Source organism: Lytechinus variegatus, chromosome 6 (genome assembly GCF_018143015.1).
Source record: "Lytechinus variegatus isolate NC3 chromosome 6, Lvar_3.0, whole genome shotgun sequence".
NCBI lineage: Eukaryota > Metazoa > Echinodermata > Echinoidea > Temnopleuroida > Toxopneustidae > Lytechinus > Lytechinus variegatus.
The window spans coordinates 8,079,718-8,223,896 of record NC_054745.1 but is presented as its reverse complement, the minus strand read 5'-3'; the positions used below and the strand labels follow the sequence as shown (position 1 = coordinate 8,223,896).

Here is a 144,179-nt window from a genome sequence, read left to right as displayed (position 1 = left end):
TGGTTTGGGGAAAAAGTGGCCCCAGACTTTTGAGCTATACTTGTATGTTTTTGAGTCATTGGCGAGAGGATTGAACAACGAATCGCCAAGCGAATTTTAAGCTAGCTTAAAAACGTTTTGTTTGTCGACTTGGCTATGTTAACGTATCTCGCAACTTTAACTTTTTTCAAATCGACTTGGCCACTGTTTCTCGCCATGTCGACATTCAACTTTTTGTCGATTTGGAGAGATAAGTTTCTCATTATGCATGCCATATGTTGACATAAACCCATAAAGTCATCATCGAGATGTCGATAGCACTTTCGTACCTCAGATAAGGACTGAAATTGAGCAGACATTCCGTATTGCCGATTCTGGAGACCTGTAAAATAAAAATAATAAAAATGATGTTTGACCATTAAAGTATTAATTGAAAACTAATAATGTATTTAAAAACCCAGAAACAATACTTTTGAGCGCTAAATTTGCTTTTAAACAAATTTTTTATATGTTTTTAAGTAAAAATCTTAACCCATAGACATGATGCTTAGATTGGCAATCCAAATACCCGAAATAAACAATGGCTGTTCATAACTTGCTTCTTAATTCAGTCAATGACGCAATACGTACACAAACGTGTATCTATATCATTTGCCGGTACTGCGAAGCCGGTAATAATTATAAATTACCTCAATCAGAAGTACCCGGCTTACGTCAGTATTTACCGTGATCTTATGCCTTTCATGATTGGTGTTGGTGATGCCGATGCGGAGAGTCATTTGCCCAGTTCGCTAATCTTTTGTGGGTATTGGTAAACACAAACTTCAAGTTGAAGTGCCACGTCGCCCTCTTTTTTGTCTTCTTCTTCACGGTCTGTTGCTGCGGTTTTGTGCCGGGATTAGCGGCGGGGCGCAGTGACGTGTCAGCAGTATACCCATGTTGCATTCATTTGCTTTCCAACTCCAGACAGGGCTGAGCTGAGCATAGCGGAACGAATCATCAAACTACGCCGACAGGCCTGGCGGTGAATCATTACTCTTCGTCTTACATTCAGCTAGAATATTAGTATGTATTATGAATATGTATGTCTCATCCTGCCTACACTGTATTTTTAATGTCATGAATGTAGGAAACATTAGTTTAGCCCTTGTTGTCTTTAGTCATGTAGCTAGATTGTCTAGATCTTGCACTTTTTATCAAAAAAATAAAAATGAATGTTAATCATCATATGATCACTCAACTAGGCAGGAGGCTTCTAGATAGTAAAAATCCTGGGATCTGGCTACACTCAACTCCATCTTCATGTACTACTAGTAAGTACTAGTATCGGTAATGAAAGGGCCTGAGCTGACGAAGTTTGTTGTAAAAAAATACCACTCTAATTTAGAAATCTAATCTTCAATGGATTTTCTCAAAAGAATCAAAGTCTTTCACTCAGTGATTTGCCATTATTTTGTGCTATTGTAATCTTTTTGCAGGTTGAGCTTTCCTTTTAAAAAATAGAGGTTAGGCCTAAGGCATTAAAATTAATCAAGTACATGTATGTAGTTCAAGAATCTCACATGGACACAGTGGAGGATACAATCATTATACAAACTGATTCTTTATTTGATCCTGTTGATTGCAGAGCTACCAAGCTTTTTGGACTCCTGTTCATCCCCTCAAATCTCTGTCTCACGGCAACTATCACAGCCTATCCCCATATAACATTGTACACAATGTCTGTGATCTCAATCAGATTCACAGAAAATCTTTGAACTTGGCATCTCTGTGATTGCTTTCAAGATCATGAAGATACAGACTGCCTTTCCTTTGTATGTATGGTATTACTACCGATTTCTTCGTGATTTGATCATGGTTGGTTGTTAAATAGGAGAATTGATTTCTTTCACTTTCACTGTATTGATGATAATGTACATTTCATTGATAGATCTACACGTACATTTGTAAATGCGAGTGAAGAGTAAAATTTTTAATCTTCAGTCATTTGCAAGTTCGTATTGGCATTTGTGTTTTTTTCACTGTAAATATTTTCTGTGTAAACTGTATGTGTGTGCACTTTGCACTTTTTTAAGAAAAGTGGTATAAAAATGTAATGAGACCCCAAACATTATTATCAAAATTACTATCTCTTTTTCAACAGCATCATCCCATTAGGGTCTGCCAGACTGCCACTCTACCTGTAGCCGCAGTTCGCTACTATCTGTTTCCTCATATCTACACTTTTCAGACCTGAGTTTGGGATTACGTGAGATTTTTTTTTAGAGGAAGGGACTAGAGGCGACTATCAAAATGATTGATGAAGCTAATTCAACAGCAACTTCTTTACCAGGTGAGTCTGGGGTAGTGCACTTATTCAATGAACAAGGTTATAATATATATAACCTTGTTCTCAGTTATATCTCCATGTGCGGCAAAATAAGGCTGGCAATGTTTGGCTTATTTTGTCTTTTTCTTTGGGGCAAATGCTTAACTTTTTTACACTGACAGTTTTCATTACACCTATTATTCACACTACTTGGCTTTTATTTCAATTTGATTCTTTAAATCATTTTTTTCTTAATTTAAAATAGAGATAAAAAATGAAAATTTTCTTGCCATATTACTTTCCACCAATAGAGGGCGTACACAAAAAGTATGCCCATAATTCAAGTTTTTGAGTGCTCTGGTGAATACAAAAATTATTCCCAAGTTACTAATGAAAAATAAATTGCAACTGTATGAAAATTAGTAATTTTGGTCACAAAAGTGATATTTTAATGAATTGTTGAAGTGTGTTCTCTGTACAACATTGGCATACCATAGTCCTACCTGTAGATTCACCACAGGCAGGATGGTAGCAGTGAACAAGTGGGGTAGTGCATGAATTCCTTCCTGGACAGTTATGAATGATTTGAGAGCCAAATGAGCTGAATATGATATCATGATTTACAATTTGCTATCCATACTTAAACCACAACTTGAAACCTGACTTTTATAAACCCAAGTTCAGAATATGGGTAATTGAGTTGTACATATGTTAGTGGATACGTATATCATAGTTCAATACGGAGTCATTAACAATTCATTACTTGGCAGCTAACAACGGCTTTACGTAATTTCTCAATGAAACAGGGTTTGAAAAGAGGTCGGGTAATTATTAATTTGGGATAGTTTGGATATGAATAATGTTAAAAATTAAATACAACAGAGATATTGAGCCATTGTCTGCTGCTACTGTATGTCAGAAAATCTAAGCTTGATATTCAAGATCCATGACACATTTTACACACATCATGTACTTTATATATTTGAACACCCTGCAGTTACAAGAAAAATGATTAAAACTTAGATTTATCTTATGGGGTTACAGACCTCTACTACCATCAGGTAAAAAATGGGTCACAAATAGACTTGAATAAATTTGATTTATTCAAGTCTGTATACTGATGGCATTCATGATTAATTAGTAAACTGATATGTAAATAAAACCCTTGGTTTTTTAGTTTGATTGATTTAATTACAAGTTCATGTAAATAGATTCAGTACTGGCCTTTAAAAAAATGATTTAACAAAGTTAATGTTGTTTCCTGTTTATTCAAAACATCAGGTAAACTTCAAAATATACAGCTACCAGGTTTAGAAAAACAAATTGTCACAGATGACTTTTCACTTGAAGATCTATTGACTATTGACTATTGAAAAGTCATCACAATCATTTTACAAGGGTGTGATAGTTCAGCTTTTTAGCTGATTTCATATATTTTTTGGTTTTGATTTTCAGCTTATTTTAGTTCCTCTGTACATACAAAAGTATGGGAGTTCTTTCTATTTCAGACTTTTTCAACGCTCTGCGGCTTTTTTTCCGATCTTTTTTTTTGTGACCACTCACACCCCTGATTTTATCTTGCATGAGCTTTGATGATTTAATTCATTCTTTTGAAGGATTCAAATTACAAAGATTGTGCAAGATGACATTATTATTTGTTTTATAAAGTTGACAATGTCACCTAATGTAAAACTTTTTTAATCAGCTTTACTGAACTGGAATGTATTTCCTATTCATTGTTCATTTTCTGCTGGTAGTACATTGATTGTACCTGTTAGTACCCCTGAAATTGAAATTAGTACTGGTAAATCAATGGTAATACTTGTTACTGGTATTAGATTTAAAGAGAAATGCCAGTAGTTGCAGTAAAGGCTCTGCATGTATCATAAGTTATGCTCTTGATTTGTGTTAAAGAGGAAATTTAACTCAAATAAAAAAGTTGTTCTTATTTAGTTTTTAATAAGATAGCACCTAAAAAACTAGAATGATAATAATGATATGAATTAGTGCTTATAGCGCATACCGGTAATCAATCAAAATTCTCCTATGTGCTTTACAAATTACTCTCAAATATTACAATACACTACAACAAAAAATATTTTGTTTTCAAATGTCTTTTCAACAAAGTACATTATCTATTAGATGAATTGTCTTATTTGTTCCATAATTTTGGACTGCAAAAATCAAAGCTACAGTAGCTCCCGGGCTGCCCCCCCCCCTTATTTGAAACAACTCTAGGAATGTGTAAAAATGAATTGTCTTTACTGGAACGAGTCTGTAATGTGGCCGATGTGGTGATAAGTATTATAGCTCTAGGTATTCTGGTGCCATTTTATGAAACTAACAATGCAACTTTGTAAGAAATTCTTTTTTCTTAAACTGGTAACCAGTGCAAATGTTTATTAGAATCCATGTACCCTTGTGTATATTACATACTGTATAGTTATCTTCAAGCTCGTTGGTGTATCTTTCAGTACGTGTAATCATGCTAATTAAGCCCTACCATCATTACTGAGGTGTTATCATAATCTGTGCTACATGTAGAACATATGCCCATAAAATCTTTTCTTATAATACTCATGTAGGTCTTCACTAAGGTCTACCGTCACATTACTGAAGGTGTTATCATTGTTACTACCTGTGCTAGGATATGCCCATAAAAACTTTTCTAATAGTAATTCTTTTCTTCACATAGGTCATCACATACCGTCACATCACTGAGATGTTATCTTTATTACTATACCAGAATTTACTCTATGCGCATAAAAAGCTTTTCTTATGGTCCTTGTATTTCCTTTTTTCACAAACATGTAGGTGTTTAAAGGACAAGTCCACCCTAACAAAAAAGTTGATTTGAATAAAAAGAGAAAAAATCCAACAAGCATAACACTGAGAATTTCATCAAAATCGGAGGTAAAATAAGAAACTTATGACATTTTGAAGTTTCACTTACATGTAATATGCAAATATCCTGGTTGGTATGCAAATGAGGAGACTGATGGCATCATCCACTCACTATTTCTTTTGTATTTCATTACATGAAATATGAAATATTCTAATTTTCTCCTCTGTCAAGTGAAACAAACATTAATTCCTCCCTGAACAAGGGGAATTAACATTGTTTTATTACTGCAGTTTATGGTTAAGTATGAAAGTTATCCTTTTCGTCAAATCTGTAAAAATATGAAATATTGTATTGAATTCAAACAAGAAAAAAAACAAAAGAAATACAGTATGTGAGTGAGGGACATCATTGACTGTCTCATTTTTATGTCACTGAGTAAACTGTAAAAAATAAGTGAAACATCAAAGTGTCATAACTTTCTTGTTTTACATCCGATTTGGATGAGATTTTCAGCATTATGCTAATTTGATTTTTCTCTACTTATTCAAATCAACATTTTTCTTGGGTGAACTTGACCTTTAAAGAAAATAGAGTCTATTATGCTACAGTATTGCTGTTTCAGCACTTCTGTTTTTATAGTTTGCATTACACATTTAATGATATTACAAAGTTCTACTTGAAAAAGATTGTAAAAAATTAAGGACTGGGGCTGTGCCCTTTGCGGTATTTTCCCTCATGCTTCTTCAGGCCACAAAATAATGTGACTTTCATACTATCTGGCACACATGCAATTAACTTGTAAACTTGTGATTTGGACATGACCCACGTTTTATGGGAATACATCGATGTATCATTAAAAATTGTGCATAAATCATAATTCATTTGTCAACTTTATAACAAGCTGACACAGTTTGATAGCATATATACTTTTAAACCTACATTTAACATCTTACCTCATAAGTAGGCCTACCTTAAATGCAAGATTTCTTTAAAGGACAAGTCCACCCCAACAATAAAAAAAAGAAAAATTCATCAAGCATAACACTGAAAATTTCATCAAAATCGGATGTAAAAGAAGAAAGTTATGGCATTTGAAAGTTTTCCTTATTTTCAACAAAATAGTTATACATGTATGAACGAGCCAGTTACATCCAAATGAGAGAGTTGATGACATCACTCACTCACTATTTCTTTTGTATTTTATTATATGAAATATGAAATATTTTTATTTTCTCGTCATTGTCATGTGAAATGAAGTTTCATTCCTCCCTGAATACGTGGAATTCTATTGTTCTACATGTAACATGTTGTGCTTCAGGCAAGGAGGTCCTAATTGTCAAATTCGTAAAAATTGAAATATTGTATAATTCAAACAATAAAAAACAAAAGACATAGTGAGTGAGTGACATCATTGACTCTCTCATTTGGATGTAACTGGCTCATTTATATAACTATTTTGTTGAAAATAAGCGAAACTTTGAAGTGTCATAACTTTCTTATTTTACATCCGATTTTTCAGCATTGTGCTTGTCTGATTTTTCTCTATTGATTCAAATCAACATTTTTCTGAGGTGGACTTGACCTTTAAAAAAGGATTGGTTAAGGTACATGTAAGAATCTTTTGATGAAAATGTGTCTGTCATTTATTGAAAATGGTCAATATCATCACCACATACATGTATAGTAGGCATGAACAGTTGCGTACACTGTAGATTATGATGGGGGGAGGCTTGGGTTGCTTGACCCCCCCCCCCCCCTCAAAAAAAAAAAATCCTAGACAAGAAAAAAAAGGAAAGTGATAAATGTACATGTAGGTGAAATGTGCTATTAACTACATTTACATACATGTATTTTTTGGATATTTTGTCAAAATCTATCACATAATTAGAGTTTTGTAATAAAAATGCCCAAATTTGTGCTCAGTCGCTTTGTTAGCTTGCAGCTTTTTACAAATTTTGCCCAGTGCGCCATACATATACATGTATCTGCCCTCAGTGAATAACATGCAATTTTGCGGCAAGTTTATTTCCAAGTATAATTTAATCATGGATTCCACTAGATGATTCACAAGTTATCAATAAATCAGACGTTCATTCCACACTATCTCCAAATAATGAATACATTGATCAGGCAAAGAGAAATCAAGTATTCAAATCAGGCATTCTATCAAATAACTCCAATTAGTCAACTATGGCCCGTATTCTGAAGTCAGGTTTAAACAGGGTGACCAGATTTCACAAAATGAAATACGGGACAATTGTCAAACGAAGATCAACAAAGAAGCCCCACACAAAGTGTTATAGACTTGTGAAAAAAATATAAAGAAATGGAAGGGAAGGTGAACAAAAGAATGAAGGAGAGAAAGAAAAGAGATGATTGAGAAGGAAAGAATATGAAATAAAAGAAAACAGAAAAAATAACAGAAAGTTAGAATAAAAGGAGGATGAAAGAAATAATAAAAGAGATAAAAAAAGGTTTCCGTCATTCTTTGAAATGAATATAGAAAGAAAAAAAGAACAAGAAAGAAAGAGAAAGGAAGGGAAGATGAATAAATGTCTGATCGAAAGACAAAATAAAGGAGAAAAGGTAAGAACAAGAATAAGGAAAGAAATAATGAAGAAAATAAACATGTTTCCTTCATTCTTTGAAAGAAAGAAAGAAAGAAAGAAGAAAACTGGAAGGAAGGAAGGAAGGGAAAGAAAGAAACAAAATAAAGAAAGAAACAAAGAATAAGGGAAAAGAATGAGAAGGGGGAAAAATAAAGAAAATAAGAAAGAGTGGAAGGGAAAAGGAAGCCAAGGTAATTATAAGGAAAGAAAGGATGAAGGAAATAAAAAAGGATATTTAATAAAGAAGGAAAGTAAGAGAAAGAAGGAAAAATGAACAAAGAGAGAGAGAAAAGAAAATGTCTAGGAAAGGAATATAGGAAATAGATAAATGGTTTATTAATAAAAATCAAGACATCATCGCGGCCCAATTGCGATGTATTCACAAGGTAATAAAGTCACAAAAAATATTCAAACAATAACACAGATAATTAAATAATAAATAATACGGATAAAGTATGGTATTGGAAATAAAGATAGATGGAACAAAAAAGGGCAAGCAGAAAGGATAGGGTATACATAAATGAAAGAAAAAGGGAAAAGTCCAAACTTCAAGTAAACAAAAAAAATCAATCATCTAATAAAAATCATAATTTTATTTGGTGTTTTTTAAAATGTATTTTTAAAATTTAAAAAATAAAATGTTTTAGAAATGAATAAAATTTCAAAGTGAAAAATATTGTCAAACTTAAAAATTAGATGAAACATCGTCGCATCGTGCACACCAAGACTCAAAACGAAAGCTGAAACAACTAGATCTATAAAAAGTCAATAACTTGTTCCTCCGATTACATCTCCAAATCATTAATCTGAGAATCCATAGTATAATTATAAAAATTTCCCGCCAATTTTGTGATTATTTTGGTGGAAAAACTGTTTATCATGTGAGATTGTTTTCACCATTGAGAATTCGCTTCGATCCTACATGCCTAGCTAGTAGCCTGCCACACATAGGCAGGAGGCCAGTTCGTTTGCAATGAATTGTGTTAGCAAGAAATCACCGCAGAACTTGCAAAAGTTTACAGTTATCGAATTAATTGTTGTCCCTGCTTCGTCGTTGGTTATTTAATGAAAATTCGTCACTTTTAAATGTATTAACTACATTTTGTTCAATATTCTGAAATACGGGACAAATAGGCGTCCCGGGAAGGGTTTGTCGGGACGCCGGGACACAGGAGCAAAATACGGGACGTCTGGTCACCCTGGGTTTAACTTAGACCATGGTCTAACTCTGTGCTAAAATTATGGCAAGCCAAAAGTGTCAAAATTTTTATTAAGTTGTATGTTTCTTATGTTTACTGTGCTCTTTCCTGATTCATCGACGGTGAAGACAATCATCTATTTACACTTCCAAGACAATTATGAATGATTTGAGAGCCAAATTAGCTGATATATGATATCTCTACTGTTAGTAATTTATGTAACGATTGGCTATCCATACTTAAACCACAACTTTAAACCTGAGTTTAAGTTAAACCCGACTTCAGAATACGGGCCTGACTATTCAACAATCTTATCAGTCTGCAAATGATCAGTTTATCAGGCACATATTAATCGTTCAATCTTAACCAATCAAACAATTCTAGTCATTCACTCAAAATCCACTTATTCTATGATATTCTATGATGTTGATTTCATGATTTTTTCTTTCTCTGTGACTTAATTATTTCCACTAAATCTGTTTCAATTTCTCTCTTATATTTTGTTTCTTTGTTAAACAGGTACAAAAGTGCCATCGGCTCAAGGTATATACTATTCCAAATTAATATTTATTATAATATAATCATAGTCAAAATAATAAAAGTATTAATGATAATGATGAAGATAATGGCAAGAGTAATGATAAATAGTAATAAATGATAATACATGTAGTATTCATCATAATGATAATAGTAATGATAATAATGATAATTTATGTCAATGAGAATGATAGCAAAAAATTGATAATACTTCTTATGATGATGCTATAATAATAATACTAAGAATAATGATCATCCAAAACTAACAATTATGAAAGTTAGAATACAATTCAATGACAATACTAAATTGGAGATACATTGCAAGATAATGTAAGTTTGTATTCAAACAAACAAAATAATAATCAGCAAAATCATTCCCCCCTTATTTTTTCTTTTCAGTATTTAGCCTCAGTGCTATTATTATAATAAATTGGAGATATATTGCAAGATGATATCCATCTCATTATTAACTATAATAAAAATGAATAGAAAAAAAAATCAGCAATATTAATGATAAAATAATACTAATATGAATGATTATAGTGCCTATTAAAATTTCTCTAAGCGCTTTATATTACAAAACCTAAATACTAACTTAATGAATTATTAACGCAATTGCAACATTTTTTTCTCGTTTTTCTTTTCAGTATGGGGTTATGGCTTCCTCTTCGTGACAATCATCAATATGGGAGCCTTTGCCGGGGTGTGGGTGATCCCTCTTATGGACAAGAGGATGTATAAGAATGTCATCATGTATCTAGTATCCCTCGCCGTAGGGACGCTCGCAGGAAACGCTTTACTTAGTCTCATTCCAGAGGTAAGTACAATTATCAATATGGGAGCCTTTGCCGGGGTGTGGGTAATCCCTCTTATGGACAAGAGGATGTATAAGAATGTCATCATGTATCTAGTATCCCTCGCCGTAGGGACGCTCGCAGGAAACGCTTTACTTAGTCTCATTCCAGAGGTAAGTACAATTATCAATATGGGAGCCTTTGCTGGGGTGTGGGTAATCCCTCTTATGGACAAGAGGATGTATAAGAATGTCATCATGTATCTAGTATCCCTCGCTGTAGGGACGCTCGCAGGAAACGCTTTACTTAGTCTCATTCCAGAGGTAAGTACAATTATCAATATGGGAGCCTTTGCCGGGGTGTGGGTAATTCCTCTTATGGACAAGAGGATGTATAAGAATGTCATCATGTATCTAGTATCCCTCGCCGTAGGGACGCTCGCAGGCAACGCTTTACTTAGTCTCATTCCAGAGGTAAGTACATAATAATACCAACATGCAATATAGCGCATATCACTGCCATATGCGTCCCTATGCCAAGGCTCCACACTAACCTTTTTTCTTGGTGGCCCAGATGGTTTACCAAAATTATCAATTTCACATTCTTGGTGGCCTGCAAGGCAAATTTGGTGGCCCTAAAACAATAGAAAACATGATTTATCAAAACTTTGGTAGCCCAAACTGGACCACCAAGTGTGGGCTTTTGCAGAATTTTGGTGGCCCTATTCCCATTTTTGGTTGCCCCGGGCCGCTGCTAATGTTGAGACCTGCCTATCCGCTTAGGTGGATATTATTACCCTGGCTTTAGCACCGCAGCCTTTTACAGCACGGTGGCATTTCAAGGAATAAATTCCAGCCAGGTACCCATTTACCTCACCTGGGTTGAGTGCAGCACAATGTGGATAATTTTCTTACTGAAAGAAATTACGCCTTGACTGGGAATCAAAACCACAACCCTCTGTTTCAAAGTCAGAAGACTTATCCTCTGGGCCACAACGCTCCACATTTACATAGTAAGAGTGTTGTTGAAAATTGTATTCAATGCTGTTTACTATGTGAACCTGACAGTAGTTGTTTAACAGTTTTAACAACCATACTTAATTTATTGAGAATGGAATGTTGAAAAATGAAACTCTGTTGTTTAAGATTTTAAACACTTGTTTAGACAACTACTGTAATTAAGATTCCTATAAAAGAATGATGTATAAAAATTGTATGAAAATTTTTCAGCGTTTTTACAGTGTAAAGATCCCGAAAATTACTTTGGCTTCTTGTTTTATTAATTTTTTGGAAATGTATTTATTTGTTTTATTTTATGGGGGAGGGGTGGATGGGCGCCTGATAACATGTTTTAGTATTGCATTTATCAGCCACTGATTATGTAATTGCCTAGTCCATGGCGAACTATGTATTACCCGGGCTGTTGCTCCAGCTTCTAAAAGCTGTTCTGTGTGCACAGGAGATCAATCCTGCCAGGTACCCTTTCCACCTCACCTGGGTTGAGTGCAGCACAATGTGGATCAATTTTATTGCTGCAGGAAATCCCGCCATGGCTGGGATTCAAACCCACGACCCTCCGTTTCAAAGGTGAGAGTCAGCACCACTAGAACACAATGCTGGCCTCAATGAGCCTCTCACTGGCCTCGACGTATGCGGAGTGCCGTCACCAGCTTTTCTTTCTAGGGGGGGTGCTTTTGGGGGAAAGAGAGAAAAATTACCAATTCCGATGTCAGGCAGTTCTGCTTCCCCCCCCCAAAAAAAAGTGGTCTTTTCTTGATACTGTTTGGCTGAAAGGCACTGTTACTATGGCAACTGTTGAATAAAACTTAATGAAAACGTTCCCCTGGACTCACACCTTCTGCACCCCCCTGGTCAAGGTAATGCTTGATGTGCATACATGTATCTCCTCTCTGTGCTGTGATATAGGAATTTGCCTTGTAGATAGAAAAGTGACTTTGTCCTTAAAACATCAATATTTGAGGCCTACAGTGCTATGAAATACTTGGATTTCAGAATTGATATTTTAGAGAATTTTGAGGGAAATTAGATAATGTACAAATAATGATGGGCGAGAAGAGCAAGGTGCGCAGGACCGATTGCGGTATTTCTAGTCGAGCACAGAGTTCATTATTTAGTGCAAAAATGCATTGTTTGTTTTATACAACCCCCCATCACCCATGTTACCGAGTTGCCCCAAATGCTATTATTTGATCTAAATTCTAGATTATTCTAGATAATTCCAGACCTCGCAGGCTCGCACTATCCTGCACTCTGACGTCAGAGTGCAGGATAGTACTGTTGATATGGCGTCACCGCGTCAGAGCGCAGGATAGTGCATTTTGGATGTAATAGTGCAATTCGCTGAATATCATGTGATCAGATTACAGAACATTCTTGGGAGTTGTTTAAAACAGAACAGTTTAGGGAAATCTGAACATCAAAATGTGTACATTATTTGACTGAACAGGTGTAGTAGCATTTATTATTTGCCTCAATGTTTTCCACTGTTTTATGGACATGAAAAAAGCAAAATAACCAATTTGCACAACAGTACTTTAATAGCAGAATGTATTTAATTTCAGACTTTCGTTGTGAAACCAAGCTCAGGCTTGTACTTGGCATCATTTTTTGATCATCAGGAACAGGCATTATGACTCATTATAGACAGCTGTGTTGGGGGTTGAAATTAATATTGGGTTTCTGGTTTGAAGTTTAAAACTTTTACATGTACCTGTAGGTGAATTCCTGTATGGAAATGTCAGGGAGAATGAAATCAAAATCTATGTAGAGAAATATGCAAATAATCGTTCTAAATCAAAGTTAAGAAAAGTAATAGCAGCAAACAATTACTGTATTTCTGTTTACATACTGTTTCGTTCCTGTTTGTGGTAACTCCTGTAGCAACTCGACAGGACACCATTTTTTGCTGGTAAACGCCAATCTAGTATAACCAATTACCTTGGAAACATATTTACGTCTAGATTAATCAGTCATAGTGGCTGACCTTATAGTACATGTACACATAGACAAAAGATATTACATGTACGTTCGGGCCTTTTTATCAGAGTGGAGACAATGGCAGAGTAGGGATTCAAACTCACAACCTTGTGATTATGAGTCCAATGCTCTATTTCATGAGAAAGCTTTTAAAATCAAGGTTACTTTACCAACATATTATCATACATGTACATGTAGATCTAGATCTGGGACATTGGAGTCAACTCATATTTGTATTTCATGAAATCTTAGCGGAAAACTGATAATGTTGGTGATTACTACATGTACATGTACCACAAAAAAGGATATGTGGGACAGTCTATTAATATTGCTTGGAAAAATATCCAACATTTATTTTATGGAATTCTGTGCTTATTTTGCTCACTTCTCAGAAATTACACATTTTTTTTCCCAGAGCCAATTGGTACATTAAAATATTTCATTTTTTTATCCATACAAGCACTTAGGAGGTCATTTTATTGGATTCTGTTCAAACTCATTTTCAGGACGTTGCCAGAACTGGTATTTATATTTAATAAGTCATTGAATTATACAAGGTTTTGAGGTTTTTTGTTCGTAAATCTACACCTCAATTTGATGATTTTAATCCACTATTAGTCCAAAAACCCTGGACCTCTGGCTGTTTGGGCAGGAGGGCTAATGCTTTGCTGGTAAATGCCTCGCCCATTCCGCTTCACCCGTTCACACTGCACTTTGCCCAGCATTAAGAATGATCTACATGTACATGTAGCTACAACACTGTTCAGATACCAGAAAATACATGTAGGTTCATTCAAATGTAGGGTGACATGTCAAAGATTTATTGCAATTATACAACAAATGCATAACAAATTTACTATTGGCAAATCATATCAAATGATTTCAGTAGCTTTTAACAGTAAAATTTGTGAATTTGTTGAATATAATAACAAGCTTCAAGTTCATATCAAATTGGGCCGCTATTCCTTTTCGACCCGCACCAAGAAGTAGGCCTTCGGTTATATGGCCTCGTGTTACATTGTAAATATTTGTGGTTTTCATGTCTCAGATATAAAACTATATTTGCACGTTAAAATTTGATTACTCTCCATTCCAGCTCACAGGGTCCCAAGGAAAAGATCATAAAATCTGTCATCCCAAATATGAGAGGTTATTTATAATAATGTGTACATGACATATCCTCCTGTCTCCGAAATCTGTTTGAGAAGAGATACTTTCACACGGCCGGCCTTCTAAAACTCAAAGCTAACCCCGAGTCTTCCGCATGTAAAGGGGAAGTTCACCCAGAGTTTACTTTTCGTTGTGCTGCACTCAACCAAGGGTCTTTCACAGCTGGAGCTACAAAGCCGGGTTAATATTTACATGTAGTGCGTCATTAGGCTACTGGTTAATTGGCACCGCCTAATACCCCTTTCATAAACCCAATTATGCGGCTAATAGCAGCAGCATAATTTGGTCATAAAATCGGAGGAGGACCAGAGTTATCCGCATTATTTTGATGCTGCTATTATCCGCATAATAGCAGCATCGGGACCAGATTTTGAGTTTATGAACGCATTTCCAAATAATGCAGATAATTGCCATGGTGCGGTCACAAGGTCACCCTTTTCCAACACCACCCCATCAGAGGGGGTGTGTCCAGATGTCATGACGATTATCCGCCTTTTTCAGGACGGGCGCTTGTAAAAATAGTGCGGATTATTTTCGGAGTTTGTGAACGCAATTTTTATTGAATTATCCGCATTACTCTTAGGCGGCTAATTGGAGGATGGGTTTATGAAAAGGGTATTATTGCTGTATTAAAGCTAAATTACTAGTTGCAGTGAAACACTGATTTCGTGAGAAAGTCTGTAAAACCAAGGTTACTATATCATCGTTGATCTAGATCTGGTAAAGTTACATAAACTGAACTTTGTGAAATCATTACATCTACATGTAAGCTGAAAAACAATCACACTGAAGATCGCCAACACAGATAGGCACACGTGGGACAATGTATATTGTATTGCTGGAATAGAGACCCGACGGAAGTGCCCGAATCCGCGCTTATTTTGCTTATTTCTCAGCAATTACACAATTTCTTCCAGAATCCTTTGGCACATATTTTATATTGAAAACAGACACTTGGGTGGTCATTACATTGGATTCTGTAAAAAGTCATTTTGAGATCGTTACCAGAACTGGCAATGACCTTTATGTTGTGTTTAACCTACAATGGTCTTTTGTGAACTTTCTAATAACTTAAGCTTGGCTATAAAACTTTGAGCAATACGTGATGGGAAGAACATTCCCAGATATTTGTTTCATAATCTTTTGTTGTTTATTCATTGGTGATAATACATCACCATAAATGGTTTTTACAGCTAGTTTTAAAATCTCAATACCCAAATATGCGATGTCATGTACCCCTAATTTGACTTCAATGACATAAAAGAGAACTATGTAGTTTGGTTTGTGCATACTGTATGTATGTGTATTTTCAGAGGCCCATGTTCTGTTGGGGGCTGACTAGGGTCAGCATTTGAACCTTTTTTTTCTGTTATCAGGCAATGATGTTACCTAATATAAAGGCCTCCTGTGAATCATAAAAAGAGATGTACATACTTTGATTGCTAACTATCGGGCACTGTCAGAGCAAAGTAAATAAAGGAAACAAAATATTGTTGACTACATTACATCTGGCATCTCATAATCAGAATTACTGTCTCATTCCCACCAACCCCCCCCCCCCATTTTACCCCTTTCAGCATGTACTTCGCACCAATGAACAATCGGTGCCAAGCAAGCTTCGCATTTCACACTCAAACATAGAATTTATTGTTTCCCTCCCTGAAAATAATTCAGCAAAGAGGGGTTCATGGACCAATGCACAAAGAGTTTAAAGCCTTTAAAAATACAATGCAAAACAAATTAAAGCCAATATTTTTCTTTGATGAAAAAATTGTCAAAAATATGTAATACTGTGATTGGTAAGATTGGAACCCATTTTCAGGTACATGTTTACACAGTATCAAAATCAGATTTGTTTATGTTTTATACCAGCATTTGATCTACATGAGGGCGGCAGCTGAATTTGCCCTCATGACAGACCAAATTGCCCCTAAAATTTCCCCAAGTAAATACTTAAGGGCGACCATTATTTGTAGTCGCCCCACGATCTTTTCCAAACAATATTCAAGATTGCTTAGAAAGTTTATGCTAACTCTGGCACAATAACTTTTTACCACAAAAAAAAAGAAATAGCCCCCAAATTCTGCAATCACCCCGATGTGGAAAAAAAATTGCCCCTAAAAATTATATCCTACCTTGGATTTCATTTACCCAACTCTGTCTATCTTCCACCTTTAACCAACTTCCTTTGTCTCTTCTTAATACCCTGTTACAGTCTCAAGGTATTTTCCTGGACGAGGCCGGCCATGATTTCATCTGGAAGAACATGGTGGTCTTGGGAGGTATCTATCTCTTCTTCAACACGGAACGCTTACTCAAAATCATCGCCAGCAGACGAAGGGTGAGAAACTTGGTTGTCCTTTCCCATATGCTACTTAAAGCAGATCTATACGAACTGATAGCGCCATCTCGAGTCCTCAACTACTCATACCTGGGGCCGTGTCATAAAGCTGTTCGTAAGATAAGAGCAACTTTAAGAACGACTGGTGATCCATTCTTGTGGTAAATGATATATTCATAGGCGATGGTTCAGTGCAAAAGAAAGGATCACCGGTCGTTCTTAAAGTCGCTCTTATCTTACCAACAGCTTTATGAAACGCCCCCCGGCCGGTTTCCTGACCCATAATGCTAGTGTAGTCTAGTAATATACATACAGTATGTAGACCCACTTGAATGATAACATGCTAATCAACTACTCACTACATTTATACCGCAAGAATAATGTTACCAAGTAGCAAAACAATTACTTTTCCTCTCAAAACATTTTAATTTCTCTATACAAATACATTTACTGGTAAGTTTATTTTCTGTTGTATTGCAGGTACATATAGTAGAGAAAACATATATTTTAAGACTATGTTCAACTGGTCTAATGCCAATCCGTCCAATTCCCAAATCATCGACTATCATTTTGGTCTACCATCAGTTCGTCCACTATCCACATGGTCTAAATGACAATTTCGTCCATTCATCATTTTGTCTAATAACCAGTTGGTCCATTAGCCATTTAGTCCATATACCACTTGGTGTAGTTGGACTAAGTGTTAATTGGGCAAAATGAAAGAAAATAAAATGGATATTAGACCAACTGGTTAGAAGATGAAATAGTCATAGACTTCCTGGTGATTAGATGAAGTGATGATTGGACCGAATGGTCATTGGACCAAATGGTTGTTAGACGAAATATTGGACAGAATGGCATTAGACTAAATGAAAGTAGACCATGTTATGAGTGTACAAATTGGCAATTCACCCTTGATATGGCGCTATACCATATATTTGATAGTTCGTCGCAGTGCTATATTTTCAGAAGCCGATGAATATGGTTACAATTCGTAATTCCGAAGGTTTGTATTTCCGAAACACGTAAGTTGCCTATACCTCGATGTTCCTTAATCCAAGAACGTAAAAGGTTCGTTAATCCGAACATTTGTGGCGTTATTCCGAATATTTGATAACCCTAAAACGAAATAAGGTTTGTTGTTCCGAAAGTTTGTTAATCCGAAAACGAAATAAGGTTCGTTGTTCCGAAGGTTTGTTCGTCTGAAAACAAAATAAGGTTCGTTAATCATTACAATTTCGGACTAACCAAGCTTCGGAATTACAAACCCCTTTTATCTAGACATTTCACAGATCCTGTGACTGCAGTTTTGCCAAAAGCCGAAAACAATCTCATCATCGCAACTCTTCCAACATTTCATTTTAACCTGTCGCCATACCGGTTCATGTACAAAGTCCCTGTCCAAAGTCAATGGAAATACATGTAGTAGGATTTAGTATTGTTTAGTGTGTTAGTATCTACATGTAGAGGCCCTGTCATGTTGTTCCGTGCAAGCTCTGCGTGTTACTTGCGTATGACTTATTTTGCTATCCGCCCTTCGACCGCATTGACAGTATCTCGCACTCAACTCACATGCAGAATCGCATGCAAGTTTGATTTACCGGTATATAGTTTAGAAAAGTTTTGACCATGCTCAAAACATCTTTTGCGGGTGAATTGTGGGCAATCACCCACAAGGCTTGCATGGAATGATGAGACAGGTCCTTAAAACACTCTTGATATTCATCTTCTATATAGGCCAGATCGAGAAGTAGTTCTGATATATCACGGAGATCGGGCATGGTGGTGACGGCAATGCACAACTTAGACTCTAACCCAGACAGAATAGGCTATAAATTCACATCCCCAACGGAGGCCATGGCGATGACTGATGCAAAGGATCTGGAGGCGGAGCGGGAGAAAAGAGCAAGTCGGGAGGTTTGTCATTCTATCTTAAATTTTTGACCCGTCTTTGAACTTAACCATGAGCGTTGGCTGTCATTTTTTAACAGTTCTTTTGACATACTACACGCAGTTCTTTTGTGATGATTTTTATACAGCCCTATATCTGCCATGATACAAGTACATTATGTCCATAATTATGATACAAAACATTTTCCATATCTTATCACTTCTTGATCTCATAAATCTTTTCTTCCTCTGTCTTTACGTATATGGGTCAATAAACCCCAGAAAATTATCTTAGGCCACTGAGATTAATTGAATTGTAAGAAAAAAAACAAATATATCAAAAATGATGCTTGGTACACTGAGAATTCAGAGTATATACAGAAAACCTGTTAAAATGTTAGCCCCCCCCCCCTTGTTAGAATGATTTTCTTTCATATAATATCACATAGATCATCGATCAACGACCTTATAGTATTAAATGTTTTGTTTTGTTCGTTTTTTCATAGAAAAAAAAGGAACGAATATACAAAAAATGATTGAAAAAAGGGAAGAAAAAAAAATAGGAAAAAAAATGAAAATAATATTATTCAATTAAATTGTTTCCCAACTCTTTATACAGTGAGTGGCAAAAATAGTCAATTATGACTTATTGCCAAATAAAAACAAGGAGTGGAATGGAATGGGGGCTTACTACTGGCAATTCTAAGTGCACTGATTTCTGTTTATGATTTATGCATGGGAATAGAAAGAGATCTGGGGAGCGTTCATTAAAGCAATTGCTCCCCTGCATAATATAAGGGAATTATGAAGCATTTCATTAAAATAATAATAATAATGATGATAATATGCAACATTCATATAGTGCTTTATAGAAATGTTTCTAAGCGCTGCATACTACTACCCCTGCTTTTATAGCAAGGCTACCCTGATCGGGCGCATCGAGCATTCAAGGAATTTCTTCCTACCGGTACCCATTTACTAACCTGGGTCGAGAGTGGCAAATGTAGATGAACGCCTTGCCAAAGGACACTAGTGCTGTGGTGGGATTTGAACCTGGACCTCGTGGCTCACAGTCCGGAGACATCCACTGAGCCACATCTCATACAATAGTGATTGCAATATTTTGATTTATGTTCTTAGTGCAACTGCAGATAAATGGAGGGAGGGAGGGCAAAAAAAAAGAAAAAGAAAAAACACATAATAAGAGTCATGCTTTTCCCAAACTTTTCTTTAACTCCCTCAGTTTCTATCAAAATTGTATACCATTTCACATATTGTTCAGTTTTCAGATTATTGGTGACTCGCTTTCCCCTCTAATATACATGTGTGTTTGTGGGGGGGGTTCGAATGTGTGGAATTTTAATCTCTTCTTTCCAAAAATGTATGTACCCTCCCTAGCTTCCAAATGCCAACGTCTATTTGAAAATTAAATGTCAAGTAAGTACATGTACTGTAAAGCGGCACTGCTTACGAACGTAATCACTCGTTTACTCTGTGATGTGCAGTTTGACTGGATTGTCGATTGTGATGAATTTACTTTTATTTGACTTTTCTATTTCATGAAGGAAAAGTTACACTTGGGCACAGCAATACTCCCTAAAAGCATAGGAAAAATTAAAATGAGCCCTAGCAATTCCCTATAATTCCCATGTCAATACATCTACAATGAAACAATTTCTTTTTTGGTCCTCATCAGAGGTATTTATTACATTAGAATCAGTTATCAAACACATACAATATATGCAATCAGTTTCACATTTCATAGCCGTTTGATTTCATTGTACTTTTTTCTGTTATTTTATCTTATTACTCTTTTACATTGAAATCAGTAAACAAGCACAAACAGGATATACAAATATGCAATTAGTTTCACATCTCACGGGCTTTTGATTTCATTGTACTGTTTTTCTGTTTTTTTAATCTTATTACTCTTTTCAAGAAATCTTAATCTTAAATTAATGACTAATTCTCTCTTGAAATCTGACAACAAAGAAAAATAAATGATTTTTTTTAAGTGAACTGAGCCAACATATCGACTCTATAAATCGTATATTGTGCAAAAAACAAAATTAGATTCAGAAAAGCCATGTTTTCATTTTCAGCATCGTGGGCAATCAATAATGTTTTCTCATTAATTTTAATATTCACATTAAACTGGATCTTAAGAAAATACTGTAGTTTCTGCTAAAATAAATTCACATGTGGACATGGAAAATGCAACAAAACATGATCTAGAGTTTCAATTTGTTTACCTTGGTTGCAAGTCATCTCCATCAAACAAAATTCTCTTTATACGGCAAAATCCGATGCACCAATTTGAAATTATATTGTTTAAATCTATTATTAAATAATTTTCCAAACTTAAATTTTAGTAATTTGCTCCAATCATAATCTTCTGCAAGTGATATAACACTGTTGGGTGTAAATTCTTTTTCAAATCTACAAAATATGTGTAGAATTTGTTTGTTTTTTATACTGTTATGTCAATTGAGTCACCGGTTTTAATTTGAATAAATTTATCGTGATATAAAAATAAAATAAAACAAATAAAGAGTGTAGGCCTAATTATTCAAATGGTATTCGTTGAAATATATTACATGCATGTTATGTCTCCATCTCATTTGTAGGCTTTAGAGGAAGGAAATGGTTTGCTTTATTCTACACCATCGGGCGATGATAAAAAGGTAATTGGATAGTAATGTACAGTGTCATAGATGCATGTTTGATATCTGTCGTAAATTATATTTTTTATATATTGCATTTCAACAATCTATTGCCCTCTCCCTCGCCCTAAAACAACCGTGGGGAGGGGGATGATTGACATTTTCCAACATTGAACAAGTGCATGTCCTACCCAAAATTGCTTTAAATCTTGATTTTGTTAGATGTAAATGCAAATTCATTGAATTATAGTTCATATATTGAAAAAATAAAATGATTTCTGAAAAAAAACAGACTTGTAGATTACATTGCACACTAATACCATGCTAGATTTCACACGGAGAAAAAACAAAAAAAATCTCGTCTACTTAGGGTTAACTTGGAAATGCTAACTTAATAAGGAAGCTTTGAAATACACTTTAGTAAACCCAAATAGCAGGGTTTTTTTGCAAGTAAAGGTCACTCATTGATTTCGATGTCACTTAATGTACCCCCAAACTCTCTTTATCTATGTATTTTCTTGTGCGCCTCAGAATGGAAAATATGTAGATAGAGGGCGCTATATAAATGCCTTTTATTGTAACACCACATTGTTGTTTTTTTTCTGTCACTCAGGCATCATCCCTCCGGGATGTCTATCTCAGAAGTAATGAGAAAGACAACCTGAGACCTGATTCCAACCTTACCAATCACCATGGCAAACCCAATGGCCACACCCATGGCAACGGCAGCCACCACGGTCACTCCCACGCACAGATATACGATGGAACGAACATGATCGCCACCGTGGCCTACATGATCATCTTTGGTGACGGCCTTCATAATTTTATCGACGGGCTGGCGATCGGGGCGTCCTTTACGAATTCCGTTTACCAGGGGATTAGCACGTCGGTTGCGGTCATTTGCGAAGAATTTCCCCATGAGCTCGGTGAGATATGATTTAGGGCTTCATGATAGAAGTGTTTAGTATATTTTATCGCAAGAAGAAGCCTCCCTTAATGGAAAGAATCAGCGCTTCAGATAAACAAGCAGCCTCAAACATTTAGTTCAATTCACCTTAACTCTTTACCAAAACCCTACAGACATGCTTTCACAAGGTTTCCAGCTCATCAGGGAAAATTATTTTACTTTTTTTCCAGTCAGGGAATTTGATGAAAAATACCTCGAATCAGGGGAAATGCCTCAAATTAGGGAAAAATCAGGGCATTTTGATCATCCCAAAAGTGAAAAGCACGATAGTCAGTCAGAGTGTTATATCTTGTTGCATATCAAACTAACATCCATTGAATGACTGGTGGTACATGTACATTTGTTTTAAATCATTGTTTTTACACTGAAAATATATTGTAAATCACAACTTTATAGAAAATATGCGAAACTGGGAATGGGTTTAAATGATTATAAGGGCATTTTTCAACTTCATCAGGGAAAAATCAGGAATTTGGGTTTCTTGAAAAGCTGAGATTAATAGGATTGTGCTTGAATGTGACCAGTTTAAAAAAGTCTTTAATGTTCTTTCTGGATGGGCACTATTACATTGTGAATTCTTTTCAACACTATTTCAGGTGACTTTGCCATCTTGTTGAACTCTGGGATGACTGTGAAGCAAGCCGTCCTTGCAAACTTCTTGTCGGCGTGTACGTGCTACTTGGGCCTCATCTTCGGTATCGTTCTTGGGGAGAATTTCCACGCCAGCGAGTGGATCTTTGCTCTGGCGGGCGGCATGTTTCTTTATATTTCGTTGGTGGATATGGTGAGTAGAAATAATGGCCAACTTCGACTTGGCAAGGAAGATTTGGTGATGATGATGATGATAATGATGATGATATGTAGTGAGGATGATGGTGATGATGATGATGGTGATGATGATGATGGTGATGATGGTGATAATGGTGATGATGATGGTGATAATGGTGATGATGATGATGACGGTGATAATGATGATGATGGTGATGATGATGATGATGTTGGTGATGATGATGATCATCATCATCATGACGATGATGGTAATGATGGTGATGACAATGATTATGGTGAAGATGTTGATTATGATGGTGATGATGGTGATGATGATAATGATGATTACATATCTTATTTTCTCTTATTACACTTTTAGCTGCCCGAGATTAATAATGTTGGAGGCGGAGACCCAACAGATGAGGACCAGAGAAGCTTCAGGATCTTTTTCATTCAGAACGCTGGACTTCTTTCTGGGTTTGGTCTAATGTTGATCCTGGCCTTGTTTGCTGGCCAGATCCAGGTCTAACTTCAAAGATGGTCTCAATTAGAACACATGTTGGTCCAAGCTATATACGTAGGTGAGATCAAGGCCTAACCTTCATGCATGCATGTAGCCCCGACCAGATTAGTTGGTCCAGGCCTTGTTCGCTATCGAAATCCTAGTCTTCAAAATATGGCCTCAACATTTTGGGCAGATATATTTTTTTTGTTTCTCATGCATAATGTGTACCATATCTCTCTTCCTATCAAAGATTTACATGTGCATTCAAGAGAAGTTATTTCAAGCATTTTTTATACCCTTCATACAGTATCTTTGAATGAAATTTTTGGAGGAAGTGCTTTTGGATGCATGTACAATGTAGTAATGTTGTATGACACCTGTAATTTGTTTGTGATACATCTACATGTAGATCATGTAAATTTGTTGATTCTATCATTTGTGTGCTTGTACATATTTTTATTTATGCTTTCTATTTTTCACAACACGATGTGCTCATTCATCTGTCAGTCATATTCTACCATCACAAGTTGAGTTATGTATTTTTTTTGTTGTAAATTTCATTGAAGATAACTTAGCCCTAAGAGTGGTGGAGTCATTTCCAAAGAGAAATACAATCAAACCTTGGTTCTTGGCCACCTGTCTATAGAGTGGCTACCTGCCAATAGTAACCACTAAAACTGATTTCCATAGAGGCATATCTTGTATATATTAAAGAACCTGTCTATAGCAGCCACCTGTCTATAAAGGCCACATTTTGTGTTTCCCTTGGGTGGTCACTATAGACAGGCTTCACTGTATTGTGGCCTGTCAGGCAGAAGGAAGGAAGGGCGGGAGGTTGCATGTGCTGTCAATTTTCATAATAAGCGATATCTCTAGTGCGTGCCATGCGAAATGTAAATTGGGTGATTTCAAGTTCAGTGTTGACCTTTTGGTGTTGGTGTAAGGGCCAATTCTTACATGAGGATAACACCAAACATAGAACGTATATGCTTCTGAAAAGTCACTCACTGGTTGTTCAGATGTCAATAATGTGAACTGGACCAGTTCTACAAACTCAGAATAAGTTTTGGAGCTAGGGGAAGCAATCCAAATTCCAACACTAACACCAACGCTAAAACCGGACTTGAAATCACCCAGTGTGCGCAACAGTTCAAATCCTTCTGGCTTTCCAACTGGAACAGGAATTAATGTATGCCTAATTCTTAATGCCCTTCTGCTAGTAACGCAACAATAATTTTATTACCTCGCCGTGATTTCTTACTTATTCAAGGATTACTTGTCTGTGTCATCAAGGATTACTTATCTCCGTCATCAGGTATAACTTCATTGATGATTAGCATTTTGGTGTGTGAATATACGGCTAATCACTTGTCATTTTTTTTTTTGGTTATACTTTTTTTGAAAAATATTAGTAATATGGGCTTTCACCATGTTTACCATTCACTAAAGTGTGTCTTACATATTGGATTTTAAAGCTTCGTTCACATACAATGTGATGAAGTTCAGTGACATATTTGCAATGTTCAGATATAGTGAGGTAATTGTCTCCTTATGAGCGTGTGCAGTTGAGTTTGAGTGCAATGAATACTGCACTAGTTGCACAGAAAATTGTGACATAATGATTCGCCCATTATAGATCCTGGTGTAGAATATATCATTATGTAAGAGTACATTTTAAGTTATACCAAATGGAGTGTACAGAAGTTGGAAACATAATTAGACGGAAGAAATATGACTCTGGAAGCTCAGATGTAGTAATAATTATAATCAACTTTTATGTAGCGCTTAATACATCGGCACGACGTGTCTAAGCGCTTTACAAATATATTATTACCCCAGTCATCGGATTCAATCAGTCATTCCCGCACACAATGGATGCACATCCTCCACTCCCTGGGGAGTATTCCAGCCAGTCGCTGTTTGAACGCGCACACAGCACTGGACAAGCTACAATGACTTTCACATCCTACCGGTTACCCATTTGGCACCTGGGTCGAGAGTGGCAAACTGTAGATTAACGCCTTGCCAAAGGACGCCAGACCGTGGTAGGATTCAAACACACAACCCTCTGTTTACAAGGCTAGAGTCAGAATGACTAGACCACGGCTCTTCCATCAGATGGGGGACTGCAAAGAGTCGCTCTTCATGGACGTCATCACACCGCCATCTTAGAGGCCGAAGCTTTTGTTGCATGCGTTGGTAATCTGCAGCTAAAACATTAGGTCACGACTATATTGGCGTTTATTTGGCAGATTCAGTACCCTTAAAGGTTTATTTAGTCAGATGCCTCATGAATATTCATGTCACAGAATATAGCATAATTTCCAATGCTTCGCTAGTGTGAGTTCACTCTACTCAAGATCATTGACGCAGGTTCGAAACTCGCCTTGAACGATTTGTCAAAGTTTTCTTTTTTTATAAAAGAATTGAAGCAAGACTCTGTAAAATGACAAGTTCAAGGTTTGTAAGCCTCCACAACACAGTTAGCCCTTATCGTATGGTTATGAGTCTGCCGAATCGACAGCAATATAGCTTTAACCAGGCCGTCGCTGACAACGCAGTTTACGCAAATTCTCTCCTCTGTGAGAGGGCGCTATGAGACGTGACGTCATACGCTTAAAGGTCTATGACAACAAACTGTCTGGCAAACATATCTGTGAGCAGTCCATGTAACTCTTAGCTGATTATTTCCATCTTCAAGTTCAGAGCCATGTAGAGAACAATCCTCACTCGTCCTGCTCTTAATGCATTGCAAAGCTCAAATTTGACAATAACTGCTGAAGAAGAAGAGATGAATTGTAAGCTTTTTTTAAAAAAAACCTTACACGAAGGTTATTATGCCTAAATTTGCAAAACGTTTTTAAGTGATACAAACACGGTGCAGGAGATACAGTTATGTTATATGAAATGTTCAGTTCAGACGAGCTGAAGAAGTGTCCTGGATCGGACGTAAAACTGTTCTCCATTTCAATAACAGTAATTCCAGATGAACAGATTGGTTTTTCTTTATAATCTGTATTAAATGTGTGTATTTTGTTAAAGATATCACTTTTTTAAGAGGCTTAGGACAACATCATGCAAGGAAATTTAATCATCTTGAAAATTGCAATGCTATTTGCTGAAATGTTTTGTATTCAACCACTGTGATATATATATATATATATATATATACATATATATCATTTTTTTTTCAATTTACACTGAAGAGGCTTACAATCTGACATTGCACAGGAAGGAAAAAAGTATTGGATTTTTAGGGTCCCCACCCCATCCCCCCTGTTTAACAATTATGTGTGTGATAATTGGAGTAATTATTTTGTTTTACTGAAATAACTTTGCAGAATTAAAGGTTGATGCATTTTTTTTTGTTTCTTTGTCCCGGGGGGGGGGGGGGCACTTAAATTGACGAGTGGATACCATGCGCGACCAAAAAAACATGTAAAAAAGATGTCTTTTTCACGATAGGGCACGTTACGTACGTAACGTGATAAGGGTGTCAAAAACACAAAAATAATTAAAAGAGGATATCTATTTTGCTAGGAAAATTATGTGTTTAGGGTCGAATTTGCGGGGATGATAAAACAAAATTAAAATGTTTTATAAAGGATGTCCTTTTTGCCCCTACACTTCGTGTTTAGAGTCCGATTTGCGCGAGGTGTAGAAGGTGGGGTCGTACTAAACCGAATAAGGTAAAGCCGACGACCGAAGGACCGTAACAATAAAACATTCCTTTACTTGTTTAGGGGTTAATTTCAGGGAATATTTACCAAGAGTATCGTTTTGTTTCCAATACTTGTTAAGGGTAGGGTTTCACACGCCAATACTTGTTAAGGGGTGCATTTTCAGAATATGGAAATTACGTGTTTAGGGTGCTTTTCGAGACCCCGTGGTCGCGCATGGTATCCACTCGTGATTGGAAGTGGCCCCCCCCCCTGGTTCTTTGTTGAATTATAATGAAATCTGGAACGGGGAAAGATCTTGGAATTCTTATGGCTTTCTAAATTGGTGATGTTTTGGAACGGAAATTTGGGCTGATATTATATTATATTTAGGCCAATATGTATCATACATTCATACTAAGTACCCCCCCCTTCCCTCGGTCTTTAGATTCTTATGGAAAGTGAGCGACCTCATCTATCTTATTATCAATAATGGTCTTTATGACTAAATGAATCATGACTCCTTTCTGCTTTATGACTAGTCAAAATTTTGATATTGGAACATGCGCATTAGTCAATTTGACGGGCGGGTTTGCCCCATGTGTTGTATTCACCCAGATGTGTAATTCATTTTTCCTGAGTAGTTTGCAATTGCAATGAAAACTGCTATGTTGTAATTTATCTTTTGCAGATCTCTTATCTCTAATGGGGAAAAAAAATTTATCTCTTTTCTCCTATGGAAGAAAAGTCGCACATATGTGGATCCTTCAATGGGAAAGGGTCTGAAAAGTCAATAGTTTATCTTTGAATGATAACTTTTGCCCAAATGCAAAGATAAGGGGTGAATATTGTTAGTCCTTTTTTTCCACAAAAATATTTTGTAATTTGCTATATGGAATTATGCAAATTGGTGCATAGCATTGCTGTCTTGAAATTCCTGCATTTGGAGTGAATTAAGGCTGAATCTTTTGCTGAAAGTAATGTTGGAAATTATTTTTAAAAAGTATACATTGTGCACAGGTATAGGACTTTTTGGGGCCAAAGTAAGAATTGCATTTTTCTTATTCTTGTCTACCTATACCAAACATCCTTTTCGAGATGATTTGTTCCTTTTTTTTTAACTGTCACTTCTCAGTGGCATCCTCGACTACATGAACATCTGTTCAAACTAAAATATAACATTTTGATATTTCTTGTCAAATGATTATTGATGTATTTCATGTTTACAAATAAAAGTTCTTCACTTGCAGTGGTCATGATACTCTGGGTGTACATGTAATTAAACACCCTCATTCATATTTCTTGCTTTGTCATCTTAAATGATTTTGTATGTATTTCATTTGTTTTATTCTGTAAATGTCCTTTTTATTATTTTTTTAATGTTAGATTGATCACCCTTGATGATATTTCTAATTTTGATTATTTAATTTTAGATAATCACAGGTTAATTGATTTCTTATACTTTTTTAAGTAATTCATTCTTTTGTTTAATTGCTTGACGTTTGATTCTGACTTGGTTGGGGGTATTAATTACCCTTATTGTTATTTTGTTGTCTAATTTTGATACTATGCCTCTACTACCCGTACTTATTTTGTATTCGTTTATTTTTTTTCTTTTGTTATACATGTATATTTCATTCCTATGACTATTGAAAATGAAACTGTGTAATACATCAACCTACGGTGTATGACTGTTCAGTAATTTGATCATTACATATGTGTAATAAGTTATGTTACCATGGAGATTTAACAGTATCGTGTCTAGACCCCTTTACATTCCAATCAGCGGCACAAATCAATAGAATCATGTTTGTGAGTGAATTTCACTGTGCACATATGCAATGAAGTTGTGCAATGTGTGATAGTACATTTTATGATTGTGATTATGTGTATTCCTATTTTGTATTAAGATAGTCTTCAAAAAGTAAGCCAAAAACAGTAGATTTTTATTCACTTGCGGATTGCTTGTTCATTTTGGCGCTTTTCGATGATTCTTTAAAAGGTATTCATGAGGTACTTTAAGATGTGTACTGTCCTCCTGTGCAACAATTTACCTTTGACAACTGATTTATTCATTTATTTATTCATTCATTTGATTATTTTTTCTGGCAAAAGGAATACAAGAAATTACAAATAAAAGAAAATTGAAAAACCCATTGCCCAATGATCAGGAAGAATAATAATAATAGGCATTTATATAGCGCCATCTATCTAGAAATATTCTATTCCGAGCACGTTGTTATCATTATTACCCCGGCTTTAGCCCGAGCTGCCTTTCAGCGCTCATGCATTCAAGGAATTAATCCTGCCTGGTACGCATTCACCTCACCTGGGTTGAGTGCAGCACAATGTGGATAAATTTCTCGCTGGAGGAACCCACGACCCTCTGTTTCAAAGTCAGAAGACTTGTCCTCTGGGCCACAACGCTCCAGGGATAGCCGAAAGGACACAAGTTCCTATCACTCCTACATGTATCACTGCTAATAAGGCCTAGAATAAAAAAAATGCTGCCCTTTTATCCAACTGACCTTAACATGCAAAAATAAAAAACAGTGGGTCTATTTTATTTCATTTTTTTACCAGACCCAAAATATACAACTGCAGCGATGTGGGGTTAACCTTGATGCTTTGTCATTGTAACTAGCAGCACCATTTGTCAACAGGCCTATAGAAATCTTTGACCTTGAGCACTTCACATAGTGCACATGTCCTATGTGTGTGATCTCTCAATATCTATATGTGTGTATTCCGTTTATTTAGAATACTGCCGTAGCCAGAAGTTGTGTATATCATATACTGATAGGATTTTAGTCCATCCCTTCACCCATTTACTTGTATGTGAACTTACATTGTGCACACTACAGAATAGGTATTCATTTGTGGAGTTAATTTACATTTACAACACGTACTGGAGTATGCACAAAGTTGAAAGTATGTTTTCGGTGGATTTACGATATGATGCACCATTTATCGGTTAATTGCAGCAAACGGGCCAAAGTTCTAACTTCTGGGTCATCTGCTTACATGGGGATTTTGGATGGTTTTTTTTTATAATTTTGTTATATTTGTGCTGGAAAGAGGCTTTGTACCAAAAATAATGGGGCCAAACTCTGTGTCTCAAGTTTTATGTAAGATTTGTGGACGTCAGAGCTACATGTACATGTAGAATTCAAAGTAAATGAGACAGTTTTAGTGCATTAATAGGGCTTACTGGCTTTAATAGTATGCACTGCTGATACAGATATGATGAGCATTTGAGGCGTTTCGTTTTCTTTTTTTTTTAATTGATTGTCTGTGTCTTTCGCTAACTGCCGAAGGTTTTTAATATACAAGACAAATTAACAAATATTATTACATGTATTTGTGCAATGGCACAACATTTTACATTTGATGCCGAAAGAATGGATCTCTTTTCAATTCGGATACGCCTCGTTGAATAGAGCATCTTTCTTTTACCTCATGTCTATATTGTAGTGTACAGTGACTTCAGACCTACATGTATGTGATTCCCTTGGCATTTGGATGTTGTGTGTGTCCCCCCCCCCCACCTATGCAATGATGCATGCTGAATTATTAACAGGACACAATAAGGCTGGTAGAACTATAAAGATACTATATTACGTTACCATAGGATTATGTTCAATGAATTAGTACAAGAACTCTTTACATAACCAAACCACCAAGAAGCTGCCAGGGAAGGTTCTCTGTTAATAGCCAGAATTGTAAAATGGTCTTCAGAAAAGCTAAAATTCAAAACTTAGCTTGTCTGAAGGAGTACTTCTTTATCTTTATTATACCGTCAGATTTTTTCAGTTGTAAACTTGAAGAGAAAACTAGATACAAGAGTTTCTGTGACACAAGATTTTGAAGACTGCTTGGAAGTTTCATAAAAATTGTAGTGTGCACATAGATTGCTTGAGTGAATACACACTTCAAGTGCTGTTTTCTCCATATTTTCTGAAGCTCTTGCTTTGTTTTCTCTGCATTCAATCAAGTATTTGAGTGAGTTATTGTTGGTCAAGTTTGACAAATCATATATATATCATTTTAAAGAGGAGGCGCGATAGCTCAGTCGGCAGAGCGGGGGATTCTTATTCCGGTGACCCGGGTTCTATTCCCACTTGGTGAGCTAGTGCCCTTTGGTAAGGCATTAACCTTAAGCCGTCGGTCCTCTGGTTGCTAACAAGCATTCATGCTTTCTTAGCAATCAGGTAAAAAAAATCAATACCAAGTTTACTAGGATGTGCTAGTTCAAACTCAATAAAATTTGTTTTGGGCGGCCTATTGTTGGTTATGGGGTGGTGGTCACATTTCATTTCTTTTTAGAGTATGGATGTAAAAGGTAATAGATCCTGGAAACGTGAGAGGGTGCTGTTGGGCGGATATACTGCGTGCTGCACTCGCCGCCATCTTCATTACAAAGATCAACGACGCGTTGATCAACCAGTATGTTTGCTTAGTTGGTAGAGCGTACGCTGGGAGTTCAAGCCCCGGCCGCGTCAGACCAAAAGACATTAAAAGATGGGAGTTGCTGCAACCCTGTTTGACGGTCAACGATTTAAGAGATAGAGCTACATCAATCTGGTGCTGCACGGTGGCTGCCGGGCCCATGATCATTTGAAAAAAAAATTTTAGGGAGTATCGCTTTTTAATTTCTATTTCGCACAATATAAGATATAAATTTGATGTTTTTTGTTCTCTCATTTGCATGCAGTTGGCAATTATGCTCGGTACACATATGCTGCGCTGCTTTTGGCTCCTTCGGCGCTGGCCAGAACATCTGCTGACATCGGTTCACATGGCAGGAGACGGACTCATCCTGCCAGGATCTTCAAACAGCTGCTAAAGCGTACGCGAACTAAAGAACTGTCAGAGTTCTGAACGTGGCTTCTGCGTAAGTGTTGTATAACGTTGTTGTCCATTGGCAGCTAGCGCCATCTGCAGTGCGTACATTTGTCCAACATCACCCGTTTAACTCCCAGGAGAGATTACCTTCAATATAATACACTTCATTTATATAGCGCCTTTTCATCAGATACAAAGCGCATTAAAGAACGAAAGAGTAACAGAACACAAATAGGGAGTATGAAACATAAGAGTAATAACTACAATATCATGAACAATATGTAGGCCTATATCAGGTATTTCCAGCTTGCACCTTGTGAATTAGACAACATGATTGGTCTAAAAAAATCTCTTTTTCTTAGGATCACACCTGCAGTGTAATTTCCTGGTGCAAGTTAGAAATATCTGTTATATTATTCAAGCTCCCCCAGCAAGCCGAAGAGCGTAATGTTGTATATTTTAGTGTAGTAGGTTTCATGGTACATCAGGTATCTTATGGGCAATTGTTGGTCCTGAAAAGGACCACCCAAACTCTGATTCTCCTGAAGACGACAAGAACATTCTTGTCAAAACTTTGATTTTCGGTGGTCCTTTTCAGGACCAATGATTGCCAAAGAAAGATGCATGGTGTACATGTACCTTGAAACCTACTTCACTATTCTTTTTTCGCTATGGAAACCTTTAGAAGTTGTGTTGTATATTTTATGAGATTGTTAGGTAGACTTAAGGGGACAAATTCTGTGAATTCATCCTCAAATTTGTATAATGATGGTTGTTGTTTCAATATGATTGTTTTTCCTTCTTTTTCCCTTCTTTGTCACTACCTTATTAGAGCGCTAAGAGACTTAACTGTATGCTAAATAAAGATTGATTATTATTTTCGTTCATTTCCTTTTTCATATACAAAGTCATCATGTAGTTGTCTTGCTGGTTAAATTTTGCTCTTTTTAGTTTATAGGATAGCATCATATTATTATGGAGTACTATATAACCAAGAAAAATTCTTAAATTAGAGCCAAATTCTCATCAAATATTTCTAAAGGGATTTAATATACCAGTGATCGGCCAAGTCACTCATTAAATGACTTAAGATTTTATGATCAAATCCTTTGCCAAATATGTTTTAATTTAATAATTGGTGATTAGTTTCACTCGTAAAAATGATTTTTTTTTAAATGTGCAAGCGCTAGGATACATGTATGTACAGCTTCATGTCTTCGCTAATTATAAATTCCAATGTTACTATCATTAAAAGTACATCTCATTTCATGTTATGTAATATTGTGCAAAGAATTCTACAATGCTTATGCTTATATTTTGTTTCTTTACACTGTAAGATTTTGTGTTAAGGTCAGCACCAGTGGCTGTTCTAGGACTATTCCCACGGGGGTCAAAAGGTCAAGTCTAACCCAGAAAATGTTGATTTGAATTAATAGAGAACAATCAAACACGTAAATGTAAATCGCTGAAAATTTTATCAAAATCAGATTTAGAATAAGAAAGTTAAATCATTTTTAAACATTTTGCTTATTTTTCACAAAATAGCTGTATGAGCTACTCAGTGACATGCAAGTGAGAGAGTCGATGATGTCCCCCACTCACTATTTCTTTTTGTTAATTGTTTGAATTATGTCATCAGTTCACCCATTTGCATACCGACCATGATGCTCATATAACTGTTTTGTGAAATCAAGCAAAATTTTAAGATGTCGTAATTTTCTTATTTCACATCCGTTTTTTGATGGAATTTTTAGTGCTATTCTTGTTGGATTTTTCTAATTTTTTTCATTCAAATCAACTCTTTGTTGGGGTGGAATTCTCCTTCATATATTATAAATATATGCTGTTGAGTTATAACTTTTTTTTTATAACACCTTATTGTGTTAATAAACAATGTGCTATGATGACACCAGTAGGTGTAACAATTAGTGCTGAACTTAAACACTTAACAATGGTGTAAGAGGCTTGTGGCATGTGGTGCTCTGCTAACACTGATTAGTTTTAACACCATTTGTTTTTTTCTGCTGCATCTTAAATTTTATTTTATGTTTTTAAACCAAAAATTATGTTCTGAAATTGTAGGACTGTTTTGATAGTGCTGAAATGTCTTGCTTTTAAGATTTGTTAGCTTTGCTATAAAATCCTTCTTTCTGTTGATACATGTACATGTATATCAACAGCCATCTTAACCATTCTGAATTTTTAGTTAGAATATGAATCTTTTACCATTTCAACCTCTTTGTTCCAAAATATATTTCCTATTTTTTCTTGATAAATTCTCTGCAATCCTATTGAAAATGCTGCTTTTCCTATTTTTGAACAAAATCTGTATATCTATAAAAGAAAGAGTTTATGTATGATAGGAAAATGTGTTGGTGTACATGTATATGCCCATAGGTATATATGGTTTTGAGTTCATAGTCTCGAACTACTGAAAATCGCCATTTGTTGTTACCATAGCAACAGTGGTCCTTGGCCAGCCAATCATGAAAAGGAGTCCTGAGGAGGCCCGTTGCAAAAAAAGTGTTATTTTTAAGTGCAATTTAAAAAAAATTCAACGGCAAATTCTGATTGATGTACGAATGGTGTACTCAAGTAAAAAAAACATAGGACTGTTGTCTATATTTACAGAGGCATGAGCTTAATTATATAAAGCTTACTTTAGCCTTAAAAAATATAGGACCGAATTCACAAAGATGGTTTTGAAAATCCACGGTTGAGTCCATGGTTTATGCAGATTTCCTTTATAAATTATGCTTAATTTAGGGCGTGTATAAAAAAATGTCCAATGCTGATGCGCGCTTTTGTCACAGTGCGCAAAAAGGACGCCTGTTGCCGTGGTTATCCACACTATTTTATTCATGAGTCCATTGTTTTTATTCATGAGTCCACTCTTCAAACAGTGGACCCATGAATAAAATAGCGTCTGTAACCATAGTAACAGGCATCAATTTGGCGCAATGTTACAAAAGCGCGCATCAGCATTGGACATTTTTTATACAAAAGCCGGATGCGCACTAAATTAAGCGTAATTTTTACAGGAAATCTGCATTAATCATGGATTCAACCGTGGGTTTTCAAAACCACCTTTGTGAATTCGGGGCTTTTTCGGGCCATAATGTTTTATCAATTTTGAGGAGTGGAGGTATAATGTAATGATTCGATGATTTCTGAATTGTAATCATTGATGATACTTTTGTCATTTTTACAAATCATTTTTTTATTTCAGACATTCATTAATGTGAGAATCGTGCCATAGTGATCATGCATAAGTATATTGTTTAAGAAATGCCAGTGATACAAATGAGATTTTTCAAGTAAATTCTTCAATTACTAACAATTATATAAATTAGTTTGAAATACTACATAGTTATTTTGTATAAGCCTCTATTAATGATGAATTTAGATTTGAACTAAATTTTTCGATTATCAAACATGTAAAGTAGTTTGAAATAATGTTTTATAATTGTACCTGCTGTATTTTAGTCAACTCATGATAAAAATGAAGTAAATCCTTCAACTAACAAAATTATGTAAACTAGTTTCAAATCGTAATTTCTCATGAAGTATCGGGAAATTTGCAATTGTCCTGTATTATGTGTATTCTATATGTCTGTAAAGAATTTTCAAATTGGCAATAATAATGCACATACATGTATGTGGATATTGTAAAAAAAAATATGTGAGTCCTTGTATGTGTGTGGAATTATCTACCTTGTAGTTAAAGGAGTACTCCATGGAGAATACATATGATTTGAACAGATTTAAAGAAAAATCGGACAATCAAAACACTGAAAATGTCATCAAAATCGGACATTGAATAATGAAGATTTGCATTATTTCGGAGTTACAGTTCATTGCATGTCTACATGAATATTGAATGAGCAAACTGATGTCATATTCCCACCTGTTTTGTATTTTATTATATGAAATTATGTTTATTCAATTTTCATCATCCAAGAAAAAAAAAATGATTGACAACTGATTTAGTGCAGTAGATAATAAATGCTGCAATCTTATTTTATGAGGGAGACATACATGTACCATACACAAATGTGGTATGAAAATATGAAATAATGATTTCATGTAATAACATAAGATAAAGGAAATTTGGGATGTGACATCATCAGCCCACCTAATGAATATTCATGACGTGTGCATATATAACTGTTTTCACAAAATATTGCTTAACTTTAAATTCAATAACTTTGTTATCAGAAGTTTACTCTGTGAATTTTCACTTTTTTGTTTGGATATTTAAGTACATTCAGTCTGGAGTAAAGCATAAATGTGGTTCTAAATGTACCTGGGGTTGAGGGCAGGCAATGTGTCCATGAAACTAAAAAAAACAATGAAAGTCTACTAATTACATTGAGATTGAAAAGTGAGAGAGAAATTAAGAGAATGAAAGAATTTGTGGGACAGAGAAAATAAAGATAAATGGATAGAGGAGCAAACTAAAGAGAGAGAGGGGAATAAGACAGGGATGAAAGATAGAGAGATTGAGAATAAAAGCAGGAGAGAGAGAATCAAATTAATTATGGGACAGCGACAATAAAGATAAAAGAATAGAGGGGAAATGAAAGAGAGATGGCAATAGGAGAGATGAAAGATAGAGAGACTGAGATTGAAAAAAAGGAGAAATGAGAAAGAGGAGAGAAGAAGTGAGAGAGAGAGGGAAAGAATTTGTGGGACAGAGAAAATAAAGACAAAAGAATAGAGGGGTAAAGTAAAGAGAGGAATAGAAGAGGATAAAGATATGAAAGATAGAGATTGAGAATGAAAACAGAGAAGAGAGAATTAAGTTAATTGTGGGACAGGGACAATAAAGACAAAAGAATAGAGGAGAAACTATTAAGAGAGAGAGGGCAATAGAAGAGATGAAAGATAGAGATTGAAAAAAGGGAGAAGAGAGAAAGAATGATAGAATTGGTAGGACAGAGAAAATAGAGAATAGATTGGCAAACTAAACAGATATTGGAATAGAAGAGGGATGAAAGATAGAGAGATTGAGAATGAAAAAGGGGAGAAGTGAGAGGGAGAAGGATGAATGTAGAGATGAAGGGTGGAAAGAAATGAAAATAACATATTTTTACTTTTTTTAAGAAGAGGGGGCTAGCTGGGAGGCATAAAGAAAGAATATTAGAGGGATGAAGGGATGAAAGTAAGGGAGAGAGAATAGATAATTAGGGGAACTTGGAGAAAAATTGGTTCAGCAAAGATCCCCCCCCCCACACACACACACACTATTGTGTACAAAATCATGAAAAGGACCATCTTCACATAATCATGATATATGCATGTTTATCCCTCCCCCCTCAAAAATGAATAAACAAATAATAATAAATCAATAACAAATGAAATGATGATAAAAATATGCCACAGCCCCTGTATTTATGGCTGGTATGCTAAACAACACATCCAAATGGACATCACAACATAGGTAAATTTCCATTTTAAAGCTTGTGTATAGTTTTGGTAAATCCTCCAAAATGCACCTATCACTATTCCAATTCATTGCTAGCTAATATGAATGGATATGCCCTATAACAGTTATGATGTGGATGATATGAAATGAAAATGTGTTTTACAGGATAAATTTTGCGATTTTACATGGAAATTTAACTTGATCGGGTCACCCGATCAAATTAAAATATCTGTGTGTTTTTGTCTTTCAATTAAATCCTATTCCAAATCATGGAATGGGCTGAAACTTTCAAGATATGTTCTTTGTCTGTAACTTTTGGATATCTAATCACTAAATTTATAAGATAAGTGCTTGAATGCCCATTTTTAAAATTTAAAACAAGCATCGCCGAGAGAGGGCGCTATATATCCAAGATTTGAATATTTGAAATTTTCTCAGAGAAGTGCAGTTGGAAAAATATCTAATGGTCTCTACGCTTCAGTAAGACTGTCATATTAGATGATATTCGATTATCAATCACATTATTGACCCTTTACCAAAGCTATACACAGGCTTTAAAGTTCTGATAAAAACGGTCAAGTTTAGTTAACACATTTTTTTATAATAAATAACACAAAAATAGAAGGCATTATTTCATACATGCTTCATAGAAGCTTTTATTTAGCACATCAAACTGATAATTCTTCCATTGAAATAGACATGTATGACCATCAATTTTATGTGATATATGTACAACTATATCATATCAAAGCCTGTCTTTAATAGGTTTGGTATACATGTATATCCTAAATTTTGTCTAGCACTTATTTTTAATAACATTGTTAAAAATTATTATATATGGCCTGCAACAGTTACGAAGTGGGGGATATGTACTAGGCTGGGCGTTGTGGCATGTGCCTGTAATCCAAGCTATATGGGAAAGTTAGAAATTGATGCAGAGGTTTGAGCCCTGGTCACGTCTTTTGGATGGTGACGTTAAAGGTCGGTCCCAGATGTAAATAATCATATCTGATTGATAGACGTCTGACAAAACTCAAATACACACACACTAGCATGGAAATTTGTTTAACAAGATAAATTTTACAGTTTTATACAAGATTGCATTTTATCAGGTTTGTGACCAAAATGAAATATCTGGATGTTTTACCTCATTGTACAAATCCTACTCCGAAGCATGGTAAGGGATAAACAGAAAGCAAAATATATTTTTCTATAGATATCTGGTTATCAGTCACTTTATTTTTGCTCAAGAACCTAAAGTGGAACCCATCCAAATTAAAAAGTTGTTTTTAAAGGAAAGAGAAAAATCAGACAAGTTGACAGGAGAAAGTTTGAACAATATCAGACAAAAAATAAGAAAGTTACACGTACATGTATTTTTAACAGTTGGGCAGTTCCACAGTTACAGAGTGACATTCAGAAGCAACATTTTTGCATTCAAACAAAGAAATGGTACCCAACAGTGGTTGATGAAACCCACTTTTCAAAACAATAAAATTTATTATTTTGATCCACTGAATTAATGAGATATGAATATTCATAATCATGGTTACGGAGTGACGCAAAATGGACATGCATATTTGAGAAAACATATTGCTCCAACTCTGTGAATCTTGAATTGGATTGGAATGGATTCTATGTTGTTCTCGCTTTAATATGCTGCATTACATTAAAAATATTGGTGAATTATTTCATTAATTACTACTTAAAAGGTAAACCCATTGCTGGTTATGGAGTGACGGTTACTGAGTGACGTGAAATATCCACTCATAAAACAACATACATTGTAAAATGAACTTATATTTCAAAATTTTTGTTTGATACGATGTAAAATGATGACCTTCAAATTATCCAAAAGAAAATTTCACAAAACAAGCAATAGTTTTCTGTTAAATTGAAAGTAAAAACAAATTATGTAGTCCCATGTATAGAATTTCTTGTGTGGTTCAAATTCTCCTATAAGGAGATACATAAGAAAAAAAATTGTGGCTGATTATGCTTCCTTTTGTATTTGGAAAATTCCATATGAGTTTTGATAGAAAAATTTGATCCAGATTTGAAATAGAGCCAATACAATTTTTTTGAAAATGACCACTTTTGCTTGGAATTGCCCAGTTGTAAATATTGGTAATCACTACACCAATGGAGACTCCAAATATGCCGCATTTGTAATGTCAGGCAATAACTACTCTTCCAGGTACTCAAATACAAACAATTATATTTTCATTTCATGAGGACATAAAATATACAACAGTGGGTTGTATTTTGATTACTGCCCATGGGGAATAGATGCTTGAGAGGAAACGGCAAATCCTTGATAATTACATGCCAAGTCCATCCCAGAATATTGTTGATTTGAATATATTTTTAAAAAATCAAACAAACATAGCGCTTCAAATTTCATCAAAATCGGATGTAAGATGAGAAAGTTATGACATTATGAATTTTCGCTTATTTTTCACAAAACACTTTAATGCACAACTTAGTGTTATGCAAATGAGGTAGTCAATGGTGTCCCTCACTATTTCTTTTGTTTTTATTAATTGTTTGAATTATACAATATTTCAAATTTTACAGATCTGACGATAAGGATCAACTTAACTTAACCATAAACTGTTAAAATAATGGCAATTTCACATGTTGAGGGAGTAATTAAATTTTGTATCACATGTCAATGAGAAAATTAGAATTTTTCATATTCCATACAATAAAAAACAAAAGAAATAGTGAGTGGATGATGTCATCATCTCCTCACTTGCATACCAGACAGGATGTGCATATAACTGTTTTATGAAAATATGCGAAAATTTAAAATGTCAAAACTTTCTTATTTTACATCCGATTTTGATGAAATTTTCAGTGTTATGCTTGCTGGATTTTTCTCTTTTCATTCAAATCAACTTATTGTTGGGGTGGACTTGTCCTTTCAGTACATTGCCTATTGGAAAGTTGTCATATAATACCTAGTTGCCAATTTGAAATTTGCAGACTCTTAGGGGTCTCAATTTTAAAGCAGCCATAACTTTCCTATTGCTTGTCTAATTTCATTCAAGATTTCACCATCCTGTTTTACATATTTTTCTCCTTCCCACACAACATTAATGACCAAGGATTGATCCCCGTTTAATAAAGAATTTACATATCAGAGGGAGGGTGCTAGATATCTAAAATGAAAACTTTCATTCTCCCCAGGGAGTGGATGATGTGCACACAATGTGTTTGGGAATGACTGATTGAATCCAATGACCGGGGTAGTAATATATGTAAAGCGCTTAGACACACCGTTCCAATGTATTATTGCTATATAAAAGCGGATTATTATTATTCTCACAAAGAATCAGAACTTAAAAACAAAATCAATGGCTAAGTACAGTTCTATAATCAAAGTGGTACTCCTAGTTGAAAATAATCAATGCAACGTTGGACAAGACAACATCAAAGGTATCAGTCTAAAGCCTTTATCCACATCCTGTTTTTGTCAAATGAATTTTAAGTGAGCATCTCATTTAAATTTTGATTAAAAAAAGACAAATTTGTGTCAAAAGTGGGTACAGCATCAATGGTAAATGGGACAAATGACAGTTCGGTGGATACGGTGCATCATCTATCGGTTGCAGCGGACAGGACATAATTCACCATGGGAAAAAAATTGACATCTGGGCCCTGTCTTACAAGAGTTGCAATTGATTGGATAAATTGCAACTATGGAAAGCCAGCAAAATCAATACATAAAATGCACTTTTATGTATTGATTTTGCTGGCTTTCCATAGCTGGAAATTGTAGATATGAATGTATATTCATAAATTCATTGATTTCTTGACAAATTTGCAAATTTCATGTAGAAAAACTATGACACTGATGGATTTCCATAGATACGATTGATTGGATCAATTAAACTCTTTGTAAGACGGGGCCCTGTTGTGCATGCTAACACTAAAGTGCATGCATGCATCCGATTATTCAGTGCTGACCGACTCGGCTCGACCGGATATGCTGTTTATTAGGGTCCAGGAGGAAGAAGAGAAATTTGCCCACATATTTCTTTGTGAAATTTAGACTGTTTTTGCCAATTCTTGCCATACGGTCTTCATTTTTTAAGCATCACACTCACATTGTACACTAGCACTGTGCGCTGCCTGCGCGCATCGATGTCGACCCCCAAGCTAGAAATTTTGCCTGTTTGCTGCACCCGATAGATTGGCACCGTATTGTGAATCCATCGAATTAAGATGGTCAGCAGACAAACTGATTGTAGATGAAGTAGGATTACAATATGTAGGTTGAGATACCGGTACATGTGAAATGGCTCTTTACTAATTCCCTTGTAATCTACATGTATGAATATTCTTATTTAGTCATCTTCTTCATCTGTGGTTTTTCTCCCTCTAATGTGCCTCTTTCCTTTCCCCGCTTTTCTCTGGAAAACGGGCTTCTCAGTTTGACCTTTTCCATCGCCCATGGCTTCCTTCAACTCATCCCCATCTTCGGCATCCTTCCCTACAGTGTTAGAAGAATCCGATTGGATAATTTGAATGCTGCTATCGCATGATTGGTCAGTTTGTTTGATAGAGCCTTCTGATTGGCTGCCATCTTCCTCTTCACCCAAATGCCCCAAGCTTATTGAGTCTGATTTAGATGAGCCACTGCCCCGGCTACTTGATACCCGTTCAGATGGCGGCTTCCTCACCTTTGGTTTGGACTGTCCAAACTGAAATTCTGCCATCTTATGAACATCGCCATAGCTTTGTTTTTTATCTGTTTGATCGGACTGTTCAGTATTAGACTTCAAGACAGGCTTTTTGTACTCTAATTTCCCTGTATAAAGGTCGGCATCCCATGCCTGTCCCCGCTGTTCTTCTGCTTTTCTCTTCCTCAGATCCCTGAGGAAGTCTACAGCTGCTCTCTTGTTAGCAGACTCTCCCGATACGTCAGTGTCCTCGAGGCTGTATTCGGTCCATCGTTCGGGGTGCAACTTGTAATCCGGCGTCTTCTGTTGCCTCCTCTGCCCCTCCCGATACGACGACCTGCCACCCCTCCCCCTCCAATGTGGACGATCCCAACCCCTCCTGCCTCCATCATGTCCATGCTCACTCCGGCCTCTCCCACCATCATGGCGGGGAGGAGCAGGTTTCTTGAATTCCCGCTCTGGGCTTTCTCTGTCTTCGTCCAAGAATTCATCGGGCCCTCTCTCCTTCACGGCTTCGTCGTAGTTCTTTTCGAGTCCGCCGAGAGAGCCGAAGACGTCGCTAGTTCTGTTCGCAAACCCGCTGAGAGATCGGCCGTGGCCTGTGTTGAGCGTGAAAGAAGACATCTAGCTCTGATTCCATCCAGTCATAAGATATCTGCTGAACAGCAAGAGAGAGAGGAGAGAGAAAGTGAGAGGGGAGAAGGTGAAGAGAGAGGGGGAAAGAGAGAGAGAAGTCGAGATAGAGTGAAAAAGTGACAATGAAATAGAAAAAAAATGATCGATCACATGGTTTCCAATACCATATCTTCAGGGGTGTAACCGTAAGTGTGTGAGAAACAAAAATATTTTTATCTTATTAAGTTTTGGTATAACTATAAATCCTCAACATAGGGTTGCGTTTCATAAAAATGTTTGTAAAGTAGACACAACTATTAGTAATAACGCATAACAATAATTATGAATTATCTCATTCGAATGTACAGCAAAGTGTGACCAAGGTCATAGGTGACAAAATCTTGACCTCTTAGTTATACCTTGGTCACATTTGATCTACGGCGGCCGTACGGCGAGTAGACAACAGCCGTTTTATCAATTTCAATTCAAACCACCTTATGTAGTTGGTACAAAAAAAATGTTGAAACAACTTTTTTCGACTCGCCGTACGGCCGCCGTAGTGTGACCAAGGTATAAGTACTTCATTATTTGCTCTCTCTCTCTCTCTGTCTTTTACTTACGCTTGAACAGTTCTGAACATTATTCTTCTTCTTCCAGGCTGAGGCTGGTACAGTCCGCCACTGGCGTATTATCGTACCTTTCAGTTTCACACACATTAGTACATTTTACGGGCACAGTAACCCAGGGAGCCCAGGGGCTTACCGTGTATTTGACCATACTCACAGGACTAGCGTGATTTATGGTCTAAATATTTCTCCAAATGAATTGTGAAAATAGAAATTATGCACTTACCACGATTATATGGATGAAAGTCTAACGAGTGGCAGTTTCCTGACATCTGGGCACAAACTGGAACCTCAAAAAAACGAAAAGTTCTCTCCTTCTACCCCCGTCTTCGATCGGCCATTTTTGTTATGATTCTTAACAAAATGGCCGATCGAAACGGGGGTAGGAGAGAACTTTTCGTTTTTTTGAGGTTCCAGTTTGTGTCCAGATGTCAGGAAACTGCCACCCGTTAGACCTTCATCCATATAATCGTGGTAAGTCATGTAAGTGCATAATTTCTATTTTCACAATTCATTTGGAGAAATATTTAGACCATAAACCACGCTAGTTCCGTGAGTATGGTCAAATACACGGTAAGCCCCTGGTCCACGTCTCCCGCCCGCGCAGCGGGCGGGTGCTCCCTGGGTTCCGGGCACAGCAGCTTATGGCGCAACCTACAAAAAAGCACATTCATGGGACTACACACAGATTCATACTACGTTTTTTACTCTACCAAATCCGAAAATACTGTGATTTTTACACATGCACTTATCACAGACTGGCCCCCTCCTTCAATAGAATCGGATTAACGATGACAACTTTAAGTTGAACTTATTCAAAGATTTCATTACTCACCGGTAATCTTTAGTACTTCACAGGTTCCTGTCAAAATTTGACTACACTCTATACAGTCAATAATAGCGAATCCGATTACGCAATATCTTGACGCGTGCCTCGAAATAATTTGCATAATTGATTGCCTGAATGCGAGTAGACTTCTTGGCCAGGCAACGCGTGAAATATGCATGGCCTTCGGAAACGGGGGGATGAGGGCTAGCTGGATATGTGCATAGGCGGCGGAAGCGGGGGGGGGGGGACGGGAGGGACGTGTCCCCCCTAAATTTTAGGTGGGGGGACGTTCCCCCCCCCCCTTTTTTTTTTGATAACTTTTTTTTTTTTTTGCTTGTCAATTTTTTTTCCTGCGTCCCCCCCCTTAATTCACGTGGACCCCCACTGAAACGTGTGTTGTCCCCCCTAAAATTTAGGTTGATTACCTTTTTTTGTCACAAATTTTTGGGGCGCTTGTCCAATTATTTACATGAATGAATTGAATTGAATTTATTACAGAACGTCACCGGCTGACTGCCAACATTTGTTCAATACAAGAAAATATATACATAAACAGATAGATGTGTCTATACCAAAATTTCAGGTAGACACTCCCAAATTTTTTTTGCTTCCGCCGCCAATGGATATGTGACCATATATAACCTACGCAGCACTCCGGGGGGGGGGGGGCGCAGTCAAATGTATTGCTGTACACACGCGTGGCTAAATTATTTCCAAACACCCCCTAAAACGAGTTTTTTTCTTTCTGTGCAAAATAACCCCTACAAGAGTTTGGGGGTATATCACCCCCTGGATGTGTGATCAAGCAAAACAAATGAAAATCCAAAATCATCTTTAATATTAGAGTGAAATCGTTTTTTCTTTCGTTATTCTTTTAATGTATTCCCCAACCAAAATCCCCTTCATTTCGGAAAACATGCATTTCCATTAAATTTTGCTTAATATGGTCATCCCCAAAAAAGTAACCCCTAAAAGAAATTGTTCCAAGTGTATGCACTAGGCCTACATGTATCTTTTAGTCTATCCCGATATAAAACCAAAAGAAATCAAAGCAGCGTACATTACCAAACAGGTCGCCCCCCCCCAAAAAAAAAGGCAAACAAATGAAATAAAGCAAAACAAAACCAATGCAAGAAAACAATTTTTTAAATCAATCAATCAAAACACACAAAAACACCTGCACTCAAAAGTTGCAGGCGCTATTTTATACACTCCTTATATGCCTACTTTAGTTTCTAGAATATTCTATTTCGTGACATAATTTCATTAAAACATAGGCCAATATTGTTTCAAGCAGTTTCCTGCTTATTATAGCTGGTCCTTCCATTTTGTCCGACTTCAATTTTACACGATCTCAGTTTACAGATAAAAAAAATCACGACATAGAAAAACAGAAAGGTAAAGAGAGAAAGTTGAAATCCATAATTATTTGTTGAACATTGTGCAAAAATCTGACAATATTGGATTTTTGTATTAAAAAAAGGGTAGATTTTTCTTTGCTCGCTTGCTTTGCTTTCTCGCATTAAAAAATGATTCCCGATATGCCATATTGCAACAACCTCCAAATTCATCAGTCTACAGATTTGGGGAGGGCTTGGAGGCGCTTCCCCCCCCGGCATTTTTCACGACCAAGAAAAAAAAGAGGAGTGAAAAGAAACAGAAAGAGAGAAGGGAGAAATATGGACTCATTTGAATATTAAAATCTGACAAAATTGGATTAATTATTGTTATAACATTGTCAAAATTTTGGGGTCACTCACTTCGCTCGCTCGAACTTTAAAAAGGAATTGCTCAATACTGTTTGCTCATTACGTCACTGCTCAGTCTTATTCATTATTATTCATCTTTTCCATTTATACACATGAAATATATTCATTACATTACTGTTCTTGGAAGAAGATGTTAATTTGTTATTGATTCATGAATGAAATATACAGAAAGTCATAAAAACAGAACTTGCTCCCTTAAGAGCGGCAATCAGTTTTTTTTTTTGTTTTTTTAAACAAGTGCACACCTAGTTACCAGTAATGCATATAGCATTTCCATTTATTTGAAAGCAGGATAAAAAAGCATTGTAGATTAAATGCCTTGCTCACGGGCAAAGGTGCCGCGGCCGGGGATCGAACCCCGGACTTTCCACGTATAGCCAGGCGCCTTAGACCACTCGGCCACGGCACCTCCACTGGCAAAACATCCTTTAGTCATGCCGCCATCTATCGGCAAGCCATAGTGTCATCTGAAAGGAGACATTCGCGCGAATGAGCCAAAACCTTCAATGAAAAAGCTTCGAGCGAGTGATGCAAGAAGCACACAAAAAATGTCATTTTCCAAGTGAAGAAATTTATGTTTTCAGTTACATATTTTGATATTTTATATGAAGGCAATAGACTTTTCTTTTTACACATTTCCCTTTCTCCTTAGCTTGTTTCTTATTTGTAAAATTATATTTTGTTTTATTTTTCTGCAAGTTTCTGCATGCATGAATCAAGAATAAATGAATAACTCTTTTCAATAACAATGACATCATGTGTGATACCGAAGAGATAAATGATAATGTAAATGACTGAGAATTTTGTTATAAATAAAGCGTGTAAAATGACAAGTCGGGTAGAAATTCAAGAGCCATGCAGGCTATGTAGGAAACTGCTTGAAAGAGTAGCAGCCAGGGGTCTCACAGGCCTAATTCATTCCCCATAGACTCATGTGTTAAATTGGCACTTTAAAAAATTCATAAAAAATAAGGATGAAATTCGGGGGTCGAATGTTTACTACCAGTGGATAGGATTTATATCTGGCAATCCATATCTGACCAGAAAAGGGTCCCTCGACCGGCTCATTTTAAAAATAAATTGGCGTGTTTGAAGACACCGTCGGGGGGAGCAGATTCATCAACTCAAACAGCAAAATAGCCGTAATCCTTCCGCCAGTCAAAATATAGTCCAAAATTGGTGAGATTTCTTCCCAATTAGGGAAAAGGAAGTTCAGTAATTACCAAATATAGAATCAGTGTTAGATGGACAATCATATGCATACACTTTGTCAATCAGCCATATCAAAATAAAAAAAATAGCAATGGGTTGGCTCGAATGAATATCTAGGGCCTGCCACAAGTGATTAGGCCCGTGAGACCCAGGAGGGAGCTCAGGGCGACATGGAAAACGATACGAAATAGGAAGTATTAAAATTTAAAAACTTGGTGGGGAGAGAGAGGATGAGTAATCATTGACGAACGGGTGAAAAGTAGGCCTACATCAGGGGCGGATCCAGGATTTTCCAAAAGGGGACACATTTTTTCCGTGGAAAAATTTGACAAGCAAAGAAAAAAAAGGTTTTTAACCCCAACCCCCTTCTGTTTAACTGGAATTTTACATAACAAATTTTAATTTTGCTTCAGAAGTATCCGCCACTGGCCTACTTGCATATGAGGGCAAAAGGGTGCTGCAGGTGATACATCTTGGGGGTTCATGGCCCCAAGGACCCATCTCTCTACGCCGGCAGTGATGATGATGATGGTGATGATGATGATGAGTGGTGATGATGATGATGATGGTGATGATGGTGATGATGATGATGATGTTGGTGATGATGATGATGTTGGTGATGATGATGATGATGTTGGTGATGATGATGATGATGTTGGTGATGATGATGACGATGATATTGATGATGATGTTATTGATGATGATGATATTGATGATGATAATGATGAAGATGGTGGTGGTGATGATGATGGTGGTGATGATGATGATGATGGTGGTGATGATGATGATGATGATGAGATGGTAGTGATATTGGTGATGATGCGGCATATGGCCCTGCATGAAGCGGGGATGCTGGAGCACCCCAACATTTTCTTAGGGGGTGCTACGTGTATATTCTCCATAATTGAAGAGCTTGATTCCAAAAGGAACTAAATCCACTTTGTCCAAAATAGATTTTTTTTATACAAATATATATATATCTCAGACGTGGGAATCGAATGCAACATATGAAATAAAAAACATGGAAATGTTGGTAAAAATTGTTTGCAAATTTGAGTTATGTTCCAAAAGGGGCTAAACCGAAAACCGTTTTGTTCCAACAGGAGCTAAATCCACTTTGCGATTGTTTAAAATTTGTTATTTTTCTATTTTAGATAAAGTTATGAATTCATATATAATGTGTAGGTACATGTTGTGGACACCATCAGTGCAAATTTTGCCGAAAGTGACATGATTTTACCATTATTGTGAATATGTTTGGATTTAACTCCGTTTTTAATCAGATATTGAAAAGTCACCGTGCTTAGAAAAGATGACAAAATATTTTTTTTTTCTTTTTGTAATTTTTGATAGATAAACATCAGAAAAGCTGTGAAAGGTACTTTGTTATTCATATTTATGTGTTTTGTGTTCAATTTCCAATATCGAACATGTCTAAATAGGCAAAAATTTACATTTTACTAGGGTTTGTTCCAAAAGGATCTAAATCCGTGAAAAATAAAATTCCATTTTTAAAATCATGAATGAAATAATGAATGCTAGATTTTTGAAATCATGATTTAATAATAAGAAGGTAAAGTACTATCATCAGGCTATATAAAAATAAAACAACAGTGGCTGAGGGAAAGTGGTGACTTTACAGAAAAATACTAAAAGTGGATTTAGCTTCTTTTGGAACAAAACTTATGCAGCACCCCATAGAATTCTGTTAGGTGTGGCAAATGGGGGGGGGGGGATAACCAACATTTTACAGTGAACCTCCCCCTTTTTTTTGCTCGTCAAATTTCTTGAAACAATAACGACCTTTGTTTTGTAGTAAAAACTTTTTTTAGCTTAAAGGGGTGGTCCAGGCTGAAAATATTTATATCTTAATACACAGAGTAGACTTCACTGAGCAAAACACCAAAAATTTCATCAAAATCGGATAACAAATAATAAAGGTATTGAAGTTTAAAGTCTAGCAACATTTTGTGAAAACAGTCGTCATGAATATTCATTAGGCGAGCTGATGATGTCACATCTCCACTTTCCGTTTTCTTATGTTATTACATAAAGTCATATTTTTTTCATTATTTCATACGTGTGTGAATAATGTGTCTCCCTTATAATGAATTAAGTTGCAGCAATAAATATCTAATGCACTAAATCAGTTGTCAATCCAATTTGTCTAGTTTTTGGAGGAAAAAGTTTTAATAAACCTAATTTTTATATAATAAAATACAAAAGAACAAGTGGAGAGGTGACTATCATCAGCCCACCCAAAGAATATTCATGACGACTGTTTTCACAAAATATTGCTAAACTTTAGAATTCAATAACTTTGTTATTTGTTGTCCGATTTCGACGAAATTATCGGCTCAGTGAGTTCTACTCTATTTATTAAGCTATAAATACTTTTAGCCTGGACCACTCCTTTAAATATCTTGGCACCTAAACGGCCGTCACTTTGTAGTGAAATCCTTTTCTTTTCTTCATTTTTGTTGCTTGTCACATTTACTTCAACACCCCCAGCCAAATTTGTTGGTGTGTGGTGATGATTATGATGCCAATAGTGAATGGTTGTAGCTATATTATGATGGTGGTGATTATGATGGATTTGATCGTGATGATGATGATGCGTTTGGTTGGAAGCTATATCGCGAAATAAAAAAAATGGAAAATATAGAGGTCTGGGGTATTTTATGATGCATAAAATCACAATTGGATTGGACTTTTCATGCACTTTTACATTTTAACCGGAAAAAATTGTACGTGTGTTATTCGAGGCACTTCAAGAACTGCTGCCCCTCACCCCCGCCCCCCCCCCCCTTCCATCGGCGCGCATCACTCTTCACCTCGGCTTCGTCTCCGAAGTCATAACGTTATTTTTTAAAGAATGACTGGCGCTCAAGACTAAACCCAACGTCTGCTACATGCTTCGTCAACAACTTTCCCTGCTGATCAGTGATTTCGGGACGAACGGACAAATCACATCTTCAAGCCAGCGCGCGCCGGAGCGCCGGGGATCGTAACTCGGACCTTCCCGTTAGTTGTCAATCCACATTTACGCACCGTGTCACTTTTGCTGTCGTAGTTCCCGCTGCTGCAGGTGCATCGCTGCTGGAGGAGAAATGGTTTAACTTGAATTGTGGATACTCTATTACCTTGCGTTTTGCCAGTTTTCTCAAGGAGCCACGTGCAACCAGGTTGCATCATGGCACAGATAATTTCAATATCATCATTGTTAGCTTTCATCTTCGTAAACTATCAATTGTGGCGGTCGGTAGATTCTCAACTCTATGCACATCTCGGGGACTCGTTTTTAGAGCAAGAAGTCACGTATGACGAACTCTACCAAAGCGGTATGCAATCCTACACCAACGAGGACTGGGCCTCGACGATATTCTTTTTTGAGAGGGCTCTCCAGGAATTTGACTATTATCGAGCAAGTTTAACAGAATGTAGATTAAAGTGTCAAAATGTTTCGCATATTACGTCATCGGGCACCGACGCGCTTTCGGAATTAAAAGTTTTTGAAGCAGTTTTTAAAAAGGCGGATTGCACGCGGAGATGCAAGTTGGATAAACTGGGAGGGAGGAGTGATCGGATAGACGATGCGGTGACCGATAAGTTTTTGAGCATGACACCGTATAGCTACCTCCAGTTTGCTTATTACAAAGTGAGTATACCCCCTCCCATCCTCCCAATGAAGTTGATGATGGTGGTGGTGCATGGTGTTGATGATGATGAGATGATGGTGATCAGGACATCAGGTGATGCTGGTTGTGGAATGTGATGATGATGGAGATGATGATGATGGTGGTGATGATTATGAGGATGGTGATGGTGATGACTGATGATGGTGGCGATTATGATGATTGATAGTGTTGATGACAATGGTGATGATAATGATAGTGATGGTGGTGGTGCCATGATGATGGTGATGCTGGTTGTGATGATGATGACGGTGATGATGGTGTTGATGATGATGATGGTGGTGATGTCGGATGATGGTGATGATGGTGGTGGTGATGATGGTCATGAATGATGGTGGTGGTGGTGTTGATGGTGATGATGGTGGTAATGATGATATTTATGGAGATATATGATGGTGATGACGACTGTAATGATGATGGTGATGTTGATGGTGGTGATGATGATGGTGGTGATGGTGATAATAAATGATATTTATTGACGTATTAATGTTTCTGGTGATGATGACTGATGATGATGGTAGTGGTGGTAGTTGTGACTTTGTGATGGTTATGATGATGATGATGGTATTTAATAGTTGGAAGACAAACTGGTTGTATGAGTAGTGCATGTAGTAGAATTAGATAATGAATGGGAAGAAGACAGTGGGTGCAAGGTAGGTGTACAGGTAGAGGTAGTCCAATCATCTACCATCATCATCCCCTGGAGCGCAGCATTTTCAGTTTTATTTTCTAAAGTTGGAAGCGGATGTAGATGTTTCGGGATGGGATCTCTGATTCCCTTGAGCGTTCCACCAGACTTGAGATGGAAATGGGCGGAGAGCCAGACAGGTTGTGAAACAAACTCACTTACACACACCCAACGACCTTCCAGGTCAAAGGTCACAAGAGGATCCTCTTGTGCAGGATTCCAGTGTCAATTCTGGTGTCCAGATGTTCATTGGAGTAAACCAAAGGAGAGGATACATGTACATGTAGTGAATATTGAGATTTGGCGATGTTTAAAGGAGATGATTATGAAGGAGGAGTATGATGAAGAAGAAATGAGAAGGAGGAGGAAAATAAAAGGAAGACAAAGGAGGAAGAAGGAGGAGAACAAAAAGAAGATGAAGGAGGAGGGGAAGAAGAGGAAGAGGAAGAAGAATAATATGATAAGATTGAAGAAGAAGAAAAAAAATAGAAGAAGAAGGAGGAGGAGGAGGAAGAAGAAGATGAAGATTGAAGAAGGAGAAAGGGGGTGAAGAGGAGGATGAACTTTATTGGTGATGTTCAAAGGAGATGATGAGATAGGAGATGAAGGATGAAGAAGAAATGAGGATAAGAATGAGGAAATAAAAGGAAGCAGAAGAAGGAGTAGAGGGAGGATAGGAAGAAGAAGGGGAGGAGATAAGGAGGATGTAGAGAAGATAGAGGAGGAGTAGGAAGAGGGAGAAGAATATGAATATTGAAGTAGTAAAAGTTAGAAATGAAGAGGGGGATGACATTTTGGCAATTTTCAAAGGAGAGGATAACATGAATAGAAGGGGGAGGGGAGTGGGTGGAGAAAAAAGTTGAGGATGAGCTCTAGGATGATGAGGAATTTAATAGTGATGTTAAAAGAAAGAGGGGAAAAAAGAAAGAGAAGTAGAAAAGGAGTAGGAAGAAAGGAAAATAATGTAAGGAGGAAGAGAAAGATTAAGAGGAGGAAGAAGAAGTATAAAGAGAGAGAGAGAGAAGATGTGAATTTTAGAGAGAAGAGCTTTTTTTACCACGTACTACTTTCACACTAGATTTTGTGACCAATGTTAAAAGATTTAAATCAAAAGATTTTAATTCTCCAATAATCCCATTTTGAAAAAAAGATATAAATGTATATTTTTCTATGGAGAGGAGATTTAATTCCATGTCCGTTTACTTTGAAGTTTCAAGTCCAGTTTATTTCATGCCAGCATGGTGAAACTCTGCTAAAATTGAAAAAAAAAAAAACTTACAAAATTTCATTGAAAACTTTGTTATGTGCTTTTCCTACATGTTTTTTTAATAATGTTTTTATTGTTTTCATAAATAATCAGTTACAAGAAATCACAATATTTACATAATTAGACATGATCGTAAACAAACAAAAATAAAACAACATTGATGAAGAAAAAAATAAAAAAAAGTGACTAGTAACATAATCCAGAACAAACTAAAACAATTAGAGTCTGAACACATACGTACAACCAACTTTATATCAGGTAATGAGCTGTGGCAAAATAGTACTTGCGGGGTATAAAAACAACACGTTTTACAAGTGAACTTCTTCAAAGCTTAAATCTCCATTTTTTTTAATGTAAAGCGAGCTTGTTTCTTTTTTTTGGCCATATAGTATTCAGTTTCCCTTTGAGATTTGATAAAATTCTTAAAGGATACAACATTTGAAGTATCACCTCTAAATTTACAAATATGTATTTCACAATCAATAAAATGTAAGTTACAAACTTATCATACCAAACAGTTTTTCAAAATTTGCAAGATTAATAACATTGCCTTTATGTTCTAATGAATTTGTAACATATTTCTAAAGTGGAGTCACTTTTTCACATTCGCAAAATAAGTGTTCAATCGTTTCCTACATGGTTTAATGGTGAAGAAATGTATTTTAGTTTTTATTCTCAGACAGATGAATAAATTGAGCACCAGAATGTGCTAATGTGCTAACAAATTGAGCCTCTATTGTGATCATTGGCCATACTTACATGTACATGTAAACCATGTTAAACCAGAGTTTCAATCAAACCCTAGTTGAAAATAGGCTTTATGCATGTGACGTCGTTATCTCATAGCGCCCTCCCTCAGAGGATATAGGAATACGCATAATAACGGAGTTGTCAGAGATGCGCCCGCTACAGATCACCAACGCATGCAAGGCAATGCATGGGCGTCATGGTCTAGTGGTTGAGACTCTTGTCTTTCAATCTGTTTGACGTGGGACTGATTCCAAACCATGGCATGTTTTCCTGCTGCAAGAAATTTATCCACATTGTGCTGCACTAAACCCAGGTGTGGTGATTGGGTACCCGGCAGGAAGAAATTCCTGGAATGCTAGAGCACCTGTAGGCAGCACGGCCATAGGACCTCTGGGTAATAATAATGATAACAGTTGAGTATATTGCGCAATATATATGTAATGTACATAGGTAGAGCATTGACTTTGGCCTCTATAATAAAGATTGCGATATGATGGAGTCATTGCATGAGGTCTAAATGAGTTTGGAAATGATATGGTACTTTCAAGTTTTTCACCCTTTTTCTCGTATCATTTCTTTCAGAGTGGTCTATATGAGCAAGCTGTGGCCGCAGCATATACATACATTCAGTGGCATTCGGACGACGATGTAATGCAGAATAACTTGGATTATTACAGGAATATGCATGGGATAGATGATAGCCAGCTTGTCAATTTAGAAGAAAAACTTCACCATGTAAGTAAATGATTTTTAAATTGGTAAAAATATCTAAAAGCATTACCAATCTGAGGGTCTCTATAGCATTAGTGATCGCAATATTCAAATGCTCATAACTCATGATTATTTGTCCGATTTTTCTCAAACTTTTGTTGATCTGTTTCTTTGATTTTTCTGTTTTCACACAAGCTATCTTGTTCTAAAGGTTTCATTCTCCTTTAAAAATAAAAATAACCTGACTCTCAAAGTTGCAGTTTTAACTGTTGTATTTAACACTTAGGTTTGCTCATGGATGCCTAGTAGTCAGATCACATTGATATCAAATCGAAAAATAATCATGTTTTTTTATTGTTTTTGTTTCATCTTTCTAGAAATATTTTTTAGAGGGATATCAAGCCCATCACGATGAAAAGTGGCATGAAGTAATTAAAAACATGGAACTTGCGCTGACAGAGTACTGGAAAGCCGATACTCAGTGCAGAGCCCTTTGTGAGGGAAAGTACGACAATCGGGAATTCATGGATCTATATGAGGCTATTGCATGTGAGTACAGGAGAAACTTTTACCTCTGTATGTGCTTTCTCTCCGCCCTTTCACATAGTAAAAACAAAATGGTAATTTGAATGATGATTTCAGTGAAAGATAAGGCTAATCACAAATATTTAGCTTGTGTGAAACCAAACTAGAAATAGAATCACGAACATATACCGGTAGATCCACTTTTATACCCTTTTTACACAGGCTTAAATTTCCTTAACCCCGTACTATAGGTGGGGCTAAATTGCCATTTAGCCCCACCTGTAGTATGGGGTTAAGCTTAGCCCACTTTCTTTTTACATAGCATTTTTGCAAATTGGCTAACCCCACCTATAGTACGGGATTATTTGGCCCTGCAAAAAAGCAGGGTTATCCCAGCAATTGCTGTGCTAAGAGCGATAGTACGGGGTTAAGATCGCTAGTGTAAAACGAAAGTGGGCTAAGCTTAACCCCGTACTATAGGTGGGGCTAAATGGCAATTTAGCCCCACCTATAGTACGGGGTTAAGGAAATTTTAGCGTGTGTAAAAGGTACGAGTAAAGTACTTGTACTACGAATGATCAACAAAAACCACTAGTTTGGGGTTAGCGAGTTTCGTGTGTGAAAAGCAAGCATTGCTTATCCGGGGTTAGCAATAACAATTTGGCATGTGTGAAAATGAAAAAAAATAGTACGGGGTTAAGAATAGTATGGGGTAAGCGATAGTCCGGGGCTAAGAAAATCCTGTGTAAAAAGGGTATTATATGGTGAATAAATGAATTGAATTGAACTAGAATCACAAACGCTAATCACAAATTCAAATTCTACTCAGGAGGTGAATTCCAGTCAAGTGTCACTAAAACTGCGCTACAAATTTTCCGTGTGAAAGGTCTGATTATTTTTATTGCAATCATCATTACAATGATGATTTAAGATTCGCATGTGAAAAGGCCCTTTAATATATTATCCGCCCTTTTACATGGACAAAAAAATTGTAATTTGAATGATGATTCCACTCGTTCCAGGAAAAATAAGGCTAATGACGAATATTTAGCATACATTTGTGAAACCAAACTAGAAGTTACATGATAAGAATCATGAACGCTAATCACACTCATGATTACAATAGCAATCATCATGACAATGATGATTCAAGATTCACGTGTGAAAAGGCCCTTTGTCTTTTAAACGATTAGCGAAGGGTGTACACTGTACAGTGTTGTATGCCCATGGAGCTACTAATGTTAGTACATAGCTCCATGATTAGCCTATAATATACAGGGGTAAAAATTGGATATTTCAGAATCAAGTTTGACATATCTCATTTGAAGCAGAATGTTATCCTGATCGATATCATATGGTTTCATTTTTAAGAAAATTGGTTGAAAAATGCGACACTCTGTTGATACCTGAATACCTGATTCCAATGAGATTGATGCAAAATGATTTTATTTTCAACTTCCAACTATTCAGTTCTGCACTTGTCTCTCGGAAAATATTTTTTTGTGTGTGAAACAACGGGTACAGTATTATCCCAATGTGTTTTTTTCATACTATTCTATTTTTAAAGGAGTATGCTGAGGTGGAGTTATTATAAGAAAAAAAATCACACACAACTTTTATTACTGAGCAGGGACTGCTTTCCTGCCATTATTTCAGTGTGCTTGCTTTGAAAATATTAGATTGAATGATCCCATTTTAATGCACCTTCACATAGTAAACTTATGGTCATTTTCAAACGTGAGTGACACGACAATCGGAGAGGTTTAAGGGCTCATATCTTCAAACTTAAAGGTTATGAATCAATCATGACTACTATATTATATACAATATAGGACTGGCATGGGCCACTCCGAGTTTGATTTGAATTCAACAATTCGTTTAGTAGATATGATTAAAAAATGGTGCGTGAGTGACACGACAAATTTTGGACATGGGTTTCTGACCACTAACACATATGGTTGGATTCGTGCCCAAGTAGTTGTCATGGAGTACTGTGAGTACCAGTAAATGGACATAAATAGTGTACCTATCTAATACATATAGTTAGAATCAATCAAACCTTCTCTATGGAAAATGGTACCCTCCTATGTACCGTGAGTGACACGACATCCAAAACGTGAGTGACACGACAAGTGCAAAAATACAACATTTATCTCAACAATGAAAGAATTTTTGGCATGATGTACAAGAGTAAAATACCATTAACCAAAAAACAAGCTTAATTACATAATAACTGCTTTCTTTAAAGTTGATATGTCATCCTGATGTTTTATTCTTGGTTTATGGTCATATTTGCCCATCAACTCACATTCTCTATACCATACCACATTATTGTCACACTAGGGCTTCTACCACTCCTCTTTGGAGGAGGAGGAGGCACTTGAAGGAGGTGTTATGTGGTCTTGGCATTGACATCAACTCAAACATTCTCCGTTCTTATCAGGGTACCCCCCCAAAAAAAAAATTGATATACCCGTACATGGCAACCCATCCAAAGTTGCTCAAATCGAAATGCAGTCTCAGTTGGGACTTGTTGGGACCTACATGAACATGCATCATTTTGTTGTAATGAATATGTGTAAATGCAAATCTGCTCTGAACACACATCGGCCCGCTTACGTTAGCTTGCTGTTCAGACCCTACATGTAGTTAGCGGTATGAATGGTGGCCGAACAAATAATGATTTTGAACTTGGCATGTAACTGCTTCGAGCAATATCCAAAATTTTCTATCAAATCTCAGACATTCTCACCTGAAATGTTTATGTTTTCTTGCAAATTTGTTTATTTCATGTCCTGGAATACAAGCTTTATGGCAAATGAAAAGGTTGATTTAATCAATTAGAAGGAAAAGAAAAATATTTTCTTTTCTGAATTTGAAAAAATGTTTGGTGTTCATGGAGATCTCTTATATCTCATACATTACTTTACCACTAAAATTTCTGCAAATTTCAAAATAAGATTCCTGACTTTTCTAGCTTTCTTAATGAGTATAACAAAGAAATAACATTGCTAAAAAGAAAGTGAACTTTCTGCTCATTTCTGTAAATGGAGACAGAGAATGTTCAAGTCATACCTGTATGACTTGAACCATCACCAACCCTTTATGCATTGTAAATATGTCCATTGCTAAAGTATAGTGGTTTTTCTCTTGATACATTCATAATTTTGTGTTGATTATGTTGTTATATTCTTAATCACAGTACATTCACCAAAATATGAATTAGGATCCGAGTCTTCACACCAATGGAAAATTGTCAGGATTTTTTAAACCAAAGGAACCATGGAGAGGAGAGAAAATAGATGAACTCAATGTCAAATGCAATATTTCCATAAAAAGGAGTGAAATTAGGAAAATTGAGGAAATTATTAGCCTAAAATAGGCCTAAATGATGTCAGGAATAACATTTTAACTGTATCCCTGATAAAACGCTTAAAAAATTACTGGATGTCCTTTTTTATACACAATATAATACCGTGAGTGACACGACATTTCGTGAGTGACACGACATTGTGAGTGACACGACACAACTTTAACAGTTAATTTTAGCTTTACCTTAACACATTAGACCAAGTTACTTTATATACAATGAGGTACAGGAAAACTGTATTTGCTCCTGTACTGGGATAAATTAATTTTCAGAATGCACAGCTCTAGAAAACTTTTTGTATTTAAAACGTGAGTGACACGACAACCAGTTTTGAAAACTTTGAAACCCTATTTTTTTCAGAAAAACACTTCACAGAATTTTTTTTTGCTATTTAGGAGTTAGATACAATACACAGCTTGTATCTTGACAACAAATGCGCTTCTAATACAAATTTTATATTGTGATAGGCAATATGTGAATTTTAATGCAAAAATCAACATTTTTTAACATTTAATTTCCCTTGCATAAAATTCGCTGTATCTCAAGACATAATTAATAATTTTATGTAACTGAAATGGAAAAATATACTTTAAGATGTCTAGTTTCAAAAAACATTAAAGCCTAATGATTTCTAGCATGTTTTAATTTTCACCCCCATGTCCACTTTTGTTTGAAAATGACCACATGCTTTCACTTTTTAACATTTGATATCAAAAGCAATCCTCTCAATAAGTTAAATTCAAGAGAGCTAAACCAGGCCCCTAATAATGTTCTGCTCAGAGCAAGACTATTTACCAGTCCATTTCGGGTGAGATTTGCATCTTATGAGAGTGAATTTTAGCTCATTTTTGAGTGAAAATTTATGGAAAGTCACTTCGAAAGAGTTAAAGTAATTACTACATGTATGTTTATTACTTATTATCTGTTGATAAGCTGTACTTTTTCTGATGTAAACTTACAATGTGTATGCTACTTTTTAATTTCTTTTTATTTTCAAATTACTTGTATTGTTTATATGTGATTTGTTGCAAAAAATCCATGAAAACCTAATAAAAACCCCAAACCCCTCTTTTGATGCCACTGTCCATTTACATTTTTCACTCAAAGTTCACTCCTAGGCTGCGTTTATGCGACCTCGACCCAGAATCATGATTTGAATCACAATTTGAATCATGATTCAAAACAGCAGCATGAATCACGATCCGACAGAATCAGCGTTTATACGACCATCTTTCTAACGCTGTTTCTCCCTGAATTCGGGCAGATCCAGTGCGCATCACAGTGCGCAGTTTGACCCAGAAAGTATACATGTAGGTCAACATTTTCGCACGTGTTTCTATCTTTGCGTCAGCTGCTAGATTTTTGCTGCCGCCGGAGCTAACGGGCGATCGTTTGTGCAAGTGCAACGCTTACTCGGCTTCCGAAAAATAAATCTTTTACTTCCAGAATTCCGTGTATTGTACCTCGTATTGTTTTTGATCGGGAACCAGAAGGGTCATCATCCTCCCTCCCACCTCCCGATCGATTTTTCTTGTCTATGATGGTCCTGTACTGGGCACGAATTCTGTTAAATTTGTCCCGACAGGCGGTGCCACATCTTCGTTGAAATCCCTCCCTCGCAAGCGCCGCTGAAAGGGATCGTCTTATTTCTGTGAATCCCGGTAAGGGATGCTTGTGCTTCAGGCTGAGCCCAAAGCACAAGCAGAGCCCTGAGTTCATCGTCAGTCCAATTTAACTTGAAGAAATGATTAATGAAAACAATGAAATATACAAATGACGCTACAGCCCCTACAGAAATTTCCAAGCTTGCGGGAAGCGTGCGACTAGCTTGCGCAAGCTTGCGGCATGCTAGTAACTAGCATGCGGTTAGCTTAATAAGCGTGTGATATGCGTGCAGAGTAATAGTTAAGCGATCTTTTAGCGAGCAGGGACTGTTCGCTAGCATGCACTCGCTTATTAAGCGAGTGCCCTGCTAGTCGCATGCTAGTTACTAGCAAGCGGCACGCTTAAATTTCGGTAGGGGAGTACAACCCCGGGGGTACAATACACAGAATGATAATTCCTAAATGCTGGCAATACTGCTACACGAAAATTAACCTGCACGAAACACAGCGCGCGCCTTTGAGTCGAACCCGGAAGAAGCACGACACAATGACGTCATAGAATCATGATTCAAATCACGATATCGTTCATACGACCTTTTTCGTTCGTGATTCTACAGAAACGTCTTTCCAAACGCCCCTTTTTTCGTGTTTCATGTTTGTGATTCTAATCATGATTATATTCAATTTCGACTAAACGCAATCGTGATTCTGCAGAATCGTGATTTGAATCATGATTCTAATCATGATTCTAGGGTAAAAAAGTGTCGAATAAACGCACCCCTAAAGGAATGATTTAGTCTCACTCTATTGAAGAGGAATAAACTCTTTTTGCATTAAGTGAAAATACATTTTGCATAATAATTCACTGGTTACAATTCATAAAAAAAACTTGTAGACCTATTGGAGGCTATTGGAGGATATTTCCAGGAAGCGGTGTATTTTCTTATCATGGCTTTATAGAGTTCAAGGGATGTATAGACCTAATTACTGAATTGAGTCATTGTCTATCACCGATGTAGCCTATACAGGGTGCTACATACATGACTTTTTAGAAGCACTTGCCCAGTTGGGCAAGTAAGTTTTGAGATAGTTCAAATGTACTTGCCCCAAAATCTATTTCACTTCCCTGAAAAAATCCTTGAAAAGAAAGTTTTTATACCTCATCAAAAGAAAGTATTGCAGTTTTATTAACCATTGACCCTTTTCTCTCCTTTGACATGAACTGTTATTGCCATGACCAAAATTAGGGTCAATATCATATCATATCGACCCTAATTTTGGTCATTCTACTGTGAGAGATTTGGTCTTTACTTCAAAATGCTTGCCCAACTCTAACTTTTACTTGCCCCGGGCAATCGGGCAAGTGCTTATACATTGTATGTATAAAGCACCCTGTATAATATAGGCAGTCTACTAAATCTGTATAATTATGCTGTTACAATAAATGTAAAGAATATAACCTTCTGATACAGAACACTGAGAAGCACCCACTGCATAGTGACCAGGGAAAAAAAGTTACATGGTGGCTGGGGCATTGTAGCCCCGAAATGCTCAAAAAAGCCCTGGAAACTAAAAAAAAGAGCCCCAAAAATCCCCTTTCATTGCAATGTTAAACACTATCCAATGTTGCTGATTTATACCTCGGCTGTACAGCGAGTCGAAAACAGCTGTTTTATTCATTTTTATTCAAACCAACCACCTATATGTACAGTAGCTGGTACAAAAAAAATAAAGGTTAAAATGGCTTTTTCGACTTGTCGCACGGCCGGTGTAGGGCAAATATGACTGAGGTATTAGGCAGTAAATTGCAAAAAGGAGCCCCTAGAAAAAAAACAAATTTCTTGCCTAGCGTACACCCACGTCTCACTCTGTCTAGTTGTTGTTGAGGTGCAGGTATTTCGTACAAAAAACCTGCCACAGGACAAAATTGCAAGACTAAGGTTTAAAGTTGTGGTTTATGGATAGCCAATTGTTGTATTAATAAAAACATATATCACTAACAGTAGAGATATCATATTTCAGCTCGTTTGGCTCTCAAATCATTCATAATTGTCTAGGAGGTATAAAAAGATCTTCACCATTGATGAATCAGGAGAGAGCACAGTAAGCATAAGAATATTACAACTTAATATTAAAATTTAGACACCTTTGACTTCCCATAATTTTAGCACAGAGTTAGACCATGGTCTACGTTAAACCTGACTTCAGAATACTGGCCTTCTTGTCAGAAAAAAAACTCAGATTAATAAAGGGAGAATAAAATGGAGAAACACAGAGCATTATAAAAAAATGCTCATATCAGCCCATTTTTTTCCATGATTGTTTGTTGAATTTACCATCACTATTTTCATTTGAATAATCTTCCCATGCAAATCCTTGTCTTAATAAATTAGGGAAGTAATACTTTGATACATATTCTCTTGATCAATTTTGTGAATCTACGCGGTAAAAAAGTTGTTTATTACTGTTAACCAACTTGTTTAAAGTTCAAACAGTTAAAAAAAATTAAGCAATACATGTAGTTGTTAGAGTGACATGCTTAAACAACGTACATACAATTTTAGACAGCGTTTTTACAGTGCATTGAGTGAAAAGAAAAAGAAATAGAAAAGACAAAAAGGGAAATGAAGGATTTAAGGTTTTCCTGATGTGAATGGGGCTGTCATTCATTGATATTGATTCATAATGTACATGAAAGCTGATTAGCTCCTATTGATTTAATTACATCCATATTCCTCATGTCTGCTTGTACAGTGAGCCAATGGACAATATGTGAGAAGAGAGAGGAAGAGAGACAGACACAAATGCCCAAATTCACAAAGGTGGTTTTGAAAACCCACGGTTGAGTCCATGGTTTATGCAGATTTCCTACAGAATTAATTCATTTAGCGCGTATCGGGCGCGTGTATGAAACATGTCCAATGCTGATGCGCGCATTTGGCACAGTGCGCCCAATTTACGCCTGTTACCATGGTTAGATGTACATGTATGCTATTTTATTCATGAGTCCACTGTTTGAATAAAAACAGTGGACTCATGAATAAAATAGCGTTGAGAAAACCATGGAAACGGGTGTCAATTTGGCGCACTGTGACAAATGCGCGTATCAGCATTGGACATGTTTTTACGCGCTAAATTAAGCGTAATTTATACAGGAAATCTGCATGAAACATGGACTCAACAGTGGGTTTTTAAAACCACCGTTGTGAATTTGGGTCAAAGGGAGAGAGATGGGGGGGGGGGGGTGAGATCGACAGGAGAGAGCAGTGAATGACTATTTGTTTAGAACTGTCTGAAATTCAGATGTGGGTTTGAAATAATTTGTTGATACAGTGAAGGTACAAAATTAAAAACCATTTTCCTCTTACTAAAGACATGTTATCGATATGCCTATATGGGGAGCTGCTTGCATGTAACTTCACAAACGAACAAACAAATGCAATTGTATCTTTTTTCAATATTTTGGATTTTCCTCAAACCTTGTATTTTAAAGGTCTATTTTTATGCTTGTTTTACTTCCCCTTTAATCTCGAGTTCATAGCTTACTGGTAAATATGTTTTGATTTAAAGAACATTTTTAAACGTATTTTTAATAATTTTTTCTGCTATTTTTACAATAAACTTTTTGTCAGGGTGAACTTCCCCTTTAATGGATCCACAAAGAAAACTTGTTGGGACTGTTCACCAGATGTTACCAACCACATGGTTAAATTTTTGAAATTGTCTGTGGCCTATCAATTAGCAGACAGGGAAACGTTGGCCATGACAACTGGGACTGCATTAATTGACGGTGATTTTTTTCTAGAAATCGATCAAACTGTCCTAATTATAAACTCCAAGGATAGAACGAATTCAGGAAATTAGGATAAAATTGTCAGCTTTATTGTGGCCTAGGGAGAGGTTAGTCTCCAATCACAGACCCAAATTTGACACTTTGAATACTTGATTCATGTCTAGGGAGACTAGATTTCAAATCCCAGCACATACAGTATGAATCTAGTCTCCTAATAAAGACTGGGTATTAGAGACTGCAAAAATCAAAAGCCTGTGTTTAGAGACTACATGTAGCCACAGTGCCTCTTAAAAGAATCTTTATGTAGTCTCTATATCTGTTAGTGCTGGTCGATATTTGGTTTCATTGTCCGTCAATTAGTACATGTGCCTCCCCCTCCCCTGCCAGCCCCCACCCTCCAATGGCCTCCCTTATCAACTTCATCCTTTCCAAACTCGAACCCCATTTCAACCAGCCTCAGCCCTGCTACCCTACCAGTGACCAAGGCTAGATACCCCCCCTTGTCAGCATCTTCATTTCAATTATTCAAGATGCCAAACCCCACCCCCTCCTCCCACCTCTCCTTCATCCATTCCAAACTCAATCTCCATTTCACCCTGCCTCTCTGCTACCCCCCCAAGCCCTCAACCTCATCAATATCCATTTCAATTACTCTAGAAGCTACACCCCTCACCATCCCATACCTCATTCATCCAAACTCAATTTCACCTGCATCAACCCTGCTTTATAGTGACCCCTACCAGTGACCAGGGCCAAGTCCCCCCCCACCCACCAAGCCCTCACCCGCCCTCATCGTTACTTTCCATTTCAATATCTCTAGAGGCTACCCCCTCCCCTTCCTCCCCCTCCTCCGTCCATTCCAAAATCAAAATCAAACTCAATTTCACCCTGCATCAAACCTGCTAACCCCTACCAGTGACCAAGGCCAAGTCGGCCCAACTGCTTGATTGATAATTATTCTCTGTTGCAATATTTGGTAATGGTATTTGGAGATCTATACTAGCACTTGGCCATCTGGTCATTCATACTCCTTTCCCCATTGGACATGCACTGTATTGCACTCTTATAGTATCAGATATGTTTGAATGATCATGCAATATTGTAGGTCCTGACTTTTGCAATATATGCAATATCTCTGATTGCCGTGACGCGGCCTAGTGGTCCAAGGCTCTTGTTTGTAGATCCGAGGTTCACAGGTCCAATTCTCGGCACATATGCCCTTGAGCAATGCATTTTATCCACATTGCTGTTTTATCATGGATAAAATGCTTCACTCTAAATTCCAAGGATTTAAGATAAATCCAAATCAGCAGTAGATAGTGACCAGCCGAATGTTGGATTTATTTTAAATCTTTAAGATTAACTTTCAAATCTCAAAAGATTTAAATTCAAATCTTTTAGATAAATTTATGTTTAAATCTACAAGGTTTAAAACTAAATCTGATATTCGGTTGGTCACTATTCGCAGCCAATCTGGATTTATTTTTAAAAATTCTTGGAATTTAGAGTGTAAGTCCACACAAATACCATTGTGTGACATCCAATATAATATAACCTTCCTTTCCTTCATTTTGAAGAAAACTATTATATAAAAAAATAGGCAGATTTTTGTTGGAATGATGATTTTTTAAAATTATAAATTGCTTATTTGTGATTTGTATATGATATTGGCTTCATACAGCATCTACCTCAGATTATGCCATTTTTTATCATATTAGCAGGGGTGTGAGAGTTCAGATTTTTATCTGATTTCAGATATTTTTTGTTTAAATTTTTAGCTGAATTTCAGCTTATATATGGGTCAATCCATGTCAAATCAACCAATGCTTGTCACCCGACCCTCTTCGATTTTCTTTAAACTCGCACCAAATGTTGCCCCAAGTGTCTGACGGAAAAATCTGAAATATTTTGCCCCAAGGTCAAATGGTTGCTAAGATACGGCCTCCCATAGCAACCAATGCGCACTCAAAGAAATTATTTTAAATAAAATTGCCTATTTTTGATTGACTACTGCAGCAAAGTTTGATTGATTACAGTCTTCATTTTAAGTAAATTGGAAGAACTTTTTGGTCTTAACATGCAGAGTATACTGTAGCGCGGACCTGTCAACCGGATTTCGCACACGAGGTCACCGAAAATGGCGTTAAGCATCCGTGTCAATGATTTCAGAAGCATGTTTGGAGGCTCATAAATCCAAAACTAAATTAGCTTAGAACCAAATATTATGCACATTTATGGACTTTCATATACTCAACAGAATTACAAAAAATTGACCCAAGAGTGCGTGTCGTTTTCCTGTAGGGCGCCCTCAAAGTTGGATTTTTTTTCAAAAGATGCCAAGTTCAAGGTCACGGATCACCTCCTGTCCCATCGAGGAGGGGGACCAATTTCTGTGTTTTGATAGACATTTACCCATATTTTCAAGTGTTAGTTGAGAAATTTTGCTACCGGAATGTTTAGGGGCTGATTTGCGCATTCCAAAATGGTCGTAAACACCCTAAATTTGACGTTAATGACACATACATGCTTTTCAACACTTTTCAAATTGTGATAACTCAAAGATGAAATGCCAAAAAATATTGATATCTTCTGTGATGATAGTCTGTAATTGGTATTAAAAGGATATATCTTCAGAAATAGTTTTTATTGTTGGTAATGACCTTGAAAACACACCTAAAATTCAATAAAAACAGTAAATTGGCTAATTTTCCAGAATCATATGGCATTCAAATGGTGTTTACATTGACTTTCAAATGGGTGTCATTTCAATACAAAGGGTGAGCTTAAGCCAAAACTTGGAAGACATGTTCAACTTTTGTTCTACTTTAAGCAACATAAAATATTTGAACTCAAAACTATATCATTTGACCTTGAAATTATTCCAAATATAGCTAATTATTGCTTCATAAGTATCATATTCAAATCGCGCGTGTACATTGCACTTTGCAACACATTTCAAAATGGATTTTCTCATAGAGAGAATACCTGATCAGGCTGATATTTGCAGTATTGGTAGTCTGTAATGAGTTCTTGGAGGATCTAAAATTAAGTACCTATTCTCTCATGACAATGACCTTGAAAATACAGCTGAAAATCATGAAAATCAATAAATCATACAATTTTCATTAGTAATCAAGTGTTTTTACCCACGTTTCATTGTGTATTATTCCATCTTAGATTGTGAGCTCATGCTGATTATTTCAAATCATGTTCCACTTTTGGTCTACTTTAAGCTGCACAAAATATTTGAACTCAAAACCTTATCATTCGACCTTGAAATTGTTCCAAATATAGCTATTTGTGCTTCATAAGTAGCATATTCAAATCACACGTGTACTTTGCAACACATTTCAAAATGGATTTTCTCAAAGAGAGAATACCTGATCAGGCTGATATTTGCAGTATTAGTAGTCTGTAATGAGTTCTTGGAGGATCTACAGATCAAGGAACTATTCTTTCATGACAGTGACCTTGAAAATACAGCTTAAAATTAATGAAAAATCAATAAATCAGACTGAACTCAAAACCATATCATTTGACCTTGAAATCATTCCAAATATAGCTATTTGTTGCTTCATAAGTAGCATTCAAATCGTGCATGTACATTGTACTTAGCAACACATTTCAATACTTGGAAATAATTTCAAGGTCAAAATGATATGGTTTTGAGTTCAGTCTGATTGATTGATTTTCATGATTTTCAGCTGTATTTTCAAGGTCATTGTCATGAAAGAATAGTTCCTTGATCTGTAGATACTCCAAGAACTCATTACAGACTACTAATACTGCAAATATCAGCCTGATCAGGTATTCTCTCTTTGAGAAAATCCATTTTGAAATGTGTTGCAAAGTACACGTGTGATTTGAATATGCTACTTATGAAGCACAAATAGCTATATTTGGAACAATTTCAAGGTCGAATGATAAGGTTTTGAGTTCAAATATTTTGTGTAGCTTAAAGTAGACCAAAAGTGGAACATGATTTGCAATTATCAGCATAAGCTCACAATCTAAGATGGAATAACACACAATGAAAAGTGGGTAAAAACACTTGATTACTAATGAAAATTGTATGATTTATTGATTTTCATGATTTTCAGCTGTATTTTCAAGGTCATTGTCATGAGAGAATAGGTACTTAAATTGTAGATCCTCCAAGAACTCATTACAGACTACCAATACTGCAAATATCAGCCTGATCAGGTATTCTCTCTATGAGAAAATCCATTTTGAAATGTGTTGCAAAGTGCAATGTACACGCGCGATTTGAATATGATACTTATGAAGCAATAATTAGCTATATTTGGAATAATTTCAAGGTCAAATGATATAGCTTTGAGTTCAAATATTTTATGTTGCTTAAAGTAGAACAAAAGTTGAACATGTCTTTCAAGTTTTGGCTTAAGCTCACCCTTTGTATTGAAAAGACACCCATTTGAAAGTCAATGTAAACACCATTTGAATGCCATATGATTCTGGAAAATTAGCCAATTTACTGTTTTTATTGAATTTTAGGTGTGTTTTCAAGGTCATTACCAACAATAAAAACTATTTCTGAAGATATATCCTTTTAATACCAATTACAGACTATCATCACAGAAGATATCAATGTTTTTTGGCATTTCATCTTTGAGTTATCACAATTTGAAAAGTGTTGAAAAGCATGTATGTGTCATTAACGTCAAATTTAGGGTGTTTACGACCATTTTGGAATGCGCAAATCAGCCCCTAAACATTCCGGTAGCAAAATTTCTCAACTAACACTTGAAAATATGGGTAAATGTCTATCAAAACACAGAAATTGGTCCCCCTCCTCGATGGGACGGGAGGTGATCCGTGACCTTGAACTTGGCATCTTTTGAAAAAAATCCAACTTTGAGGGCGCCCTACAGGAAAACAACACGCACTCTTGGGTCAATTTTTTGTAATTCTGTTGAGTATATGAAAGTCCATAAATGTGCATAATATTTAGTTCTAAGCTAATTTAGTTTTGGATTTATGAGCCTCCAAACATGCTTCTGAAATCATTGACACGGATGCTTAACGCCATTTTCGGTGACCTCGTGTGCGAAATCCGGTTGACAGGTCCGCGCTACAGTATACTCTGCATGTTTAGACCAGAAAGTTCTTCCAATTTACTTAAAATGAAGACTGTAATCAATCAAACTTTGCTGCAGTAGTCAATCAAAAATAGGCAATTTTATTTAAAATAATTTCTTTGAGTGCGCATTGGTTGCTATGGGAGGCCGTATCTTAGCAACCATTTGACCTTGGGGCAAAATATTTCAGATTTTTCCGTCAGACACTTGGGGCAACATTTGGTGCGAGTTTAAAGAAAATCGAAGAGGGTCGGGTGACAAATTGTCTGAAAATTGGTTGATTTGACGTGGATTGACCCATTTGGCTTTCCTCTGTACAAAATGTATGGGAGCTCTTTCTATTTCAGACTATTTCAACACTCAGCTTTTTCCAGATATTTTTATTTGTGACCACTCACACCCCTGCCTATCAGGGGAAGCTCATCCTGCTAAACGTTTGTTGAAGAAATGCCAGTAAAATACTAAATAAACATTGGTGACGGTTTGAGGATAACCCATCAAAGATTAAAGTAGGTTTTTAAGTTTGTGCTTTGTGATATGATCATTTATGAGCAGCTCCCCTATATGTTATGTAAGATAAAATGCATGCATTTCAGTGTTTGATGGTTCATTATTGCTGAAATTTTCTTCTTCCAGGTGCAAGTGTGAAATGATTGTATTTTGATATAATAAAGGTACAATAAAAATAGCTTGATTTAGTAAAAAAAAGAGATATATATGTCTAGGGACAGTGATTTTCCGTTTCAAAAAATTGCCTTTTCCGTTTCAGAAAATCTCAAATTCCGTTTCAGCACGTCAGAAAACGGAAATTCCGTTTCCCCATAGACTTTGTACACACGGAAAAGTGACAATTCCGTTTCCAAATTGAATAGCAAAATGAACGTACACTCGCACTAGTCAAACTTTATATCTGCTACTGTACCAACAACACAATAGAATCCATTCTAATCGGATCTATGCGGGTGTAAATATTATTTTTACAAAGACATTTAGCATGCATACATCCTCACCTCTCACATCATTAGCATTATTTCACGGTGAAATGATTTTTCATCGATAATTTGGGGGGTTTTCTGACATCGTTATCATCAGTCAACGGCCTTTGCCAATCCGCCATCTTGGATTTTAAGACCACGATATCGTGCTGTTACATCTTCAAACGTAGAGGGCAGCAACACACGACCGTGCATAGTTGGAACAATATGTGTACAGTGCAGTGAAGCCCATCCCGGCTGGCCGGGTACGGGCGTGGGGTACTGTACAATCGAGTGTGCTGATGTCGGGTGCAGTCATTATTTGTGAATTGTCATGATTGTAGCGAAGTGAGATCGTGTTTTCTGGGGTTTTGTGGCCATTTAATATACTCATTTTGTTGTGATTTTGGAGTAATTTCTGTTGCTATTCTGTGTATTTTGAGGGAAAATGCGTTTTCCGTGATTTTCCGTTTGAAATGCCACTTTCCGTTTCAAAAAGCATTTTCCGTGAATTCCGTCCGTTTTCCGCGATCGCGGAAAATCACTGTCCCTATATGTCAATGATGTTTTATTGAACAATATTTGGGGTAGCTGTCGGCAAATAAACAAAAATATACGATTCTACTAGTAACTTTTAATCTTTGATGGAAATCAAATGACCATTATCTCTTATTTTTCCTGCTATTTTTATTTTACAATAAACTTTTTGTCAGTGTTCCCTTTAAAGTCGAGTTCATAATATATCTATCAATTTGGTGTATAGTTGCGCTGATAAAGGCATGCATATCTTCATAGGAAATGAGTGCATTTTATGTTTCATTGTAATGATCTATGGAGAGTAGTCAAATTGTCAGTGTTTGTTTCTGTTTTGAGATGCTGTGAACTTGCTGGGTTCCAATAAATAGTTGTAATCTCATCCAAATGTTAAAGGCCAAAGGTCAAGTTCTGTTTGGGTCTTATCTATCTATCAGTCTACACCTGTTGAAATGATCAGCGGAAAGTGTTTTGGGACAATTCATTCTGTCTTGACAATTTTTTGTGTTATGCTTTATAGTTTGTGTACATGTACAGAAATGTATTCAGTTACACAGTAAAAACGCTGTCTGGAATTTTCATACACAGCTTGTTACTTATTTGAACATTTAGAAGCAGTTTAAAATCTTAAACAAAAAGGTTTATGTTTAATTAATTAGCCTTCAATAGATTTAACATGGTTTAAACTTTTGACTGTAAAAGAAACAGCATTTTGTGAAAGTGAACAAAAATTTTACTGTGTTCTCTCTTGCTATTTTGTCTTCATTATTAATTCTATACTCCTGTATCCAGTCCACATCATGACCCTTTCTGGTCATTTCAGAATTGGAGAATTCAGATTTTCATTTTGTTTAATGGTTATATTGTAATTACAAGTGAAGGAAATGTCTTGAAAAGTGAAAGTCAACTTGTGACAATTTTCTATAATTTTCTTTGAAATATTTTGAACCAACTTAATTTCCAATCATTAAAAAAAACAGAGTAAACCATCTTAAATTTTATATTGACTTATGTTTTGGGGCCAGGTTTTGACTCCCTAATTATTGATGTTTCCCCCAAAGCATAAAAAACAACAATAAACAAAACAACGATTACCCAAACTACAAACTGGTTGCAGGCAAAATGTTAGATCATGTATGAGACCAAAAGGAAAACAAACAAGCGGGAGGGTACCAAGTGGCATTTCTTTTACAATTTTTAGTTGAATCCTTCTTTTGACGCCAGTGGCCTGTTTCATGGAACTTATTTAGTTTTAAGCTACTGAAATCCTTGAATTTGATTGGCTGATGAAACAGGACCCTGATAATACAGTAGCTGGTGTAAGGTTAACAGTAACATTGTTTTTTTTTAATCGACAGATCATTATGCGTCAACTTTATATTGCAAGAACCAATGTGAAAGTTGGCTTTCTCGGATCAATAGCAAGCTTGTGGATGATTACCTTGCAAGTCACTTCCATTTCCTGCAATTTGCATATTATAAAGGTAAGAGAAAACATTAATTATAAAGTATATTTTTACAAGTTTTTTTTAAATCCCCCTCCAAAATGTCTTATATGAGGGCGATAGCTCAGTTGGGGATTTCTGATTCCGGTGACCCGGGTTCGATTCCCACTTGGTGCGCTAATGCCCTTTGGTAAGGCATTAATCCTCATTACCAGGTCCTTTGGAGAGGACCTTAAGCTGTCGGTCCTCTGGTTGCTTGCATACAAGCATCCATGCTTTCTAATATCAATCAGGTAAAAAAAATTACCACCATTAACATTTACCAGTTAACCAATTCCGATTCGTTGCTAGATTATGTTTAGGATGTTGCATAAAAATGTGTTTTATGGAATGAATTTGGCTCAAACCGCAGACATGGCATAGTTTCCTTCAGCAAGAAAGTAATCCAAATTTTGCTGCACTCAATCCATGTTAGGTGAATAGGAACCTGGCAGGAATTATTCCTAACAATTTTTATTTGCTGTAGAAGTAGGGACAGTGATTTTCCGTTTCTAAAAATTGCCTTTTCCGTTTCAGAAAATCTCAAATTCCGTTTCATCATGTCTCAAAACGGAAATTCCATTTCCCCATAGACTTTGTGTACAAGAAAAATTGACAATTCCGTTTACATAGAAAACCAATACGCAACGAGTAGCGATGTCAAAATGCTAGCGCTGCTCAAAATTTGCATCTACCAATGTACTAACATCGCTTTAAAATCCATATTAATCGAAGAGATTCGAGATCATAAAATATTTAGGGAAACATAATCAACATGAATATATTCTCACCTTTCATATTATTAGCATTATTTTATTGTTAAATGGGATTTTATCGCTGATTTGGGGACTTTTCGGACATCGTTTTGAGCAGTCGACGACTTCCGAATATCCGCCATTTTGGATTTGATGAATCACCGTGATCATTATATTATGACCGAACGTAGAGGGCAGCAACACACGGCCGGATTCTGCCTTCTATGCGGACGTAAGTGTAAACTAGTTTGGATACGATCGAGTGATGGAGAGGCTCGAGTGTAGTTACGATGTGTTGATTGTCATGATTGTTGTTGCAAAGTGAGATCGTGTTTTTTCACTTGATATTCGTATTTTGTTGAAGATTTGGGATTAATTTCTGTTGCTTTTTTGTGCATTTTGAGAAAAAAACATGTTTTCCGTGATTCCGTTTGAAAAGCCACTTTCCGTTTCAAACAGACGATTCCGTGAATTCCGTCTGTTTTCCGCGATCGCGGAAACTCACTGTCCCTATAGAAGGCTGCAGTGGGGTAATAATGCCTCTATATCCAAGTCTATGAAATATCTTACCATGTGAAATGACATATTTTTATACAGATGTTATCATAATGTTAAATGCTGAAAAATTGTGTAGGTATTTATTCTTAGTATTTTTTCTCTCTTCTTTCCATCAGTTGATGATGTCCAGAATGCTGTGAAGAGTGCCCTCTCGTTTCTCCTCCTCCTCCCCGAGGACGAGGTGATGCTTCAGAACATTGCCTTCTACAAAAGCATGAAAGATGCCGACCTGGAGTTCGTCCCGAGGACCGACGTGTCCCGGTACCGCCGCCTCGTCGAGATGGAAAACAAGATGCTGGAATTTGCCAAGAAGAACTTCTGGGAGGAGGACGCTGAAGAGGTAATAAAACGTTGGGACGGGATGTTGAATAAGTTTGATGTTGATGAGGGGTATGAGGGGGATGAAGATGATGATGAGGAGGAAGAGTTGGAGCTGGTCGAGGATGAGGTGGAGTTGGACGGGGAGGACGGGAGGGAGGAGTTTCTTCGGAAGCACGGGTACAAGAGCAAGAACGACCTCGGCAGGAAAGACATCTTCCTCAAGGCGGAACACGTATTGAACGACGCGAAGAAGTACGCGGAAGAAGCGAGGCGATACCGGCAGATCGTCCAGGGTATCGACCGCCCCAAGGCGCAGCTTTTGAAGAACGTTCTTGGGAACGGTCTCGGGGCGGGGCCGGTGAAAGAGACCAATGACACCAAAGAAAGCATTGAGGATGAAGAAAGAGGGGGAGAAATGCCCCTCCCTGGCCCAATGGAGAGAAGTGATATACCCCTGGATGTGGCATCTGCTTCTGCAACGCTTCAGGATCACTAGAGACATTCCAGTCCCTTCCTCTTTCCTTTGATATTAAATCATCTGTAACTTTCATGGGGATTTCATTTTTTTAAGTTTTTAACCCTCAAAAAGCAAGAAGAATTAATAAGACGGCTCCTGTTACTTGATAATCACCTGCACGATGTGCCATTCCTCATGAAAGCTATTGAGGGAGTGACTTTGAAGCAGTTGAATATCAAGCACTAATTCTGTATTTTGGATGTTAGAATAATGTACAAAAAGGTTAAAATTCCTTGGTTTTGTAATCTACAGGACAGAGAATTAATGCTGACATTGTTACCCTTCAATCATCTGAAATAGGGTTGAGGGGGGGGGGGGGGGGGGGCAAGGGGCAGAGCTTAAGTTACACCTTTTCAGCATCTGATGCATAGAAAGAAAAGCACATCTGTCAAGTTTTGAATCTGGTAGCTTCTTGGGTTTTCAGGAGAATGTATATTAATTTTTTTTTATTCTGCTTTTCTTCTTTTTTATTCTCTCCCATCCCATTCAAAATATTGAATAAATTGCCTTTCTGCTCCTTTGTCCCCCCCCCCTCCCCCCAAAAAATGAAAAAAAAATGGGGTCTACTAATTTTGTGTGCTAGTGATGGAATAAACAGCTCCTAAAACTGCTGCTTTGTTTTGTAAACAATTTACTTTGGTGCTATACTGTATGTCTCCCAGTAGTGTCTTTTATCATTTGACCTGTCGATTTCTACATCAAAGAACGAACAATTAGGGATTTTTTAAATTGGAAAATCACTATTATATCTGTATGTGGCAAAGATATGGATGCATTTTCTTTATCCTTTGAAAAGTATTTTTGTTAATTATTTTCAACAAATCCTTAATTTCATTGATATTTTAACTTTTCTTAAAGGATTTGATCAAGATTTGAATTCAATTCCATTGCCAGAGAGTGGCAAGAGGCTGTTTCTTTAAATATTATTTTAAGTTTTCAACCCATTTTATGCAATCATGTACGAAATAGTGTTATTTCCCTCAATACGCTTTTGGCAGCTACATTTGTAGGATCACCTTGTGGCTAGCAAAGCTGGTTTGATGATTGTCAGTATGTAAAGTAGCATGTCATGCGTAATCATACCACAGAGATTCAACCCAATACCTCTACGATTTTTTTTGTGATTTCCAAGGCAGATTTGTTGTACAAAACTATTCATGTCTGTTCTGGTGGAATTTGCCTGAAGTTCGGGCCAGCACACAGCTCTCTGGATTTGAGATCAGGTTGGTTTGATTAAACAAGCAAAATGCCAAAATGTCTTCTGGTTTTAATCATACAATGTGATTTCCAAGACAAATTTTCATTAAAACGCTTGTTCTTGTAGAAAAACTTGATTTTTGCAAGTGGATTCCAGTAGAGCCTAAACATCTTCATTTACTTTACCTGGGTTAAGAGTGGCAAATGCAGATTAATGCCTGACCAAGGGAAGCCAATGTTGTGAGACCCTGCACTTGTTTCTAAAGTTCAATTATTCACTGATTTGCAACTCCTCCTTTCTTTGTTTTATAACCTTTGGGCCAAGGGGCACAAACACAATTTGAAATTTTTCCAAAGAAATGGAACATGGGGGGGGGGGGGGCTACATCAATATTTTCCCCATAGTTATAGGTCTATTTTTTCAAAGAGGTAGGTTATATTTTTTAAAGGGCAATCCTGCAAAAGGGCTTTGCCCTGATTGTCATATTAATAAAAGCTCTGCTGCACTTGTGGGTCAAACTTTCCTAATTCAAGTGCAAAATGCAGTGAAGTCAAATGGGCAATATCTAGTCACCTGACTGGCAGCCTAATCGGTCACCTGACCTATAGCCTAGTAGGTTCTTCTGACCTTGGGATAGCTGTATTTTGTGAGATTGTATTTAGTGCATTTGACCTGTTTCTACTTTGGATAAAGAAGGGTTGATTTCATATGTTGATATCGCTATGATAACACAGAGCAATTTTGAATGTAAATCAAGATGTGATTGTACACAGTCTGCTGTCAGAACTTGTTGACAAGGGTAATAACAATTACTATATACAGTGTAAAGCAATAGGCGCTATTGTACAACGCCTACTTAGCTTGTTGTACGCGATCAAATGGGAGGCTAAATGTCACACATTTGTACCGTTGCACACAAGCCGTACCATCCAAAATGTACCATCCAAAATGTACAATTGCACGGCTTTAGGAGGTGACGTCACAATGCGATTTCATTGAGTAAAATACGCGTACATCCCGCTGTCTAAATGCACAATGCTGTCCAAGATCATGTGCGCTTGTGGGATTTTGCTTTTCGCTTTCAATATTTTTGCTCCCTTTTCATAGATTACTGGAGGGGGAAACTCATGTTTTTTTCATATTTTCGCTAGATTCCGAGGCGTTGTACAACACAAATAGCGAATATTCTTATTCGTGCAATGGTGCGAGATTTCGCATTCGGTGAAAGAAACGCTCTATTCAACTCGGCTAACGCCTCGTTGAATAGAGCATCTATCTTTCACCTCATGCGAAATCTTGCACCATCGCACTCATGCCTATTCGCTATTTGTATCTTGTACTGTACGTGGGCAAATGGAAGGCTGGATCTTAAACATTTGTACCATTGCACACGTACTGGCACCAGTCAAACTTATTGCTGTGCACACGCGTGACCCCAAAAACGTGTTTAAAGGGGTGCTTTTCAGTTTTGGACGCTGTCCACACATGGACTGGTTAAGGGTATCAAAAACACTGATTTTCAAGAAAAAGGGTGGTTTTGAAAGACTGGTCAATGGTCGATCGGGGTAAAACGTATATTTGGGGTATGTTTTTTTGCAAAGTTTTTTTGTATAGACTAGCCAAACGTGTTTAGGGTATTTTTTTTCCAAGCTTTTTCCTGAGGTCATATTTTGGCGACAACTTGTTTAGTGGCTAAAATGTGTAAATAAAGCCCGCAAAAAACTTGTTTAGGGGGTTATTTTGCACACAGAGAAAAACTCGTTTAAGGGGTGTTTGGAAATTACTTGCTCACACGTGTGCTGAGCAATATATTTGACTGCCCCCCCCACTCCCCTGGGAAATCTTGTACCGTAAGAAACACTCCTGCTTACAATTCGCTGTACTGACTCATGACCATGGATGAGTATCCTGTACTGTATACATAACTCCAAATTTTCCCAGAATCTGATGAAATTTCCTGGCTGTATTAGAAGTTTGAGACAGTTATGATTGGGAAATAGAGAACTTTCATCAGTGAGGTTGGAAGTGACCCTGTGGTTTCATTGACAGTATCAAAGTCCACTACTTCTGCAATCATGCTAGATTTAATCTGTCATCCAGAGAGTTTGTGCCCTTGATCATTCCCAAGGAAGCTCAGTTCACATGAGATTGCCTTTTGGTTTATTTCAATATTTGTTTGTTATTTATTTAAAAAATTTATTGGAAGCGAGCAAAGTCTGTTCCTCATTGCCATTTTTTGCTATCAATGAAGCAAAGGCACCTTTGCAAAAGCCAGCCCCGCAGGATTTCCAGCAAGAATCCCACAAGCAGTTTTTCTTAATACCAATCCTTATTTCATCATACTGGGGAATGCAGGATAGGCTGCAATGAAAAGCTGCATACGCATTGCGTCATTATGGCTGGATTTCTGTTGGAAGATGCAGCATATACTTTTTGGCATGCCGCTCTGCAAAATGTCAACGATACAATGATATGGAAAAATAGTGGAAGTAATCGCTCCCTGTACATTCCAGTCATGCCTCAGGCTCAGTGGTTAACTAACTTTTCGGGGTCAAAACAAGACATCCTTGCTTGTGGAATCAAGCATAAACTATCATAAAGTGAAGTCCAAATAATGATAATAACGTTTTATTTACCCAGGGTAGCCACTTCAGTTAGGAAACTGCTCTACCAGTGGGCCCTTCGTAACATAAAAGACCGTTTTAAAGTTAAAGTTGATAGCCCCTTTTGTGTGAACCTTCCTAAGGTATCATTTTCAAGAATATTTGACCTTCATCTGCTTCCTGGCAGGGTGACCAGAAACATCAGAAGTCAATTTCCCCACTTGCAGTTGCCATGGAAACAATTAGGAAGTCCATCAACCTGTTGCACTAAACCTTTTATAGTACGCTATTCTGCATACCAGACTCCAGTTTGCATTGAGGGTGACCACGACCCCTGTGGATAAGTCTTCTCATGTGCAGAGTCTGAATAATATACAAGTAGTCTAGACTCATCCATGTACTGTGGCTACTTATTTGACACCTTGTTACTGTTGTTTTTATTTTTTGTTTGCATTGTATGGACTACGATTCAAATGTAAAACTCTATGCCCAAGGAATTGGAGTGAGTAGCAACCCTAGACAATTATCTAATTTGTTAAAAGTATACATTTAAGTCTGTGCTTTATACAGACTTGACCCTCCCTGGACAATTATAATTTGTTCTAAAGTGTAAAATCTGAGTCTGTGGGTGTAGACTAATCTATATCAAATAGTCTTGAGATATCCAGCTATTTTACTAAATGTACACATGAAATCTAGTTGAATTAATACAAAATTTGCAGGTTTATGTCGGTTTTATCCTATGGTGAAAATCCCAAGTAAAAATATCAAATGGGGAAACACTTCATGGAAAAGGCGTCTATTTAGGAAGGCGATTCTGCCAAGACCGTTGAGATCATCAATTTTTTAAATCTCAAATGGGAGGTTCAGCATTATGGTATATTTTTGGTTTGAAATGATAAAATCTTAAAAATATTGCTGAAGTTTTGATGAAAATACTTCTTACCAAGTCATTTCATCCCTTTAAAGAGAAATGCCAGTAGTTGCAGTAAACACTGATTTCATGAGAAAGTCTTTAAAACAAGGCTTAATTGTCAGTATATCAGATCTAGATCTGGTACAGTCACATAAACTGAACTTTGTGAAATCTTGAAATCTACGCTGAAAAATATTCACACTGAAGATCACCAACACAGATAAGTGCACATTGGACCGTGTATTATATTGCTTTGAATATCGTGCCCGACGCTTGACCCGAATCCTGTGCTTATTTGCTGATTTCTCAGCATTTGCACAATTTCTTCCAGAATCCTTTGGCACATACGTTGTATTTATACAAACAGACACTTTGGTGGTCATTTCATTGGATTCTGTACGAACTCATTTTGATATTATTACCAAAACTGGCATTTACCTTTAAAGTTGTTTATGCTGTGTCTGCAGGAAGCATTACTGTGTATAAACTGGAACAAAGAGATTAACACCTCCAGAAATCCATTGAATTTTATTTTAATGACAGGATGTCGCAATGACAAGTTAGGTCTAGTATTCACAGACAATTTGAAATCCTTTGATATCAACAAATATTTCCTTCTCAATTTCCTCATCAAAGGCCCGTAACATGAAGCTTAGCACTCATCGTACATATTTTTTTACGATTGATTGCATTGACTACAATGTATAATAAAGAATCAAGCGTACGATCAATCGCTAACCTTTGTGTGATGGGACCCAGAATCGCTGTCATCAAATTTGCAAACACGTAAAATAGGCCTTTATATACATGTTTTTTCTAGGAAAGTATGGAATCTTTAATAACATGCTCAGTCTCTGGTTAAGATTACTTGATAAAGAAAAATAAATGTTACTTCGATGCTTGTGTTTGATTATTTTCATGTTCGAGGAGGGGGATTATTTCTCTGACAACCTCATAAATTTGCTTTTTGCTGACAATCATAATAACACCGTACGTGATCTTATGATATGTATACTTTCTTTCACGCCTCCTACTTCTCTTGGAACCAAGTTTCCAAACATCAGAACCCCCCCCCCATGTCACGTCTAGCAAGTGTAAGGCCTAGGCTCATATGCTATGTATATACCATAAAATGAAAATACAGAAAACAAAACAAAAACAATCACAAGCAATACTCACATACTACTCTTCTTGACATCATACATGTAGGCCTATATAGGACCTACACTTTTCCTCTATTCTTTGTTCTAACAGATGTGGCAGAAAGGAGATTAGGTTTTTTTTTTCTGAACATTTTTTTTTATAGAACTACATGTACATGTATCCATCACCATACATCAAACCAGATAAGGTAGTTCAAGCTTTTTTAGTTTAGATAGTGTCCCTCTCCTCCAATACTCCTGGGGGGCATTTCACAAAAAAAAATAGTGGATGGTTTCCATTGACTGCTGTTATAAGCTACTGTGAATCCTTGCTTCTGATTGGCCGAGAGGAGAGTTGTTGGTGAAAAATCACTGGCTAAACTTAGTCGTGAAAGCTTCCCTGGTATCTGTCTGACCAGTTTGTTATGTTGGCCTGGTTTATAATCCCAAAAGCAGATGGTGCAAGCTAGAGATGGAGGGATGCTACCAGGGAAGGTAGGAGGGTTGGACTAGTTTGATACCATTTGATGCTTTTCACACTGCAAGTATTTTCCTAAACCCTGGGATATTGATGGGGCTAAGACCCCCCTTTGCCCCCCCCCCCCCCCCGATTTCCCTTGGTATGAAACGTAGCATGAAACCGAAGTGGGCGAAGCTTAACCCCCAGGAAATTGGTGGGGTGGGATGGTGCGGGGGGGGGTGTCCTTGTTTTCACACTACTTTTAGCAAAGTGAGCTGGCACGGTAAATTGTACGGTACTATCTGGCCCTGCTAAGAAAAAAGCAGGGTTTGCCAGATTATTGCGGTGCTAGCACCACAATTGCAGTGCTAAGACACAAACCGGGACAGGGAAAAGTGGGGCTAAGCATTAGAAAATCACAGAAGTCGAAATTGAACGTTAATCACGCTCTGTGTGGCAAAATCATCAATATTTATGAGCTGTGCGATAGTCCGGGGTTAAGTCTGAGCAAATAGTATAGGGTTAAGATAATCCCAGGTTAAGGATAGTATAGGATTAAGGAAATGCAGTGTGAAAAGCATATTTGAATTCTCTGGAGAAGGGATTAAAAACTCGGCCTACTCGACAAATTATACCAGGAAATATTGGGCATGGGGCTGATGTGGGGGAAGTAAATAAGGTAGGCCTATATTCCATTTCCTTTTGTTTAAACGCATTGCATTTCTGGAGGCTTAATAGGCCTATATGATTGTCCATTCCACAAAAGAGGTAGTAGGTTGATTAGATCACTTGCATATTAACCAGGATGTAGACCTAACGGTTGTGTGAAATTTAGAGATACCTTACATCATTTTTGATCATGCATCTTACTTAGATGAAATTTTCAGCATCAAGCTAGTTTGATTTTCTCTCTTTATTGAAACCAACCTTTTTTTTTGGGGGGGGACACTCCCTTTAACTTTTACAAGTCCAATAGGGACGCACCATGTATACCCAGTTGTGTATTTGGACTAAATAAGTTTTCAACAGCCATTTGTAAGAGCTAACGATAAATGTTTCATCACTTTTGAGTACAAGTGTTTAATAGGCAATATTATATAGAGAACAAAATTGAAGAGGATTACAAATACTGAATTCATATTTTTTTTAAAACCAAAGCCAAAAGAAAGGCTTCAAAATTTTGAAGTGTCAGGACACCCCACCCACCCCCCTCCCCCATCCTACTATTTATCTAATGTGAAAAGTTGTCATGTATGTCTCTTTACAATTTCATGTTCAAAATACCTGCTCTACATTACAATGACAAAATATATCCTTTCAGCTTATTTTGTAAATCTGAGTATTAAGTTTGTCAAAATTTATTACTCAATTTTGTTTTTTTCGGGACAGAAAATTATATTTAGTATCATTATCTCTGGTTGGGGATTTTTTTTCAATGTTAGTAATGTATCGGAATTAAAGGTAAAAGAAAGTAGTTGCAGCAAACAATTATTTCATGAGAATTTTTTTTCATTCTACTCTGGTTAATTTTCAGGATTTGTTTCTTTAATCTCGCACCGTTCATCTGAATTGTGTAAATTTCAGCCTGGTGTACTCCTGTATCATTGTTATCCTTATTTTTCAGACCATTTTTTCTTTTTTATCTCCATGAGGTCTACACCCGTTTTTGTCATTTGCAACATTTTGAGAGGGCATGCGATTCCCCCCTTGCGCTGTCCAATTGTGACAGAAGTCGAAAGGAAATATGGAAAAGTAATTTTGGTTCCGCCCAGTCGATTTCCTTGTCACTATTTGGGCAAAGTGTTTATGTCCTTGGCGCCCCTGTCTCCTTGAACCTTATACCTCAGGACGGGGAGAAGAGAATGACAAATATTGTTTGTTAATGAAGAGTAAAAAAAATACTTGAATATTTTCGACCAGGTATTAGTGTGATTTGGAATTCAGAGTTTATTGGCCAATTTTGTTTGTTTCCTATTTCATTCATTTTATTGATTTTCTTTGATTTTAAATCTTATAAATACCCTCTTATTATTTTTTTTTGTGTAGGCCTTGCTCCAGTGGCTTACCTAGGATTTTCCACAGGGGGGGGGGGGGCAAAACGTCCGCCCAAAAATTTTACAAGCAAAAGAAATTGACCAAAAAAAAAAGCTTGTCAGGGGGGCAAAAAAAGGTCTTTCAAGCTCGTCAGGGGGGGCAGGGAAACGTACTTTGCATGGGTTGTGGCTCGTCTCCCCCCCCCCCCCCCCCGCATGTACGCTAGTGCCTTGCTCCTTTCAACCATGTGTGCTACAAACTGAACCTTCAAATTAATGAGTCCACTATTCAAAAGAGTGGACTCATGAATAAAATAGCATACTCAACCATGACAACATGGCGCACTGTGACAAAAAAGGCTCATCAGCATTATAATTATCAGCGATATTTAAGCGTTATTTGTATACAGGAAATTTACATAAATCAATGGTTCAACCGATGGTTTTCAAAACCATCTGTGAACTTGGGCCTTGGTCTTTTCTGATAGAGGCCGGGGTCGTTTTGGGTAGTTTTCACCATCAGAAATTACCAGAATTTGTTTTTATTTTTGAGTGGGTCTGAATGCACCATAAGGCCTATTTATGTCAGTCCAAATGGCTATAGACCTAGAAAGGTTGACAGATGGACCAAATTAGTCCAGTTCTGAATAGAAGTCCCATAAGATGTCAACCTATGATGAACTCTGACCTCTAAGAATCTCTTGCCCTCCTCTGTCCCTCCTTCCCAATTTTGTAAAAAAAGATGCAAAAAAGCGTTTCATTATTTCAATAGATTTCTTCTAGTTTTTCTCCTTTTGGGTGTGACAAAAAAGAGATTTGTATAGCGCACACATCCACCTTGCTAGGTGTCCAAGGCGTTCCTATATTACCAAGTGCTTCTAAAAAGTTACCTAGCACCCTGATAATCATAATAATTATATCGTCCATTTACATAGTGCAGCTACTAAAAATGCATATACTCTATAATGACAATGGTCATAATAAAACAATATAGGATTATTATATTATAATGAACGTCAACTAATTACCCATAATCCTTTCTACTAGAATCATGAATCAATTTAGGTACAGAAGGTTGTTGGTCAACTAGAAGCATTTTGTCATTATTTAATATGTGTTTGCTTTCCCTTGAATTGTCAAAAAAAAGTTTGATAACAATGATCTAGGGATGGATTTACGGACCTTCAATGAACCTTGAAGCTTCATCTACCTCCAAAACATCAAGAACTTTCTCTGGAGTGCTGTGCTACGTGGCTTTAGGAGGATGAAATGAGATTGCATTTGTACTCTACTACATTTTATTCTGAAATGGGATCGCAGACTAATCGTAGGGTGTGAGGTGTTCTTAATAAAGATTCCAATGGAAATTGAAATAATTTGATTTGAAATGTTTGAAGTAGGCCTGATGATTACTTTCCCATAACTTGTCTAAAAGCAATGTTTGATAACAATGATCTAGGGAAGGATCTAGGGACCTTCAATGAACCTTGGAAGGTTCAACTACCTCCAAAACATCAAGAACTTTCTGGAGTGCTGTGCTACGTGGCTTTAGGAGGATGAGATGAGATTGTATTTGAACTTGATTTTTATCACTGACATTGGTTAGTCTGCAAGCGCAGACTCTTGTGACAGTTTAACCAATAATGTCCCCTGCTTGTGTATAACTTGCTTCACTGAATAACCATTGGAAAATGGATTTCCTTCTTAGTGGCAATAAATATCTTCATCATAAATGATTGAATGAAGATAAAAATTGAGGTTAATAACGAGTGAATGAAGAAATGATGGATAGAATAATTTTGGCCTCTACCCCGACCCGGCTTGAAGCTATCTGTTGCACTTTCCGTGGTATCAAGGATGCATTTACTGGGAGAATAATCAGATAATAGTAATTTAAAGAGACATTTCTAGATCTTGCCTTGAATAGGTCGGTTTCAATTATATCTATAACCTGGTTCAAATAAATAGAAATTAGATTTCATCCCAGTCTGTTGGCTGCAAAATCTTGTATCTCAAAATTAATTTGTTTTTTTAAGACAGCTCACATAAAAGGTGTATTGTAGAATTATTGCAACTTCATATTCTCTTTAAAAGAATCTCCTAATTCCTGTGGAGAAATCTTCATCTCTGACCTTGTTCTTATTACAGTCCAAAAACTATTTTACCTGAAACTTGTTTAACATATATGATATGTTTACCCAGGGAAGCCAATTCAGTTCCGAAAACTGTTCTTTCAGCGGGCCCTGCTATTATTATAATCTGGCTTAGCTAGGCTACCGATTCAGGTGCACACAGCTTTTTGAGGAATTATTTCCTTCCGGTACCCATTTACCTCACCTGGGTTGAGTGCAGCACAGTGTGTAGGCCTGGGACTTTCGGGTTTTTTTCTCTTCGGGTACCCGTGGCAATTTTCGGGCGGGTACCCGAAAATCATGTCACTCGAAATATGACTGGTGGAAAAACCCCATTGGTGACGTCATCAAGCCAATGCGATGCAAGCCAATTTATGAATGAAAATATAGTAAGCATGCGCATTGCAAGCCTCCCATGCGCCACGCAGTATTCCATCGAAACAAGTCTGCAATACTCTGTCACCTCGTACCTCGTGTCAAATGCGCCAGCCAATCACGATCGTGTTACCATTTTCGGTTTATGATGAACTGAAAATGGTATCAAGAACGTGATTGGCTGGCGCCTCGTATGCTCCGAAACCCGGAAATCAATTGACTTTGTTCACGTAGCGATAGATTCTACAAACTCACAAACACGATGCAACATCGACGCTACTTCGTAAGATTTTGACGGAAAAGCAAGAAGTAATAAAAATTTGCTTACCCGTGCGCTAGCGGTGAGAAAATAGATCCTCTGAGAATACCTTTCATAATTCATATGAAATAAAGGAAAGTGGAATTCTAGGTCGATTTTGGTACGAGGTGAAAGAGTATTGCAGTCTTTTGCAGACTTGTTTTGACGGAATACTGCGTGGGGCTGAGGCTTGCAATGCGCATGCTTACTATATTTTCATTCATAAATTGGCTCGCGTCGCAGTGGCTGGATGACGTCACTGCGCTGCAAAAGAAACATGGCGACGATTGAACGATCTCAGTCACATCATCACTTGAAAAACTAGTAGATATTTCGAGGGTAATTGGTGAGATTCAAAATGAGACTTGTGTACTTTTGTGATGAGTTTACAATCATGTCTTACACTACGCAATACAAATCAAATGTACGTTATACTGGTGAGCAATTTTCGGGTATCGGGTATTGATTTTTCTACCCGGGTACCCGAGGCTTCCGGGCGGGACCCGGGTACCCGGGTTTTAGTCCCAGCCCTAACAGTGTGGATAAATTTCTTGCTGAAGGAATAAAACATTGTAATATGAATGCTCGAAGTGGTCTTGGAAGAGATCTTCTAAACCAGTTTTGGAAAACTACCTTTTGGAGTTTTCAAGATCGACTTGCCTTGTTAGATTAGTTTAAAGGACAAGTCCACCCAAGCAAAAAGTTGATTTGAATAAAAAGAGAGAAATCCAACAAGCATAACATCGAAAATTTAATCAAAATCGGATGTAAAATATAGGAAAGTTATGACATTTTAAAGTTTCGCTTAATTTCATAAAACAGAGATGTGCACATCCTTGTCGCTATGCAAATGAGGAGACGGATGACATCATCCACTTACTATTTCTTTTGTATGTTATTATATGAAATATGAAATATCCTCATTTTCTCATTTAAGTAAAACAATGATTAATTCCTCCTTGAACATGTGGAATTGGTATTGTTTAATACTATATGGTTCGGTGAACTTGGTCCTTATTGTCAAATCTGTAAAAATAAAATATTGTATATTTCAAACAATAAAAAACAAAAGAAATAGTGAGTGATGGACATCATTGACTGGATGTAAAATATAGGAAAGTTATGACATTTTAAAGTTTCGCTTAATTTCATAAAACAGAGATGTGCACATCCTTGTCGCTATGCAAATGAGGAGACGGATGACATCATCCACTTACTATTTCTTTTGTATGTTATTATATGAAATATGAAATATCCTCATTTTCTCATTTAAGTAAAACAATGATTAATTCCTCCTTGAACATGTGGAATTGGTATTGTTTAATACTATATGGTTCGGTGAACTTGGTCCTTATTGTCAAATCTGTAAAAATAAAATATTGTATATTTCAAACAATAAAAAACAAAAGAAATAGTGAGTGATGGACATCATTGACTGAATCATTTGCATGCCACTGAGTTGTGCATGTCACTGTTTTGTGAAAAATAAGCGAAATTTTAAGATGTCATAACTTTCTTATCTTACATCCGATTTTGATGAATTTTCACTACTATGCTTGTTGGATTTTTCTCTTTTTATTCCAATCAACATTTTTCTTGGATGGACTTGACCTTTAAGCATCTAGGTGAACAACCGTTCTTCATTTTGAGCGGGCTACTCCACAAACTGTGGGCAAAATGTCTCCACTGCGTTTTTTCAAATCTTGCATGAATCATCTCGCCCCACTGAGAACGTTCCCATACCAACAAGACCGCTTCATGTGAAGTGGTTCTGAACACCACTTTCCGGTGATCAGGTGGGAACGCTAGCAGAGCGTTATTCCAAAGAGGTTTCCTGAACTGGTTTCCAGTAAACCAGTTTTAGAATAATGAGAGTGGGGTCCAAGTTATGCTCTTGGCAAATGAAGGTTCCCATCCTTGGCATATAAAAATAGAATAAAAGTATTTTTTCTCAGCTGTTCTAAAACAAAACATTTTTTAGATAAACGGTTTCAACACCCCCCTGACGATATGGAAATAAGACAACAAAAAATTTAAAGACTTAAGTGGTATTAGACCTAATGGCAATCTCCCTGCTTAGGTTCAATTAAAAATATTCTTTAAAGGACAAGTCCACCCCAACAAAAACTTGATTTTAATAAAAAGAGAAAAATTCAACAAGCACAACACTGAAAATTTCATCAAAATTGGATGTAAAATAAAGTTATGGCATTTTAAAGTTTCGCTTATTTTCAACAAAATAGTTATATGATCGAGCCAGTTACATCCAATTGAGAGAGTTGATGACATCACTCACTATTTCTTTTGTATTTTATTATATGAAATACGAAATATTTATATTTCCTCTTCATTGTCATGTAAAATGAAGTTTCATTCCTCCCTAAACACGTGGAATTACATTTTTTTAACATTTTGTGCTTCAGGCAAGGAGGTCCTAATTGTCAAATTCGTAAAAATTGAAATATTGTATAATTCAAACAATAAAAAAAAGAAATAGTGAGTACCCGCTAAATAGTAGGTACTTGGCGAAATTACGAGAACTTTCGTGGGGATTTTTCCAAGGTCGCAGGTATTTTGGCGATGTAAAAGCAAATTACGGGAACTTTTATCCCAGCGTGTCGTTGGGCGCGGCGGCGTGGGTGGCTGCTGGGCTAGTGATTTTGAATCTCCCGCCTTGCCTGCTTATCAGACCACACTGCGCATGCTCGTAACTTCGGGAACTTATCCCAAAGGATGCGTTTCGGGGCGGTGTGAATGCAGGAATAATCAATGGGTATTTTTTAGCCTTAAAAAGTTCTCGTAATTTAACGGGGATTCTTGTGATCGAGGCGGTTTGAAACCACCTAGTGTGAACATTTTTCAGCGTAGATTTCAAGATTTCACAAAGTTCAGTTTATGTAACTGTACCAGATCTAGATCCTCGATGAAATAGTGACAATTAAGCTTGGTTTCACACACTTTCTTGTGAAATCAGTGTTTGCTGCAACTACTTTCATTTATCTGTAAATCCACCACCTTCAAAGTTCAGCCCAAAACGATCATATCATTGTCATGTTGAATGAGACTGAAATTGTTATTAGACCAACTGGCATTCCACCTGCCTATAAATTCAACTCATCTTCTCTTCATCAAGTGTCTTGATTGTTACCTCCAGGCATGGAAGTAGGAAGAACCTTTTCTTTTCATCTTGCTATCATAGCAACCAGCTCCCTGGAGCCAAGATACCTCCTCTCATGAAGGTCAGAGGTCATGGTCACGGACATGAGTGTAGCAAATGGTGTAGACTTTAATACCAGTCACTTTGATGGAATAAAAACATGATATTTAGCTAGTAAAAGATTTTAATTGAGCAGCACTATTCATGCCTCATGAGAGCTTAATAAGTCCGACATGCCAAGTGCTGCTTTTGACATATTAGCCTTGTTATCAGAGTGAAGTTTGTACTATGGATGGATTTGAAATTCTGGACAGATTTACTCTGACTTAGACTCATACCAGGATACTCCTAACACTTTCCAGGTGTACAGTATCTTGGTTTAAGGATGGTCAGAGTATTCTCAAAAGCAATCATATTTGGTGTTCTTTAAACTGTAATGAAAATGAATTGTTTTCGGGAACTTCTATACGCTTGGACTCATCTGCCTAGATGTGTTTTTATCAGGCAGACATGTATACACTGCAATCTATCCTTGATATCACTGGCATCCTTATAGAACTCATGGTGATCTCTCGCCTCGTCACGCTTCTGTGCTTTGAAACGAAAAAAAACATAGTTTGCTAGTCTTAAAACTTTCTAGGCCTATGATCTTTTTTAATAGCAGAACAAACTTCATTCTTTTACTTAAAATACAAACAACTTTTTGATGCATTCCCCCTCCCCTTTCGAATGGACCGGTCTACTGAATATAATTAATTATGATTGATTTTTATTTTAATGTATCATGATCTATTCATGTGGCTCTAGCATACCTGGGAAACTGTTTCGTAGGCCATGAAGGGGAGGGGGGGGGGGTAAAGAAGACCCTGCCTTCCCCACTTTTTATTTTGAGATGGGGCAGACCCTTTTCTCTGTCACTATCATCCTCTATTTTGATGGGGGGGTCCTCTTTCACTTTTGCCCTCAATTATAGGGGATGAGGGTAAATGAGAGTAGAGCGGGGATTTCGGATTCCGGTGACCCGGGTTCAATTCCCACAAGGTGCCCTAGTGCCCTTTGGTAAGGCATTAATCCTCAGTACCAGGTCCCTCAGAGAGGACCTTAAGCTATTGGTCCCCTGGTTGCTTGCTCACAGGCATTTGTGCATTCTTAGCAGTCAGGTAAAAAAAAAAATGTTGGTATGACATCATTCTAGTTTGCTCTTTCTTAATAGGTTTGGGGTAATTGGTCTATTTACTTATCAGGGAAAAGACTGGTGTCGCCCTAACCATCGGTAGAAATGTAATTTCTCTATTCTCTAATAGATCTCTATTCTCATTTCAATTGAGTATTTTGGAAAGCTTGCTACATTATAGGCCTGCAGAGTCTTGCTTGATGTCCACCGAGTTCGTACAATAACTTTCATTGCATTACCTGCTAATGCAATGGTCGCCAGTACATATCAAGATCTAAATACCAGCTGATTATCAAATCAGCCTTTGCAAAGTTCAAGTAGATGTCCATGAGATCTAATATACTGGTCATTAATAAATGCCCATTGCCTATTGGAGCTGGCCGGGTGGTCCCTATTGGGAATACCACCCCCCCCCACACACACACACACTTATATGATCGCCATCCCCCCTCTCCCTCTGTCACCTCATATTGGGCCTACATGTTACAAGAAAAAACATGAATATGGGTCTGTGTTAATTGTTGTAGTAAAGGGGGGGGGGGGGCAAGTGACCCTACTATCTTGTTCCTTTATTTTTGTCTCACCTGCATAGCAGAGTGTGACTATAGGCGCCGCTTTTCCGACGGCGGCGGATGCGGCGGCGTCAACATCAAATCTTAACCTGAGGTTAAGTTTTTGAAATGACATCATAACTTAGAAAGTGTATGGACCTAGTTCATGAAACTTGGCCATAAGGTTAATCAAGTATTACTGAACATCCTATTAGAGTTTCATGTCACATAACCAAGGTCAAAGGTCATTTAGGGTCAATGAACTTAGACCATGTTGGAGGAATCAACATCAAAATCTTAACCTGAGGTTAAGTTTTTGAAATGACGTCATAACTTAGAAAGTATGTGGACCTAGTTCATGAAACTTGGACATAAGCTTAATCAAGTATCACTGAACATCCTGCATGAGTTTTATGTCACATGACCAAGGTCAAAGGTCATTTAGGGTCAATGAACTTTGGCCGAATTGGGGCTATCTGTTGAATTCCCATCATAACTTTGAAAGTTTATGGATCTGATTCATGAAACTTGGACATAATAGTAATCAAGCATCACTGAACATTTTGTGCAAGTTTCAGGTCTCATGATTAAGGTCAAAGGTTATTTAGGGTCAATGAACTTTGGCCGAATTGGGGGTATCTGTTGAATTACCATCATAACTTTGAAAGTTTATGGATCTGATTCATGAAACTTGGACATTAGAGTAATCAAGTATCACTGAACATCCTGTGCGCATTTCAGGTCACATGACCAAGGTCAAAGGTCAATGAACATTGGCCGAATTGGGTGTATCTGTTGAATTACCATCATAACTTTGAAAGTTTATGGATCTGACTCATGAAACTTGGACATAAGAGTAATCAAGTATCACTGAACATCCTGTGCGAGTTTCAGGTCACATGATCAAGGTCAAAGGTCATGTAAGGTCAATGAACTTTGGCCATGTTGGGTGTTTTTTGTTGAATAATTAACCATCATATCTCTGTAAGTTTATTGGTCTAGTTCATAAAAAGTGGACATAATAGTAACCATGTATCACTGAACATCTTGTGCAAGTTAGAGTAGTTTTCAAAGTCAGCACTGCTGCTATATTGAACTGCGTGATGCAGGTGAGACGGCCAGAGGCATTCCACTTGTTTTGTATTTGTTTTGTTTTTGTTTTGTCAGGGAGGTGGGGGGGGGTTCATCCCAGTCCAAACTTTTCTTGCCACCAGCACCCTAGAAAGGCCCAACATTGGATTGTTTCCCTCCATTTGCAAACGATAATGCCATGGCATTCCGGTGGATGAAAACAGTGCTATAAATACATTTTTACAAATTACTTTTCTTTGATGTCTAAGGCTCGAATCTTATTAAATTATATGAAACAAGTAGAATCATGATTTAAACACAGAACCTGTGTAGCAGTCAGACAAATTTAAAGAATGATAAATCCCACCTTTATTGTGTTTCACCAGGTTTTGGCTAAGTCTCCCACCCCCCCACCTTCCCCCCCCCAAAAAAAAAAAATCCCCTTTAAGCCCCCAAGAGCCATGGAAAAAATAATTAAAAAAACCACAAAAATGTAGAGTGGGATTCCGTTAGGAATGGTGAGGCTGGTGAGTGCAAAAAGTACCCCAGAGAGAGAGAGAGAGAGAGAGCAAGAAAAAATCTCTACCCCCCCACCAATAAAAGAAAGGTGTCTTCATCCTGGGCAACTACTGGGGCTGAAGGAGAAGACTAAGCATAGACAGAGTGTAGGGTCTGGGACTGGGAGCTGAATTGTATTCCCATAGGGGGAAACATTTCATGATAAATATTTGGAAAGTTGTCTAAATTTATGAGTTTATGACTCCATAGTTTAGCCCAGAAAAAGGGAAGGTGAAAGAGAGTCAAGGGGGGTATTTCACAAAGTGATTTCCATTGACATATGTTATAAGCTAGTGTAAGCCTTTCTTTTTGACTGGCTTAGAGCAAATAAGTGGGTGAAAACCACCCGTAATACTTTTCTTGAAAGTGCTTCAGAGTTTGCAAGGCATTTTGATGGATTTATAAAACAGCTGTTACAGTTGAAATGGAATAGATATATGTATTTGATTGGTTTAAAACACAGTGCTACTCAGCAAAAAGGCAAAATATAGCCTATAATCTAGGCGCAGACTGCGGCAATTTTTCTTTTCTATTTCATGAGTCTCATGCTGTTTAACCCAAAATGTAAATGATACGTCGTTTTTTTTGTATCAATGAATCAGGGACTTTAAAGGCAACATGTATTCAGACCACTTTCCTCAACCCAAAGGCCTGTATCCTAAAGTGAAGTTTAGTTTAGCTTAGCCCACGGTTTAACCTGTGCTGTTTATATGAAATATTTATGATGAAGAAAAACACTTCTGTTATCATTCCTAGACTGGTGTGAATGATTTGATAGTCAGATTAGTTGATAAATTGGACATGTTATTATAAGATGGTGCTGCACCATCCCGAGTTTGCTTAATATCGAGATTTTAGCCCAGTTGGCCCTCTTCGTGATTAATCTCCAGATTCAAGAAACCCTGTCTCTACCATCCTAAGAAGCGCGATTCCTGCTCGAGCGAGGCATCGTTGCATTATGGTCTGATGCCGTGAATGAATAATCCTGAGTGTGTCTGCACCTACGAAATTAGCGCGATAATTCGTAAAATAACGCACTATTTTGCAAATAATCTCAAGCTGACTTGGGATTGCAATCTCGAGATTAATCGTACAAACTAGCGCGATAATTGTGTCTCCATTGTAAATAAACTCGAGATGATTATTTGCCGGATCAGAAATAGTGTGCTGATTTGAAAACTCGAGATGGTGCAGATGGCCCTATAGACATACCACAATTGGCTATCCATTAAAACGCAATTTAAACCAGAGCTTAATTTTGAATGACGGAATACAGGCCAAAGGGTTTTAATAGCAAACTAGGCGACGAAGGCAATGAGCCTGGTGGGCCCACTTCAACCGTTTTGCTGTGCTCATGATACCCCTTGTGATATTAAGGCGATTACCCCCTCCCCACAGAATGCCTTACACTTCTGTGGTCTAGCTACTGTGTGGAGTAATTTTCCATCTTGAATAGAATTTTCGTCAAATTTGTCTTGGAAATCACATATTGGTTTTGCTACAAAGCATGTTATACCTCTGAAATTCGCATACTGTTTAATTGGAGAGATTTCATGTCATATATAGAGGGCCCAACTCTTCATGCTCCTTATTGATTTAATTCAGACCCTGGCCCATTTCAGGCCCGTTTAAGTTTTGAGCCCACTTGTAAGGGGCCTCCTAGCTTCTTTACAGGCTCAGTAAGTAAAACTGTCTTGCAACTCTATTTTAATGCCCTTTTAGATTTGCCCCCCCAAGCATTTTAGGCCTAATAGGTAAATTAATGAATAAATGAATAAATTAATCAATTGAATGAATGAATAAATAATAAAATTAATTAATTAAACAGTAAATAAATGAATTGATTAATAAATACTTTGATGAATAAATAAATAAAAAGATAAAATGAATGTATGAACGAATGAATGAATAAATGAAATTAGTAAAAATAGACAAAATAACTAAAGAAAATTAATAAGAATAATTGAAAATAAAATAAATCAATGAAAATGTACACTGAATTTTCTAATTGTATTTTCATTTCTGTTTGATGGAAGGCCTATAGGCTATAAGTGTACCAGGCTTTGAAATTAGAAATATTTTTTTTGAGTTGGTCTGTAACTTATTAATTTTTCTAAGGGGCAAAGCCTTGTCAATAGTAAGCATAATTAGTATGTGGTAGGTTAGCCAAATAACTGATGATAAAAGATTGTGTGCTTTGAAAGAGTAAGTTTGCTTTCTATAAGATTGTTTTCATATGGATGCAATATTTTTAGCTGTAAATACATCATGTTTTTGCAACAAAGAATCTTTTTGAAATTTCTTTATTTTGTTGTGTTATTGTGATTTGCATTTATGATGTGTATTTTAAGTACATACATGTACATGTTTTTTTTTCTTAAAATTTATTGTGTGTGTGTGATGTAAAGTATTAATTGTAAAAAAATTCAGAGGTTCTTAAAACTGTCATTACGGTTACACTTTGTAACTTCGAAGGTTCATTCGTAAATTCAAAGGTTCTTTATTCCGAAGGTACGTAAAATCCAAAACACATTAATTGCCTATACCTCGATGTTCGTTAATCCGAAAACGTAAAAGGGTTCGTTAATCCAAACATTTGTGGCGTTATTACGAAGGCTCGTTATTCCGAAGGCTCGATAATCCGAAAACGAATTAATGTTCGTTAATCATTTCGTTTTCGGACTAACAAACCTGTGGAACTACAAACCTCATTTCGTTTTCAGATTAATGAACCTTCAGAATTACGAACCTCACTATGTTTTCGGACTAACAAACTTTCGGAATTACGAACTTCATTTCTTTTTCAGACTAACGAACCTTCAGAATATCCGAACCTTCGAAATAGCGGAACCTTCGGAATAATGATCCTTCGGAATTACGAATGTATGCGGTAATTACCTGGGTTTGTTGCATAAAAGTTATTATTACTATGGTAATTTTGCTGTCCAGTTGCAAACTACAGGATAACAAACAAATCAACACTGAGGGTTCCAAAGCCTGAAATTTTGGGTAAAAAAATTGACAAGCAAAAAAAAAAAGATTATCAACCAAAATTTAGAGGGGGACCACCAATTTTTTTGAAAAACCTCAAATTTAGGGGGGGGGGGGGGGGTCAGGACCCCGCTTCCGCTGCCTATGTTTACGTATGTGAAAAGTAATATTATCTTGCCAGTGTTTGTGCAAGTTGAATCTACGCCAATATGGTTGCCATTTTTCCCTTACAACTCTTTTCAATATTTCTGTTGTTTCAATGTTTAGTACTGCAATGTGTAGAAATTCATACTACATGTATGTTTTCAACTAATATTTTGTTTTTCCTGTGTAGAGTGTGGCACATTATAAGTGGTAAATTTACAGTGCACTATGTACTATTCCAGTGTTTGTTGTACTTGTAAAAAAATATTAAGTGTGCGTTTAAGTTAATAACAGCCTTTTTGTCAGATAGATTATCATATTATCATTGTTAAATCCCCCTTTTAATAGAGACTGTCCAATAGATGACAGAATTTCTGTATTTTGTGTCAGAAAATTCACATTTTTGTAATGATGAGTTTTATGTTTCATCAGAGTATTTGGAAATTATTGTTTGTGAGTTGTGAGATTGGCAAAGAAATTAGAACATGAAGATATTTTTAAACAAATATTGAGTTGTTTTGTGATTTTTTTTTTGATTGATAAGATGATTTTTTTACAGATCTATTAATACCCCTTTAATGAATTCATTGATTCAGATCAGGGCCCGGTCTTACAAAGAGTTATGGTTGATCCAATTAATATCAAGTATATGGAAATCCATCCAGGATGCCATAATTTTGTTTCTTCAGGAAATTTGTACAATGTCCAAAGTTTAAAGGACAAGTCCATATCAATAAAAAGTTGATGTGAATAAAAAGAGAAAGATCCAACAAGTACAACAATGAAAATTTCATCAAAATCGGATGTAAAATAAGAAAGTTATGACATTTTAAAGTTTCGCTTAATTCTACAAAATAGTTAAATGCACATCCCAGCCAGTATGCACATGAGGGAACTGATGACATCACTCACTATTTCTTTTTTATTTTATTATATGAAATATGAAATATTCTAATTTTCTCCTCATTGTCCTGTGAAACAAAGTTTTATATTGGTCTGAACATGTGGAATTACTATGTAACATTTTATGGTTCAGTCAAGTTGGCCCTTATTGTCAAATCTGTAAAAAAAATGAAATATTGTATAATTCAATCAATAAAAAACAAAAATAGGAAGGGACATCATTGATTCTCTCATTTGCATGTGACTAAATTGTGCATATAAAGTGAAAAAAAGCAAAACTTTTAAATGTCATAACTTTCTTAATTTTCATCTGATTTTGATGAGATTTTCAGCATTATGCTTATCTGATTTTCCTTTATTGATTCAAATCAACTTTTTTTTTCCTGAGGTGGACTTGACCTTTAACTCTTCATGCGTTCACCTGTAAACCCCCTGTGTGTTGCATTATTTTAGCAGTGATCCCCTCTACGCAGTATAATACACTACCAATATTTAGAGTGCCATAACTTTTTATCTGATCATTTTGAAAGAAAATGATCTATAGTATAGAGATCAGTGGGGGTTACTAGTAAAGATACAATAAAGTGGTGTTTGAAAGAGAATATATCAAGGAACCCCAGTAGTATGAACAAAAATGAGATGAATATTCATGGTACATCTATAAGCCAAGGCACGCTCCAGGGCATGCAATTGTTCAGAAAACAATGGGACAAGGAACGTCTATGGGAAATGTGTGGTTGTGCAAAAATGCGAACGAAACACGCCTACGGATGTGCAATAATGCGAACGTAAGGCATGAAGATTGTTGAATGTACATGTAAGTGTCTAGAAAATGTTTTGAACAAATTTGCACTTCAGATGTTCGCTTTGCTGACTGTCCCGAGTTGTCATGTCTTTTGTCTGACATTCAGGCACTGCACTGACGTTGCCATAGCCACAGTATTTCCTCGCAGCACTCACGGATACAATTGGTGTTTCTGAGCTGCGCTTTTCTGGGTCCCGTCTTACAAAGAGTTAAGATTGATCTGATCAACCACAACTATGGACAGCCAGCAATGTCAACATCTGAAATGCAAATTTGGTCCAAATATTTTCAAGATGTATATTCATACATTCATCATTCTCTTGAAGACTCAGTGTGATTCTCTTTCTGCTAAGGAGATTGTGCAAATTTCGGTATGGATGGATTTCTATACAGTTGAGATTGATTGGATCAGTCGTAACTCTTGTAAGACCCTTATCCATGCTTTTTTTATCCATATGAGGACTATTTGAGGGTGACGTGTCGTAGTATCCATGGGTTTAATGGTATTGAACAGTATAGCTGATTTGATTTTAATGGATACAATATGAAGTAGGATGTACATAGTAGACATGCTACAATGATGAATATTAGATAGAGAGAGAGATGATGGATAGATGGATGGATGGATGGATAAATAGATGGATGGATGGATGGATGGATAGATAGATGGATGGATGGATAGAGAGAGAAGACGGTGCTGCACCAGCCTCGAGATTGTAGCCCGATCAGCCCTTTTTGCAATTAATGTCGAGATTCAAGAAACCCCATCTCCACCAGCGCAAAAAGAGCAATTCATGCTCCTGCAGTCCTGAGTGTGTCTGTTTTGCAAATTAGCGGGATACTTAGTAAATAGCAAGCTATTTTTCAAATAATTTAAGTTGACTTGGGATTGTAATCTCGAGATTAATCCAGCGAACCATCCCGATGATTGAGTCTCCATTGCAAATAATCTTGAGATTTTTCAGATCGGGATAATTTGCTGGATCAGAAATAGTGTGATTATTTGAAAACTCGGGCTGGTGCAGACGGACCTAGAGAGAGAGGGGGGGGGGGGGTGGGCTTTAGTATCATAACATAATTCATTGAAAGATGGGCACTTTTCCACCAAATGTTCACAAAATGAAAAAAAATATTTAGTAAAATCAAAAGTAATACATTACTCTATGTACAGTGAAGAGGTCCATATAAGAAAGAGGGAGAGAGAGAAAGAGGTGATAGAGATACGTAATGGGATTGAGAGTGTGTAGAATAAGCCTCAGGGCCTATTCTGGGCCTATTCTCACAAGTAAATGAGATTGATACAATCAATATCAAACATTGATTTCACATATTCTTCATCTGGTATGAGATGGAACTATGATCAAAACAAAGATGCATGCATTCAAATATTGTCATACATTATGCACAGCAGGACACATTCCAAGCGATCACATGCATTCAATCTAATGGCATCGATGGGTTTTCACTCGTGTTGCAACAAATACATAATAATTGATTGATTGATTGCAACTTTATCTCATTTATTGGTGCAACAAAGCCCTGCGGAGCATTTCATGAACGACAGTTACTATGGTAACAGTGCCTCTCAGCCAATCATAATCAAGGAAAGGTGTCAGATCTGTTATCACTTGTCAAAAAAAATGTTAAAGCTTGTGTATAGTTTTGGTAAATCCACCAAAATGCACCTATCACTATTCCAATTCATTGCTAGCTATTATGAATGGATATGCCCTATAACAGTTATGATGTGGAGGATATGAAATGAAAATGTGTTTTACAGGATAAATTTTGCGATTTTACATGGAAATTTAACTTGATCGGGTCACACGATCAAATTAAAATATCTGTGTGTTTTTGTCTTTCAATTAATTCCTATTCCAAATCATGGAATGGGCTGAAACTTTCAAGATATGTTCTTTGTAACTTTTGGATATCTAATCACTAAATTTATAAGATAAGTGCTTGAATGCCCATTTTTTTAATTTAAAACAAGCATCGCAGAGAGAGGGCGCTATATATCCAAGATTTGAATATTTGAAATTTTCTCAGAGAAGTGCAGTTGGAAAAATATCAAAACGGTCTCTACGCTTCAGTAAGACTGTCATATTAGATGATATTCGATTATCAATCACATTATTGACCCTTTACCAAAGCTATACACAGGCTTTAATGCAACGCTACCCAGATTTGAGTGGGAGTCGACAATAATATGACGCATAACAAATTATGCATTGGTCTGATAATGTTTTGTTTTGGAAGACAATATATGTACCTAACTTTTTGATAAACTTATTGTAACTTGGGTATAACCTTCCTCTTGGGATAAAGTTTGGCCATGTAGAAAAACAGAAGGAAAAGGCCAGTCAGTGAAAAATATCTTTTTGATTTTGATTTATTGTTTCACATTCCACAAAAATATACATTTTGAACATATGAGAAGTTGATGACAAAAAAATATGTAATTGCAGTGGTTTACAAGGAAATACAATGTTGTGAAATATGAGAAAAAAGAGAAAAAATAAACAAGCATTATTCTGATAAATTCTTTGAAATTGGATGTGAAATATGAAAGTCACGAGAGTTATAAATTTTGCTTATTTTCTCTCATTCTAGTTGTATAAACAACATATACATGTATGAGAGTTAATGATGTAAGCCACTCACATTTCTTTTGAATTTCATTGTTTCATAACAATTGACAATACTGTAAAAACGCTGTTTAAAATTTTAAGGATGTTGTTTAAGCCTGTCACTCTAACAACTACTGTTCAAACTTTTAAACAGCTGTTTAAACTTATTAAACAGTTGTTTGAACTTTTTTAATAAGTTGTTTGAAAAGTTTAAGCAATTACAAAAAAGTCTAAACAACCTGTTGTGAAAGTGACAGGCTTAAACAGCTTGCTATTTTTTTTTACTGTGAACACTTCAATTTTGCAGATTTGCTAATAGGAGGCTTTTCATCAAACTATAGTCTCTTATGTCAATGGCAATCCTATAATTCAAGGGGGGGGGGGGGGGTCAAACTTTGTAATTGCGTTAAAGGAGATTAGAAATACAAAAGAAGTAGTGAGTGGATGGCATCATCAGTTCCCCAGTTACATTTTGGCCGAATGTTCATATATCATGTTATGTGAAAATCAGTGACATTTTAAGATGTCATAACTTTCTTATTTTACATGTGATTTTCATTAAATTTATAGTGTTATATGTGTTTTTGTTTTTCATTCTTAAATTAAACATTTTTTTTGGGGGGGTGGGAGGTGGAATTCACCTTAAGTATTTTAAGTCTTAAAAGATCGCTGAATAACATGCCTTAAAGTCTTTTTCTCTGAGTCTCTCTCCTATCAGTGTCCATTTATGGAGGGAGCCCTCTCTAGACCAAGGAAGGAAAGGCCGGGCCAATTAAAACAAAAGCCGTAAGTCCTTTCTTTCCATAAAGTTTTTTTTTCTTATTTTATCTAAAAATGATCAAACCTTCAAAGATATACCATGCTTCCAAATGAAATAGTGTGTCTAGAAATTCTGCTTTTCTTTGGAATCTAGCAGATTTAAGAAATCATAAAATGCTATTATAAGCTTGCTTTAAAGAGAAATTCCAGTAGTTGCAGTAAACACTGATTTCATGAGACAGTCTGTAAAAAAAAAGGCTTAATTGTCAGTACATCATCGAGGATCTAGATCTGACTGGTACCGTTACATTAACTGAACTTTGTGAAATCTTGAAATATGCGCTGAAAAATGTTCACACTGAAGATCCCCAACACAGATAAGCGCACGTGGGACAATGTATAATTATTGCTTAGAGCGTCGGGCCCGACGCTCTACCCGAATCCTGTGCTTATTTGCTGATTTCTCAGCAATTACACAATTTCTTCCAGAATTCTTTGGCACATGCATTTTATTTTATACAAACAGACACTTCGGCGGTCATTTCATTGGATTCTGTATGAACTCATTTTGATGTTGTTACCAAAACTGGAATTTACCTTTAAACGTACAGAGGATTTTAGTTCATATTTCAAGAAACAGAGAGAGGAGAAAGACTTTAGGGCTTTTGTGAGAATTTATTTGTGTTGTCTTTTGTATCATTAAAGATTTATTTTATTGTGACTAACATCAGCTAAGCAGTTTGTCTGCATATATAACAAGAAAGAAAAAAAAGTTATGAATGAGTATTCTATTTTTATGTTTCAGACTCCTTCTTTATGTTGTGTGTTGTCTTTTTAATGCATGATCTTGAGATGAACAAATTGGCGATGCGTTGCTTTACACAACTGAGGATTCTAGTGCAATTTTCAGTAAAAATTATTTTTTTGTCCAAAAAGACATATTCTAATTGAATTTCAGACTGGTTATCTTTTCGTTTTTCTAATGTTGCATCAATACTTTTCTGTGAATTTATTTGAAATTTCTTTCTGATTTCTTATCCCTAGTAGGTCTATTAACAATAACAGTGTTCATTAGGGTGATCAAAGGTATAATAACTTTTTATTCTGTTTTGTCTTTTCCTATTATTTGACAGTTCTTGTATCCTGATAAGGACCTTGATGTCGAGGATGAGAAAGGCCCGGACTATCTCGGGGCTGAGCCCATCGACCCCAACGAGGTCAACCTTAAGAACGACGAGACCCGGACGGAGGAGGGGGACGACGATGACGCGTTGATCAAGAGCGCGCGGGAGACAATAGCCCACGAGACGGAGCCAGGTTCTGCCAAGTACTCCCGGGATCTCAACGGCAATGGAGATGCGGAGTATCCTCAGGGAGGAGGCGGAGGCAGCGGTGGTGGTGGTGGAGAGGTGAGGAGCAAGATTCTTAACGGGATGAAGAAGGTCATGCAGAGCATCATGGGTTCCACGGAAGAAGAGAGCGAAAGGCTCCTGGTCCAGCTCGCCAAGGATCCAAACTCGGTGGATGCCAAGGAGAAGATCAGGGTGGCCATCGAGAAAATGATGTCCACCGAGAACGCCGACAAAGCCCTCCCCCGGGAACAGCTGAAGAAGATGATGAAGGGCTTGACTCAAGGGTTGCTGATGGATGATGCCACTGTGAAGGATGGAGTGGACAGGAAAGAAAACTTTGACCCTGTCGCGGTGGAGACGGAGAAGAAGGTGTTGGTGTTTCCGAGTGAATTAGAAGGTAGGTTGCTTGATGATAAGGATTATGATCCGATGAAGGGGCTGGATCGGAAAGAGTACTTTGATTGGGTTAACCCTCCAGGATTTGAGGCCGGTGCTCCCGGGTCACCTGAAGCAGATGAAGAGCAAGAGGAGGGGGTCGATGATGTTGACATTGGTTACCATGCCGATAATGACGAAGATGATGAGAACCTCGCTGACAGAGAATATTACCCCTCTGATGAGGATACTGGTAACGGTGACGACGTACAGGAGGAGTTTTGCTTGTTTGGGAAAGATTGCAAAGACACTGGCAACCAGCGAACACAATACTATGAAAAACAGCAAACAGATTCTGAACAATTAGAAACAAAAGATGAATTTGAGAGACATGAACTGGAGGTTGAGCGTAACCATGGTGATGAGAATACTCTGGAAGAGGAAACAGATGACGGAGAGAAGAAGAGAGAAGAGGACCACAGGGAAACAGAGGAAAGCAAAGATAGAATGAAGAGAAGAGAACGTAATGGAGAAGAAGACGAACAGATGGAAAAAGAAGGAGAACATGGGGACGAAGGGGAAGAAAATTTCAGCAGAGATGAAGATGACAGAGAAGACGACCGATATCTCAATGAAGAAGGGGAAGAGGTGGAAGAAGAATCAGACTGGAGTTGCGATGACGATGACGGAGAATGCCCTGAAGAGGACGAAGAGGAGGTCGAGTGGTACTACAAGCCTCGAGACCTAACCCCTTCTGAGAGAAAGGTCCAAGAAGTCCTCGATGGGGATGTCTCCAACGAGACTCAGAAGTGGATGAGCGAGATGATGAAGATTGATGAGAACGCTTACTTTCTCTTGAACGATCTACCGGTGAGTATATTCAACCCTGACATACTTAAGGACCTATTCATCCCCCATTAAATTACCAACTTGTCCACTCACCACATGGTCTACCTTCATTTAGTCTAATGCCATTCCATCCATGTACATTTTGTCTATCAACCATTTGGTCCAGTAACCATTTGGTGCAATCATCACTTCATCTAATCACCAGTTCGTCTGTGACCATTTCGTCTCATAACCAGTTTGTGCAATATTTGTTTTGTTTTCATTTATTTTTGTCCAATAAACAAATCTAATAAGACCAAATGGTATGTGGACTAACTAGCTATTGGACCAATTGGCTATTAGAAGAAACGGCAATTAGACCATGTGGATATTGGACGAACTGATGCTGATGGTAGACGAAATGATAGTAGACGAATTGGCATTGGACCAAATGAAAATAACCCCCCCCCTCAGCTGAGCCTCTAGATCTATGCCGTCGATCGCGAAATCGCGCCAAAACTTGTATCGGACATAATCTACAAAATTTTGTATTAACCTATTTCATGCCAATTGCTATTAATTGATTAAGCGAAATCCATTTAGACCAGCAAAACTAAAAACAAACATAAATTATGATTTTTGGTTGAAAACGCAATTGACTTTCTACATGAAATTACGTTATTGAGCAATTTTTGGTCTGACACGCACTTACAAAATGTTGTGTAATTTCAGAACCGCTTACCCGGGCATCGTAAATTTGGTCTCATAAGATGCGCAAGACAAAGTAAAAAGTCAGCGAGCGGCGCGGTCAAAAAATTTCACGCAGCGAAAATGTTGCGAAAATAGTTGGGGGTCTCCGAGGCCCCCCTCCTCCAGCCTAGATAGGGTTAACCCTAAATCTCCCGGGGTATTTTGATTCTTGTCATTCCCGGGGGGGAATGCCATTATGGCCCCCCTTAAGATCTCGGCCGCCGATCGCGCGAGTGACGCAAAAATTTGCACGCTGGTAGTGTGCGATGTAATCTACAAGGCTGTATGGTAAAATTTTCCAAAATAATGAGATTTTATTTTATATGAATTAATTATGCCAATTCATGCATAAATCATACTTTTTGCTCTAAATCACTAAATAAAGCTCCTAGAATGCTAATTTTTGGTAAAAATTTTCTTTGTAGCATTCTTAACAATTGTAATTCAAAAAAAACTTTGGTTTGGAAATAAATTTCTTATGTATTTTATTGTTTTATGAATTTCTTATGTATTTCTTTGTTTTTTTACTTTTTGTTTTTTATTGTTTTTTCAATGGAAATTGTTCCAGACATAATTCTGATCATAAACAAGGCAAAATTAATTAAGTTTAATCAGTAAAAGTAGAAATAATGATACATTTATGAATTTTGGCTAAATACGCAATTTGCATTGGATTTGTACATGAAATCACGTTTATGAGCAATTTTGGGTCTGACATGCACTTGCATAATGTTGCGTAATGTCGTAACCGCGTACCCGGGCGTCACAAATTTGGTCTCAAAATTTGCGCGAGACTTGAATGTAAAAAGTCAGTGAGCTGCGAGGTGAAAAAATTTCGCGCAGCAGATATATCGCGAAAATTGTTGAGGGGGGGGGGGCCATTATGGCCCCCCCGGGAGAATTAGGGTTAAGCGACGTTACCAGTGGTGTGCTATCCGTTACGAACGCCACGGTTGACTTTTTGTTACAGAGCATGAATGTTTTTTAACTGTTCAAATTTTGCTATGATCAAGACTTGCCACGACTGATCCGATATGATCCCTATGATGACTACACGGTTGAGACCTCCATTACATTTGTGGCACGAATCGTGTCGGTGGGAACTCGGTATCAGACATTAAAGTTATTCCAATTTCTCTCCTTCAAAATATAATCCTCATAGGATCTAGATGTGATAATGACAGACAAGCAGTTGAATGGTTCGAACCGCGTGGTCGCTGACGGGCTAGCCGCCGACCAGGAATGCGGAACCCTACTCCAACTTTTAGATGTAAGTTATATTATTGGATGGTTCAGAATTGAGTTCCAGAAATTTTCCAAGAGTTAAGGGCAAATATTTTATGAAGTGCAAATGAATGGAATATTGGCCCTAACGAGTGGAATATTTCTGGTCTTCCGTGGTTCATATAAAGCAATCCAAAATTTATAGGCCCAGATCTTTGATCAGAGAGTAATTCATTGGGAAGTCTGTAGTTAGGGTCAGGGTTAGATTGAGGTTTGTAGGATATTCTGACCTTAATCATTTTCCATTTATATGTACTGTATGCTGTGGAAAAAGATTACTGATGTTTATATTATTCATTTCATTCATCATGAAAACAAATAAGCAGAACTGAAGTTAACGTACATTGCATGGAGAATCGTGAAATCATAATGAATGATTTTGAACTGAATAAAATTCGGCTTCATTTTTCAGTTGTGCAGGTGTCATTGAATCCATCTTTGTACTGATTGAATTTGATGTAAATTGACCTCTGACCTCTTTGAACAGGGTGAGGCGAAGGAAGGGAATGGATACAAAGGAAAGACAAGCCCTCATACGAAGTATGAAAACTTTGAAGGACTCACTGTTAAAGATGCTGTTGATGTGAGTATTAACTTGTGGCGTCTTGATGATGATGTTGATGTTGACGAGTATGATAATGATGATGGTGATGAAGATGAAAATTAAGATTTTGATGATGATGATGACAATGATGGTGATGGTGATTGTGGTGATGGTAATCATGGTGATGGTGGCAATGATGATTGTGGTTTATGATGATGAAGATGAAAATTATGTTGATAATGATGATGCCAATGATGGTGATGATGATGATAAAAATGCTGGTGACCATGATGATATGTATGTTGATTTTGATTTAGGGCCATATCCCCTCTTTTTTTTCTTTTCAATCTTCACAGGCTGCCAGTGCCGGGCGAATACCCCTGCTCTATCCCACGGTCTACATGCATCTTGCTGAACGGTCACGCCAGTTCGTCCAACGCCATTTCAATCTCAAATCCCACCTTTTCTTCTCGTATACCCATCTCGTTTGCCGGTCCGCCGGGCCAGGTATCTTAACGGCATGTAAGACCCACTCATTCCTTAGCCTTTCTCTCCGTTTGTCTGTCTGTCTGTCTGTCTTTGTGTCTGTCCACTTGTTTGTACGTAAGTCTGCAGGGTGTGGATGGCAAACTCAGGCTGCTAATCAATACTCTCTTGATTTATTTGAACTATCAGGGGAGCGTTCCTAGAAAGGACTTGTCAGATGTTTTATCTTACAAGTCCTGGTTTATCAGACAGTTACCATAGAAACAGTGCTTCTCAGCCAATCAAAATCAATGAAAGTTATCAGGTCTGACAACTTGTCAGCCAAATGTTGATTATCTTGGTAAAGCATCAGTGATTAAAAAACATCCACAGCCCTAATTTGAAGGAAATCGGTCCATGGTAAGCTACGCCTAAATGTTCAATACGATGTGGTCGTATACGAATACCTTTTTCATTACTCTAACTTCTTGAAGGTTTTTTGTAGGCGATTGCCGAGGTGGCCATTATTTACTGTGTGTTTTGCAGATAAGTTATTTTTCTAAATTTGATTGGTGAAATAGAAGTCATTCATTGTCGTTTTATGGAGAGCCTTGTTTTTTGTCGTATGGATTGACACAGAAAATGTGATCTACAAAGATTTATTTTGAAGTATTGAATGGCCACATATCTCTCTAAAATGTTTGGTATGTCTCTTGTATGTTTGATAACTTAAATCTGAATTTGTTTAAATCTTTTATACAGTCATATTTTCTTTTTTTTTTATTTCTTAATGGAATTTTCGCAAAGAAATGTTTGAAATGCTCACGCTATATGAGAAACACTTGGCCTCTCTTGTAAATAACTTCTATTGTAGAACAAGACAGTCATTTGCTAAATATAATACTTATCATTCCTTTGTAAGAAATTTTGCAACTACTTTTTGTAGAATGAGTTACTCATGACCAGCGTAAGAGGTAACTCAGGGCGACTGCCGATTTCGCCTTCACGCCCAACTTGCCCCTAAAATTCCCAAAGTGGCGTGCTTTGGGGTGACTGTCATTTCTCAAATCGCCCCAAGAGTTGCCATTAACAATATCAAAGAGTATTGACAAAATCAATATTCTTATTTTGGTAGAATGATGATAATATTATTTTGCAGTTAGTGCATAATTATTCCTTGTGCAAAAAGTGGCCCTTTAAATGAAAGAAATGGCTTATATTTTTTTTTACTGATTTCCCCAATGAGAAAAGATAATTGTCCCCCACCTTAAACCAACAAATAAAGACATGAAAGAGCTTTCCTAACCTCACAGCTTGGGTGTTTTCTGCTTGAGATATTGCTCAGTGACGTGATATCTAGGGGTTGTTTCATAAAGCTGTTTGTAAGTTAAAGAAGGACTTTAAGAATGACTGTTGAACCTTTCTTACACTCTAAATAATCACCAATGAACATTTAATGGTGAATATCATTTACTACAAGAAAGTCGCTCTTAACGTATGAACAGCTTTATGAAACACCCACCTGGTTTCCAGAGGTAGTGCCAAAAGGGGTCAATAGATGAATTTTATACCGATTTTATTTTTGTATATTTGTAAACCCCGACTAGTGAGGAGAGCTTCATAACAGAAACTAGTTTTTCTTTTAGTCATCCTCAGGCACTAGTCGGTAGTAATTTCTTCTTGTACTTATTCTTGATGTCTTTTGCCTGGAAATAAAAAAAAAAAAAAATTAATGATGAAAAGAGAGAGAGAAAAGAAGAAAAAGAGTAAAAAAATATAGTGCAGGGTCACTTGATAGTTGCTACCCCAATACGATTATTTATTTGAGAAATAGAAAAGTCACTGTTGATTTACATTGGGCTCCTTCTACCATCACCCCGACAGCAACTTATTTATTAGAACCTCCACTTCATACATGTAAGTGGACCTGAATTAGGGCTTGGTCTGTAGTATTCAATGTAATACAATGTGATCCCTTCTTGTTAATGTTAAGGTCACTGCACACCTTGCGACACGGCCTTGATCCGATTTTGGAATAAATCGCATTTTACTCATTTTCTAACAATGTGAATGCAAAGAATCTTTGTATTTGAGGCTAAAATTAACCAAGAGAATACAATTATAACAATTTTGGAGGATTGCAAGCCTTTATTTTGGAGTAAAGGCCAACCCGGATGCAAATCGTAGCCGATCGTACGATTGCTATGACGACATTACGACTGGATATTAAATTCGCTTATTACTCTTCTGGCAGCATAGTCACAGATTTGAATATAGGTATTGGTACAATGATTTAGAACATTACACAGTAAGATATTCCATGTTTCAATATTAGCATCAAATTCTACTACATTTTATTCCAAAATTGGGTCGCAGACCAATCGTAAGGTTCGCAGTGTTCTTTATTGGTAAATTATTGTACAATGCGTACCATTGTGGAATCGTTATGTTGGATTTCTTGGCTGACGAAACTGAAGCAATTCTGAAGGTCAGTTACAAGCAGTTATTTTCTCCCCTACCCCCCCAGACAGACATTTTCTTGAGAGAGAAAGGCTGCATGCTCCACCCTCTGGTTGTTAGGAGACAGCATGTTAGATAACCACACCCCTACCTGCCCTCATTGGCCAATCAGATGCTTCAATCCATCCATAACTGTTCACCCCTCCCCCTGGACTTCTTTCCATTTGATTTATTTCTGCATCATTTGCTTTTCTTTTTTTTTTTATTTGGGCAGTGAATTATTTCCAGCTATATTCATCAAATTGGCAACGTTTTGATTTATTTCATGGCCACTTCTTGCTTTCATTCTAATAAAAATTAATTCATCAGAAATGAATAGTGATTTAACTCCCTTAGAATCCAGATGTTAGAAGTCACGTAATTTTCCTTGGAAACAATGTTATTTTGCTTTAAAAAAACAGATATTTTGCTTATTACATTGCATTGCGATGTTAGAAATATTAGTGGTAATTATGATTCAAGCAATTTGTTAGCAATACTGTAGGACCCACCGTTCAAGCAAACGATGTTACTACTCCCGATGATGCATTTTAGTGGTTGTACTGGACCTTGCACCCAAAATATGAGGCCAAATTTGCGAATGTGGTCACTTTGTAAAATGGGGCATCTTTATTTTAAATGGTGGAATGATTATCTTAATAGCACTTCCATTCTTATAGATTTAAATGCAAGCGATAGCAAATTGATTATAAATTGCTGACTAGTATTCTCGATGTTTATTTGAAATGTAAGCATCATTATCAGACAGCATTAAAACACTCATTTGAACTATAAAAAAGGAGAAACTAATATATTTTGAATAAGAATGTTTAAAAGGGATATGTTGAGAAATTTTTCAAGGCAACTGCTTTGGAATGTGGGAAACAAATAGATTGAGAAAAATAGACCCTTTCCTGTTCTATTCTTAGTGTTCAATGTGTAAAATCAGAATAGAAAAGTCCATATATTCTATAGAAACAATGGTTTATATCTGTGTATAGATGAATGCATGGTAATATTTAGGCTTTTGGTTGCAGAGGAATTAGATATTAGATGTTAGTTTTTGAATAAGCTGATGTGGTTTAGATTGTTTTTTCTTTGTTTTTCATGATATTTGCATTTCATGCTCTGTATCCAAAAAGGACAACCATGCATGCTTTGCAGGTAGACATACATGTAAGGTATTAGAGTTTATGGTAGTGATCGTGGTGGTAGTGGTTGTGACAGTGGTGGTCATGCTATGGATATGAAAATGATGATGAGGAGGATGAAGAAGATGTTGAGGTAATGGTGACGAGGATGATGATGATGGTGGTGATGATGATGATGATGATGATGTTAATGTTGATGACGATGACGATGATGATGATATGATGATGGTGATGATGATAGTGATGATGAAGATGATGACAATGAAGATGGTGATGAGGAGGAGGAGGAAGATGATGATGGTGATGTTGATGATGGTGATGATGATGATGATGATAGTGATGATGGTGATGATGGTGATGATGATGATCATGCTGATGATGGTGATGATGATGATGTGATGATGGGACAATGTGTTGGTGATGATGGTGATGATGATGCTGGTGGTCATGCTATGGATATGATAATGAAAATGATGATGAGGAGTTGGAAGATGATGATGATGGTGGTGGTGGTAGTTGTGATGATGATGAATATGGTGGTGGACATAATCGTGTTGAATATGGGGATGATGATATAGGTGGTTATGAGATTATAATAAATATGTAATGTAATGATTATGTAATATAGTTTTCCTTTTGAATGAATGAGTGTGTATAATGAATAATAAAATATCAAAACCACTTTGCAAATATCGAGACTCAGCTTTCAGTGAGAGAACTCAATATTGTCAACTCTCCTTATCAAAGCTGATTAAGTTCCCAAACACATCCTACAAACTCTAATCTTCTCCCCAACCAATTTCTATTGACATCTTTCTAGATTCTTCCATCAGACGCAAGGATCTGAGTCATCCCGTCCATGCCGATAACTGCCAGCTGGACCATAAAGGTTTCTGTCACAAGAGACTACCGGCATTCGTGTGGAGAGACTGGAGTGCTATCCTGTATCTGAATCACGACTTCGAAGGAGGGGAGTTCATTTTCGCGAACTTTAACAACACGCCACAGGTAAATAACATTCTGGCAAGGGGGGGTGTTTCACAAAGATTTAAAGGTCAAGTCCACCCCAGGATAATGTTGATTTGAATAAATAAAGGAAAATCAAACCAGCATATTGGTAAAAATTTCATTGAAATCGGATGTAAAATTAGAAAGTTACATGTATGATGGTGGGCCCCAAGTCTGCGCACCTAACGATTTGAGTTAAGATTTAAAGTGAATTTCTTTTTATTTCACAAAATCTTTCAGTTGATAATGTTCCTTACATCATAATGAGTTAGTGTGTCAAATATCTCATAAAAATTTGAAAGAAATATATGATTTTCCTGGAAAAAACCTCGGGCTGTCATTTTCAGACTGAAAAAAAATGGTACCCCATGTCTGCGCACTCATTCACTTTGCACACGATTCGGGGATTTCGATGACAAAGGCTACATTTTGAGGCTTTCGCATGAAATTCCCTGAATTCATTATTTTTCCACCATTTTGAGTCAGATTTTTTTATGAATACCTGTCTATGTATTGCATGTGTAAAGTTCGTACTCATTGCGTATCTTTTTTACTAGAATCGCGCAGATACGCGGGTGCGCAGACTTGGGAGACCGCGCAGACATGGGGGAACTGACCATACGACATTTTTAAAAGTTCACTTATTTTTCACAAAACTGTAATATGCACAACTCATTGACATGCAAGTGAGTCGGTTGTTGATGTCCACCAAAGTGATGACGTCACAAAAAACTTTTTTAGCTTTTCAGCGTTTCTGATACCATATTTTGGTAGAGCATTATGAAAACCCCCATAACCCAAATTTGGTGGGAATCGGTCCATAGGGCCCCAAAGATATGACCTCATGAATACATAATTAGCCCCATTGAAGTCAATGTATTATTATTGCCCTGGTTCTAAATGTAAGAAACCAAGCCAATAATACAATGATTTCAATCATGTATTCATGAGGTCATATCCTGGGGCCCCATGGACCGATTCCCACCAAATTTGGGTTGTGGGGGTTTTTCATCATGCTCTACCAATATATGGTATCAAAAACGCTGAAATGCAAAAAGTGAAAATTGATGACGTCACACTTTGATACTCTATTACAATTATCAGAGCTGCCAAGCAGTATGGATTTTCAGTATTTAGTACTGAATAATAAGAATACTGATGGTTTCATGCAAAATACTGACTTTCTCACCAAAATACTGATTTTATGCTTTAGAAATACTGAAATGTTCTTGTTCAGGTTAGCAGTTCTTGGGCCTGTTGCAGAAAGTGTTTTTAGAGTTTTTTAGAGTTTTAGAGTTGCGATTGATTGCAACTCTTTCTGCAACGGGACCCTGAATTATAAATATCTTCATCTCCTTTAGGCCCAGGTCAATCCGAAGTGCGGACGTCTCGTCGGCTTCTCGGCGGGGTCAGAAAACCTACACGGCGTGAAGGGGGTGATCCATGGGCGCCGCTGCGCCCTCGCAATGTGGTACACGCTCGACCCACGGTTCAGGGAAGTCGAATTCTTCAACGCAGCTGATCACCTAAACATGTTGTACGAACAAGAATACAAACAGCATCATAACTGAAAATGAGAGTTTGATTCATGATGTTTGCTCTGGCGACAATTGCTCCAGCGACAATTGCTCCATTGTAAATTCCACACACTAATGGAATGACCAACTTCATCCATGTATACCCTTTCCTAAACCTAAACCTATCGTAAACCCTATTGTATTCGTGATCCAAACCCTATTATCTTTGACGAAATAAAGCCCGGAGCAATCGTCGCCGGAGCATATGTCGTGTCACCGGAGAGTCAATACGATGGACAACACATTTAAGAACACAGTAAATGTATTGAAATGCCCATCAAATGACAATGAACAGCTGGGAGGTCTTTGTTTGAATTTGGGTGAGCATGAACAGCAGTTTCGTCCCGTGTTTCAGAGCTGACGAAGAGTTGAAAAATATGTCTTTTGTCTTAGATGAGTCTTAGATGAAACTGCTGTTTTGAATCACCAATTTTGACAAAGACTTCTTGCTTGTTCATTGTCAGGAAGAGCATTTGACAGTACATTTTCTATGTTCCTGATGCTGTCCTTCGTTGTGGAGTGAGAATTCCCAACAAATATTGTCGAAAAGGAAGTGAGTACAACACTGGATCATGGGTACATGTACATGCATGTTAAAGTGGAAGATAGCCCTGACGATATGTAAGTTGGCTTGAACAAAAACAGAAAATTTGAAAAAAAATGTTGATGAAGGTTCGATACAGATCCATTGAAGATTAAGTTAGGTATAATTTTTTTTAGTTTTTAAGTTGTAACGTCAGATGCAAGCAGCTCCCCCCTTATACCACATTTTATAAATTCCAATTAGTAATGGAACATGAGGAATAAGCTGTACTTATCTTATTGACGGGGGATATCAAATAATGTGTCTAAAAAAAGTATATCTCGTGCATGTAAAATCACATTCAATTTGTGGAGAAAATGACATTCTTTTTGTACTTTGTATCACAGATCATAATATACAGGAGCTGCTCGTCCATTTAATCTCAAAATCAAAACTTTGACGGGTGTTCATCAAACCTTCACCATTATTTTCAATATTTTATTATGCTTTTATTATAGAAACCAGTTTATTATCAGGGCGAAACCGGCGAACCATCCCTTTAATATCTATGCATGTACATGTATTATTGTGTGCTGCTATCTTTATATGTTTCATGGTCCTGAGATGTTTTGTTACAATGAATTTCTTCTCTATTCTTTCTTTAGCAAAAGGAAGCAAGTTACAAAAGTATCATTTGGTGTAAATGAGCAATTTGTGTTCATCATTTACATAGACGTCAATGCAATTTAACAGCATACTGTGTATTTTCTTCATTATCTTTCGTTTTTCCCCCAAATTTTGCCTGAACATGCAATGTACATGTACAAAGGGTGTTTCAGAAACAATAACTCAAATTCGACTGATGTTTCACTTGCTTCCTTTTGCCAAAGTTAGGTAGCATAATTGTTGAAGTCAGCAACTTGGGAAAAAGCTGCACTGAGAAGCTGACGTTTTTGTTAATGGCGTACTCGCTTCTGTTGGTTTAATGTATGAAGTAAAGGCCAACTTCACCTCAACGGCAATTTTATTTGCATAAAAATGGAAATATCAGACAAGTGCAACATTAAAAATGTCATTAAAATCAGATCAGGGAATAAAGTAACAAAAAATATGACATTTCAATGTTTTGCTTGGTCTCTCAAAGGAGTTATACATATACACAACATGGTTAACATGCAAATATATGCAAATGTGAGAGTTGAGGTTGCTACATGTACAACTAGCATACATGTATTTCTTTTATGAATATTACATGTATATGTATTTTGTAGTTACATATGCAAGACATTTTGATATATTGAAGAATTGATTATAATAGAAGTTTTATGGTGATAGTAATGAGTTATACATGTAATACCATTTAAAGAAGGACATAGGAACTTTGAATATATAATTATATATATTTATATTCATTATTTACAAAATTGAAGATTTGAAAGAAGTTTTTTTCTAAGGCGATACGTGATAAATCATCATAAACATACCGATTTAAAAATGATGTGGGAATATTCAATATATATCTTATATTTCTTAGGAGTTTTAAAATGATAGAAATATTCTATTTAGACAGCTGTGTGTGAACCATGCAACATACAGCATATATTAAAGAGTAATGATAAGCATGGATAGAATATAAATATTTGAAATACTCCCAACTTCATTGATTATCCATAAATTTATGAAGATATGAAAACTAAAATTAGTTCTAAATCAACTTATAGTAAGGTCAAAATGTACTTGCCTAATAAGCCAGTTCGTAGTTCCTTTCTGGGCATGATCAGAGGAAGGTCATTTGTACTAAAGTGACATGGTGGTTTAAAATCTAATGAGATAAGCACCAAATTCTGTTTTTCATTTACATAAAAACAACAACAATGCGTCCATGAACGACTGGTATTTCACAGTTTGCCAAGTACATTGTGCAACATGCTATGATATGCATTCAAAGAAGGAATGCAACAAATACCTTCATGAAGTGTTCATTGGTGTGCTATTCTAGTCACCTAGTCTATTCAATTTCTTCATCCTGCTACGTACATGTAATATCTTGCTTTGAAATCTGCCTATCATAATGAAAGAAATGAAAGGTCATTTGACCAAAATTGTCCATGAAGTAATTACGACTGGTCTATTGTTTATTCATTATTACTTTCATTGTAATTTGTATTTTGTGTAGATAAGAACTGGGGTCAGTATTAAAAAAATGTTACATGTATTTTATTACATTCTATGGCTGTGAATATAATTTGTTTTTAAAATATATTTTACATTTTTTTCCCATCAGTTTACTAGGGATACATGTATTTTTTTATCAAGAAAAACTAAATTTAATCATTAATCAATGAAAGTAATTTCAAGTTTAATCAAATAGTCGTACTACTAACAAGTTCTCCTATTTGATTGTCTCTTTATTCTGACCATTGCAGGGTTTTTTTTAATTTTCTGAATTACAACTCTCAAAATTTTTTTGTACTTGCCATACGATTATTCATCATATTGATGTTTGAAAGTTTAGCAATATGCCACCGTCGTTGCCTTAAAACAATTTCACAATAATTATTTGTTGTGTGAAGCTTGCTTATTTGCACTGGAGGTTTACTTATTTTTCATGAAAAAAAACTATATGCAATTTTCTTACTAGACAGTGATGTGTTATATTACAATAATTATGTTCAAGTTTTTGTGTGCTTTTTACTTTACATTACCGGGGGTATTACTCATTGGTATACATTACGTTTTTGATAAGGGCCTGTTTCATAAAGCTGTTCGTAAGTTACCAGTGACTTTAAGGACGACTGGTGATCATTTTGGTAAATAATATTTACCTTTAACTGTTTGTTGGTGATTATTTAGCACGCAAGAAAGGATCACCAGTCGTTCTGAAAGTGGCTTACAGTTTTATGAACACCCACCAGGTGGATGTTTCATAAAACTGTTCGTAAGTTACCAGTGACTTTAAGGACGACTGGTGATCATTTTGGTAAATAATATTTACCTTTAACTGTTTGTTGGTGATTATTTAGCACGCAAGAAAGGATCACCAGTCGTTCTGAAAGTGGCTTACAGTTTTATGAACACCCACCAGGTGGATGTTTCATAAAACTGTTCGTAAGTTAAGAGCGACTTTAAGAACGACTGGTGATCCTTGTGGTAAATGGTATATTCAGTGACGATAGTTAAGCATGTAAGTCTTTGTGAAAGTCGCTCTTAACTTAAGGACAGCTTTAAGAAACACCCACTATGTTCCCAAATACCATACCATTGAGTTTTAATGGTTGAATTTCTACAATTGTTTGCATTGGCATTGTATGCTATCGTAAAAAAAATCAGCTTAACAGTCAATTGCAACTGAAAGAGATGAGCCTTATTTTTTTTTACTTTCTGAACAGAATGGTATTGTTATCAGGGTTGGCCATATAAGTGCCTGGGTATACATGTACTTGTTAAATACTGCCTCTTTATAATTTTTTGAGGAAAATGGGATATATATAGTTGCAGGGAAATGCTACAAAATATACTTCTTGAACATTTTCAGGTATTGCCCAGATATTTCTGAAGCATATTCTCACAAGTCCCTGTGCCTCCTGGTACACCTTTTGAATACTGTACCTCCAAGTTTTTCCCCAGTATTTCCCACCTGGGCATGAAATACCTAGTATATTTCAGGGCAAATGGCACACCTTGTATTATATACAATTCATGTTATGCAGAGTTTTCGTAATTGTGATGTCGTACCATCAAACTATTTCTTCGGCTGCTTTTTATGTTCTTTTTGTGTTTGAACGTAGTCGAACAGACATATAGGCCCGTATTCTGAACTGAGGTTTAAATTAATCCCTGGTTTAAAGTTAGGTTTAACTACATAAATAGCCAATGGGGGCACAAATCCCTAACAGTACTCATCCAATTTATACTCATTTGACAACCAAATTGTTCATAATTGTCTAGGGAATGATAAACCAGTTATTTTGAAGTATCTGTCTTCATTATGTAAGCAACAGGAACGAAAACAGTAAACATAAGAGATATACAGTATCAACAAAATTTGGGCCTCTCATAAATTTAGCACAGAGTTAGACAGTGGTCTAAGTTAAACCTGACTTCAGAATACAGGCCATAGTGTACAAGTGTTTTTAGATTATAAAGTGATATTAAATTTATGAGAATATACTTTTATAATGTATTATAGAACAGTGTAGATTGTCAGTATTGTAGTGCATTTAACCATAGAATGTAGTCGATAGTATTTCTATAGAATGAATTTGTTTACCTAGATTTATGTGAACAACCGGACATTGTTCCATGAAGACCACACCCCCCCCCCCCCTTCCCGAAAATTTCCTTGAATTACAACACATCCAATGTACATGTAGTCTGTAAGCACAGACTTCTGTTTTTTTTAACAGGAAGACTAGAAAAGTGGGCTTCATAAGCAGGTGGTATGTAATTATAAATAAAGATTCAATGTTCAAGGGTAACCAGAAAATCTGGAAGGTTTTCCTGAAAGTGGCAGGTTTAATCATATTTTGTTCCAACTCTTATCTCTTCTAATTTTGCTAGTAGAAATTGTGTGTGTAAATAAACTATTTGTACTGTTTCTCATATTTTGTGGTATACATGTTTGTAATGGTATTTTTGTTTGATACATACAAAAATAGTCTGCAGGCACAGACCCTGATTTTCCCCCATTCATACAGTGCATAATAATGCAGAGTCTGAAGTAGTAAGACTAGATGTAGATTCACTATGTACTGTTGGCTGGCTGACACAGACATTCTTCACTCTAGAATTGGTATAATTGGTTGGTTTATTTCCAATTGCCAACTTGTCTGCTCTCATGTGCTCTACCATCAGTTCGTACACTCATCACATGGTCTGCTTTCATTTAGTCTAATGCTATTCGGTCTAATAACCAGTTGGTCCAAAAGCCATTTAGTCCATATACCATCTGGTCTAATTAAGCTCGTTGGGCAAAAGGAAAAGAAAATGAATATTAGACCAACAGGTTTATAGACGAACAGGTGATTAGACAAGTGATCATTGGACCAAATGGTTATTGGACCTAATGGTTGGTAGACGAAATGTTGATGGATGGAATGAGACTAATTGAAGGTAGACCATGTTATGAGTGAACGAGTTGGCATTGAATGAACTAGCTGGCAATTCACCAATTGGTTAAAGTATCAAATAGCAGTCTGTGCATGCAGACTAAAAAAAGGAAGAGGGTTGAGAGAGAGAGAAAATAAAAGATTGAGAGAGATAGGTCAGTAGAAAAAGACCCCAAAAAGAGAAAAGGAGATGCAGAGAGAGAGAAAGAGGAAGGAGAAAGGCCACCGCACATCTTACGACTGTTCGCGATGCGATTTTTTAACATTTCGCATTTTGCTCATTTTCTGAAAATGTGAATGGAACATAACAATTGTATTTGAGGTTAAAATCAATTGAAAGAATACTAATATAACCATTTTGAAAGATTGCAAGCCTCTATTTTGGAGTAAAGGCCAAATTAGTTTCAAATCATAGCCAATCGTACGACTGCTATGGCGTCATTACGACTTCATATTAAATTTGCCTTTATTCTAAGGATAGCATAGTCACAGATTTGAATTCCACGTCTCAAAATTAACATCAAATTCTACTACATTTTATTCTGAAATCTGGTCGCAGACCAATCGTAAGGTGTGTGGTCGCCTTATGAGATGGAGTGAGTGGATGATAGAACGAAGGCTTTAAAGGAGAATGAAATCTTCGAAACAAGATAGCTTGTGTGAAAACAGAAAAATAAAATAAACAGATCAATGTTAGAGAAAAGCCAGACAAATGAGAAAGTTATGAGCATTTGAATATTGCCATCACTATAATGCTATGGAAATCTTCACATTGGCAATGCAACAAAGATGTACTATATATTCCACTTAAACGTCTCTTTTTTCATATACATGTACATTGTAGATCAGTAGAGCATACCGGTATATTCTTTCTATGGCAGGGGGGCATATAATACAGATTTTTAAAGAATACATCATGGATAAACAGTTTGTATCACCATAAGAAAGAGCAAAAAAAAAGACATTTTGGGGGTATTTTATAGTCCATCAAAGGAAAAGTTTTTCACAAGTGACATCACACATCCTTGTCGCATTGCCATTGGGAGGATCTCCATAGCACTAATGATTGCAATTTTTAAATGCTTAAACTTTCTCATTATTTGTCAGATTTTTCCCAAACTTTCTTTGTTCTTATTCTTCGATTGTTTTAACACAAGCCTACTTGTTCCAAAGGTTTCATTCGCCTTTAATTTGCGCTTTTCACCGACTAATTTGCTCTGAGCGCATCAGATGCAAGGATATCAGTAGCTTATAACATTCAGTATAAATCACTGATTTCATGATGAAATTGTTTCCCAAACATTCAGTGACAATTAAGAAATATAAAAAAAAACTCCATGTTGCATTTATACATACATTGTATTATACATGTACGTACATGTATTTTCACAAATCAATATGTATTTGTTCTTAACAGTTCACATCATAGAATTCATTGAACTATAACATGTGGCTTTACAATTCTGAATTGCAATGCATTATGGGACAGAATTCTAGTACTAGTATACTACTGCTAATAGGAATTATACATCTACTTGATTATATAGTGCCTATTACCTATTAAAGTCTCTAAAGAGCTCTACCATACAGTAAATGCAGCATAATAACCCCAGCTTTAGCCGAGCTTCTGTTACACGCTCAAGTAATTTCAAGGAATAAAATCCCGACAGGTACCTGTCTACCTCACCTGGGTTGAGTGCAACACAATGTATATCAAGTTCTTGCTGAAGGAAATTACGCCACGGCTGGGGATTAGAACCCGCGGCCCTCTTGTTTTTTGAAGTACAGAGATTGGGTCACATTAATTCCTCCAGAAAATTGTGGAAAAAAACACGACCATCAATTCCCATATAAGCTGTCTCAATGGAAATTGCTCAATATTGCTCTCTTAATAACATCCATAATTATTGTAGAAGTATAGAAACTTGAAAAATATCACATTTCCAAAGAGGAAAACGTATAAAAATTGAGAAGGTGGGCCAGTAAAGCCTATGGTTCTGTCTCTCGCCTTTCACCAAGAAGATCATGGGTTTGAATGCCAGTCATGGAATTTTTTCCTACAGCAAGAAATTTACACTCTTTGTGCTGCACTCAACCCAGGTGAGGTGAATGGTACCTTACACAATTAGCTCCTTGAATGCAGATCGCTTCTGATAAAACGGTAGCTCAGGCTTGAGTCGAAGTAAAATAAGTTGCGCTCTGTATCCTCTGACAAAAAATTTTAAACAAATAAAAGTTATTATCATAAATAATTACGGTTCTGCCTATTATAATGCCATCCCATAATGCATTGCGATACAAAAACCATAGACAACATATTTGTTCTCATTCCGCACTCCCCTTCAGCATAAATATACATAGCTTGCACATCATGATATAAAAATGAATATTGAAACACTCCGTTCATTTAGCATGCAGCATTTCATATCAAATAACTATGGAAGAAAATTTATAATTGCTGAAAAGTTAGCAAGACAAGCATGCATCGGGTAGTTTTTGAAGCAATATCAATACATTGTCCGACATATGCTTTTCAGTGTTGGTGATCATCAGAATTATCGACTTTGAGCTGAGATTTCATGATTTTACAAAGATAAGGTTACATTAATGTACAAGATCTCTACATAACGATATTTTGCCAAACTACCTTGATTAAAAGACTCTCATGAAATTATTGTCTGCTGCAACTACTGCTTTTTACCTTTATAATGAACGAAATATGTATATGACATAGGTGCAGATCACCCCGGGGGGGGGGCACTCGACCAAAAAAGTGGTGGGGTGTGCCGCGGGCGATACAAAAAACGGGGGCCTTGGAGCGGGCTTATTGTAAAAAGGAGGGTCCTCGGAACGGGCTTCGGAACGACAAATGTTTGTGAAAACGGGGGTCCTTGGAACGGATCGCCTGCGTGTGAGTGCGTATGCATCCCTATGGAACGGTCATGCGTGCATGATTGCAGATAGCGCGGCCTCCGCCGGTGGAGCTCTGCGGCCGCTTTTCACCAAAATTGCAGCTCATTCAATGCGAACGGAGCGGCGTAACGAAAATATGCGATGCTTTGGAGCGGATTTCTCTCTTCTTTTTTCTCGATAAGAAGAAAATGCTATGCCTTGGAGCGGCTTTCTTTGTTCTTTTTCTCAACAAGGCAAAAATGCTATGCCTTGGAACGGAAATTTGAGTGTAAAAATGGGGGTCCCCTCTGCGGCACATACCCACTATGCATTATATACTGAGTGCCCCCCCCACGCAGATCACACATTCGAATGCCACCATCTTGGAATGACTTGGCCTATAAAGTATTTTATTTACAAATAAAAATCATGCATCCTATGATTCAGACAGAAAATGATGAATACCACAAACTATTAATTGCATGCTATCAGAAGAGTTGGTCTTTATACGTGTATTATACTGCTTCCAGTAACTCAATAATCCGAAACCATCTTAGGCTAAGTCATAAAATTTTAACACTGTTGGACACTGCTTTTATCAGCACCAGCGCCAGGCTCACGTGCCCGACTTTTTTAATTGGTGATTATTAAAGTAGCACAGGCTCTGCTATTACTACTGAACGCAATGTTTCAGATTACTTTTAGTGCGGGCCTCGTGTGGACCCCCCAAAAATGATGAGTTTAATACTGAGAACGGTATTACACACTCGAAGTTCAACATTGGACAGCAAATTCAAATCAAGATATGTTCGGAAAGCATGGTAGGATTCTGTTTCAGTAAAATTGTGATTATTTTCTTCATGGTTAAATGAGAATGAAACATTTGGAACACATAATGGGAGAGTTGTTCACAAGTGACATCATACATCTTTGTCGCATTGCCAATTTGAGGATCTCCATAGCATTAGTGATTGCAATATTAAAATGCTTATAACTTTCTCATTATTTGTCCAATTTTTCTCAAACTTTCGTTGATCTGTTTCTTTGATTTTTCTGTTTTCACAACACGCTTTCTTGTTCCAAAGGTTTCATTCTCCTTTGATAATCTTTAGAATTATACAACAAATTAAAAGTCTGTTTAAACATAAAAATTTTCACAGTTTTTAATAATTTGTATGCGTAGCTTAGATCCCCTATCATACTTTCATTTCCTTATGCATTGCCAATTTGCAGCATGTCCTGTTTCTGGCTCGTTTACAAAAGGTTTGATGAATTTCTTACACTTACAACATAACTTACTACATGGACACATATGTAGTAGTAATAATCTATTCATCCAGATTTTTTTTTCAAATATTATTTTTCCTGAGTGACATAATGTACGTACATTTAAAAATTGAATACACTGGATCGTATCTTTGATTTTTGTTTCAGAACAAAATGTCAAGGACAACTTTCGTTAGCTCTATTCATAAAATGAGTTGAAATTTGTTGAAAATGTTGACAAGTTTATTGCTTTTAAAAAGGACAAGGAAATGCAACATTATAAAAAACTGAGACCTTTTACTAATTTTGAACTGAGTTGAGACTTGCTTTTTGTGATGTATTTAATGATGTACTTTATCTTCATTATGATGTATCATTGTTGAACACAATGAATATTGTTATTTGTACATATATTTTGTTTTATTGAAGCGATAAAGATTCAACAAAGAAAACAAAAATGTTATACTTGGGTTTAAACTAGTGCAAAGTTGTGTATGGAAAGTTGACTATGGAAAGCTAACAGTGTAATAGGCAATACATGAGAGCAACAGGCAAAATCACAATGATGTCAGCCAAAATTAATTGTTTCAAATGCTAAGCATGTGTATATCAAAACTGTCTGTGTTTGATTTTTCTGTACTATATTCATTCTCCATGCTATGTTATGTATGTTCAATTTGGACAATAAATATTGTACAACGCCTACTTAGCTTGTTGTACGCGATCAAATGGGAGGCTGAATGTCACACATTCGTACCGTTGCACACAAGACGTACCATCCAAAATGTACCGTCCAAAATGTACCATTGCACGGCTTTAGGAGGTGACGTCACAATGCGATTTCATTGAATAAGATGACAATGCGCGTACAACCCGCTGGCTAAATGCGCAATGCTGTCCAAGATCATGTGCGCTTGTGGGCCCGGCTTGTGGGATTTTGCTTTTCGCTTTCAATATTTTTGCTCCTTTTTCATAGATTACTGGAGGGAAAAACTCTTCTTTTTTTCATATTTTCGCTAGATTCCGAGGCGTTGTACAACACAAATAGCGAATATTCTTATTCGTGCAATGGTGCGAGATTTCGCATTCGGTGAAAGAAACGCTCTATTCAACTCGGCTAACGCCTCGTTGAATAGAGCATCTTTCTTTCACCTCATGCGAAATCTCGCACCATCGCACTCATGCCTATTCGCTATTTGTATACTACCTTATGAGATTAACAGGCAGAATCAACCTCATGACAGCCAAAATTGCCCCTAAAATTTGCAAAATAGTATGTTTTGGGGCAAGCTTTGGGACAACCATCTTTTCTACAGTTGCCCCCAAATCTGCCGCACACATACTCAAGATAATTTAGCAAATCAACATTCTATAGTACATACAGGAGAATAATTAGATACGCTTTCACAGCATAAGTGCCTGTTGTCCTTCATTATTATCAATATATCAGACATCTGAATTGGTCATTTACAAAACCGTACTGCCCTACATTTTCTGAATATAGGGAAGGGATAGTTACACTGTATATTACCGGTATTTGTATTTTGCTCGGTCTCTATGCACGTATTGACTTTGAATGCAGAGACGATGCAAAATATACCTTTGTATTTTCCCTGGTCTCACATCCGGGCATTTGAGGATGCGTAAATAAGAGATAAACTTCATAATGATCAGCGCACCAACGATAGAGGGGCCTAAGTCATAATAAAGACAATGCTGGATCCGGTGTTTATAAGTACATCATCATGGTGAAGTGCAGATCTTAGAGCATGATACACATGACACAATAGAACTCTATTCTTAAAAGAAATATCTCCATTTTCATTTCTTTTGCTCTAGATATCTGATTTGGATGATAATGAAAATATTGACTGGCTCTTCTTTCGGGGAACATAAAAAATATTGCCCTTAAAAGAACCACATTGCCCTTATCTAAAGACTCGGGCCAATATGACTGTCTTGCGGGCAATATATTTGAAATTCCCCTCAAAGTCAGTCAATATCATATAAATATTCACCAATTCCTAACCCTGATAGCCGATCATGACACACATCTTTAACCCATTGAACCCAAAAAGCCTGAAAATCGGCTTCACCATGAACACGCAAGCACGAATACAATTACTGTAACCTAGTCATGAGCGAGGGTTTTGTATGTAAGATGACCTTTGAAAAGTGATGTTTACTTAAAGAGACTTACGGATAATATTGTTGATAAAAGGCTTTCATTTGTCAGGTATTAGCATAAAAAAGATGCCCAAAATATACTACTCTACCAAATAGACTTGTGTGATAATTGTCCCACATAATTAAGGGTTCAAAGGGTTAAGAAAATTAACAGTAGCAGGTCGATTGGTTAACACATTTGACACTCACGTCATTCATGTCTGTCATCGTGGGGTTGGAGAGTTCATTTCCTTCATGGCTCTCCTCCTTATGATCCTGTCGTTTGGGTCAATGTGGGTAATGTTCAACACTTTTTTCTCCGAGAATAATTACTCGTCAAAATAAATTTGCTCTTAGGCAACAGAACACATGTACATAATACAATTTTAAGCTCAAATGGGCCAAGCCCTGCTTTCACAAACTTGATATCAATGATAATTATGAAGAATACATGTATATAAGATTAGCCAATCAAATGCCATGATTGCCCTAACAAACATGCATTCCTATCGCTCATTTATCTAAAAAAATAAAGGTACACAAGTTAAACATCCCAGAATATATCAACAGCAGACCATTCGTGCCACAGAGGAAAAACAAATATTATTTCCTCAGTGCCCTGTCTTACAAAGAGTTATGAATGATTCAATCAATCATAACTTTGGAAATCCATCAATGTCATGATTTTTTCTATAGGAAATTTGCACAATGTCCTTTGTGAACAAAGACAAGCACATTGAATTTTCAAGAAAACAATGAATGCATGAATATACATCATAGTTAGAAAATATTTTGAACAAACATGAATAAGAGATGTTGATGTTGCTGGCCATCCATAGTTGCGATTGAATGGATCAATCGCAAATCTTTGTAAGCCGGGACCCTGATCTTAGTATAGAAATTACAGCTTTCATAGCAATCGAAATAGATTGCGGTACTTCACTTTAACTGTACTTGTAAATTACAAGTTACTGTATTATGTATAGAGATTTCATTATGATACAAATTACGATTTTTATACTAATCTGTATACAGAATATTAGGAAAGCTGTAATCTGTATACATAATGTAGATTGAAAAAAAAGCTGTATAAGATTAGTAGAATTGTTTTCCCCCTATGGAACAAATGGACTGCTGTACGTGTATATATCCCAAGACAGGTCAAGTATTCCTTTAATAAATCAACTGATGTATATATAAAAAAACAGTTTACTTATTCCTCTTATAAATCCTCTTGGCGAAAGCGACAAATATATCTTTCGGTAACGTTTCACTGTGGCTGTTAATTGTATCCATCAAATCATTATAGCTGGATTCTTCATATGACCTATACACGCCCTCCAGGTCAAGGGTCGCGTAGAGTTCTTTCACCTTCATGACCTTCTCAGCATCATCTATGCCATAGTTTTCCTATTAAACAAACGGAGGGAAAGAAAATCATATATCATAACTGACCGATATAGAAATCTCTGTGGATTTAGTGGACTCTAGATACAGGTAGGTATTAACACAACTGATAATGTTGCAGCGAAACGTCACGCCGCACCAACATGTCTCACGACGTCATATTATGCGTTAGCAAAGTTGCCACATTATGCATCATTGCGTAATGTCACACTCTGCGACATTATACGTTGGTGTAAAATCATGCGTCTTATCGGTTGTAACAGGCCTCTCTTGTGCATGGCCTTTAAAAGCCTGGCACACATCATGCGATCTGTTGCTGTCCAATGTTCAAAGAAATTATATCATCATGTGATATGAATGGTACAAATAACAATATGAAAATCTCAATGATAATCAAAGTTATGAATAGTGGGATGAATACTCAAATCAAAATTTCAGTTTATTTATTTTATTTCTGGCAAAAGGAATACAAGAAAATCAAAAGACCCATCGACCAACGGTAAGTGAGTTTCAGTTATCTGAAAGGGGGGGGGGGAGGGGGAGTAAGGGAGCTTTAGTTATCTGAACCTGAATTCAAGGAAAGAAAATATACCTCAAGTATACGTCTCTGGTCCGGTGTGACCCTCTTCAGCGCCTGAACAACCAGCCAACCGCATTTATTCTCTTCTATGTCCGTCCCGATTTTACCGATGACCTCTGGAGCACCGTAACAATCCAAATAGTCATCCTAAACAGAGAGAGAAAAAAGCAATTACATGTATTCATATTTTCATTGGAATCTTTCTCTCTTCACTCTGAGGTAACCCTTCAGAGCCTTGACCACCAGCCAACCACATTTTTTGTTCTGTACCAATTTTACGGATGAACTCTGGAGCACTGTAACAATTATTTTTCGGGGACCTAAATCTACAACATTGGATAAGCTTTAACACTGTAATGAATAGGTGTTTCCAGGGCTCCTTTGAGCTTTTTGGGGACTACATCGCCCCCGGCCTCCATGTAATCTTTGCCCTGCTTTACATTCTATCCCTTTTCTATTTAACTGTGGGGGCGTCATGGTCTAGTGGTTATGACCCTCGCCATGTGGTCTTCAAATCATATCAAATCAAATTTTTGAAAATTTTCATTGGAATCTGGTTCTCTGGACTTCGGACTGAATTGTTTGAAGAGCCTGAAATACGAACCAGCTTTGCTTCTCTATCACCTCTCTCCTCCAAATATTTAAACTTTCATACTTTCTCTTTTGTGACATCATTTTATTGAATTATATTTATAACCTATTACGGTTCCCATGTAGCCCTCCCTCATGGCTGCTACTGTTTCAAGCAGTTACCTGCTTATTATAGCTGGCCCCTGCAATTTTACCCACTTTACTATTTTACATGCTCTATGTATTTTTCAGTCTTATACATTATTTATATTTTAGATTGTCACACAAAATGTGCTCATTTATGTCATTGTCATTGTATCATTTTTTTTTCATTTGTTATTGATTTACACTGTATGAATAAAATGCAGAAATTCCTGCAAAAAAATATAACTAAATAACAGTGGTATTATTTACATAGTTAAAAAGTACATGTATATCACAGACTGAATGCAATAAATAACATACAACAGCATAATTATGAAACCAAATCATATCAAATCACATGACTTCAATTTTCATTGGAATCTTGTTCTCTTCCTTCTGAAATACAAACCAGCAACAGTTGTTCGCTTGGCTCCTCTATCAATACTACAATAACAATGCGAATATTAAAGCGCATTGAAATGTTAATGTAATGCGCTATACAAATGTAACTTTTATTTATTTATTTAATATTAAGCACGTGCATGCAGGGCCAAATAATGAACCATGTGCGAGAAGAGCCAACGGATTTCCCGCACTGACGTCCGCAGGACCGAGTGCCATATATCCATTTGGCGAGTCGAGCACAGAGTTCATTTTTTAGATCCTCTATGCACAACCCCTCCTCTTCCATGTTACTGAGTTGCCCGAATGCTATATTTGATCTAAATTCTAGATAAATCTAGATAATTCGAGACCTCGTACTAATCTACTATCCTGTACTCTGACGTCAGAGTGCAGGATAGTACTTTTGGCATGACGCCAGAGTGCAGGATAGTGCATTTTGGATGCAATAGTGCAATTCGCTGAATATCATGTGATCCGATTTGGACCAATCAGATTACAGAACATTCTTGGGACTTGTATCAAGTAACTTACCTGAACTTGAAAGAAATGCCCCATCTGAAGTAAGATTGTCTTTGCATTGTTGTGAGACTTGGCATCTGATATTCCAACCTGATTTGAAAGAATATGATAACGTGGTGGTGACATTAAACCGAGAGAAAAGAATAGACTTTCTCTTATGTTGAATTTGATGCTCAATTTTAAAGATAAATACCAGTTGTGGTAACAATCTCAAAATGAGTTTGTACAGAATCCAATGAAATGATCACCAAAGTGTCTGTTTCCATGAATAAAAAATATGTGACATAGGATTCTGGAAGAAATTGTGTAATTGCTGAGAAATTATCAAATAAGCACGGGATTCGGGTCAAGCATCAGGCCGACATTCAAAGCAATAATAATGCACTATCCCACATGTGCTTATCTGTGTTGGTAATCTTCAGTGTGAACATTTTTCAGCATAGATTTCAAGATTTCACAAAGTTTGGTTTATGTAACTGTACCAGATCTAGATCCTCGATGATATACTGACAATTAAGCCTGGTTTTACATACTTTCTCATGAAATTAATGTTTACTACAACTACTGGAATTTCTCTTTAAACCGAGAGAAAAAATAGCCTTCCTCTTATGTAAAATGTGAATTGATAGTCAACATTTATCCTTTAACCCTAATTTAACTGGGCTATTTCAGCCCCCTCCCCCCCATTAGATCTCAGCCCCCAGCATTCCACACCCAGCATGACATTGATTCTCTCAAACGTACGTCTTGCTGAGGAATCCTGCATACTTTTCATTATTATTTAATATTTTTTTCTTGTGCTCCACCCTCGGATGCCAGTATTTTACTTCGTTCTTACAAAATATTTTGAAATTTATGCTTTCTAGGATGATTTTGGCTTAAGTTAATGTTTCATGGATATAAACTTCTATCATACCTAATATACCACCGGACTTGGACTAATCTCAAAATATAGGGGGGTCTGGACTGAGTTAATGGCATTATCATGAGCATGCAATTTAGGACAGTATTTCTTGATTTTATTTATTTCTGTGTATATATGTTCCTCCTTTTAAATGTATAATAATTATATTTTTTACTTTAGATATTTTAAGATACTCTTTAATATGATACATTATCAATCTTTTTAAAATAAGAAATAAAGATTGAATTGAATTATATTAGCGATGCTCACATTTCATCATAAATGTAGACAAAATGTTGGGAAATGCGAGAGAGAGTTTGTAGTTGTGCTATAAGACACAGCATACTCTTGAAAAGTTGCCTTATCAAAAATACCATTAACAGAGACCACCAAGGAGATGTGCAATTGTTTTATTGGGGTCTTTTCATCGTCAAAAAGGAAATCTCATTTTACTTAAAGATAAATGCCAGTTGTGGTAATGATCTCTCAATGAGTTTGATCAGAACCAATAAAATGACCACCCAAATGTTTTTATGTTAAATAAAAAAAACATGTGCCAAATAACTCTTGGAAAAAATGCAAATTGCTGAGAAATTAGCCAAATAAGCACGAAATTCCATAAAATTTGGGGTATTTTTGCGCATTAGTAGTAATATGCTGTCCCACATATGCCTTTTTGTGTCAGTGATAATCAGAACTATATACGTTTTCAGCTAAAATTTCATGATTTTACAAAGATAAGTTTATTTCAATGTACCAGATCTAAATCTACAGTATAAAAATATTTTGACTATTAACTTTGATTTTAAAGACTTTCTCATGAAATCATTGTTTGCTGCATCTACTTATACCTTTAATTCTCAATGAAGGTTTGCGTAACTCACCATATGCATAGCTAGAGCAACGGGCAGATAAAAGGAATAGAAAGCAGTCTTCCATTTGACTATTGCAGCATATCTGTTCAAAGTAGGAGAAAAATATACAATGAATGGATATGCATGGTGCATAAAATGCCAGTAATTGTAACAATCAAAAGATTAGTTCCTATAGAATCCAATAAAATGACCATCCATTACGTCAAACCCCCATTTGGAGAAAGACCACAGTTCTGATTGCAAACTGCGGTTCTAGACCACAATTTTCATTTGAAATCTCAATAACATTTCCAAGCCCCGATAAACCTTTCTAGGCCAGGTAATCCCGTTGTCTCAATTTCACCTCCACAGGCCAGTAAATGAGCGTTGAGCCAAGGACGAAATGATAAACACCAGCTGTGCTATTACGTAAGACTTCTCTGCCTATAGTAGGACCTTCGGAATTAAATTATTGTATTCGATATTTCATCACGTTTTCAAAGGCATATTGTATTCAGAAATCCAATGTTAGTCCATTTTCAATTTCGAATGAAGAAAATCGACCTCGAAATAAGGAAATTAAGTAAAAAAATGACAGCATGCTTTGCAGGGACCGCGCTCGGGCTGTTGTGTTATCTTCGGACCGAGGTCAAGAAACAGGTGTTTTGATACTTAAATATTATTGCTTGCTTGGGGCATGGATAGGTCCATGCTTGGGGCAGTGGGTTTGTCGTACTTGGAGAAGAAAATTGATTGAGGGATATTGGGGTATAGTGTTCTCAAATGGAGGTTTTTGTCATGAGAAGTGTTTGTATACATGTATAATGAAAACATATATGCCGTTTCAAAACATACTTTGTGTAACATATCAAGCCTATAAAACAAATTCTATTATATCCTACACAAATTAAATCTTCTATAGTGATTGGTCCAAACAGCATCATGTGACCAAAAATATTCTAGCTATGTTGCTAATGGAATAGTTCGCTATTCCATCATTGACGTCACAGATTATGCAATCTCGCAAACGCACCTGTCAGCTAGGTGTCTCTACTGGAAAACACCTGCGAAGGAACGGTGCAGCCACTTAACGTGTACTGCTTGGCACGATGGCTTCAGGAAATGCAAGCGCAGCGCATAATCTATGTTTTTCCATGTATATCGTTACTGCATTGAGATTTGAACCCCGGAACTTGTGGTTCACCAATAACCTGTAATTACCTCTGTTCAGTGAACCTGTTGAGATCTCTATCATTTTCTGGTGATGTCAGTAGATCTAAACTTTGACCCATGATCGTCTGGTACGTCGTCTGCAAGCGTAAAGAAGATAAATCAAATAACAGTAATCAAGTCACGACGAATTGCTGCCAAAATGATGGTGATTTCACATTACAAATCAAATAAAAGATCATTGAGAAAGATAGATAATACATTAGGGTCTAGTGGTTACAACTCGTCTTTCAAGCAGAGGAACATGGGTTACAATACCAGCCATGGCATGTTTTCCTTCAGCAAGAAATTTACCCACATTGTGCTGCACTCGACCCAGGTGAGGTGAATGGGTACCCAGTAGGATTTATTCCTTGAATGCTCTAGCGCCTATATGGAAGCTCAGCTACAGCCGGGGTATAATATGATACCAAGTATCAAGCGCAGTAGAGTATATGCGAGTATAGCTGCGCTATATAAATGGACTATATTATTATTATATTTGTATTCATAAATTTCATTTTCCTATTTAATTGGAGCTGGGTTCAGTGTGGTTAAAATGACTGTTCCCCATTATTTCAATTTGGTAACAGCTTTTATTCGTTCCTTTTACCCGATCTCAACATGAAACGACAATACTTTTGGTCATGGATTCAAGAAAAAAAAAGTGCCGTCCCAAAATCTAAGATGGCCACGGGAAACCGAGCATGGGTAATGAAATAGCATGACAAATTTAAACCAAATTGTTCTTAGAATTATATCCCCTTTCATAAATTTTTACTGAAGTGAAAATATTTTTTTTGCTGCTTTAATGGCAAATATAACAAAGAACTTTACCATACAGTCTTGTAGATTACATCGCACACTACCAGCGTGCACATTTTTGAGGCACTCGCGCGATCGGCCGCCGAGAGATCGGGGGGGGGGGGGGGTGACTCAACCACAGAACAGCCAAAAAAGCCCGGCCTTGTTAGGGTTAATGGCAAATATAACAAAGAACTTGACAAACCTCGTGAAATAATTCCATAACTTGGACATAGTAGGGTTGATGACTAATGAACCTCTTGAGAATTTTGTAGATGCAGGCTTCAACATAGAACGAGTCATTGATTGCAACTGTTCCCACACCATCCTACAAAAAAAAAATGGAAATGTATAAATGAGGTGTAGAAATTGGAGGTCCGGGATAGTTTTGCCCCAGATGACTGAACACGGCATCAACACGGCAGCTTCACACGGATCTACACGGATCATGCCGGCAGAGCACGTAGTCAACACGTCAGCAACACGGACCTACACGTCAGCTACACGGACCAACACGTCAGCAACACGGACCTACACGTCAGCAACACGGACCAACACGTCAGCAACACGTCAGTAACATGGACCAACACGTCAAATGCGTTATCCATTGCGCCACGATATTCCCCATAGAGATTACACGTAAGCAATTTTGAGAATTACAATTCAAATATTGCAAGCAAAATACGGGCATGATCCCGGCATCTGATCAAAAAATGGAGGGCACATTTCAAAAGCTTAGAATCTCAGCTACAACATACTAAAAGCTCAGGGAAAACTGACAAGAAACAATGGAGATATGTCTTACGAAATAAAGGAATGTCGAATCTAGTTTTGACAAAAAGTCAATTCCCATAGACATTACACGCAAAATGAGGAAAAATGACATGCCTCTTTTCATCGCTGTTTTACGCAATGATGCGTTTCTCAAATCGAACATTCATGTAAACTGAGGAGAAAGAGTACATTCTAAACTACAAAATATCAAAATCTGGGCGAAAAACGATCCATATTCGAGAAGTTACAACCAAATTTGCATAAATTTGATGACGTCATTTTTGAAAAAATGAAATTTTTAGTTTAGGCACCATTTTGATGACGTCATGTTCGAATTGAGGGACAATGGTGACATGAAATCAAATCTACAACTAACACTCTATCGATATATGAAAAACAAAATTGGGAGTTAACGGACTATTCAAAGAGCTACAGTGAATTTTCAATAGGCATTTTTTGCCCATATATGGCCTATAGTGAGAGCTCGCGCGCACACGTGCTGCAAACTTTAACTGGTGTTAATTTCGTTATTAATGGTCGTAGAAGGTTGATCAAGGTATCAAAATGTTCAGAATTTTATTATCAATGCAATGATGTAAAAAAAAACGGTGTTTCTGTGTTGTGTTAAGGCGTTACGCGCGCATGCGTGTGCAAAATTTTCAAATGCTTAAAATGGCCTGAAACGTACTCTCGTTTGGTCAAAAAGTGATTTTGAGCATTTTAAAATTTTGACGCACGCGCGCGCGCATGACCTCCAGGTGACCTTTGATGACATGACCTGAAGTTGATGTGATGTAAATTTGATCGATTTTTGATAATTGATAATGGAGATATGATTGATAATGTGATTTTACAAAATGGCGCCTAGATGACGTCATCATGACCTGATGACCTTGAAAAGCTTATTTTGACGTGTCCATGACAGATCCTATAAATGACATGAAATTCAATGAAATTCATCAAGTCGATTTTGAGATAACTTGGCGACAAGAAAATCCGTAAAAATAAATAATAATAATAATAATAAGAAAATTCTGACGAAATTAAGAGGTGATCTGTCAAAGACAGACCACCTAATAATCATCACCATCATCACAACCATCATTATTACCATCAACCCCCCCCCACGACTACCACCATGATCATGATCATCATCACCATCACCATCATCACCATCATCATCACCATCATCATCACCACCATCACCATTGCCATTATCATCATCACATTCACACCATTCCTCCCCCACCGTCCTGTCTCTCCGTACCTTTTTATACCAACAAGGCTGACCTCTCCTTGTCTTAGATTGGTCCATCATATCATCGGCTATTAGAAAATAGGCTTGTAGCTGAAAACATGAAGAGAAAAACAAGAAGCATATTAAAAATAAATGAAAGGGCACTCCGAAGTACCAGTGGTTATGACACTGGTCAAGTGATCCAGAGGTTGTGGGTTCAAATCCCTCCCGATCTGCCTATGATTTATTTTCATAGGCAGGCATCACGCAGCAGTAGCTGTGTTTTACCAGACTTACATGTATTGCCAACCTTCTACGACATAAAGAAGTATTCTTAGAAGGAAAAAAATATTGTTTTGACAAAAACAAAAGTGTATTTTTAAAAATTTGTCTCGATGTAACAATTGCCAGCCTGTTGTAGTGAGATCGGTGAAAAACATATGAAACAGCTCAACTTGAAAATTCACCCTGTTGAACATGTGCTCGTAGGCAAGAATTTACTTGTTCTTTTCATGCAACATGTTATTGGCCTGACAGTGATTTTTTATCGGTCTGGGTCTGTTGGACCAGAACAAATACTATAACAAGTGGAATGCCTCTGGCCGTCTCACCTGCATCACGCGGTTCAATATAGCAGCAGTGCTGACTTTGAATACTACTCTAACTCGCACAAGATGTTCAGTGATACATGGTTACTCTTATGTCCACTTTTTATGAACTAGACCAATAAAACAGAGATATGATGGTAATTCAACAGATACACCCGATTCGGCCAAAGTTCATTGACCTTTGACCTTGGTCATGTGACCTGAAATGCGCACAGGATGTTCAGTGATACTTGATTACTCTAATGTCCAAGTTTAATGAACTAGACCAATAAACTTTCAAAGTTATGATGGTAATTCAACAGATACCCCCGATTCGGCCAAAGTTCATTGACCCTAAATAATCATGAGACCTGGGGAGCGTTTCATGAAAGGACTTGTCGGACGTTTTATCCGACAAGTCCTGTTTTATCCGACAGTTACTATAGTAACAGTACTTCTCAACCAATCAGAATCCAGGAAAGTTGTCAGATCTGACAACTTGTCGGACAAAAATATTGATGAAACACCCCCCTGAAAAATGTTCAGTAATGCTTGATTACTATTATGTCCAAGTTTCATGAATCAGATCCATAAATATTCAAAGTTATGATGGGAATTCAACAGATACCCCCAATTCGGCCAAAGTTCATTGACCCTAAATGACCTTTGACCTTGGTCATGTGATGTGAAACTCATGCAGGATGTTCAGTGATACTTGATTAACCTTATGTCCAAGTTTCATGAACTAGGTCCATATATTTTCTAAGTTATGATGACATTTCAAAAACTTAACCTCAGGTTAAGATTTTGATGTTGATTCCTCCAACATGGTCTAAGTTCATTGACCCTAAATGACCTTTGACCTTGGTCATGTGACATGAAACTCTAATAGGATGTTCAGTAATACTTGATTAACCTTATGGCCAAGTTTCATGAACTAGGTCCATATACTTTCTAAGTTATGTCATTTCAAAACCTTAACCTCAGGTTAAGATTTGATGTTGACGCCGCCGCCGTCGGAAAAGCGGCGCCTATAGTCTCACTCTGCTATGCAGGTGAGACAAAAAGGGAACGGTTGGCATGTCTGTTTAACCCTATTGGAGGAACATGATAAATTATTATAAATGAAAATGGTTACAGTAAACACTGATTTCATAGGAAAGTCCGTAAAATTAAAGCTAATTGTCACCACATTACGCTAGATCTACATGTAGCTCTGGTGGAGATACATAAATTGAACTTTGTGAAATTATGAAATATAGGCTGAGGAATGATCACAATGGAGATCACCAACACAAATAAGCACACGTGGGATGGTGTGTTACTATTGCCGGGAAAAAGACCTGGCAATTTGGTGAAACGACATCCTTATTTTGCAAATTTCTCAGCAATGACACAATTTCTTCCAGAATCCTAGGCACATTTTTTAAATTCAAACAAACAGACACTTTGGAAGTCGTTTTATTGGATTCTGTGTGAGTTTATTTTGAAATCATTACCCAACTGGTACACATCTTTACAGATAAAGAATGGTATTCTGAAAACTAAATCCAGGGGAATATTGCACAAATAATCAAGTATGACTTTGAGTCACACTACATGCCCAGTTGTGTGCGTTATAAAAGGCATGACCTCATTGGTCAGATCATGTCAAGAGGACGTACACCACTGCCTTTTAATCAATAACCTTGTCGATTGCATATCATTTATGCATCAACATTTAAGTGCGACTCTAAGTCATAGTTGAATCTTTGTGACCCCCCCCACCCCGACATAATTCTTTATTGATAGGAAATTTACCCATTCGACACACCAGCCGAGAACCATAGCTATATGAATGCTATCTTCTGTGCTTTGAACGCTGTTTGCCAGTTGTCTGAACGCATTCACCACAGTAAGACCGCGGTTTCTCTTTCCTCCTGGAACATTGTAAACCAGCATCTGAAATGAATAAGATATGCAAAACGTTGATAGTAAACTGTCTAAATGTATTCATCTGAGTACTTGGATCTTTTACATTCTTTCAACCTGGAACATTGTAAACAAGAATCTGAAATAAAAGAATTACACCATTGCTAGCTAGCTGTCTGAACACATACACTACAGATAGACCCACTCCCGTTACAATATACACCAGTATCTGAAATTTAAGGCAATTATAGCGTTGTTAGCTGATGATCTGAACACATTTGATACAGAAAGAGCTGCTTGACTATTAACAAACTAGCATCTAAAAACAATCATAACATTGTTAGCTAACTCCTCTGAACACATTAAAATTATTAAGACCCAGTTCACACTACCACCATAAAACTAGTTGACTGGAAAGTAGTTTAGTTGAAACTAGTTTAGCATGTAATGAGAACGGTCGAAGCGGTCTTGGAAGTGATCTTCCAAATCAGTTCGGAAAACAACCTCGCGATGTAGTTTTCAAGATCGCTTTGCCTCGTTAAACTGGCTTTAGCATAAGGGAGGACACGGCAGTACTTCGTGAAGCGATCTTCGCACATTTTGAGTGTGCTCCTCCACATACCAATGTAGAATGTCTACGGAGCAATATCACATTTCGCGCAAAACATGTCAACCCCACTGAGAGCATTCCCATAGCAACAAGGCCACTTTACATGATGGAGGTTTTGAAAACCACTTTTGGCTGACCAAATATGAACGCTAGCAAAGCGATCTTCCAGACTGGTTCCCTGAACCGATTTCCAGTAAACTAGGGTTTTTTTTAGGAAGTATAATGACAACGGTATCTAAGACTCATACCCCTGCACTCCAAGACCATTTCTAACCTGCATCTGAAATTAAAGAATTCCAACATTGCTATTCTGCTGTCTGAATACATTCAACGAAGCAAGGCCTCTTTCTCTCTTTCTTCCAGGATTAATTGTTTTCTGAATTCCTCAGATATGTTTTTCAACATTTTGTACTTTCTTACGTATGATTTTTGTCTGGGTCACTTTTGCAAAGTGAAAATAATCATACATTTTTTGTCTGATTTTTGTTTAAAAAAAACATATTATGCATTGACCTTGTAAAAAAAAATCATTTGTAAAGGATTTAGGCGTTGACATGCATGTACATGTAAAGAAAAGTCCCCCAGCATCGTATCAGTGTGTCTGATTTTCTTGACAATCGTCTTGAAAAATAGAGCAAAACTTGAAAATAAAAAGTCTGCAAGCGACGCAGTCACAATATTTGGCACGGCAGAGAAGTCACAAAATTTGTCAAAGGTGTGAGGGGGTGAGTTCAAATTACCCCTCCCCCTCCGTGTTAAAGGGTGAGAAGTCGTACCTCTTTGAACCAAGCTGCAGCATCGGCAATCTCTGGATTAGCGGCGTCATCTTCCGTGAGTTCGTCCACCAGTTCGTAGAAGACCTTCTCAAAGGTTTGAGGATCTTGAGTTGCTGACGACATGTCTGAGGATGTATACCTAAACAAATGTTGGAAATGACAAGGATTTTACTACGGATGTGCAGATGCTTAAAGGAAACCAAAACCCAAGATGAGAAGCAATCTTATTGGAAAGAGTAAAATAGAGGAACAATCTTGTAAAATAAGTAAGTTATGGACGTTTAAAAAGTCTTGTTCTTTCTATAGGGATCCTCAAATTGGCAAACATGCTTCAAAATGGCTGATTTTGTGGGCAACTCTCCATTTGTTTAGTACATCATTAATCAGATTTTTCCTAATATCTTTAAAATTGCATATTGTCTCATTCTGAGCATAACACATGTCATGGGGAAATATATTTCACACCACATATATCAAGGTCAGGAGGAAATGATGTGAAATATGTAAAATAAAGGGGGAAATCTGAAAATTTGTGTACAAAACAAATAGAGAGTTGTCCACAAAATCAGCCATTTTGCAGCATGTTTGCCAATTTGAGCATCCCCAAAGAAAGAACAAGACTTTAATACCTGAGGAAATTTCTCATGTACAAAGCAAGATTCTTTAATAGAAGGGTAATTTCTACTTGAGATACATCCATTTCATTGCCTCTTTTTTTGTTGGGGGGTCTCATTCCATGTGGTCTAATAAAAGTTTGGCCTAATCGCTATTTAGCCAACATTTTTCTGATTTCTAGTTTATACGCTTGTACCAAACTTGTCTAATGTCCACTCAGGTCCAGATCTTGCCCCGTAAGACACAATCCTATTATTTTGGCACTATAGGCTTCAGTCACCGGAAGTAATCACCTGGCCGATGTTGAATTTTGCAGGAAATCATTGACAGAATTTGATCCAATAGGTTGTTTTTTTATTTAAACCCTTCAACAGTGACACGCTCTGCAGCTGCAATAGCAGAGCAGGGGTTACGCGCTCTGCATTAGTACTGTATACCTTGTCTGTTGGCCTTGTATTATGTCTCCCAAAAAAATAATATCTCCCTTTTTTTCTCTTTCCTTGGCAGATTTTCATCAAGCCTCCAATAGGCAGGGGGGGGAGTGTGCTCTAGACCATCTAGTGGTTATGACTCTCATCTTTCAATCAGAGGGACATGGGTTCAAATCCAAACCAAGGCATGTTTTCCTTAATAAGCAAGGGTAGGGGCATTGCGGTAAAGTGGTTAGAAATCTTGACGTCTTTCAATCAAAGGGATGGGGGTTCGAATCCCAACCAAGGCAAGAAATTTACCAACATCGTGTTGCACTCAACCCAGGTGCTCAGCAACATGAGCTAAAGCCAGGGTAGTGTATTGTGGGTAAATTGCCAAATCGTCCACTTACCACATGGTCTACCTTTAGTCTAATGTCATTCCGTCCATCAACCAATTGGTCCAATATTCACTTTGTCTAATCACCAGTTCGTCTACGAGACTACAACCAATTCGTCTCATAACCAGTTGGTCTAATACACATTCTATTTTCATTTATTTTGCCCAATTAACACTTACATGTAGTCTAATTAGACCAAATGATATATGCAGACTAAATGACTACTGGACCAATCAGTTATCAGACGAAATGATGAGTGGACAAAATGGCAATAAGACCATGTGGATAGTGGACTAACTGATGGTAGACCAAATGATAGTAGACGAGTTGGCATTGGACCAAATGAAAATAAACAACATTGTGCACCACTGAAGACAACTACATACTCAGCACCTCATAAACGCTCTATTTTTCACAGGGAATAATTTTGCAATATGAATAGCAGTTTTGGTAAAAGAGAAACGCTCTCAACTAAGTACTGTTGTACAGTCCATACTTTATACAGTCTAGTTAAAAAATGCGGAGCAAATAGCGATGCGATACCAGGAAAATTATTCCTTGTACATGTATCATTATTACTAATACTTTCTGCTTTTACTACAAATTTCTCATCAGGGTCAACTTCCCCTTTCAAGGGCAATATTTCATATACTGTAAAAGTGGAAATTTTTCGCATATTTCACGGCAAGATCGGGAGCGCGAATTTATGAGCATCTATTTTAATTCAAGTTTTGAACCGCGGTTCAATTGCATGCATCGTTTTGGCAAAGAGATTGCATAATTTGATCTAAAGAGGGAGGCATTTACGCAAGCAAACTTGAGCCCCAATTTCATATGCATCGCGAGAATTTGTTTCAAAGTACTGTGATTATTTTTTAAAAAGTCGCAGATCGGTATTCAAATTATGATTTTTTGTTGAAATATAAATTGCTTTTGCTGTTTGATTGGTGAGTGTTTAGATCTGTTTAGTTTTTGAGAAGACGTTGGGTCGATCGCCCATGTTTGTTGATTGATCCCATGCACTTTGAATAGCCGTAATCCCCCCCCCCCGGTCCTTACCCGGTGCTCGGCCATCAATACCAAGCCAGCAGCTAGCAGCGCCTCCGTTTTGCCTTCCCGATGTCCGCCCCGCAAAGAAAAGTTGCGCTAAATGTCACAAAAGCTCATGATTAGATCAAAACAATGCTGAATTATGCTGCCCTAGAGCTAGAATTATGATCAGAAAATACAATTTCGTTGCTGAAATTTTAATTAAAACCATTCACAGATGGGCAAGAAGGAAGTGACTTTGTGATTATGGAGTGTGCAGCGCGAATTTAAAAACCCGCGAATATGTTTTGAAGCCGCCAAGCGCGAAAAATAAATCCTACGAAAATAACAGTGTTTACAGTACTATTAAAATACAAAAGAATTTTGAGTGGATGACTTCATAGTCTCCTAATTTGCATACCAGCCAGGATGTGCATATATAACTGATTTGTGAAAATCAGCGAAATTTAAGATGTCATAACTTTCTTATTTTACATCCGATTTTGATGAAATTTTCAATATTGTGCTTGTTGGATTTTCTCTTTTTATTCAAATCAACTTTTTGTTGGGGTGAACTTCCCCTTTTAAGAGAAGATCTTACCAGGGCTGCTCTGTGGCTTCTTCCTTGAAAGTAGAGACAGGGGTCCAACCCAAACCAGGATCAGAGCGGGAACAAGTCTTTGCCAGAAACAGGTTAGACGCCTTCCGAGTATGTGAACCTCGACTACTCAAGATGCAAGGGTGGTGAGCTTGTGTGACCTCGGTTTGACCTCTGACCTGTGTGAAGTAGTATGGGATGGTGGCACGGAGCAATCTCTGGCAGATGGTGGGTACCCTATGTTGCATGGCAGTTCTGCCCGATTACAGTCCAATGTCCTTCTTGCGTTGCACTCCTGTTTGTAAAAAAAAAAATGCAAAATAAGTAAAAATAGGAACTCATAGTTTAGAAAACTCTTTCGTGTGGGGAAACTTAAAAACAAATACTGGTAACCTTAACTCAGCCTGGGGAAATAGACTTGGCTTTTTTTCAGGCTGATTCTGGCTCAGACCTTTCACTGTGGATCAACCGCACCCCCGACTTTTGCTTCTATCCTACCAAGGAAATAGTGCGGTTAATAGGCGTTACTTACGGTATTTAATATTATTTTCCTAAATAATTTCCACTCCTACCTACCAATGACGTCATAAAATTTATAGTAGGCCTATTGACCTCATCATGTTCTGTAGAGGATTAAGCCGAGCATATTACACATAATAACTACATAAATCTACTTTAACTATGCCTGACCTTAATATAGGCTCTCAGAAGTTTCTGTGGTTGCTTAGTACTTGATTGACTATGTTGCTTTGCAGAGCGCTCTGTGTTGTCAACACCCTAAAGACAATCTTATTTGAAACATCAGCTCATGGGAGTCTTTATTAGATTGAATATAAATTTGTGCCTTGATTGCCCAATGGAATATGGATTTCCATATCAGATATATCTAGTCTGCTATGGAGACTGAATGGCTCGTGAGGTGGGATCTGCTGAAAGGGCGAGCAAAGCGAGCCATTGCGAGCGAAGCAAGCCATTGCAGCCTCAGTAGACGTACACTCGTTGAATCAGCGGAGGTACACACACTGCAGATGTGAGTCTACATTTGTAGACTAGATACAATTGCATATCTGAATATAAAGTTACACTCATACAATTTTACTTTAAATAACTCCCTGATTGTTCCCTTTTTAAACCACATTTTGTTATCAGAAAATCAATGTCATTTAACTATTCCCAAGCAAAGTTAAGTTTTTATTCATTCACAGATGAAGACTGACAAATAAAACATGTTTTTTAAGTATAGATTCCTATCAAATCTGCACTAATCATTATCTATTTTAAGACTTAATCATATTATTATCAATGTTTAATATGAAGTCATGTAGTATCCCTGCGTTACACTTTGTTTGCATTGTAAAGATTAACTCCTAGTCAACACACTAAACTTGATAATTACTGTATCGTCAGAGCTTCAATTAAATGGTTCAGTTCACCACTTATCAATTATTCCTATTTACTCACTATGGATGAATGTTATATTTAGTTAAAATTTCCACCCAGACAAGTACAAGTACTACTTATGATCGGCTATTATCAACTATGACAATAAATTAATTCTATTTTCATCTAACTGATGTTATATGTACATTGTTACACCAGAATCCTGGGTAGACTGGAGGGAATATGTCCGATGTGTGCATGTTCCGGTTTTGTTTTTTTTGTTCCAATATCATGATAAAACAATGTAATACATAACAAACTTGTTTTCCTCTTCCTATTCTGAATATCTGAACATAATTATCGAGTATCATTTTATTCAGTTTTACCAATTATAACCCAGTTCTTCTTTGTTAGATTTCAGATGATTACCATTTACCCCCCAAAATATGATGAGAAGACAGGAAAAAAACTTTAAGAGCTGATGTTTACATGTACGTGGTCATTTTATTTCTCTTTGTTTGTAGCTAAGCTACGGGATGCATGTATATAGAGGGCAGCAGACTCTATATGCGTCTCGTAGCTTAGCTACTAACAAAGAAAACAACATGGCCACGTAAACATCTGCAAGTTTTTTCCCGTCTTCTCATCATTTTTTTTTTATTTTTAAATAAAATTTGTTTAAAAATAAAAATCAATATTGTATAATCTGTGACTTCTTTGTACTTCCCTGTTCATGAATTCATTTTAAACAGGATACCGGATTCTGACCGGCGCAACATCGGCGGATTCTGGAACAAACAAAAAAATCCGACATGACTCAGACCTACATGATGAAGAGTAGTAGTAGTGCCCGACACTACATTTCAGTGGCATTCATCCAAATTGTTGTATCGGTCAATTTTGGTCAAAAAATCAATTTTTTACGGATTTTTGCAGGAAAAGTACAAATTCTACTCCAGTCTCTATACATCAAGATTTTAAATTTCTAACGTAGACAGCAACTTATTTTATTTTCTGAGATATGAAGGGATTTTCAGTCAAAAAAATTTGTTCGATGCCGTACAAATTTTGAAAAAATCGCAAATCACATCAATTCAGAACACATAATGTAACAAAGTATAAAATTGACGGTTTATTTCTAATTCGTCCAATGCCATTTCGTCCAATTGCCAACTCGTCTACTATCATTTGCTCTATCATCAGGTCGTCCACTCACCACATGGTCTACTTTCATTTAGCCTAATGCCATTTTGTCTAATAACCAGTTGGTCCAATAGCCATTTAGTCCATATACCATTTGGTCTAATTAAACTAAAATGTTTATTGTGCAAAATGAATGAAAAAAATGGCTGTTAGACAACTTAGTTATTAAACGAAATGGTAATAGATGAAATGATGATTTGACGAAGTGGTGATCGAACCAACAGGTTGATAGACGAAATGTTGATGGACGGAATGACATTAGACTATGAAGGTAGACCATGTTGTGAGTCGACGAATTGGCAATTTACCCTCTGTATCATGTCACCTATTATATACACACACTGGAAAACTCTGGTGTTAATTTAACACCAAGCCGGAATTTACATGTTACATGTATATGTCTACACCAGAGAAGTGTTAAACAACACCAGTTTTGTTTGGTCTACACCAGGTAGACCATGTGGTGAGTGGACGAGTTGGCAATTTACCAAATTGATGATAGCTGCGCGCACATACGCAAATGCACGGTCAGTCACGCCAAAATGGAGTGGATCTAGATCGAGACTTGAAGGTCTAACGTTAGATCTATGATACTATGTGTAGACAGGAATAGACTAACCATTGTTTCTGGGGAGTTATTCAAAGGACAAGTCCACCATAACAAAAAGTTGGCTTGAATAAAAGGGAAAAAATCCAATATTAAAAAGCATTATACATTGAAAATTTCATCGAAATTGGATGTAAAATAAGAAAGTTATGACATTTAAAGATTCGCTTACCGGTAATTTATTTCACAAAACAGTTAAAGGCACATCCTGGTCAGTATGCCCCCCCCCCCTGAGAGGCACAATTCATTTTTTCTTTTGGTTTTCAAATTTTTTCATCCAATGGATGAAATGTCCTTACTTTGGGGTTGAAAAACTTTTTTTTTGCTTGACAAATTTTTCTTGGTCTTTTGGGAAAATTTGCCCCTTTGGAAAATCCTGATTCCTGGATCTGCCTCTGATTCAAACAATAAAAAAAAAAAAAGTTGTGTGGGACATCATTGACCCTCTCATGTCACTGAATTGTGCATGTACCATGCATAGGTCTATCTAGGCCTAATCTAATGTACTCACACATATTGCGAGGTTAGTATACTTAGTACTAACCTCGCACCATGAACCGCATTTACTGTAGCAGTGGATTTCTAACTAGTGGGTAGCGCGTGCTGGGATCTCACTTCTGGTGTCCACAACGTACGATTTCTATGGCTTGATTTTTCTGTGCGCAGCGGCATGAACTCTTGGGTGTTATAGATCTGGCCTGGAGCCCATTGCAGAAAGAGTTGCGTTGATTTTCAGCCAATGAGGCACCCGTATTTGGGACTTGCGCTTGATATTTTGACTTGCATTTTAAACGAAACACTTTCTGCAACACCAACAGTTAAGTTAAAATAACAGTCCCCTGTGCTTGCTTGTTTGATTTTTTTCTCTTAGTTTGACTTTATTCAAATAAGCATTTTTCTGCAATTCTGGGGTGGACTTGGCCTGGAGGCTTCTGGGGAGAAAAATCATCTACTCTTAGTTAGATGAAAGATTTCTCGATCATCCAGAGGATTTTTATCAATAACTCCGGTCTCCAGTCCAAGGTACGCAATTACTTATATTTCCCTGATAATGGAAACCATGAAACTGT

At 36.8% G+C, this 144,179-nt stretch overlaps 4 protein-coding genes across 8 annotated transcripts; 2 read left to right on the top strand and 2 right to left on the bottom strand.

Moving 5' to 3' along the window:
- The first annotated feature begins 625 nt into the window (after positions 1-625).
- Positions 626-23,869, top strand: LOC121416956 (metal cation symporter ZIP14-like). 4 transcript variants are annotated; one of them, XM_041610488.1, is made up of 11 exons: positions 628-1,044; positions 2,123-2,311; positions 9,460-9,483; positions 10,125-10,180; positions 10,331-10,444; positions 16,653-16,778; positions 18,516-18,695; positions 21,296-21,352; positions 21,945-22,257; positions 22,895-23,082; positions 23,446-23,869. In XM_041610488.1, the coding sequence occupies exons 2-11, from the start codon at positions 2,272-2,274 to the stop codon at positions 23,593-23,595; spliced, it is 1,248 nt and encodes a 415-aa protein (XP_041466422.1). In that variant the 5' UTR covers positions 628-1,044; positions 2,123-2,271; the 3' UTR covers positions 23,596-23,869. The 4 variants fall into 4 exon arrangements, with proteins under 4 accessions (XP_041466420.1, XP_041466422.1, XP_041466424.1 ...); XM_041610486.1 differs by having other exon boundaries at positions 626-1,044; positions 10,125-10,444; XM_041610490.1 differs by lacking the exons at positions 628-1,044; positions 2,123-2,311; positions 9,460-9,483; positions 10,125-10,180; positions 10,331-10,444 and adding an exon at positions 10,453-10,594.
- Positions 23,870-41,380: 17,511 nt separating this feature from the next.
- LOC121416489 (protein TSSC4-like) lies at positions 41,381-44,320 on the bottom strand. 2 transcript variants are annotated; one of them, XM_041609982.1, is made up of 2 exons: positions 44,268-44,320; positions 41,381-42,846 (listed from the first exon to the last, which is right to left on the bottom strand). In XM_041609982.1, exon 2 carries the CDS (start codon positions 42,813-42,815, stop codon positions 41,856-41,858), a length of 960 nt encoding a protein of 319 aa, XP_041465916.1. In that variant the 5' UTR covers positions 42,816-42,846; positions 44,268-44,320; the 3' UTR covers positions 41,381-41,855. The 2 variants fall into 2 exon arrangements, with proteins under 2 accessions (XP_041465916.1, XP_041465917.1); XM_041609983.1 differs by having other exon boundaries at positions 41,381-42,849; positions 44,268-44,314.
- A 5,836-nt stretch (positions 44,321-50,156) lies between these two features.
- LOC121416954 (prolyl 3-hydroxylase 1-like) lies at positions 50,157-112,922 on the top strand. The gene is made up of 11 exons (XM_041610484.1): positions 50,157-50,900; positions 54,225-54,377; positions 54,731-54,902; positions 71,611-71,736; positions 73,166-73,389; positions 100,921-102,384; positions 104,255-104,362; positions 104,864-104,959; positions 105,277-105,442; positions 109,856-110,043; positions 111,405-112,922. The coding sequence occupies exons 1-11, from the start codon at positions 50,436-50,438 to the stop codon at positions 111,612-111,614; spliced, it is 3,372 nt and encodes a 1,123-aa protein (XP_041466418.1). The 5' UTR covers positions 50,157-50,435; the 3' UTR covers positions 111,615-112,922.
- An 11,791-nt stretch (positions 112,923-124,713) lies between these two features.
- LOC121416955 (farnesyl pyrophosphate synthase-like) lies at positions 124,714-140,209 on the bottom strand. Its single transcript, XM_041610485.1, has 10 exons — positions 139,923-140,209; positions 136,867-137,005; positions 135,370-135,510; positions 133,013-133,093; positions 131,177-131,299; positions 130,180-130,268; positions 128,989-129,061; positions 127,213-127,290; positions 125,575-125,709; positions 124,714-124,985 (listed from the first exon to the last, which is right to left on the bottom strand). Exons 1-10 carry the CDS (start codon positions 140,165-140,167, stop codon positions 124,785-124,787), a joined length of 1,305 nt encoding a protein of 434 aa, XP_041466419.1. The 5' UTR covers positions 140,168-140,209; the 3' UTR covers positions 124,714-124,784.
- Positions 140,210-144,179: the final 3,970 nt, after the last annotated feature.

Excerpts from the sequence above, each read along its gene's own strand:
- LOC121416489 (XM_041609982.1), bottom strand. The coding sequence starts at position 42,815 with ATGTCTTCTTTCACGCTCAACACAGGCCACGGCCGATCTCTCAGCGGG.
- LOC121416955 (XM_041610485.1), bottom strand. The coding sequence starts at position 140,167 with ATGCAACATAGGGTACCCACCATCTGCCAGAGATTGCTCCGTGCCACC. Across the intron at positions 131,300-133,012 it reads AGCCTTGTTGGTATAAAAAG|GATGGTGTGGGAACAGTTGC; the intron begins GTACGGAGAGAC and ends TTTTTTTTGTAG. Across the intron at positions 129,062-130,179 it reads AACAGGTTCACTGAACAGAG|ATATGCTGCAATAGTCAAAT; the intron begins GTAATTACAGGT and ends TACTTTGAACAG.
- LOC121416956 (XM_041610486.1), top strand. The coding sequence starts at position 2,272 with ATGATTGATGAAGCTAATTCAACAGCAACTTCTTTACCAG. Across the intron at positions 2,312-9,459 it reads AACAGCAACTTCTTTACCAG|GTACAAAAGTGCCATCGGCT; the intron begins GTGAGTCTGGGG and ends TTTGTTAAACAG. Across the intron at positions 16,779-18,515 it reads TCATCGCCAGCAGACGAAGG|GCCAGATCGAGAAGTAGTTC; the intron begins GTGAGAAACTTG and ends TCTTCTATATAG.
- LOC121416954 (XM_041610484.1), top strand. The coding sequence starts at position 50,436 with ATGGCACAGATAATTTCAATATCATCATTGTTAGCTTTCATCTTCGTA. Across the intron at positions 54,378-54,730 it reads TAGAAGAAAAACTTCACCAT|AAATATTTTTTAGAGGGATA; the intron begins GTAAGTAAATGA and ends TCATCTTTCTAG. Across the intron at positions 104,363-104,863 it reads CCCTACTCCAACTTTTAGAT|GGTGAGGCGAAGGAAGGGAA; the intron begins GTAAGTTATATT and ends CTCTTTGAACAG.